General features: G+C 36.1%; 1 protein-coding gene across 2 annotated transcripts; it reads left to right on the forward strand.

The window, feature by feature from the left end:
• The first annotated feature begins 3,478 nt into the window (after positions 1-3,478).
• Positions 3,479-106,052, forward strand: COG6 (component of oligomeric golgi complex 6). 2 transcript variants are annotated; one of them, XM_025364607.1, is made up of 20 exons: positions 3,479-3,731; positions 4,684-4,748; positions 7,216-7,359; positions 8,656-8,727; positions 13,253-13,311; positions 26,782-26,893; positions 28,858-28,940; positions 29,299-29,369; positions 31,504-31,597; positions 36,474-36,602; positions 36,679-36,770; positions 39,024-39,088; positions 43,991-44,082; positions 49,075-49,192; positions 68,949-69,080; positions 69,380-69,547; positions 73,341-73,448; positions 74,518-74,571; positions 77,793-77,872; positions 104,368-106,052. In XM_025364607.1, the coding sequence occupies exons 3-20, from the start codon at positions 7,219-7,221 to the stop codon at positions 104,513-104,515; spliced, it is 1,818 nt and encodes a 605-aa protein (XP_025220392.1). In that variant the 5' UTR covers positions 3,479-3,731; positions 4,684-4,748; positions 7,216-7,218; the 3' UTR covers positions 104,516-106,052. The 2 variants fall into 2 exon arrangements, with proteins under 2 accessions (XP_025220392.1, XP_025220391.1); XM_025364606.1 differs by lacking the exon at positions 4,684-4,748.
• The last annotated feature ends 38,127 nt before the right edge of the window (positions 106,053-144,179 follow it).

Raw genomic sequence — 144,179 nt, forward strand, 5'->3', positions numbered from 1 at the left:
CGAGTAGCTGGGATTACAGGCATGACCCACCGCACCTGGCTCCATATCGTTTTTAATCTTGGATTTTTAATCACTTTTACAGGCTCTTCAATGCTAACTGATGAAGCAAGTCCTGACCAATGTAAAAACATATTTTTGCAATGAGATGCTAACGAGTCACACAACCTCTTCTGCAAGCTAGTTGAATTCCAAGATCCTGTACTTTTTGGAGTTTTGGAAAACAATATGTGAAATAGATTATTATTTTAATTCTAACAATTTTTCTGTAGATCCTTCTGGATGTCTAGGGACACAATTGCATCATCTACAAAAAGTGTGAATTTTAAAAATTCTCTCAAATTTTTATGACTTTTTTCTTAGTTTATTATTCTGGTTTGAGCCTCTAGTGAAATAATGCATAGCAGTGATAGTGGACCGTTTTTGTCTTATTCATTATGTCAAGGAGAAAGTTTTAAATATTTCCTTAGGTGTGATGTTTGTCATAGGGTCTTTTTTTTTTTTTTTTTTTTTGATATACTCTCAATCCAATTAAGGAAGTCCCTTTCTATTCAAATTGCTAAGGGTTTGCTTGTTTTTTCAATTGTGAACGGAAATTGGATTTATCATTTGCTTTTTCTCAATCTATAGAAAAGCTCACATGGGGCCGGGCGCGGTGGCTCAAGCCTGTAATCCCAGCACTTTGGGAGGCCGAGACGGGTGGATCATGAGGTCAGGAGATCGAGACCATCCTGGCTAACACGGTGAAACCCCGTCTCTACTAAAAAATCCAAAAAAAACTAGCCGGGCGAGGTGGCGGGCGCCTGTAGTCCCAGCTACTCGGGAGGCTGAGGCAGGAGAATGGCGTGGACCCGGGAGGCGGAGCTTGCAGTGAGCTGAGATCCGGCCACTGCACTCCAGCCTGGGAGACAGAGCGAGACTCCGTCTCAAAAAAAAAAAAAAAAAAAAAGAAAAGAAAAGCTCACATGGGAGAAAGAATAGTCTTTTCAGCAAGTGGTGTGGGAAACGACTAAATATCCACATTTAAAACAATAAAACTGGATCCCTACCTAACATCCATACACAAAAATTAGCTCAAGGTACAAGATAGACTTTAATATAAGTGCTGAAAATATAAACTTTTACTAGGTTGGTGCAAAAGTAATTGCAGTTTTTGCCACTACTTTCAATGGCAAAAACTGCAATTACTTTTGTGCCAATGTAATAGAAGAAAACACAGGAATAAATTTTTGTGGTCTAGGTTGGGTAATCATTTCTTGAATAAGGCACCAAAAACACAAATAATAAAAAAGAAAATTGATAAGTTGCACCTCATCAAATTAAGATCAATTGTGCTTCAAAGGCTGCCACTGAGAAAGTGAAAGGACAAGCAAAAGTAGTAAAAAATATTTTCCAATAAATCATTAAGACTAGTATCCACAATATATAAAAAATTCTTACAACTCAATATCATTAGTCTGTTTATATGAAATGTCCCAAACTGGCTATCTATAGGGACAGAAAGCAGATTTGTGCTTTCCTAGGGTGGTAGAGAGGGGAAAATGGGGAGTATTTGCTAATGGGTAGAGTTTTCTTCTTAAAGTAGTGAAAATGTCTTAAAATTAGATGACGGTGATATTTGCTGACTCTGAAATTAAACTAAAAGTTATCATATTTTATACTTTAAACAGGTGGAGTTTATGGACTCACCGCAGGCTTGAGCTCAAGTGATACTTCCACCTCAAACTTCCAAGTAGCTGGGACCACAGGCATGCCACCACACCTGACTCGTTTTTGTATTATTTTTCTTTTTTTTTTTTTTTTTTGTAGAGACAGTGTCTTGCTATGTTGCCTAGGCTGGTCTTTAACTCCTGAACTCAAGCGATCCCCCTGCCTCAGCCTCCCGATAGTGCTGGGAATACAGGTGTGAGCCACCACACCTGGCCTAAAAAACAGCTTTGAGATGAAACTTGCATGTCATACAATTCATTCATTTAAAGTGTACAGTTCAGTGGTTTTTAGTATATTGACAGAGTTGTGCAGCCATCACCACAATTTAGCTTTAGAGTATTTTCATCTCCCCCAAAACTAACCTGTACAATGAGCTGGTACTCCCCATTCCCTCTTCTCAATACTCCTCTTCCCAGAACCACTAATCTATTTTCTATCTCTGTGGATTTACCTATTTGGGAGATTTCACATAAGGAAGTCATACAATATGTGATAGCTCATGACCACTCCTGACTTGGCATGCTATCATTGTCATTCCTTTGAACTGTACATATTTGCAAACTCCACATTATATTATTGCTTTATATAGTCAAGATTCATTTGGATATATACACCTTAGGAACACCTTTGATATTTTAGTTTTGGTTACACTGAACTTAAATTTATCTGTGAAAAAGACATCTTACAATATTGAGTCTTCCTGTTGAAGAGAACAATATATTTTTTCATTGCTTTAAGTTGTATGTTCTCCCAGTAGCACTTTAAAGTTTTCTTCATCTAGGTTCTCTGTAGTTTTTGTTGAATACATACCTAGATATTGTTGCTTTTTGTATATTTTTTTCTTTTGGATAGTTGAGCCTTCTCGTCTTTATTAGAGTAGAGATGAGTGGTTTTGTCAGTGCTTTCTTTATGTGACCTGTGTAATAGGTAATTTTCCCTTAAGTCTGATATACAATATAAATATGTACATAGATATATATGAAACAAGGAAAATTGATGACAAGAGCCAAATAATGTTTCTGACAAATAATTCACAGAAGTCCAGGATTTTATTTTGATTCAAATTTTAAAAAATGAGAGAAGAAAGAAAAAAAAAGACGTTTGTTTTTCAGCGTTTCCTGGGAGGTTTTCTCAATTTGTTACTTTCTTATCCATTACTTTACAGTTGCATAGCTCTGGTCCATTTGTGTCAGAGCCAAGTTCATCTTGTTTTGAAGCCTGTACACTTACACACTTTTCTTGTAACTGGGAATGATTTCTCCTCACATTCTGATTCTCCTTCGAATCTCAGTTTAAGTGTCAACTCCTCTCCAAACCTCCCTGAGTGAAGTGGGCCTTTTCCTTCATTTTCTTTCACTGTACTACTTCATGCCCTGAGCACTCATCACAACCTAATAACATCTATTAACTGCTTTGTCTGTTTCAGACATACAATGTAGATTCTCCAGTGCCTACCAGAGTACTTGGCACATACTGCCTTCAACACATAATTTTCAAAAAAATGAATTCAGATAAGGCAAATTTAATTTAAACTTCTAGTTAACTTCTACTGAATGTATATGCCAGGCACAAGTCTTGGTGTATTTTACATATTTCATTTGGCTGTCATCTAATTAGCTCAGAAGCTCGCAGACTCACAGTTCCAAAGTCCTCTCTAATCCTAGCAATTTTCTCCTCCCACCTGAGGGTCTTGTCCCGCCCCCAACATCTTCTTCACCCCTCACCCTTCTGGGAGCCCAGGCAGGGTTACCCGGTGGAGCCTTCCGGGACCGATGCGCATGCGCGGCCGATCTGCACATGCGCAATATTCGCGCTGCCGCCGCTGTCCCTGCCTGGTTGAGGTGGCAGCAAGGGGCGGGACGCGCAGCGCTATGGCCGAGGGCAGCGGGGAAGTGGTCGCAGTGTCTGCGACCGGGGCTGCCAACGGCCTCAACAATGGGGCAGGCGGGACCTCGGCGACGACCAACAACCCGCTGTCGCGCAAGCTGCATAAGATCCTGGAGACGCGGCTGGACAACGACAAGGTAACCGGGGTTGGTGGGGCCGGAGGCACAGGTTCCCGCGGGGCTGAGCCGGGCCGGGGGCGGCGTCTGTCAGGGACCCACCGCGGTCTCCCTCGTCCCGGCCGCAGAGCGACCGCGAGTGACCCCAGCCCTGCGGGCTCCGCTGTTCTGCGGGCGCCGGGGGTAGGGGGGGTGAGAAAGGGGAGCCCCAGTAACCTCCGGAAAAGCGAAGGGGTTTCCTGTGTGTTCTCTCCACCTGAAAAGGTGCCTTCAAGACTCTCTGGATGGGATTGATGAACTGCGGCGCCTCGAAAGGTGCCCTCCATACACCCCCGGAGGTGTTTGGCGGTGTGAGCCGGGAGACAGGAGGAGAGCACAGGACGGGATAGGAAATACATGCAGAAGAGCAGATTCCAAGATAATGCGAATGGGGGTCAGGAGACCAAGAGAGCATTGGTAGGGATAAGGGAGCGTTTCCGCCGACAAGTGACAACAGCTACAATAATTTGCAGCGCGAAAGAACTACCTTTGCCCATGGCTGAAATGAACTTATATCTACTAGTTTTTTTTGTTGTTAGCCAAGCGCTATGATCTGTGGGCTCAGGCTGTATTTCTTTAGAAGATAGACCGCATGCTCTCGCAAGTACCTCCTGAAACTTAAGTTGGACTTTACAGTTGCTCACATACCCACCCAGCCATCTCTTCTGTGTCCGTGAGTCGCTAGGTAAATTGATCATGACAGTGTAACATAAAGAAGAACATATGTCAAAGTTAGAGAATTTTACAGGTGAATATGTAGGTAACTGAAAAATAGCTGTCAATAACAATTTGACTCCGGTATGTAACAAAATAACATTGCAATGTAATGAATAAGAAAGAAGGGCTCTGGGGGCTGCCACTTATTAGATAGAACCACTACATTTGTGCATTATGATTTGAATAAGTCCCTTCACTAATCTCAGCTTCCGTTTAGAAATTAGGAATACTGCTAGTAACTTTCTCATGGTGGTTATTTGAGGACTCAGTGAGAGACTCCAGGTAAAGTCCTTTGCAAAGAGCCTGGCACTTACTGTTTCTTAACAAATATTAATTTTATCATAAAATTTATGAAGTGTTTAATGTATCTCGTATTGATATTTATTATATCATTTAAGGCTGCTACTTATTCTGATGTAGATAACATGGCCTTTTTTTTTTTTTTTTTTAAGACAGAGTTTCGCGCTTGTTGCCCAGGCTGGAGTGCAATGGTGCAATCTCGGCTCACCCCAACCTCCGTCTCCCGGGTTCAAGTGATTCTTCTGCCTCAGCCTCCTGAGTAGCTGGGATTACAGGCATGCGCCACCACACCCGGCTAATTTTGTATTTTTAGTAGCGATGGGGTTTCTCCTTGTTGGTCAGGCGGGTTTCGAACTCCAGACCTCAGGTGATCTGCCCGCCTCGGCCTCCCAAAGTGCTGGGGTTACAAGGCGTGAGCCAGAGCGCCTGGCCACATGACCTTCTTTTTACCATGAGGATAATAAAGCATGGAGAGAGTGCAGCTAGGTTGTCATACAACTAGTAACTGGTGGATCTGTAATTTACATTTGAGTCTGATTTCGTTCATTCAATATTACTGACTACTTCTTTGAACCAGACCTAAGGACATTTCAAGGTTATAGTCAAAAGAAACTGCTTCACTTTATGGGTTTTTTTTTTTTTCTTTTTTTTGGTATGGTAAGTATTTATAGTTGTAAACATATTTTTGCTTCCCCTTAAATATTAAGTTGGATTTATATAAATAGCTTTACTATTTTTGTCAATCCAGCCAATATTTCAAAATATCGTAACAGAAACATGAAAGGGTAAGCCTACTAGAATATATAGTAGTAGAGGTGTAGACATGTATATCTGCAAAATTTAGGGTACTATGGGGTGTCCTGGGCTTGGTTCTCTGCTCTCTTCTCTTTTCATGTTCTCTCTGTGAGAAAAATCTTGTCCTTTCATAATTTTAAGTAGTAAAAAGCATGATTACTCTCAAATTTATGACTGTGTTTCTGACATGGACTGAGCTCCAGATTTGTAGAATCAGTTGTCTATACTATACTTCCAATTGGATACTGATTGACATCATAGAACTTAACATGGGCGGAACTCTTGATTTTTCCCTAAACTGGTTCCACTCTCGCTAAAGAACATCACCATTTACCCCGTCAAGCAAGAAGCATATGAGTAATTTTGGATTCTTGTCACTTTTTTTTTTACATCTCCTGTTAAATCCACAAACGTATCCTACTTTGAAAAAAAATTTTGGAATATCTTTTTTTTTTTTTTGAGACCACGTCTCACTCTGTCACCCAGGCTAGAGTCCAGTGGAGAGAACACAGCTTTACTGCAGCCTCGATCTTGCGGGCTCAAGCGATCCTCCTGCCACGGCTTCCCAGGTAGCTGGGTCTACAGGCACATGCCACCATACCTGGCTAATTTTTTGATTTTTTGTAGAGATAGGGCCTCACTATGTTACGCAGGCTGGTCTTGAACTCCTGGCATCAAACTATCCTCCCAACTTGACCTCCCGAACTGCTGGGATTACAGATGTAAGCCACTGTGCCATGTTTTGGAATATCTCTTTTTCATTTGTACTACTGCCATCTTGGTTTAAGCCACTATCAAACCATACATATTTTAGTTTTTTCTCTTACCTACCTCCTTTCTTGTACCCCTCTACCATTCATTTCCCTTACAAAGTTGAATAAACTTTTATAAATGTAAATTGTATTATATTACTCCCCTGCCTAAAATCGTAATAATTTCTCATAGCTTCAGTCATAGTGGCCTTCCTTCTACCACTTTAGGGTCTTTGTACTCACTGTGTGCTCTGTCTGTGGAAGGCTTTGTCTCCATGACTGGCTGCCTACCACTGAGGCCTCAGGTCAAAGTCACCTCAGAGAGGCCTTCCCCTTTAAGTTCTTCCAAGTTCTGCTTCCAGTTATTCAGTTTCTAGCCTGGAGGCTTCCAGTACTTATTCTTAAATAGATTGTTCCGGAGATAGTTAATGTGTACATTATATATGTGTAAACTAGGTATACGCAAGTAAATATGCATGTATATATTCCTTTTAAGTTTTTAACTGTTGGTATTATAACTGTTTCTACGCTTTGATGTTTCACTTACCATATCTCAAAGCTTATACTATGTAAGTGCATAAAGATTTTTTTTTGTAAATAGGTATATCATAATTTATTTAACCAATCCCTTTTAGATGGACATTTAGATTATTTCTAGTCTTTGCAATTCCAAACAATTCTGCAATGAACCTCTTATATATATAACACTATACACAAGTAAGTATACCCTTATTATGTTCTGGAAATAAGCATGCTTCAGTAATTTGAAGGTCCTTCAATATTTTTTGGATTGTTTAATGAAAACAAATCATTTGAAAATGATTTCATTACATTTTGTCTTGAGATTAGGAAAACATTTAAAAATTAGTTCCAGTAACTATCTTCTGTTACCAATTGTATAGGAGATGTTAGAAGCTCTCAAGGCACTTTCAACCTTTTTTGTTGAAAATAGTCTGAGAACTCGAAGAAATTTACGTGGAGATATTGAACGTAAAAGTTTAGCCATCAATGAAGAATTTGTAAGCATTTTCAAGGACGTGAAGGAGGTATGTAAACTCTTTTCATTTAGCATATGTTAAGAACTTACTGTTATGCCTGGCTCTGTGCTAAGTATTTTTTTGAATTAAATTGATATATTTGCTATTCGTATACTATGCCCAAATAGAAAACTTAGCTAATTTCTCTTGCCGCATTTGGGTCTTTATTTGTATTAATGTGATTTATGAATCTGTGACTTCCACAAATATTAATTTGTAAAGTTGTAACATTGTTCTAGAAGATTATCTTAGGAATTTTAGCTTTTTTAACAAAAACATTAACATTTCCCTGAATGGCTTTCCAATAGAAATATCCCCTCATTGAATAAACCTCTCTTGGATAACAACTTCTCTATTGGAGATTAATTAGAATTGAGTTACTTTTACTATATCCTAAAATATGAAAATTTCAGATTAATATCAGTAACTTCAATGTATTAATAATGATTCATCATACTTGAGAGTGTAGTCCACTCGCCATAGAGTGAAAATAAATTTTATGTTATTATATCTTATTTATTATGTAATATTTTATTAACTGTATTAATACATTGTAATATTAATATATTTCTCTGTGAGTTATGGAAGTGTTGCACATGGTTTCAATGAGTGTTCAATAAAAATAGATTGTTTTAACACCTTGGTAGGTTTTTATTGACTGAAGACTAATAATTTGGAAAGGATTTTTTTAAAATTATATTAGAGATCAATCTTGCTATGTTGCCCAGGCTGGAGTGCAGTGGCTGTTCCCAGGTGTGATCATAGTACACTATAGCATCGAACTCCTGGGCTCACTCAATTCTCGCACCTTAGTCTCCCAAGTAAGTGGGACTACAGGTATGTGCCACCGTGCCTGGCTCTTTTAAACATCATTTCCTACTAAAAGGAACAATCTTATCAGTATCAGAAAGCAAAGATGCTATCTGAGACGATTGAATAAATGTCAAAAGGACTTTGGAGCTAATATGAAGAGGATTCTTCTACTGGCCAAACATAGGACTATTTGAACATCAATAAGAATAACTGCAATTGAATAACACTAGGAACAAAGGGATATTCAGTTTTATAAAGCATTTGCCATTTTCCTGTGGTCATATTCTCTAAAAGGAATGGACTATTTTCTTTACAGTTTTTCTAACACTAGATGTTATTCTTTTTAATCATTTCCAGTTTTAAATATGGGATCTCTTGTCATGCCTTGACAAAAAAAAAAATTTATGTAACTAAAATAAGGATTTAGCTAAGAGAAGAGAACCTTCTTCTTACTGTATATATGATGTGTGATGTTACTTTTCTCCTTTTCAGGAACTTGAAAGCATAAGTGAAGATGTTCAAGCAATGAGCAACTGTTGTCAAGATATGACAAGTCGCCTACAGGTGTTGTATAATGGCTAGATTTTGGCATAGTTCCCGCTATAAAGTAAACTTTCAAAAATTATTAGGTCTACAAAATGTATAGATATCTAATCCATAATGCCCTGTAGGAAATTTGGGTATAAATATAATCCTTATTTTAAAAAATTTTAGATATCTTTGTGTTTCTTTGGATAATGATTTATTAATATTGTTCAATTGACTTTAGAGCATTTATATTTTGGTCTAGCCAGTACAGAGCTAACTATGTAGAATTGTGATAAACCTTTCAATTCCATAATATTCTAGAAATCTAGGAGGAATGATTTAGTACGAAGCCTTAGGATTAATTTCACACTAAAGCTGTGCCTGCTAAAGACCCAGCTTAATTCTGATTTATGCATAGCCTTAAAACAATTCTGGGAAAATATGTATAATTTTAGGTCTTTTAATGAAAGCAGTTGTAAACTTAAAATTTGGCAGCAGAATCAGCATTTTGACTTAATTACCCTCAGTCATCTAATTTTGGAGTAGTACATAGAACAGTTTCCTCCTAAGGGCCAATCATGATTACGTCTACTACCTTCACATTTTAAGAGCAAGCTTCTATCTCTAAGTGTCTCCTGGAACTATTGACATCAACAGTGATTCTAGGAAGAATCATTAATGCATATTCTCTAGATTAATCACAGGCTACTTGCATCATCAGTTTGCAGGACTAGTTAATTTCTTGTTTCTCTAAAATTTTATCTTTTCTGGTCTTGTCTAAATTTTGATATTCTTACTAACCTATCAGATATTATTGACATGTTTATTGTCTCTTAGTCCAATATTTAGGTATTTGTTAATTTGACAATATTTAAATAATTATATAGTATATACTAATTATTAATGGCCATTTCACATTTTTGGCATATATTTACTTTATTCCTCAGTGGTTGATTTTGTTTGACCCTTCTTTTTCTTTAACTTTTTTATTTCCTTTTCTTATCTTTTAGTCTCCATAATGTAATGCCTTTCCTCAAATTACACTTTATAATGTTTTCTATATTGTACCTTTGTGTTTTTTAAATAATATTATGCTCTGTAATATTAGACTACTCGGTTTCCAATTTTTAGTGGTAGAATCTCTTATTTTTTAATTTGTACCCTTATATTTTTATACTTTTCATCATAGAGAGTTTTAAATATAAAAAGATCATAGTATTTTTATTCTTCGTGCTATTTTTCAAATAGTTTATAAATATTTTAAATTACAACTGAAGTGTCTCCTTCTGTTTTGTCTTTTGTATTTTTTTTTTGAGACAGAGTCTCACTCTATCCTCAGTGGTGCGATCTTGGCTCACAGCAACCTCCACCTTCTGGGTTCAAGCAATTCTGTCTCAGCCTCCCAAGTAGCTGGGATTGCAGGCGCCTGACACCACACCGGGCTAATTTTTGTATTTTTAATAGAGGCAGGATTTCGCCATGTTGTCCAGGCTGGTCTCAAACTCCTGACCTCAAGTGATCTGCCTGCCTTGGCCTCCCAAAGTGCTGGGATTACAGACATGAGCCACCATGCCCGGCCAGTCCTTTATATTTTCTTTGCACCCATCTTACGTCCTATTTTTTCTTCTATAGTGACATGGGCCTATTTTCTTTCTTTATTCAGGTCAACTTTATTGCGGAATAATTTATGAATGGTAATAAACTGCACCCATTCAAAGTGTTCATATTGATAGGGTTGACAGTTTTATACACCTGTGAAACAACAACCATAATCAAGATACAGAACATTTTTATCAACTATAAAAGATTCCCTCATAGCTTTTTGATTGAATATTTAAAAATATTTGATACTGCCTATTGTTTACATTCGTTTTTGATCCACATATCATTTCTAATAGTAGGAGGTCCATGATTTTGAGGTTTTGTTTATTCCTTCAAATTATGCTTAAAGGTAATTTATTTGGATATAGCACTATTGGAATTCTAATAGTATATGTTCATAATATCAACTCTAATGTTCTTAAGTTATTCATTCATAAAGAAAAGTATTTCTTAGAGTATCCTCCCTGTTTTTCTTGTAGAATGTTGTTATAATGATTCATTTAATTATTTAATATTTTCTGAAATGCTTTGACTATGGTACCTTTTAGAAATTATTAGAAAACATTTAAAAATGTAATCGGTAGTTTCATATATGTTATTGTTTATTCCTTTGTGGTTTTCCTTGGATAAATTACATTTAGATGCATATGTTTATTATTAATTCAACAATAATCATCTTTAACATTTAAGATAAATGGAAAGTGAGATTAATAATATTCATTAATATTATTAAATATTACTTTGGAATTCTTACCATAGTTTATAAATGAAAAAAATCAGGACATATGCAAAAAATATTTGCAAATTCTTATTATATAACATTGTGCTAAAGTATCATATTTCATTGATTAATAAATGGTGTTAATTATAAGGTACACCCTCAATAATGACTGAACTAAAAAGCTAGTAAATGTTTTTTGATACTGATTTTGTGAAGCATTCTTTTTTTTCAGAAATATTAAAATGTAAATATATCTTTGACTTGAGGGGATACTATATTTTAAAAATTGCATAAGGCCAGACTGTACAAGGGTGGAAATGGAACTTTAAAGTTTAAGAAGTATAAGCATTTGAAGAAGTTATTGGCAGTCTAATAATTCTAAAAGAGTACCTTGGGAGCTATCATGTTGAGCTCCATTCCTTAAAAGTCAGTGAAATGGCCGGGCATGGTGGCTCACACCCATAATCTCAGCATTTTGGGAGGCTGAGGCAGAAGGATCCTTTGTGACCAGTCTGGGCAACATAGCAAGACCCCATCTCTACCAAAAACTTTTAATAAGTTAGCCAGGCATGGTGGCACATGCCTATAGTGATAGCTATTCTGGAGGCTTAGGTGGGAGGATTGCTTGGGCCCAGAGGTCAAGACTACAGTGACTCAAGATTGTACCACCATACTCCAGGCTGGGTGACAGAATGAGACCCTGTGTCTTTAAAAACAAATAATAATAATAAAGATAAGTGATATGCAGAATTACCTAGGTTCAAATCTATTTTCTTAAAAAATCTATTTCCTGGGAACATACACTCAAAATAGCTTCATTTGAGGTGGCAGTCAGGCTCTGTTATTGACAGGATACTTAGAAAGCAATAAGAGAATTTCCCTCACAGCCTGAAAACTGAGTTTGTAGAGGATTAGGCCTCTAAAAACCCAGAACTGGAGGTGTCTAGGTCTAAGGCAGCTCTAGAAAGAAACCTTAGCAACAGGCCAGGCGCAGTGGCTCACGCCTGTAATCCTAGCACTTTGGGAGGCCGAGGCAGGCGGATCACGAGGTCAGGAGATTGAGACTATCCAGGTTAACACGGTGAAACCCCTTCTCTACTGAAAATACAAAAAATTAGCCGGGAGTGGTGGCAGGCGCCTGTAGTCCCAGCTACTCAGGAGGCTGAGGCAGGAGAATGGCGTGAACCCGGGAGGCAGAGCTTGCAGTGAGCTGAGATTGCGCCACTGCACTCCATCCAGCCTGGGCGACAGAGCGAGACTCTGTCTCAAAAAAAAAGAAAGGAAGAAACCTTAGCAACAGAGGCTTGACTCTTTATTGTGGTGTTCTAACATGAAAATGACCCAGTGTCTTCAGGTGTTTGCGCTGGTATTTTCTCTTTAACAGACTGACTCACCTTCTATTTTATGTGTTTTTCTCTACTTTACTAATGACGTAATTTATGCATCTTTCTGGCTCATTTAATTTTTCTTCAAGGCAAGGACTCTATTTCTGTACATGCCTCATGACTACTTGCTTCTCTTCTTGTTGTTTATTGCCTTAGTTTTGTAATATTCCCCAGTTCAGATCTTTGAGAGAGAATCTTGTTGTCTTTTTTTAAAGCCACTTCGTGAATGTGTTCTAATCTTTGGATAAAATGCTTTCTTAATTGACTTTTCACTCTTGATCCTTTCAACTCTGGCTTAGGGAAGAGAGAATTGCTTAGAATGAAAGTTGGTTAGGAATAGCCTTGTGTCCTTTAGATGGGGCTAGCTCTGATCCTCACCAAAAACTTATATGGCAGGTAGTTTGTATATTACAACTTTCAAATTTTTACCTCCATCTTACACTTTTCTGTTGAGCTCCACACTTCCTTTTCAGTGACTTAGTTAACAACCCCATGTAGAGGTTGCATGGTATCTCAGTTCAACATGTCCATACCATACCATTCTTAACTTGTTCTTCCAGTGCTTCTGTTGCACTAAAAAGCATCATGAACTATTAAGTTCTTTAGTCAGCATCTGGATACCTTTTTCTTTCTTGTAAGCCTTAGCATTGTGTGTATATTAAGACTCTTGAGTGTGTTCCTCCAGTGGATGAGCCTTGAAACGTCTACGTATTTCCTTTTGTTGTGCTTCTCTTTTGAGTTCCATAGAGTGATCTCATTTGTTTTAAGTCTAAATTTCAGTAAGTGGTAGTTTTGTTTTCTGAAATAAAATAAAATTGGAATGTACTTATATTAGATATGTTTATAATTTTAGGCAGCAAAGGAACAGACTCAAGATTTAATAGTAAAAACCACTAAGCTTCAATCTGAAAGGTAAGTTTTTCTTCATACAGCCACCTTTTCAATAATTTGGAGACTGGAGTCAAAGAAAATTATGTATAACTCCAAATCAAAATTAAAGCAGAATAATAACATGGTTCATAAGGTCCTAAGCTATTATATTATCCAGTAGTAACTTTAGCGTAAAGACAGTAGTTTAGGAGCATTAAACTTGATATTGGGTTGAGAGATTATTCCTTCTTTGGAAGAGAGGTGATGATGTATTTTTATTGTTTGCTGCGGAGTTCAGAAATGATTGCTTTTTAAAATGTAAATTTTTTCAGATTTTTAATAGTTTTACTACTATTTTTTTCACAATCATTGTCTTTTATTTTTAAGCTATGATATATCCTCTCTGGTATAATTAAGAGTTAATTGTATAAATTCTCCTTGTAGTTTATATAATAGGTATACTGTTGGTTGATTGAATGAATGAGTGAGTGAATAAAGGTGAGTACAGTATGGATTTGTATGATGTGTTGTGTTCAGTATTGCTAAAACTCATAGCAATTATGCTAAAACTCATTAACAATGCATCTCTCATGTGTGGAGTAGTGTAGAGGGGGAGAAGCATTATATTATGATGCAGTCAGTATACTTGTCTCCTGCTCAGTAGTTGGGTACATCACTTAAACCTTTTAGTATTCTAGGTATTTCATCAGTAATATGGAGATACTACTACTTTAACTGCTCATTTTGCGGTAGGTCAGTATACTGTAGTATAGACCACAGGTCATCAAACTATGGCCACATGCCAAATCCAGCTCACTGCCTGCTTTTGTAAATGTACCTTTATTGGAACACAGCTATGGTTGTGTTTACATACTATCTATGGCTGCTTTCACCCTACTGCAACAGAGTTGTGTGGTTACAACAGAGACTATATGTGGCCTACAAAGCCTAAAATATGTACTATCAAGATTTTTATGGAAAAAGTCTGTGACTCCTGATCTGTCTAGTGTTTTTTGTTGTTCAGGTCAAGATCAGTGGGTTGTAAATTATGATTTATCAGTTATTACTACTATTTAAGTCAATCATAGCTAGCCTTAAAAAATAAATTAGAATAAAATAAAATAGAAAATAGTTTGGGTAGCTGGGCATGGTGGTGCACACCTGAAGTCCCAGCTATTCTGGAGGTTAAGGTGGGAAGACCATTTGAGCCTAGGAGTTCAAGGTTGCAGTGAGCTATGATAATGCCACTGCACTCCAGCCTGGGTGACAGAGGGAGACCCTGTCTCTAAAAAATAAATAAGTAAAAATAGTTTGGGTGAATATTATTTTGTGAAGCCTTTCTTTCAGTTTTGGTAATGGTTTTAAATGGTTTAATATTATGGGTCATAGTCAAGGGTTTGAAAAACACTGCCCTAGACCAACAATGGCAAATACATGACCCCCAACTCCTTAGTTTTACATCCATTGATCTTGACATTCTTTCATATTGAGCCCTTAATCCTTCTTAATACAATTCTCTTCAGGCTAAAATTGATGAATGGGAAATTATAAAGAGTGCAGAGGTGTAAAGTTACTTGTGTAAAAGGATATCATGGGCTACTGAGGACTCAGAGATCCACTGGAATGATCCATTGGAGTTAAAATGGTAACCAATGTAACTTACTTTTCTGTCTTATAAAAACATGGAGAAAATGTGACAAAATTAGCAAAATAAAATATATGTACCAATATCATCTAAAAAATACTATCTTTAATAGCACAAAACAAAACAAACATTTTCTTTACCCATATAGGAAGTACGTTATCGGATATTAGAACATGTACCTTATCTTAGAACTGTGGCTTTCAAACCATAGTTCATTGAACCTTAGGGTTTCTTTGCAAGATGTAGAAGGATAATGCAGTTTTGGAGGTCAGATTCTCTCACGTTAATTTTAGTTAGAGCAATTTCACTTTTATTTATTTAATGTATTAGGATTTCATATAAGATTTTGTTTGAAAAAAGGGTTTGACAGCAGGAAAATATAAAAATATTGCCCGATTTTAAGACTAGTTGAAAGGAAAAATACCAAATAAAATAGTCTCTTGATTTTATTCCTTATGCCAGAGAAAAATCTTAAAAAAAAAACTAAGTATCAAAACTTTATAAAAGTTTAATCATAATTTCATGCATTTAATTCCCTTTTTGTTTACTAACTACCTTCCCTTTCACTAAAATCCACCTTTACCCATTTTGTGATTTCTACAAGCCAAAATGAGAGCAAGTTGATGTTGTCCTCAGATTTATTGAATTGCAAATTGCCTGGATATAAATTAATTTTAGGAAATCTGGCCTTAAATTCTCTTTTATCTTGTTTATGTCATTCTGTATTTTATAGCTGGATAAATGGTCGTACCCCCACATTGGTGGTTAATTACTTGATGTTGACCTCTAAGTCAGCTTTTTTTCCTGAAAAGTCTGTAAACTTTTCAAAGCACCTTCAATCCAATCCTTTTATGTTTAACATTTAATCAAAGACTTTAGAGTATATATAGACAACTTAGAAATTGTGAATGACACAAAGTATGGAATGTTAAGTGTGAAATATCAACAGATTTAAGCTTTTAAGAAAAAATGGGGCTGGGCAAGAGGGTGAATAGGATGGTAAAGGGTCTCAAAAAATGACGTAGGGTTGAAAAAACCAGAATTGTTTATTTAGAAGTATAGGACTAAGAGGGACATGGTGGTGTCTTCAAATATTTGATGGTATTTGATGATCTTTCTGTTTAAAAAAGGGCTAAATTTTATTATGTATTGCTGCTGAGTTTGGAATTGAGTTTTAAAGGAGAAATTTACAGGTAGCAAATTTTGTTTTATGATAAGCAAGAATTTTCTATCCCTTACAATTTGAACAATTAGTTCTTCAAAGCTTTTTTTTTTTAAATCACTGGAAATATTTAGTCTGATGTTAGGTGTCATTGGAGCCATCTTTTATTTCAGTTTTTCTTTCTGGTCTTTTACGTTACAATTCATGTATCCCACACCTTATCACAGTAAACATAAGAACCACCAAGGAGCTTGATAAAATGGCAAGTTTTGGCCTCCATCCTCAGAGATCTGACTGAAAAAAGTAAACAACTGTGTCTTTTGGTTAATGACTCAGTAAATCTTGATTCGGGCTCAGGATTCGGCCCCAGGTATTTTTATGCAGTGGTCCAGAGACTATAATTTGAAAGACCTGGGCTTAGACAAAATATTATTCATATTTTTAATTTTTTGTGGAATGTCCCTCTCCCTTACCTTAATTCTCTCATCTCCTAACTGGTAAACTTTGAAAAAACATTTAAACTTTTTAAATGTTAAACTTTATATTTTGAGATAATTATAGATTCACATGCAGTTGTAAGAAATAGTACAGAGATCCAAGGTAGCCTTTACCTTGTTTCTGCCAAAGGTAACATTTTACAGAACTATAGTATGGTACCACAACTAGGATAATGACCTTGGTACTATCTACCTGTCTTATTCAGATTTTACAGTTTTACTTGTTGGTGTATTTATTTTTATACATTTTATCATTTGTAGATTCCTGAATGTACCACCATAGTCACGATATGGTACAGTTCCGTCACCACAAATATTCTCCTGTTGGTGGTAGACAGTGGTGAGAAAAGTTGCAGACTAAGCCCATGTGAGAGATGGTTGACTCTGCAAAGCAGTCAGCTCTGTGAGGAAAGGCAATGTTAAATTTCTTTATCAGAATTAAGCCTGTGCCTTCACCGTAAAATTAGATTGCATTTTATAACAGTTCTTTTGAAAGAAAAGTGTCCTAGAAAAACACATGCCCTGTTAGAGACCTTGACATTAATTTTTCTCTAACTTAGTGCTGAACACAAAAACAAACGTTACTTTAATTAAAAATTGTGACTAAAACTAAGAGGATAACACATCAGTAATCCTGTATGCAAAGCCTATTTAAACATTTCCTGTTCTCAGTTAAATCTTTTTGTTTTCATTTTTAGTGTAATATGTATTACAGTTGTTTGCAATTAATTATTGATTTGATTGTCTCTTTATCTCCTAAACTGTGAGCTCCTTGAGAACAATGACAATTTCTTATTCTCCTTTTTGTATTTGCAGTGCCTGGTATTTCACAGATTCAATAAATAATTTTTGAGTAAATGAATATGGGAAGCAACTATAATGTTAGGAAAGGAACATAGAGTGAAAACTGAAAAATAAGCCTTGTATTGGAGCTTGTAATATGGGACTCTAAATAATGTATACAGGAGACAATATTAGAACATTGTGCTTCTGTTCATGTATTCTCAAAACTAAGCAAGGTTTATGTTTATTATTTTAGTCAGCCTATGGAAGTGTTTTGACCTGATAATGCTTTTGGGAAATGAAAATTCATGACATTCTAGTATCCCAAGAGCTATAGATATGATGTGCCAAGTGAACATTTGTGTGACTATATTTTAGGAAAGTTGCAAGGCAGAAATTATGATAACAGGTCTCTGGGGGCTGACACGGAGTTGGTTTTTCATTTTAAAATATCTTTTTAACAAGAAACTTCGTTAAACAAGCAGTTAGCTTTAGAAATAGAAATACTATGGGATTATTTGAATAATATGATACTCTTATTCAGACAAATGTATAAATGATATGAATGTTTTTCCAGCTGAGTGAGAAGTCAGTCAGTCATCAGGACAGCTGAGATGCTCTAATAGATAAAGCTCAATGTAGAATTTTCTTCACAGGACTGCAGGTTAGCATTTCCCTTTAATATTTCATTGGTAGCCAGACGATGGACTTCATTCATGATCAGGAAAGGCTGTGTGTACATGAACATACCTTTGTATTTTTAAAATACTACTGAAATCACTATTATATTTTTATTATCTCTTGTAAAGGCCCACCAGCCAGATTTCTCTCTGGACTCAGAAAAATAATTTCTGGAGAATGTTTGTGTGTGTGTATTTTTTTAAGTTCAGTATGTTAAAATGGAAAGAATATAGGATTTAAGACAAAAGTCTGAATTTTAATCGAAACCTTGGGTAAAAGATTATTAGATTTTTGATTTTATACAGTTATTTCTTAACCTCCCTTAACCTAAGTTTCTATGTCTGAAAGAAGGAAGGGAAAAGTATCTATGTCATGGGGTTTTTGAGATAACTAAATGATTTACGTAAGTTGCTGAACACACTGCATGACATACATTAAAGAATGTTGCCCCTCTCCACTCCTCCCTTTTATTGGACAAAGAAATCCATGTCACGCATCTTATTTCTATTTTTGCTCTGGCAACTAGGAAGCTTAGAGCTATTTTGTGCTTAATTGCAATAGCTTTCCTCAGATGTATTATTTACTTTCTCAGTCTTTCCCTTTATTTCTTACTATTTTAGTTTTTAACAGTTTTATTTTAATTGCATTGTAAACTACTTTAACTCAGGTTTTGAAATTGGTGGCATAAAAATATAAAACTTTTTCTTGCATAAATGGTTTTATATTACATGTAAAAATATACTGCAGAAGCATATATGACACATTTTCTTTCATTACCTAATAAAAGGTTAGGGGAAAGCAGGGGAGCATCACATCTCTTTTCTTCTTTCTTCCTATCTCATTTGTACATAGCAGCAACTATCGAAAAGAAAATATTGCCAGTGACATGCAGGGGCCTGACTCAGATAAACTGTAACAACTTTATTTCAGTCACACATATTGGACTGGAAATGAAAATTTGGGGCTAAGGTACAGTATGACTTATCTGTTTCTCGTGATTATGATGATCATACTCTAAGGGAAATAGTATGAGGAAAAATTTGGAAATAATCTTTGGTTTACGTATTTTAAAAATTAGGTTTGGAGATGGTATGGATTTTTTTTAATGAAAATTTTGTCTGATCAAATTTTCCCCACCAATAAAAATGAACTTTTTCTCCCTAACATTTTTTCCCCACCAATACAAAAGAGGTTTTGTTTTTTTCCTTCCTTTTTTTTTTTTTTTGTGGTCACACTTCATTTAAAGGGGCTATTGCTTTTTTATTTCCTGATTTAACTGTGTTTATCAACCAGGTAGACTTTTTCTGCATTCTCATTCGTTCTACCTGGAATTCCATTTCCCAAAATTCATTTGTTGAAAACTCATTTGTCCCTTAAGGTTCCCTGTTGTTTATGCCCATCATATATTTCAAAATATTTTACAAAACTTAAGAATTACAGGCTATTGTGTGTGTCACACATGCATGTACATGTTCCTTGAGAATGTATATATGTAAGTACATATATATGTTTCAAAGAAAGTCTTGCTTTCTTTAACAAATACTTCAGCTTATAGGAAATTGTATTCCACCATTGTGCTTTACAGTTTTATTATCTATTTTCCATGTTCAGCCAGGAACCTTTACTCAGTCACCAGAAAAAAAAATTAATTAGTTCCTTCTTTGTACTCCCACAACACATTATTCTTCTAGCACTTATTTTCTGCCCTATAATTTCTGAACAATTGCTGGACATTATGGTCTTTGACTATTTTAACTGGATAGCAAAGGCAGTGTATTAATGCTCTTTGTACCCACTCCTTTCTACACAGAAAACTTATCAACTGAATATATCTACACGGTTACTTTAACATTTTAAATAGTTATTGCTGACATTGCCTGTTAATATTTGACACTCTTACTTTATAAGAGTAATAGCAATTGTGCATATACTTAACTAAATGTTATTAAGGAGTGGGAAGTATCAAGCTGAAAGAATGTATTAGGTGCCTTTTAAGCTGTATTTTGTACAGTTATAATCATGTAATTGTAATTCAAAAGGTAGAGCCTTTGTATTGTAAAAACATCTTTGTTGAGATATAATTCACATATCATAAAATTAAAGTAGGTAGTTTATTGGTTTTTAGTATATTCAAAGCATTGTGCAACCATCATTATGATCTGAGTTACAACATTTTCACCATCCCAGAAAGAAAACTCATGACCATTAGTAGTCATCCAGCCTTAGTGAACCATTAATCTACTTTCTGCCGCTCTAGATTTGCCTATTCTGAATCTTTCATGCAAATAAGATCACACAATATGTGGCTCTTTTGGCTAGCTTTTTCCACATAGCATAAATACTTTTAAGATTCATCCATGGTACTTTAACTTTTTTGTGGCTGAATAGTATTCCATTGAATAGCTATACCACATTTTGTTCACCTGCTCACTAGTTGATAGACATTTGGGTTATTTCCACTATTTGGCTGTTGCAAATAATGCTGGCTGTAAATATTTGTTTACAAGTTTTTGTGTGGGCATATGTTTTATTCCTCCTAGGTATATATTTAGAGGTAGAATTGCTGAATCATGTATGGTAACTCTTTGTTTAACTGTTTGAGGAACTGCCACACTCTTTCTAAAGAAGCTGCACAGTTTTGCATTTCCAAAAGCAACATATGAGGATTCCAATTGCTGCATATCTTTGTTTTTAATCTGTCATTTTGATGATAGCCATGCTACTGGGTGTGAAGTACTGCTCATTGTGGTTTAGATTTGCTTTTTCCTAATGACTAATGATGTCAAGCATCTATTTATTGCTTATTGGTATTTGCATATTTTCTTTGGAGAAATGTCTATTTACGTCCTTTACCCATTTTTTGTTTAGGTTACTTGTGTTTTTATTTATTGGTTGTAAAAGTTCTTTATATATTCTGGATATAGGTTTTTTAGCAGATACATTATTTTCTCCCATTCTGTGAGTTATCTTCACTTTTGTGATATCATTTGTAGCACAAACATTTTAAATTTTGATGTAACTCAGTTTTATCTTTTTTGTCATTTGTGCTTTATTTTTGAATATAATTTTGTATTGAAGTTATTTTATCTATTTGTTTTAAAATACTAAGATAAAAATTTAGAAATTTATCAGGTTTTAAAATCATGGCGTGATACTGGTAATGCTGACGAGTGAACAACCTCATTACAGGATTTTCTCTCTATTGAGTTTTAACCAGTCTTTCAAAAATGTTTAACTTTCAGTTTGATACTTTATAGAAACTTAAAGTGGAAAGTTTCTTCTTTTTTTCTATTTTAGGACCAAGAAAAATATTGTAGAAATACTCTTCCTTAAGGATTGTAATTGATAACCAGATTCTTGAAGATCCTGTCAAACAGGTTATTTCACTTATCTTTCCATCATATGAATTAGGTAAAAGGAATCTCTTAAGTGTAAAAAACTGCCTTTTCGTTCTTAAATTTTTTTGACATAACGTTAATATAAATCTATTGTATAAAATTTAAGGAAAATTAAAATCAGATATAACTCTACCACTCAGACAAAACCGCAATTAATGTTTTGGCATATTTCCTTCCAGAGTGAGTAGGTGTGTGTGTTGTTAATATTTTACTTTTTTCAGTTAATATTTTATGTCCATTTTCCTACGGTTTTTTATTTCAAGAGGATCATTTTTGGAAGTGTCCTGCAATACAATGCCTAAAGTTTTCTCGAAAAAGGTTAGAACAATTTCTACTTCCATTGTGTGTCTAATTTATTAAATCCTTATGAGCATTAGGTATCATCATTAAAAACTTTGCCAATATAGATGAAAAATATTATCACACCACTTTATTTTTATTTTTATTTTTTATTTTTTATTATACTTTAAGTTCTAGGGTACATGTGCACAACGTGCAGGTTTGTTACATATGTATACATGTGCCATGTTGGTGTGCTGCACCCATTAACTCGTCATTTACATTGGGTATATCTCCTAATGCTATCCCTCCCCCCCACCCCACGACAGGCCCCGGTATCATTTTAATTTAATTTTTCATTTAATTTAATCATTTTAATTTACATATCATTGAATAGTGATGAATCGACATGTTTCTCATTTTGTTTTGCCATTTGTATTCTTTACTTTTTTTTGTTTTGGTTTATATCTTATGTCCCTTTAAAACATTATTTTGAAATTATTTGGTGTAGGTGAACCTAGAGGTAGAATTAAGATATGACACAGATAAGTTTTCAAGAAAAAGAAAAGTACCACAAAATTCATAAATCATGTTCTGGGATGATTTGAAGGAACATGAAGATTAAGTAGTCTGTTTATTTTAAATACTTAGGCGATGTATGACTGGACATACTGAAAATTGATGTATGTGTTCCCAACCTTGTCTATGGTTTTGCTTTGTGTGGTTTCCATTACTTATGGTCAACTGCAGTCTGAAAGTAATAAATGGAAAATTTCAGAAATAAGCAATTTATAAGCTTTAAATTGTGTACCATTTTGAGCAGCATGAGGAAATCTCAAGTGGTTGGCTCCCACTTTGGTGGGACTTGAATCATCCCTTTTTCTAGTGTGTGATGCTATATACGCCACCACTCAGTAGTCACTTAGTAGCTCTCTCAGTTATCAGATTGAAAAACAGTATGTGTAGGGTTTGGTGCCATCAGCAGTTTCAGGCATCCACTGGAGGGTCTTGGACTGTATCCCCCGAGGATAAGGGGGGACTATTGTGGCTCTTAAAAATAAGTGGGGATTCCTATACATACTTTCTTGCAAATTTTATATCTGTAAAATGCCTTATGGATCATTTTATGTTAGTACATATAGATCTACCTCAGTTTTGTCTATTATGTATTTTTCTGTAGTATGTATTTCACATATTATTATTTAACTTATACAATATACAGTGATTGTATAAACATAATCTTAAATACTCTGGAAGTTATAATTTATATGTATTATGTTAATATTTATCTCATATACTTTTTACTTAGACATTAAAAGCCCTCCAAAAGTTCCATATGTTGATGTAAAGTAAGGACAAGGTCTGTGTCATAAGTGCCTTTTGTCACACTGTTCTCTGGCATAGGCCTTATACATTGTAAGTCTCCAATAATGTTATTTGAATGAGTGAATATTCCCAAACCAAATCACTGGACCATTTAACAATAACTTCCTGTCAGAATGACTGTGAAAATTTACCTGGAAAGAATACATGTGGTAAAACTAGAGTAATATGATAATAAAAAATGTATTAGAATTTATTCTGTCACTACTTTTAAAGTTGCCATCTTGATATATCAAACTCTTGTTTTAGTATTGTGCCCGTTATACAAATATTTTTGCACCATCTCTTTTGTAGCTATATTAAGAGCCTATGTTTCAGTCTTTATCTCGTGATTGATTTTTAGATCCAGTCAGCCACATTATTTGGAATGAATTGTAATGATTAAGGGGTATGATCAAAGTGGGTAACACTTGTTTTGATTACAACAAAATGAAACTATAAACTAAAGAGACAGATTTTTCTTTGTGCCTAATAAATTGATTCTAAAGATAGATCCAAAAAAGCTCCCAAAAACGTTTTATTTCACATGGTTAATTTGCATAGTCTCTAGGAATTTGATGAAATTTTATAATTACTTTAAATTCTTTATGATAATGACTGGAACTTTTAAAAGTATAAAACAAAACCTGTTAAGGTAACTCTTTAAGCTTTTTAAAATTCATTTTTAATTTATAATTGACATAATGATTATATATATTTATGGGGTACAATGTAATGTTTCAAGGTAATTACCATATCTATCACTTTAAACATTTATCATTTCTTTGTGGTGAAAATATTCAAACTCTTCACTATCTTGAAATACCACTGCATTGTTACTTACTGTAGTCACCCTAGTTTGTAATAAAACAGTAGAACTTACTTTTCCTTACTGTAACTTTGTACTTGTTGACCAATCTCTTCCTCTCCACCTCTCCCCACTATCTTCCCCAACCTCTGGTAACCATCATTGTACTCTCTATGAAGTCAACTTTTTTAGGTTCCACATATGATACGAGGAAGATCAAGTGATGTTTGTCTTTCTGTGCCTGGCTTACTTCACTTAACATGATGTCCTCTAGATTCATCCATGTTTTCACAGATGACAGGATTTCATTTTGTTTTATGGCAGAATAGTATTCAATTGTATGTGTACACACACACACACACACACACACGCACACATTTTCTTATCCATTCTTCTGTACATGGGCATTTAGGTTGATTTCATATCTTGGCTATTGTGAATAGCACTGCAGTAAACATGGAAGTGCAGATGTTTCTTCAACATACTGATATTATTCCCTTGCATATATACCCAATAATGGTATTGCTGGATCACATGATAGGTTTTAGTTTTTTGAGGAACCCCACACTGTTTTCCGTAATGGCTGTACTGATTTATATTCCCACCAACAGTGTATAAGGTTTCTTTTTTTCTCTACATTTTTTGCCAGCATTTGTTGTTTTTTGTCTTTCTGGTAATAGCCTTTCTAATTGAGGAGAGGTGATACTGTGGTTTTGATTTGCATTTCCCTGGTGATTAGTGATGTTGAGATTTTTTTCATATAACTATTGCCAATTGTGTGTCTTCTTTTGAGAAATGTTTATTTAGGTCTTTTGCCCATTTTTAAATCAGATTTTTCTGTTATCGAGATGTTTGAGTTTCTTATATATTCTAGATAGTAGCTTCTTGCCAGATGCATAGTTTGCAGATACTTCCCATTCTGTAGGTTGTTTCATATATTTAAAATCCTAGAGACTCCACCAAAAAATTGTAGAATTGTGTAAATATTAAATGAATTTAGTAAAGTTGCAGAAGACATTATCGACATACAAAAATCAGTAGTGTTTTCATACACAAACAGCAGATTATCTGAAAAAGAAATGAAGAAAGCAATTCCATTTATAATAACTACAAAAAATGATAAAATACCTAGGAATAATCTTAGGGGGTAAAAGATCTCTACCATGAAAATTGTAAGACAGTGATGAAAGAAATTGAAAAGGACACAAATAAATGAGCAGATAATCCTGTGTCCATGAATTAGAAGAATTAATGTTGTTAAAATGTCCATAGTACCCAAAGCAATCTACAGATTCTATGCAATTACTATTAAAATATTAGTGACATTCTTCACAGAAATAGAAAAAAATCTTAAAATTCATATGGAAATGCAAAAGAACCTGGATAGTCAAAGCAAAAAGAAGAAAGCTGGAGGCATTATATAGTACCTGACTTCAAAATATACTACAAAACAGCATGGTTCTGGTGTCAAAACACATAGACCAATGGAACAGACTAGAGAACCAAGAAATAAATTCATGCATTTACAGCCCACTGATTTTCAACAAAGGCACCAAGAACACACGTTGGGTAAAAGACAGTGTCTTCAGTAAGTGGTGTTGGAAAAACTAGGTAACTACACACAGAAGAATGAAACCAGACCCTTATCTCTCACCATATATAAAAACAAACTCTAAATGGATTAAAGAGTAAATTATACGACCCCAAATTATATATAACTACCAGAAAAAAAAAATAGAATTGTTTCATGAAATTGGACTGGGCAAGGATTTTTTGAATAAGACCTCAAAAGCACAGGCAACAAAGCAACCAAGCAAAAATAAGATAAATATTAAGATAACATTCAGACATCAGTAATAAGATGATTAAGAACATGACATTTAAATCTGTGTAGAATCAATTAGGTGATTTCTCATTTGCAATAAACAGATCTTTGCTGCCACCTGGAGGATTTTTCCTTGTAAGTTTCTTTATTCAGTAGAGCATTAGCAATAAACTTCGAATTTAAAACCTCTCATCTCAAAGGTGCAAATAAAACAGAGATGGCAGATGCATTGTATCATCTATACAAATAGTGTTTATGTTTATCTTTGTTCATTTTATTTGAAATTTGTTTAATTGTGGAATATTACTATTCTCTGAATATTGCTAGTGAAATACTTTTATAACTATGTATTTTCAGTTCTGAGATACAGAAACCAGGAATGTTGAGTTTCTGTTCAAGTAATTTGTGTTCCTAACTTGCCTGTGGTATTGATTCTACTCAGTCCCATAGGTCCTTGAGTGTGCCTTTTTCTGTCAGCTAGTTTAGATAGGTTGCATTCAGATAATATAATTTAAAAGGTTGTTTTTATTACTATATTTTGAAGAAAAAGTGGGGAAGACAAAAGTGGATATGTGACTAGCAATTTATGGAGAATTAATAAAGGCATTCTTACCTTCTGTAACATAAACTAATAAATTTGATTTTTGATATGTACTTCATGTGAAAACATAAAAGGCTAGGAATTGTTTTAGTGACTGAAGAGAAATTGGTTGAAAACAGGTACATATTTCTCCCTTATTAAAGCAATCTAGCAAACTGCAAGGTGAACTATTTAAGTACCTGTAAGTGGCTGCAAATTTGTAATGCAGGGACCATGCATGGACTTATTTTTTCTTTTGCATAATGATCAACTCCATTGTGTGCAAGTATCTGAAATAGAACAATATTAGCTAATTTTATCACCTACATGTCTGATAAAAGTATAATATTTGAGGCAGAAACAAGACTTTTGAAAATGTTGAGAATTTTTCATACCTTTGTTTTAAAAAGTTATGTCTGAGATATAATTTGTTTTAAAGCTATGCAACTGAATAAGATGCTTGACTTTTATTGCTTGTTTTGAATATTACAGCCAAAAATTAGAGATAAGAGCACAAGTGGCAGATGCCTTCTTATCCAAGTTCCAACTGACTTCTGATGAAATGAGTCTTCTCCGAGGTACAAGAGAAGGACCCATTACTGAGGTATCCTGACTTTCTGTTACAATCATTTAAAGTTTAGTAGTTACAGATATTAGAGAGAAATTGCGTTTTTGAAGCTTTATTTTCCCATTTTAAAAAGTTTCATCTGAGAATATTTTTATGTTTGGAAATTTAAGATGTGTATTTTAATTATATTTTTCAAAGTAATACATGTACTTTTTGAAAAGTCGGAGTCAATAAAGCTTATAGAAAGAAAATCTATGTCACCTATTTTACTCTTCCTCACCTCTAGGTCTTTTGCCAACCATTTTCAATGTTATTAATTGCTTCTTTTGTAAATTCTATATTCCAGATCTATAGCTAAAAAGAATATGCTTTGATTATCTATGTTAACTATTTTCTGTTGATTCTCTATTGTGAAATGTGAGGATTTAGCCTTCTACCCACTCTGTCTCCTCCCCCAACACAGATAGTACACACATATGTTCTCTTTATCTCCTTCATACATCATAGTACAGTTAGACCACATTTTCTATTTTCTTTTTCTTTTTCTTTGAGACAGGGTCTCGCTCTGTCACCCAGCCTAGAGTGCAGTAGCACGAACACAGCTCATTGCAGCCTCAACCTCCCAGGCTCAAGTGATCCTCCCACCTCAGCCTCCCAGGTAGCTAGGATGACAGGCATGCACCACCACTCCTGGCTGATGTTTTTAATTTTAATTTTTAGTAGAGATAGGGCCCACTGTGTTGCCCAGCCTGGTCTTAAACTCCTTAACTCAAGCGATCTGCCTACCTTGGCCTTCCAAAGTTCTGGGACTACAGGTCTGAGCCGTAGTACCTACCACACATTTTTTATTTTCATTACAGTGACATTACAGTAATTGAATGTTCTTTCTTTTATAACTTTGTGTCTTTCCTTGGGTTAGAAATCGCTTATTTTTTCATCTAATTAATTTTTTAAGCTATTTCATTCTTTCCAAACTGGCTGACAGTATTATAAAACCTCTCGAAATGTTAAATAACAAGAAAAAGTTTCATTTCTTTTTTTTCTTGAAGACATTAATAATTTTTCCAAAAAGGAATCTTTTGGTCTTCTAGCTGGGAAGAACTGTAAACTTAAGCCTGTCGTCATCATTGTGGGCTCAGAGGGCAAGAAGGGTTCTTGAGGTGGGGAAGGGTTCTCACTGAGTGTCTCTGAGTAGGTATCACTTTTACTGGCTTGGCTAAAATGGAACTGGTCATTTGGGTGTAGAGAGGTAAATAGGTGAGATAATTAATAGAGATATTATGTATTAGTATGTACTGTCCTCATGTTTTGAGGAACTTTGTGCTTTTGAAATATTTGATATATCATTTTTTTCTCCCCTTGGTAGAAATTAGAAAAGGAAGATTATTATTATTATTATTTTAAGCTTTATTCATCAAAGAAAAATAACATATCCATTATTTTTCATGAGTGGAACACTATTTGTGGCACTCTGAAACCTAAGCCTCCAGTACATTTAAATATCAGTCAACAGTTTGGCATCTGTCACCTCCTATATATTTAACTTTGCATTCTACTCTTGGACGAGGGAGCAAGAATGAGTATACAACAGAGATATAAAACATCATCTTCAGCAATAAGAATGCCAGGCTTAAGTAATAAGATGTGTAATACACAGTATGTTTTTTTTAATTTACTAATTTTTAGTTTTGCATTTCTCACTAGACTATGTACACTTCTTGAGGACAGGGATTTTTGTCTTTATAAATTTTGTATTCCTGGCAACTGTCAACACTATTTGGCACGTAGTAGGAACTGGATTAATTTGTTAATATGTCTTAAGATGTGAATAAATACCAGTTACATCATCTATGAAAACTTAGAGAAAGTTGAGATCAGTATAGGAAGTCTTCGTTAAAATAGGTGAAAGAGTTTGTTTGCCCTTGGCAGTGACCTTTCAGTTTTAAATAATGTAATTTTGCCTGAAGCATGGACATAAAGTCACATTCTTAATTTTAAAGGAGTTTTTCAAGGCACTTGGAAGAGTAAAACAGATTCATAATGATGTCAAAGTTCTCTTGCGTACAAATCAACAAACGGCAGGGTGAGTAACTGCTCGTTGAACTAATTGCATTGCTGCTTATGTTTCCAAAATTTTAAAGATATTCTAGATTGTTTGTGAAACTATATAGCATTTTGTGAAATAGAAGTTTAATCTTTATTTATCTTTAGAGAATAGTGAAGTTATACCCTGACAGGTTTAGGCTAAAACAGCAGTTGATAAGTAAGTGATGGTTAAAATGTGACATTTACTTAATTGTAGAAAATTATTGAAAAATCATTCCATAAAATGATAAAAAGTTAATATGTTGTAACATGTAATATGCAAACAAAATAATTAGGTGCTTAGATGTAGCTGTTGACTAAGATTTAAATTATAATAAATCTTTAATTTTTTTTAGTTTAGAAATTATGGAACAGATGGCCTTACTTCAAGAAACGGCTTATGAAAGACTTTACCGATGGGCTCAAAGTAAGTGATTTATTTTATGTTGTCTACATTCATGAACATTTGTAGTTGTTTTTTAAAATTTTACTTGGTCTTTGATATATTTTGATTTTAGTAGTCAAAAAATTTTTTTAAATAAAAATAGTAATTGTATTTGATTTTTAAATTTTTACTTGGTCTTTGATGCATTTTGATCTAGTAATCAAAAATATTTTAAATATTTTAAAATATTTAAAAAACAGAAAAACAAACTTCACGTTTGAACACACTGTTTTTGTGTTTGTATCATGAGCACCTGCTATCGGCCAAGCAGTATGCTTGATTAAGTATGAGAATAAAAACATGAAGACAGTTTCTGCCCTAGATTATCTTAAAGCAGATTAGGTGTCTCTTGTTGTTTACATAACTGTAAAGTTGTAAGTGGTAAATTGATTTTCTGCTGTTGCTGTAGCAAATTATTACAAACTTAATGGCTTAAAACAACACATATTTATTGCCTTACTCCTCTGTAGGTCAGAAATCAGACGTGGTTCTCACTATGCTAATATCTGAATGTTGGTAGACCTGCATTTGTTTCTGTATGCTCTAAGGGATAATCTGTTTCCTTGCTCATTCAGTTAGTTGGCAGAATTCAGTTCCTTGTGTTTGTAGGACTGAGGTCTGTGTTTCCTTGCTGGCTGTCACTGAGGGTTTTTCCCAGTTTCTAGAGGCTGCCCGCATTCTTTGGCTTGCGGCCCCTTCCTCCATCTTCAAGCCAGCCAGCAATGTCAGGTCAAGTCATTTTCTCATGTTGATTCTCTCCTGCCTCATCTTCCATCTCATATCTCTAACTTTTCTGCCAGCTACTTAGGTTGTGAGGCCTGTGTGATTACCTTGGACCCACTTGGGAAATCTGAGAAAATCTCTCCATTTTAAGGTCTACTACCTTAATTTCATTTACAAAGTCCCTTTTGCCACGTAAGGTAACATATTCAAAGATTCCAGGGATTAGGATGTGGACATCTTTGGAGGGCCATTATTTTGCCTACCAGGAATACTTTATTTGCTTTAGTTTTGTTTGAAAATGTTTCAATAGACATTTTGCAAATAGCCTTTTAAAACCAGAGAAGATATTTAAAACAAGCAAGCATGGAACAGGAGCACATATTTTAATAGGTGTTACCAACCAGCTGTTGGAATTAAATTTAGTTAACCAGCTACTCCTGTACTATGCTCTGCAAATGGAATTCTCTGGTCTGGTTGGTTAAGTCTTTATCTCTAAAACCTGTTTGTTTTTCTACCTATCTCCTTTACATTGTTTGCTTCCATCTGGAGTGTTGTCTGCCTTTCTCTCGTTGCATCTCATTGTATTTTTTTCATATATGTCTTATCTCACTAGTTTTCTACTTTCTCAAAGGCACGGACATTGACTCAAATTTCTTTGTGCTTCCACAAGATCTTACATAGTGGCTCCCAACTGTGGGCCTCTATCTTGTGGAGACTATGAAGACATTTTAAGATGTCTTCAATTCTCTGTGCATATTTTGTTTTCAGTCAGTGCATGCTAGAAAGTATACTGCCAGTGTGAAGTCCTTGTGTACCAAAGGTTGGGAATTTCTGAGAAGTTCTAAATTTGAATGTACTAGGCACTTGTGAGCATGTTATAGATAAAATTAGAACAATAAAGAAAAGTTGGTGTAGAGATTTTTAAGAGTTTAAAATTCAAACTCTTTTGAAATTATAATTGTGTCACTATATATTGGTTAACCACATTAACAATTTTAGCGAACTGCTTAAAGATTGCTTCTCAGGGAAGGAACTGATAATATATTTTTAGTGCTCCTCCCTGCCTCCCTAATACTGTCATGCATATGGCAGTTATTAGGAAATACTTGTCCATTGGTTGGTTTTTTCAGAACTCTAGTTTTTTATAATAATAAAATACAGCTTTGGGGTATACCTGGTAGCATATGTGGTCATTTAAAGTTATATAACTACTTAAGCTTAACTTTTTAGTTTGGTTGACAGTATAAATTAGTTTTTGATTGGTATATCTAGGTTTTTCTGAGGAATTTTTTTATGGAGTGTTTGCCATAGAATTTAGACTCCTGGAATGCAACAGACATAATAAACATCTAAGCTGAATTTAACAAAAGTTATAATGTTAATTATATTTCAGGTGAATGCAGAACATTGACACAAGAATCATGTGACGTATCTCCAGTATTGACACAGGCAATGGAAGCCCTGCAGGACAGACCTGTCTTATATAAGTTGGTGACTTTTTCTTAATTAAAAAAGAATGCCTACTTTTCTTTTGATAATTTACTTTAAATATCAGTATTAATCAAAAGCATATATAATAGTTTGAGTAATATTTGTAATAATTTACAACAATACTATTCACCTTAACTTGAATTTGTTTCATGGGATATCAGCTTATTTGAATTTTACATACTATAGAATACAATATGGAAAGAGAAACCAAAGTGTCTCTGTATCTAGACTACCTCTTATTTATATAGAGGTTCAGTGACTTTTCCCCTGTCATCTCATTAACTCCCTTAGAATTGTAAGTAACTAAAACTCCTATATGAATCCTTCCCTACAGAGACTGAAGTCATACCAGGACTGAGAAATATGGTTATGCAGAGATGAAAAAAAGAATATTTAATATCAAGGTTCTATTAATAGGATTTAGGAAGAGAGGGCCCAGGTCTTTGATCTCATAATTGACGCCAAACAAGAGCTATGTGGTAGTGCTTTGGATAAGAATTTAATGCATTTTATATTTGTTGATATGTTTTTTATTATTTTATATTTTAATTTTATTCGCTTAATTTTTATAAAATAAAAAGTAAATTATTTAATGCTTAGAGTAGTATGAGCATAAGCTTTCGGTAGATGTAGGGGTTGATGATATTACTAATTCTGAAAAGAGGAAACCAGGGGACTCTTACCAAGGTAGTACATCCTGCTGTGACTCATCCCTTTCAGTTTCTGCTTATACTATTTTTAGAGGACCTTCCCATTACTTTCTGATTGGAACACTACTTATACTATCATAAGGTCACAGAACACAAATGCTGAACAACTGTGTAAAATAATAACACCCCAGAGCTACTTACTGAGTACTCTGTGTTAAGTACCATTTTACATTCTAGAAACACAGCTTCAGTAAAGCACTGCCCTCAGACTGCTTTATTTTATGGAACTGGAGGTAAACAAATGCATTTTAATTGAATATACTAATTGCTAGTCTAGAAGTCATGTCCCAGATGCTGTGTGGCTCAAGTATTCTGAGGTAGGGGAAAGAGTGAACGTCAGTGAAAGTTTCCTATGGAATTAGGTATAAAGTGAGTTCTGAAGGCTGAATAGGCATTTTCCTAGAAGTAAAGGAAGAACAGTTTCCAGGTTGAGGGAACAGTAATGCAAAGATATACATTGAGAGAACATGCACCTTTGGGAAATTAATTGCAAAAGCTTGCCCTGGCTATTGAATTAGGAGCAACAGCTGGATTTGTAATAGCCCTGAATGTTGTGCATATAATATGATAAGTTAATGTTTACCATTGATCAGCAGCTTAGCAGTTCTTTGAAATTTCTTTCTCAACTTTTTCACTTTAACGTATTGGCATTGATTATGAGTCTTTTAGCACTTAAAACATTTGGTGTTTGATTTTAACAACTGTTGCATTGTCTGCAGATTAATATTTATTCACAAGGTTAATCTTTAAAAAAAAAAAAAAAAAAGCCTTTGTGTGTTTTGGGCACCTGAAAACAACAGCTGACTTCTGCTATGCAAATAAATTTTTACTGAATTATAGTTCTTTATCAAAACTTGGAAAGGAGCAATATTAAATGGCTTATAAGGTGGGCTCCTGAGTCAGATTTCTTTGAGAAGTCCTTACACCGTTATAAACTTCAGTTTCCTTCGCTGTAAAATGAAGATAATAATAGTGCCTATTTTACAGGTTTGATGTGAAGATTAAGTTACATTGTTCACTTGAGGCACGTAGTGTGATGTTTGGTACATCACTAAATTTTAGATATTATTTTTATTTTGAGAAGAGGTGACTAGAAAGCTGTCAGCTAAGGAGGGGTGTATTTGAGGGCTACATGGCAATCAGAGAAAAAGCTTGAAAGATAAAGAATGGAACTATAATGGAGAGTCAAAGAAGGTTTATCTGTGAAGGGCATATGCTAAGAAGCAGGGGGCAGTAATGGCAATTCGGAAGATTTTAAGAGACATTTAGAAGTTGAGTGGGGGAGTAAGTTTTTAAGACCAGATGATTAGAACAAGATAAATGCTAAAAAAGAGGAAATTGGCCTTTCATTAAGTAATTATTTTCAAAGTGGTAGTTTCCTTACATTTAGGGAAAACTTAATAATGTGTCATGCTAACCACCAGATGGCACTATATGAACTTAATAAGTAATGTCTAAAAGCTTCACTGTCCATTATTACGTCTCAAGTAACGTAAGTATTATAGGCAAGAAAAATGTCAATTATTGAAATCCCTGGGGAAAGTTGCCATTACTCAGTGTTTCTTATGTAGTATATAACTGGAATGCTAATGCATTATTGACTTTTAATAATAAATCATGTATAATTATAAATGGAAGTGAGAAATTTTGATAATTCCTTTCGTAAGCCTTTAGAATATAAGTTATTTTAAAATGTAGTAATATGTACAATGCTGATTTTTCTTCCTTCTTTATGTATTTGTTGTGTTTCAAAGAGGCACTTCTATACTATTATCTTTTAATTTGCTTTTTGATAAAAAAATTTTCTCCTTTTAATTTGTTTTTTGACCAGAATTTCTTTGACGGTAGCTAAAACACGATTTTTTAAATGAGACTTAATTTTAACTAGGGGTATTTGAGAATATGTACATAATTTGAACATTCACCCTGAAAAAGCTCCATTTTGAATTTTGATTATTGTTGGAAGAATGTCTGATTTTGGTGAAAGAATTTTTCTTCTGTCTCCGGGCCTTCCCAGGATGTTTCATGTCTAAAGATATTGAAGGTTCATATGGCTTATGCTGTTTTTGCTTTAAATTATATTTGTTCTATAGGAGGATTGACATTAATATTAATGTTTATTGATATTTTATAGTATTAAACAGATGAAATTCCAGTGTTTGCCAGGCTTGGTAATTTACCCCCTATTTAAGATACCAGTAGATTCACTGGATTCTGTTACAACTGTGGTCCCAGTGGACAGTCCTAGAAACAAATTTTGCTGTTTATTTTTACTGTGGTTAATAGGGTCTTGGGAATGAGGATTAGCTTTATATACTTAAAAAGTTAAACATTTGTGAATTTTGTGCTGTGATAAGCAGTCATATTTCAGAGAATCAGGTGATCATTTAAAAGAAGGCATTCTTCACACTAAATGGATTTATAATTTAAGAGCATGAGGGAAAAAATAGCAATGAGCATTTTGGTTCTAATTTGTTTAAAAAATAGAAAGTAAATGCAAGGCAATTATGCAATTTAGCAAAACTTAGCTGGATATTACACTTTCCCTTTTCTGTACTAGTATGTCACCACAGGGAATCTCAAAACCATTTCTTTTTAATGGAAAACAAACACACAAAGAACCATAGTCTAGTTAATAGTAAACAGTCCTCAAAAAAAGTTCATATTCCTAAATATTTATAGCTATTTGCCAGTTCTACAGGCTTTCTCTTTTATTTGGAAGTAAACCATCTTTCACATGTTTACCGAAATGTGGATTTTTCATCCAATTAACAGCATATGAAAGAAAGCTATGTAGCCTAAGATATTAATTATTTTGGGTATCTTGGGAAGTTTTGGTAATAGGTTATTGACATAATTCTTAAAATTTGGTATGGTAGAATACTGTTTAGAGGTTTACAAGTTAGTCTAGAATCTGCTGACATCAGACTGCTAAAATATATTGTGTTTTTCTTTATACTTTTAAAATGGAAAGAACTTTCAATTGAGGGATGGATGTCAGGAATGGTGGTGATAATGGGAAACAAGACTGAGTCAAGTCAAAGAAATGGGTACTACAGAGAGCTCCAGGCCCTTTTTATAAATTGAATCCCAAATCGTCCTGTTCCCCAGTTAAAAGCTTTCCTTCCCTACCAGTTCCTTCACCTTAGAAAGCCTTTCCATGCCTTTTCAATTATAATAGGTGACTTCTTAATACATGTTTTTTAAAAAGGTAACCGCTTGTATATGTGATTGGTCAGTAAATTTAAGGAACATCTATTATGTCTAATATTGGAGTCAAAATAAGCTTTTAAAAATGGACAGCAATTTTTAGAGCAAATTTTGGTGATAAATTGTGATAGTATGTATAAAGAAGACTTTTTAATGTAGAAGAGAAAATCTCAATTTTTGGACTGCGAATTCTTTTATTTTTTTCTGAGACAGGGTCTTGCTCTGTGGCTTAGGCTGCAGTATAGTGGAGCAGTCACTGCTAACTGTAGCCTGAACCTCACAGGCTCAAGGGATCCACCTAACTCAGCCTCCCGAGTAGCTGGGACTATAGACATGCACCACCATGCCTGGCTATTTTTTTTTTTTTTAATAATGAGAAAGGGTCTCATTATTTTGACCAGGCTGATCTCTAACTCCTGGGCTCAAGTGCCCACCTTCCTTGGCCTCCCAAAGTGGTGGAATTGCAGGTGTGAACCACCACACCCAGCCTTGGATTGCAGAGTTCTAATTATAATCAGCTTTTGAGAACTGTTATGGCTTTATGTAAAACAGTAGAGCATCGTTTTAGACTATAAATATATATACTGAAATATACTGAAACCTAATATACTGAATATACTGAAACCTAAAAAGTTAAGTCTTCCCACCTTGGCTTGATTTTCCTACTTTTACTAAGTCCATTGCTTTATCCCTTATTACTGCTGCCTCTGCTTTAGTCCCATATCCCAGCATTGTTTCTTAGGAGGGGTAAAAGTTTTTACTTTTTGACTGAATTTTCAATGCGCCAAAGTTATCTCTTAAATATTTTTTTCTTGTTTGAAAGCAGTGTTGCTTGACCGAATGCCTAAAAGAGCTTTAAGTACTTGCTTGTCTCAGAAATTGCATGAAAATCTGATATAGCCACTAGAGACAAAGAACCCCAACCATTTTTTATACAACTTGTTTCTTCTAGATATACCTTAGATGAATTTGGAACAGCCAGAAGAAGTACAGTTGTTCGTGGATTTATTGATGCGCTCACAAGAGGGGGCCCCGGAGGTACACCTAGACCAATTGAAATGCACTCTCATGACCCATTGAGGTATAGTAATCAGACAGCAGAAGAGGAGTGGATGTTTTTCCAAAGGAAATCTTCATTAACATTTAGTTTTCATTAGGTATGTGGGAGATATGTTGGCTTGGCTCCATCAAGCTACTGCTTCTGAAAAGGAACACCTTGAAGCTCTCTTAAAGCATGTAACTACACAAGGTGGGTCCACCGATTATTATTGCTAATGCCTACATCCTGAAAATAACCCAAGCATCTCTGTTTCTACTCTTGTTGCCATGTTCTTCACTTAGGTAAACACCTTGATGGTACAATAAGTGTCCTGATTAGTCTTTCTCTTCTCTGGTTTCTCCCTCATTCTGCTAATAGACTTTCTCTTCCATCACCTTTGTCCTGTCACTCAACTGTTGGGTTTTATAGTGAACCCTAATGACCTTTCATATCAAACCTAGACTCCTCTGTGGCACTTTTAAGAAATTTCTGGAATATCTAGCATACATTATCTCAAATCCTCTGCATGACGCTTTAAAGGTACGAGGTGGTATTATCTTAGTTTTATCTGTGTGTAAACAGGCTGAGTGACTTGTTTAAGGTCTTGAAGCTACTAATTCTTTCATTTCTGCTACCCAGCCTCTTTTTTCATTCTCATGACACTGTTTTAAAATTTTAAAACCAATTATCATATTTGTTAGTATGTTTCTGCATTGCTACAAAGGAATACCTGAAGCTTGGTAATCTATAAAGAGGTTTAACTTGACTCATGGTTCTACAGGCAGTAGAGGAAGCATGATGCCCACATCTGCTTCTGGTGAAGGCCTCAGGAAGCATAGAGTCATCGTGGAAGGTGAAAGGGGAAGAACCAGCATGTCACATGGTGATTGAGGGAGCAAGACAGAGAGATGGGAGGTGCCACACACTTTTAAGCAACACTGACTATTGTGAGGATAGCACTAAGCCATTCATAAGCGATCCACTCCCATAACCCAAACATCTCCCACCAGGCTCCACCTCCAACATTGGGGATTACATTTCAACATGAATTTAGAGGGGACAAACACTCAACTACATCACCATATATACAGTGTACTTAAAATTTTTGTCTTGATGTCAAGGAAGAAAAATAACTGTAGTTGAGAGTTGCTGATGTCTTGTTTACAGAATTCCCAATCTTCTTAGTTGTGATTACCTAAGGAGGCCTGTTTTAGAGTTTGAGGGTTTAGTGTATGTATGATTTTAAAATGTTCTATTTTTGATAGGAAGTTAAGAGAGACACTGTGGCTTGGTATCACTTGACTGTTTTACACAGCTCAGCCACACGCCTCTGTGGTTCACATCTGCAAGATGAGTCAGTGTTATGGTGGTAATACTAACCTCATAGATTCTAACTCTTCAGTGTCAAGATTAGACTCAGCATATGTTAGATTGGCACAAAGTGTGCATTGTTAGGTTCTCTTTCTGTTATTATTCTCATTACCCCGTTTAAATAAATGTGTTTCCTTAAAGATGTTTTAGAAAAGTATATATAAGGCAGTGTTAAGGAAGAAAATAGATTGTAGTTAGATGAAGTAGGTTATTCTATAGGAATGACTTCAATCTTCTGGGCCTCAGTTTTTCCATCTGTAAAAATGAAGGTGGTTACAAGCAGTAAATGTCAAATACCCAGTACAGAGCTTGATAAATAGTTGGTGTTTGGAAAATACTAGTTTTTCTGTAAGATTTCAAGGTGTATTTTTCAACTTTATACCCTCAGTGTATGTGCTAAGCAGTACTGCCTGGAACAAGATGTTTGTAAAATAAATGCTAATACATCTTGGCATCACTTCATTCAATGAATACATTTCAGACTTTTTTTTCCTCTGTCTTATAAATTTAATCTTTTTCACAAAGAAATATTCATTTTATTAACTCAAAATCAAATGAATTAAGGCTTTCTAGATGCATATTAGGTATTATCACAATTAGTAATATGTTAACACAATTAGTAATGTCCCAAGAGATATCAAACTTACTAAAATATTGTTATGGTTAATTTTTTTTTTTTTTTGAGACAGAGTCTCACTCTGTCGCCCAGGCTGGAGTACAGTGGCGCAAGCTCGGCTCACTGTGAGCTCTGCCTCCCAGGTTCACACCATTCTCCTGCCTCAGCCTCCCGAGTAGCTGGGACTACAGGCGCCCACCACCACGCCTGGCTACTTTTTTGTATTTGTAGTAGAGACGGGGTTTCACAGTGTTAGCCAGCATGGTCTCGATCTCCTGATCTTGTGATCCACCCAACTTGGCCTCCCAAAGTGCTGGGATTACACGCGTGAGCCACCACGCCCGGCCCTGTTATGGTTATTTTAAAAGTTATTAGTGCCATTAATTATATGTATTATATATTATTTGTTTTTTGAACTTATATGAAGCAAGGTATAATATGGAAACAAATATTAATTATGTAGTAATTAATTTTAGGTATTGAAGAAAATATTCAAGAAGTTGTTGGGCATATCACTGAAGGTGTGTGCAGGCCTCTAAAGGTAAAATATTTTGTTTTTACATATGCTATATGGTACCTGGTTAAATTATTACCTTATTTGTAGGAACTTAAGAAACTGATACCAACTCAAATACAATCTATAATTTTTTCAAATTAGCACACTAATGTAGACTAATAAGAAACATTTTAAAATAATAATTGCCGGTTTTCTCTCTGAGAAAGAAAATTGGTAATATTTGTAGTTTGCATATATTGACGTATCTTTTACAGATTATATTTCCTGTAGTAATTTTTCTTATTTGATTGAGAAAAAAATCTATTAAATTTAAATAGCAAATCTATGAACTCTTAACAGAGAGATTTACTAAGAATATTTTGTTTACTTGATTGCTTCAAACATAGAAGAGTTTTTGCTTATAGCAATAAATAATGATTAATCCAAGGATAAAATAATATGTATTAGTATTAGCAATACTATTTATAGTACAAGGAACAGAATTTGGAATCAAATTTGAGTTAGAATTCCCATATTGCCACTTAATTGTGTTTACTTATTCTATCTGCTTAACTCTTCTGCGCCTGAATTATCCTCCCGTGGAACCTGTATGTTAAAACATCTATCATCCAGGGTTGTTGTGAGGATGACTGTGTAGATGAAGTACATAGTTTATGACACTAAGTATTTAGCAGATGGTAAATACCTTTGTTTTCCTTTATTAATATTTAGAGAATACTTGGCAATTGTTGGTTTACTTTTCCTTGTAAACCAACTTCCTTGATTGACTTCAATTTCGTACATGGAAATTGAAATCCAGAAGTTTAATTAATTTTTTCAAGAAATGAACTTTAAAATTAATTTATTTTATTTCTAAGGTTTTTTTTTTTTTTTGGTATATGTTCCAGGCAAGGAAATCTCAGATGACACACTTTGTGACAACTGATTATATTGACAAATTTAACTGTTACTCTAACTTGATCTCATAGGATGTAACTGTATATTCAGAAAATAAATGGCAAAGTATCTTGAAATTATTTTACTTATTTCTCCCAAATGAAATATTTACTTGTCATAGTTTGATGTAGACATATATAACTCTTATAAATATTGTTTATTTTGTATACTGGCAGTTACTGGAAACATAGAAGAAGAGGAGGAATAAAATGAGATTTATTTTGCTATGCTTTTATACCTTTTTATAACTTCATATAGTCATAAAGTGACTAGGTAAAAGATAAATTTTACTTTATCTGCCTTACCTTCCCCCCTTCCTTGCTTATGTAATTATGTTTCTTTTTTACAGCTGTTCTTTCTTTTTAAAAAAAAATTAATTTATAATTTTTGTGGCTACATAGTAGGTGTATGCTTTTCCTTTTCTTTTTAAAAAGTAATTGTGTAAATATTATAATTTTAGAATCTAAGGGTTATAATGGACTCTTCAGTTTCCTGTCCTGGTTTGAGTAAGAATTATTATATCAAAAATGTTTAAACTAATACCCACCAGTTAGATAAAGACGTTATATACTGAAATCTGCCTTTGTTTTAAAATGTACTTAGAAATTCTCATTTCATCTTCCTTAAATGTACATGCTCAGAAAGATGTTTATGACAATTGTAGGACCTTACTGTGATCTGCTGGCAAATTTAAATATAAGATGCCAAAGGGAAAGAAGACACTAGTAAGCAGACAAGTATCTTTTTGTCGTAAAATGAAGAAAAATTCCTTTTCTGAAATGACAGAAACTTGAAATCTTTCCATATGATGATAATATGTATTGCATACTCCAGAGAATATTTAGCAGGTGTTCACAATAGTTACATATCAAATTAGCTTGATAGTGATATATAATCTAGCAATTTCATACTTCCCTTCCTTTTATACTGATAGACAGTGTTACATTATTTTAGGAATTTTTTTTCTGTATGACTTTATTTGGTGGTTATATTTTCAGTGATATAGTTGTTAGATGAGGAAAAATATTTTGACTTTTAATATTTCCTTTTGCAATTATAATTCTGAATTTTTCTAGTGATCAATCTGCTTTTATAATCTCACTCATACAAAATTTCTTCTTCCTAATTGATAAGCAACTAAACTTTTTCTAATGACATATGATATTGGATGTTATGGCTACTTTTCTGTCCATTATTCTTCTTTGTAGAAATGGTTTTTTTTTAGAGTAAGAGATTTTGATTTTTAGAAGCATAAAGAAAAGGTTATAGTGGTAATGGGAGATAATCCTTGAGAAACTATATATTTGATTTATTCTACCTTGTTTAATCTTTTCTTTGTCTTAGTAAAGTGAAACATCATAGGTGGTAGATTAAATATTTGTAAATGTATGCAGTAAGATAAGATCTGTAAATCTATTGCCAGTTTAAAGAATTGGTGCTCTAAGTTTAAGATTACATATGTTGTGTAGAGGATACCATCCATGGCTCATCAGCATCAACCCTATTACTTTGTACATGTCTTTACTCCAAAATTGTAGCTAGAAAGATCAGAACTAATATATTAAAATTTTTTTTCAAGCCCATGGGTATAAAATCCTTCTTTTATGTGAATGTTTTAGATTGCTGATAGATTACCAGCTATCATTTGAATTTTCTCTTTTAATAAAAACTTTAGGGTAGTGTATGCTACAGACCTTAGATTATGGCGGGTTCTGTGAAGGCAGGCATAATGTAAAAGATCAATGGCATGAAAAATAAAGCTGAATATTGTACACAACATAGTCATTGGGCCCTCAGATTGAGGTATACATAGGAACAGATGTCTACCCTGAGCAGCTGTCTGTGATACTAAGGTAAAGGAAGTTCATCATCATCTTTTTTAGTCCTCCCTTCTTCCTATGTCCCCTTCATGAACACAAACCCACTCTCTTTCTCTTGCTCTCACTTTTTCTCTCTGGCCTTGGAGAGGAGAGCCACTGTTCTTTTAGCTCTTCCCTACCTTCTCTGCTGTCAGGGTGCCTGAAGCCCATTTTGCTACTTTTAATATCTGCCTTTATGGTTGATGCTGCTTCTCACAATGCAGTTAGGATTTATTGAGTGCTTATGATGTGCCAGGATCTGTTCCAACATACTTTATATCTGAGCCATTATTCCCATTGCTGCTTTCCAGCTCTGCTAATGATTTTTCCCTCGACTGTCATCACAGTGATAATTTCCAGCCCAGTTGCTGCTACCACCACTTCTTTGGTCTCTTTGACCTTTTTCACTTTTTGTTTCTCTTGTCTTTTGTTGTTTCTCCTGTGACTGTTGGGTTTTGCTGAAAATGGTTAGCCTCTTATATAGCCCTCATAAGACAGAGTGTTTCTTTCTGTGTGGCAAACAAAGCATTCTTGGTGTATTATTTGTCAGTCTTCTGATTTTCCAGCCTTTCTCTGTTGTATTTTGTATTGTAGCTGTTGTATTGTTTATTGCCACTTTCCCTCAAAACCTTTGTATTCGAGAGAGATGGAAATTGTTTTTTTTTCCTTCCTCCCTCCCTTCCCTCTTTTATCTTTCTTTCTTTCTTTCTTTCTTTCTTTCTTTCTTTCTTTCTTTCTCTCTCTCTCTCTCTCTCTCTCTTTCTTTCTTTCTTTCTTTCTTTCTTTCTCTCTCTCTTTCTCCCTCTCTCTCTCTCTCTCTCCCCTCTTTTCTCTCTTTCTTAAGGGAGTTAGAACTAAGAAAATTTTCTTGATGCCTCAAAATTCTGGAAGGCAGGTGGCCATATAGCTGAGATGGTGTTTAAAATCTGCTAGTAAAGAGCTGTTTGCCTACAATTAACATTTTTTATATTTTTCTGTAATAATTATATTAAAATTAAGAAAATATCACTTTTATTGATATAACATATAATTTAAGTCACTGTTAAGGTCTTGGTTTAAAAATAAATTATAATATGGAAAAATATATTTTTTAAATTCAAATGCCATTCATGATCCATGGTATGTGGTAGTTAGATAGTCTATCACCTATACCAACAGATGAACCAATTTCATAAACATATTAATGTAAATGTAAATTGATTGCTATAATCTAAGAGGCTTTTGTATGCAGATATAAAATCTCATTTTAGCAAATCATAGTTGTTTTATGACATATGCCAAAATCTAAATACAGAGAAAGTTCAACTTTTAAAAGCATTTATTAAACATCTGTTGTGTGTATACTGTTCTACCAGATGCTACAGAGATGTAAAATAGGCAGAAGAAGACATAATGTCTATACTGTATTTGTATTTAGAAACTAGTTAGGAAAGCAAGAAGATATAATGTAAGCAATAGCTTAAGGGCAGATACAATATTTAAGTAAGCATTTATCAGTGTAGTTTAGATTGTATTCATTAATAAAAGAAAGATCAGTGAAGGATGAAATTTAATTAGAAAAGATTCATATTTGCTAAATCTTGAGGCAGATCAAGTTAATCTTGAACTAGATCTGATTTTGCTCTGGTAATCTTTTAATTTGGCAAATATGTTGGTGCTAATTCAAGATTTGTCTACTTTTCTATCCTTTGATTAATAGACAAACTTGATATAATAATTTATAGACTGGAATTTTTTTTCTTGAATATTTGGCAATAAAGCAGTATGTTTTCATTGATAATCTGTTTTACGGATGTAGCAGTTGCCTTTACAATTTAGTATTGAACCAAATTCCATTATATACTGGTGATAAATCTCAAATGATCTCAATGTATTGATATTTCTGGTAACAACTGGCTTGAACCAAATTCTGCAAATAATGGGTCGGTTTTTTTGTAGAGTATATCTATGTTAAAATGTTTGTTACTTTACCATCTTGTATGACTTACTACTCAGAAATTATTTAGGAGGCATTTTGTGATCTCTGCAATAATAAAAGTTTGTCTTTGTTATTCTATTCATACCGTATGTTATTAATGAAAAAAGTTATACTTTTAAGAAATGTTTACTTTCCTCTCATGTATTTTAATAGGTTCGAATTGAGCAAGTAATAGTTGCTGAACCTGGGGCAGTTTTATTATATAAAATTTCTAATCTCCTCAAATTTTATCACCATACAATCAGGTAAGTGGAATGGCAAAATGTGCTTGCTAAATCCAATGTGCTGTTTCTTTCAGTTAGAGCACAGTGTAAGATTTTTTTTTTATATATTGTGTATGGTAATTATACACTAAGTATAGACTAAGCATAACTAGTAGAACCTCCACACCATGTAAATCATTATATGCATATTATACATGCTGTGCCTTAAGGTCTATTATTTCCTTTCTCCTTTTTTCTCCAAGCTTAACTACACATGCGCGCGCGCGCACACACACACACACACAACTTATATAACAATATAAGTCTATAACGTAAGTCTTTATCGAGTCTTCCTGCATTAGTAAAAGACATCCAAGGCAACTAACGCAACTATACCATATACGCACAATAGAGCATAGTGAATTAAATGTTCTATTCTGGATGTAAATAACTTAAATTCTTTAGCATTTAGTTTACTATAAGTGATAAAATAGAACCATAGCTTTATCTTCGCTACATACCAGCAACTTTATCTGATTAGGAACCACTCGTCTTATATAAAATGTAATCTTTGACTCCAAAATATGCATTCATTTTTGCTTTACATTTGTCTGTTGGTGGTATACCCTTGAGTTTTATTATAACTGTCACTATAAGACTGTTACATGTGTAGTTATGTTAAAACAATGTCTTTCCAAGCCATATTTTTGATAGTTTTTATATTTTTCCATTAAATAATTATTAAAAAATTACTTGGCTGGGCGCGGTGGCTCAGGCCTGTAATCCCAGCACTTTGGGAGGCCGAGACGGGCGGATCATGAGGTCAGGAGGTCGAGACCAGCCTGGCTAACATGGTGAAACCCCGTCTCTACTAAAAAAATACAAAAAACTAGCCGGGCGAGGTGGCAGGCGCCTGTAGTCCCAGCTACTCGGGAGGCTGAGACAGGAGAATGGCGTAAACCTGGGAGGCGGAGCTTGCAGTGAGCTGAGATCGGCCATTGCACTCCAGTTTGGTCGACAAAGCCAGACTCCGTCTCAAAAAAAAATTACTTGTTATACAGTATGCCAGTATCAGGAATAGTAGGCCAACTGTTAAAAATCTAAGAAGAATATAACTAACATTACCAGGAAAGGTTGAAGGAGCACTAGTTTACAGAGTACCAAAAAACTGTGGTAAGGTTATCACCTACCCCTTAGTGACAGACAGTAGCCACCCAGAACTTAACAAACAGCTAAGAAGGGGATTTTACATCTTACTAGTAGATTTTCAAACAAAACTAACAAGCTGTAGTCTACAAAACTGATCAGAGATAGGATTTGGATTAGTCCCTTAATATTTTAGATATAAACTTATTGTCATCGTTCCCGTAATTCAAAAGCAATGAATTAGTTTCAGTTGTAATATTATAGCATCCTATAATAAGAGAATAATAAATACTTAGAAAACACAAGGACAGCTGAAAGCTGGACATAACAAGTGCTGTGTTATAAAAAGATGCTGGTAAAATAATTTTTAAAATTGTTTATTTAATAATGTCCATGATGGGACTAAATGAAATTTATTATTTAAAGATATTGATATGTTAGTTTCTAATGCAGAAAATGTTAGAAAAAAATAATTCAGATTCTGAAGATGATAATAAGTTTTTTAGGCTCTGATAATTGTAATTTTTCTGTCTTTGAAGATGATATTGAAGATGACAAAATCTTTTTTTGATTGACTTTTTGCATGTACTTTTTCTACTTGTTCACACATTTCCTCATTCAATTAAAAAGTTGACTGTATACTTGCCATTCTTCTAGGTAATAAGGAAACAGTAATTAACAAAACAGAACTTAAACTTACATTCTAGTAGGGGAGATAAGCAAGTATAAAATAATAATTTTTGGTAGTTATAAGGGTACTGAAGATAAAGCAGGAGAAAGGAAATAGAAAGTATAGGGAGTGACCATATATGACTAGATATATGTGTGTGTGACTGTTTTTGAGGCCATTCAGTAGAGGTGGTATTTGAATACAGATGTGAATAATATGAAGGAGTTGGGCATGAAAAGATCTTGGGGAAGAATGTCCAGGACAAAAATACACTCTGGTACTGAAGCTAGGAAAAGCTTGCATTTTGGAGGACTAGAAAGACGACCAGGAATTGGAGTGTAGTGAATTGGAAGGAGTAGGGGGGGATGCAATAAGAAAGGTAGAGAGAGGCCAGCTCGTATAGGATTTTGAAGGCCATAGTGGATATTTAGATTTCATACTGAGTGAATAAGATTGGGAAAAATGTGAGGGTTTTGAGTGACCTGAGCAGGTTCGTGTTACAAGGTTACTCTGAATACTCTGCGAATCATGTAGCGTAGTGAGACAAAAGGGAACATAAGGAAGATATTTAGAAAGCAGTTTGTGGTCCTGAGAAGAGATGATGATGAGTTTAGACTAGGGTGACAGTAGTTGATTTTGGAGATAGTTTATGTCACAGCCAATAGGACATGTATACATACTAGATAGCGTGAGGTGTGAGGAGTCAAGGATGAATTCTTGGCTTTTGGTTTGAACAGCTGGGTGAATGGTTTTGTTTGCTGAGATGGGGAATGCTGGAAAGGAACTGGTGGATGGGAGTGGTGGGTAATGAAGAATTCCGTTCAGTTTTGGCCTTGTCAGATTTGATGTATGTGTGAACATAGAGTAGGAGATTTTGAGTGAGCAAATAATACAGAGAGAAATCAGGGCTGAAGCTATAAATGTCTTAGTTTTCAGAAAATAGATGACATTTGATGCCATGGGAGTAGGTAAGGTCACTTGAGAAATGAGTATAGATAAAGAATGGGGCTAAAGACTGAGTCCTGGGAAGCTCCAATATTTTGAGGTCAAGAAGAGGAGAAACCACAAAACTGGCAAGGAATAGCAGTGAAATTGGGAAAAAAACAAGACGCATGCAAGATCTCAAAAAATTCACCTCTTATACATTAAAACTCCCAACAAAAGGAAGATATAGAATCCAAAAAACAGGGACTCGAGCATGCTTGGATTATATATCTTTTCCTCTAAAACTTTTCTCCCTGGAATTAATAAACACTTTGATTTTGTACTTTACTTTCCTATGCCCTTATCACTATTTCGGATCCAAGTTATTTAAGAGAACTCAACACTGCATTGTCTCACCATATAGTCCACCAGGTAATCGGCCTCTCTCCTGCCCCTATCTGATACCCTTCTTGGAGCCCTCATTCCCCGCCAGTCTAGATGTGTTGCCCTTTAGACCTACTGTAAGCTGCTTGGCTGTCACACTGGGGTTTGTCTTCTTCACTAGCCTGTTCATTGGCTTGTTTCGGGTATCCCTGATTCTTTGGTCAGCTCTGAATAGTATTTACATGAGTGTAATGATGTAAACATTGAATAGTCATTTACCAGAACTCTGTGCCCGTGGCTGTATTAGGAAGCCTGGGGAAGGTGAAGTTTGGGTGTGTTGTGGTGGAGGAGGAGAACTGTATAAGAGAGTTTAACTCTCATCTTCTACATCAGGGAATTTGTAGATAATACCTAAAACTGAAAAATCAAGTAATAGTATAAGCATGTTGGATAGAAATATGGAATGAAATGTCAGAAGAAATGTCTACAATTATCTGGACCAGTTACTGGAACATAGTGAGTGCTCAATAAACATTAGTAAATTCTAGATCTGAGTAACTGCAAAGTACAGCTGATAACTACAAATTTAAAAAAAAAATGTAAATGTATGTTGAGCTCTCTCTAAATGTTTCATTAAATTGCTTCTATTTGTTTTCATTTAATTTGCTTCCTCTGTTGCTTGATGTACACTTTTGTTCAGAGAAATACTTGTTTTTATTGCATGTGCAGGCATGTGTGGGAATTCCATCCAGTTTATTTTAGTATTTGGTTTACAATATTTTTAACTGAAATACTTGTTGTTTCTTTAAAATATAAGTATTATGGCTATTGGTTTAGCAATTTGCTAGTATTTTGCTGTTTGCTCTATATATGTATTTTACTAATAATTTGCTTTTTTTCATGAACTATGTAAGAATTTATCTAATTTATTTTGGTTTCAGAATTGTACTGAAATATTACATTTGCAGAGATTAATATTTGCTTTTATAATATATCATATGTGGTTTGATTTATCAGTAAATTTGCTGTGTTTTAGCTTACTGTTTGGTAGTATTTAATGCCATTATATTCATCTTTAGCAATCTAAAATGTTTTAGGCATGGAAGATGTTGTGATACCTTTAGAAATTTCCCTACTGGATTACAGCATATTTTCATATCCTTAAGAAGCTTTTCCCCTAGAAAGTTGTTAAAATCATTTTTAGTGTGTGAATTAGGAGAAAAAAATTGGGAATTATTTTATATACATACTTGTCTTAGATCTTGGCAAAAATGGGAAACCTCCTTGAATGGGTCTAAGAAATATCCTTATACAATAGCAAATTGAGGATTATGGAATGTACTAATGTAATTAGTTATTTCAAAATATTATCATACTTTTCAGACTTATCAGACTTTTCAGTTAGTCTAAATATACTGCTCTGTAGGCAGCTGTATAAAAATTGAGAAACTCTAATTTATAGGTGTGTTATTGATATAGTATGACAGTTTTAATTAAAAGAATAACTCAGTATTTATGCAATTTAAATATTTTATCAATAGAGCTGTTGATTCAATGCTCTTCTTAAAATTTAACTGTCTTAGATAATCGAGACATATATTTACTCTAATAGAGGAAAAATAGAGATAGGGTTTTATATATTACAAATATTTGTTCTGACCCACAGTTTTGCTAAAAGAGATTGTGAAATATTGAAAACATAGTAGTTTGTTTTTATTTTTTCGTCACCTAACTCAAAAGAAAAACAAAAATCCTGATTTTTAAAATATGAAACTAGAGTATTTGTAATTCACAGGTTATATTTTACATAAAAACTTTTATTTAAATCTAGGTCTTTTTAAAGCATTCTACTCAAAGAACTGTTTTGTTTCAGTTTCTGTTTTGCAACCTGAAATATCCTTTGCTTTTAGTGGCATTGTTGGAAATAGTGCAACTACATTGTTGACTACCATTGAAGAAATGCATTTGCTAAGCAAAAAAATATTCTTCAATAGCTTGAGTCTTCATGCAAGTAAATTAATGGACAAGGTATGTTTGAAAAATGTAATTATTAAATTATGTGAATGTGAATCTTTCACATTAAAGATGTTTTAATGATTTTATTATTGATTTATAACTTTTCCCATTACATTCTGTGTTCCTTTGAGTTCTTCCTGTCACCAACAACTTTCATTTTGAGATGACTGATTGTACCTAAGTTTATAGTCTTCATTCCAGAAACAGTATAACATCGAGTTATAATTAGAGATAGCGTCTCAGGCTCCAATTTTACTACCATTTTTTCTGTCACAGAAGTTGTATAATTAAAGCAAATTTACTATATTTAGCCGGGGGCTAAGATGACATATAGATTGGAAAACCAGAACTCTTACAAAATGTTTTTTCCAAACAGCTTGTATTTCTACCCCTGATGTTACAGTTTTGCCCTTATGAAATTTATGCTCCTCTGAGTTATATAATTATTTATGAAAACAAACAAAAAAACACATCCCACAAAAAAACAAATAAACAACAAAAACCTGAACAAAGTCTGTAAGATCTAATATCTTAAATTGAGCAGGGTATTTTGGTAGGACCTTAAGGAATATATTTACAATGATCAAATTCTTCTTTATTTTTGTTTCGTTATTGAGGACATGAGTTTTTCAAGGATGTGTCACAGTCACCATGCTGGCTTTTTAATTGTACTACTCTATCTAATAGGCTAGCTATATTAGGCCCGGGTTTTGTAATATGGTATAAAATAGTCAGTAGCAATTTAGTTCAGAATACCTGGTCAATCTTTACTTTCCTAAGTTCAATCTTCACTTTCCTAAGTCTACTTCCTGACCCACATGCATGACTCAGATTCATTTGGAAAAGCAACATGAATTTGTGGAGCTGGAATGTCTACCTTAATTTTTCTTGCCTTGTGTATTTCTGTTTGCATCACCAGTTTACTAACAATCATTTCTGGTTATATTTGTTTTTATGGTTCTTATTTAGACAGAACTCTTCTAAAATAATTTATACATGATACCCAAACATTAAACATGAACAAATATGTGCTAGATGTTGAGAGTACAAGGATGAACACTCAAGGTCTGTTGACCTCCTTAAGGTTGCTTCTCCTTTAGTGGAAAATGACCAAATAAGTCTGGTTATTATAGAATCCTATGATTTATGAAAGACATGTGCCCAGGGTATATGCTAGCACCAAGGGAGGAGTATATTTAGCCACCTATATGTGCTCTTCTACAGAGAGGAAGCTTTCCACAGAGAGACGTAAGAGAGTTGAACTTTGAAGGACAGGTAGGCTTTAGATAGGTGAAGAAAGGAGTGGATGGGGTCATCTTAAATAGAAGTAACAAATAGAATATGCTAGAACATGAGTATGAGTTACCTATAAACACATTTTTCGTTTATTAAGAAATACCACTAGTAAAGTGATGCGTTTTATATATGTAAGTGGGGAGGCTGGGTTGGAGATAGGAAAATTAAAGGAGTATTGCAGTTGTTTTTATTCACACATGATCTAAGGGAAAGACTCTGGGAATAGGGAAGAGGGGACAGATTCTTGAAGGGTAAAGATAAAATCTTCAAAACTTGATGACTGACTGAATGTGGGTAAGTGAGAGGGAGTCATCTAGAATAATTCCTAGGCTAACCACAAATATCTAGAATGCAGAAAGAGGGAACAATTTGGGAGATAAAGATGGTTTCGTCTAAGTTAGATAAGTTGAGTTTGAGGTGCCTATGAGACATCCCTCTGGAATTGGTCTTATCTAAAGGGGAGCGATACATTTGGATTCAGAGAGTTTGACATATAAGAGATAGTTGAATTCATGGGTTTGGGTGAAGTCACTAGGAAGAATTTTTTTTTGTAAGAGTGGAGCTACCAGGACACAGTCTTGGGAAATGCTGACATTTAAAAGAAGGAAAAAAGTCAACAGTATGATGCTAAGAGAGGATGGCCAGAGAGGCAGGACGAAAATTAGGATAAGGTTTTATCAGAAAAGCTAAGAGAAGAGAGTTTCTAGAAGGAGGGCATGGTTAATAATGACAGATGCTTTTAAAGAGTTCTAGTAGGAGACCTGTTATCTTTGGCAATATATACGTGATAGGTGACCTGACTGGACAATTTTAGTCCTGTGGTGGAGATAGGAACCAGATTGCAGTATGTAGAAAAGCTCATGGGTAAGCATATTTCCAGCTTTACCAATTGGAAAACATACGGGCCTTAAGACTGAAAATAGATGCATTAGGCATTTGTATTAAGAAATTTGAAACAGAACAATAAAATAAAGATAAATAGAAAGGATGGAATTAAATTTCTGTGACAAATTAGAAAACAAAAGCAGAATTATTTGTTGAAAAGATAAACAAAATTGACAAACTTCTAACAAGTTTAATCAAGAAAAAAAGAAAATTAGAAGTTTTTAGAAATTAGAGACAATCCACAGATGAGAATTAAAACTTAGAGAGTACACATATGCAGTTTTATGCTAATCATCTGAAAATCTGAATAGGGTGAATGCTTTTCAAGGTCACATAAATTGGTAAAATGTGAGTCAAAAGGAAGTGGAAAGTGTGAATATACCTAAGGAAGAAAGAAAAGTTATTAAAGAACGTGTTGCCAGGCCTCGTTCAGATTATATAGAGGACTTCATTCATACTTAGGAGGAACAGATAATTCTCCAGAACATGAAAAAATATGAAAAGCTTCTCAGTTTGTTTTAGATAGTATAACACTGACATAAAACCTTTTAAAGATAGTCAGTAGTGAAAACCATGTGTTAGTCACCTTTTAAGTTTTAAAACTTCAAAATTCAGCATTTATATATTAAAACCAAGAATGATTTATTACATGAATATAAGAATGTTTCAGTGTTAGGAAATATACTAAATGAGTATATAAAATAAATTTTATATTCTCATATTTGATCACATTGTTTAGGGAAAATCTTAGTAAGTCATTGAAGAATACTTCCTTAACCGTATAAAGAGAGATAAAACTAACAGCCAACATCATAATTAATATTGACACACTTGTGATTCTTCTATTTAAGTGAAGAACAAGAATGCTTGCCAATACTTTTAAATAATAACCATGGCAGAAAAACCAGATAAAGAAATGAATTGTAAATATTTTAAAGGAGGAGACGTTAGATTATTTATGGATGTTATGATAGTCTATTTTGAGGGCCTAGGAGAATCAACTAAAAAGTTGTACACCAGAAAATGAATTCTAGTGAAGTCATTGGTGAAAAGATCAATATACAAATGTAATTAATTTTCTTATATGCCAGCTCATGAGGTGCTCAATAAATACTGGTAACATGAATGGTTCAGTTCATTTTCTGCTGGCCTATATTCCATCACTATCTTGCCATTAGCTTTAAATCTCTTGCACCCTTGCCATTTCACCACATTCACTTTGCAAAACCACCTTGAATTCAAGTTTTCAATTTTTCCTGAGTGCTGCTAAAGGAAATTGCATCATACAGACAGGAGTCACTAAAAATGGTCTCCAGCATCAGGAAGCCCCTCCAGGAGGTCCAGCAAATACTGATTGTCCTTTGGCAGCCACTCACATTTACCATACTTACTTTCACCCATTTCCTCAAATCTACCATCCTACCTCCTACAGAAAAAGTGCCAACCCTTGCTAAAACTGGATAATGGACATTAAAAAATATATATTTGCCAACACGATGAGCAAAAGTGACATTTTGTTATTTTTCTCATTTGGATTTCTGAGATTCTAGTGAGAATACGCATTTTAAGATAATGTGTTTTGGCTGTTTGTGAATTGCTTGTTCAAGTCATTTGCCATTTTCCTGTTGGGTTGTCTTATTTGTTTCTGATAGTCTTTGTGCCTTAAGAATATTAACTCCATCATATATATTACAGACATTTTCTCCACATTATCATCTGCCTTAAAATTTGCCTGTAGTATTTTCTGAAACATCAACTTTTAATTTTTTTATAGTTCGATATAACTTTTTTTTATATAGTTTTTTTCCCTTGGGAGCATTCCATGCTTGAAAGTATTCCCACAAGAAAAAACATTTAGAATTTAATATGTAATAAAGTTAGCATCTATTAGTGGGGAAGTGATAGATTGTTTAATATATTTATTTAGATATATTTTCTTAGGTGTTTCTATGTTTTCACTTTATTTATTTATTTTTTAAGCAACAGGGTCTTACTCTTGTTGCCCAGGATCATAGCTCACTGTAGCCTCAAACTCCTGGGCTCAAGCCATCCTTCTGCCTCAGCCTTCCAAGTAGCTGGGACTTTAGGTGCATGCCACCATGTCCAGCTAATTTAATTTTTTTTTTTTTTTTTGGAGAGACATGGTCTCACTATGTTGCCCAGGCTTGTCTCCAACTACTGGCCTCAGGTGATCCTCCTGCCTCAGCCTCCCAAAGTGCAGGAATTACAGACGTGAGCCACCACACCTGGCCCTGGCCCTGGTTTCACTTTTGCAACAAATTTTTAATCTACTGAAGTTTATTATTGTTCAGACTGAAAAGTTAAGATCTTATTCTTTCCCAAGTGGTTATCCATTTATTTTGTTTTATTGCCCTAATAGTAAACTTATTTATTAATCATGTAAAAGTTAAAATGAAAGTTGCAACAAAACAGGAAAATATACAGTTGACCCCTGAACAACATGGGAGTTAGGATGCTGACCCCTGTGCAGTTGAAAAAAATCTGCATATGACTTTTGACTCTCAAAATGTAAACTGCTCATTAGCTTACTATTGACTGGAAGACTTGCTAGTAATGTAAGCAGTCAATTAACACATTTTTTTGTTGTATGTATTTATATACTGTATTCTTACAATAAAGTAAGCTAGTGAAAAGAAAATGTTATTAAGAAAATCATAAGGGAGAGAAAATATATCTACTATTCATTAAATGGAAGTGAATCATCATAAAGGTCTTTATCCTCGTTGTCTTCACATTGAGTAGCCTGAGAAGGAGGAAGAAGAGGGATTGGTCTTGCTGTCTCAGAGAGTAGCAGAGGGAGAAAAAAATCTATGTAAATGTGGACCTTTGTGGTTTAAACATGTGTTGTTTAAGGGTCATCTGTAATGGATAGTAAAAGGCAATTGAAGGATGACATCTTCCAATTAAAACTTTGAACAGAACAGGATGAAAATGAGGGAAGAAAGTAATTGTAATTTGAATATATTAATTACCAATCAATATTGCAGCTTATGTGAGTTTATAGAGTGAATGGGCTCTGATCATTATTGTTGTTTTCATTGTCATTATTATGAATTGAACCCTTGATGTTTTTCTCAGATATGAACTGGGCTATATTTAGAGTTATTTTTACGTTAGATTGCAACTGTATTATGATTCTCTTTCCAACTTATATGTTGCTTGTATCTACAATCATTTCCGGGTTTTTGCAAGAATATCTTCCTTTCATCAAATTTTAATGTTCCATAATTTTATATTAGTTATATCTTTTACTTATTCTGCTTCTTGTAAACCATTTTGCTTCCTCTAAAAACATTGTAGCTCTGTGAAGAAAACAGTATTTATTGTAGAATGTTCTTCATTAGCAAAGCACCCAAGTGGAAATTTTTGTTAATATAATTTTAAGTGGATAGTATAATTGTTAGGAAGAATAGCTTTTAAAATAAAGGTATAGCCAGAGATGAATTTTAAAAAATATGATTGCTTTTGTGCTTTTAAAAAGACATACTTGGGAACTAATTCTTTATCCAGCATGAAAAAAAGAAAATTCAAGGACATAATTTTATTGAAAGACGTACCTTTTCCCTAACAAAGCAGTTTGAAGCACTTGAGTATTCAAGTATGCATACTCCCTTCCTTATCAAGCTCTCCAGAAATATTCATAACTGCAAATCTAGTGAAGTTTAAAGAGAATATGTGTCTATACTGCAAAAGACACAATGCTGTATCAATTTAGGCTAGACATTTTCTAAAATTATTTCTCACTGTAATAATAGTACAGTTCTAATTGAAAGGATATAGCCTGTCTTAAATGAAACCCATATCAAATTAATAGTAGTCAGGATTGATTTGCCCCGTCCTCTGGAGGGAAAAAAAAAAAAAAAAACCTAAAATGATTCTTTAAATAAATAGTCATTTAAATTCTAGGATATAGTTACTGCTTTGAATCTCTTTTTACTACTCATAGCATAGTATGTGGATTAGCAGCTTGGGCATCATCTGGGAACTTACTAGACATGCAAATATCTCAGGCCCTACTCCAGACCTACTGAATCGAATTATGCATTTTAATAAGATTCCCAGGAGGTTCATATGCTCATTAAAGTTTGAGAGGTGCTGTTCTGGTTGAATAGTTTGAGTTTTACATTATTCCTTACAGATGGTTGTGCCAGGAAAACAAACAAACAAAAAACTGAATTTTTTTTTTTATCCGAAATGCTTTAACACTAAAAAAAAAGTGTGTAAAATAAGCTGTAATTTGAAATTATTTCAAACACATTAATTTGTACTCTTAAATTTATCTTGGACAATTTTGTTGACTTAAAAACTTAAATTCCACATATTGTCAGTTACTAGAATGTATGTATTTAGAGCAAAAGGAATAGATATATATATACACACACACTTCTTTAAATATATACATATATAATCCTTTATATATATATTTTAATATAGATAGAGAATGAGGAAATTCTTTTAAAAATATGAGGACTCTGTGTTTGGTTGGTTTGTCTTTATATTTTGAAAGCAAATGGGTGAAGGGCCTTCTAAGAAACTACACAACAGAAAATTAGAGAACTTTAAATGAAAGATAGCTGAAAGAATAAAACTAAAGTTGGTAGTGGGATGAAGTCATAGGAACAGCTTTTGGAATTTTTATGGTGCAACCTTTTTATTTTTCTCTAGTAAAAGAGCACCTAAACTACAGAAAGGATAAAGAGTAGTCACAAGAAGAATGAGGACTTTTGGTATAGCGCTACACATTTAAAAAAAGAGAGGTTTTGATATATGAAATAGGAATTTTTCAGTAGCTTAAATGCTTTTTTTAAATTGATTGATTGATTAATTGATTGAGACAGAGTCTGTCTCTGTCGTCCAGGCTGGAGCTCAGTGGTGCACTCTCTGCTCACTGCAACCTCCTTCTCCTGGGTTCAAGCGATTCTCCTGCCTCAGCCTCCTGAGTAGCTGAGACTACAGGCACCCACCACCATGTCCAACTAATTTTTGTGTTTTTAGTAGAGACAACATTTCACCACGTTGGCCAGGCTGATCTTGAGTTCCTGGCCTCAAGCAACCCACCCACCTCACCCTCCCAAAGTGATGGTATTACAGGCATAAGCCAACTTGCCTGGCCTTTAAATGCTTTTACATGTGAAATGTTTCTGTATACTTCAACTTTGTCACTTAAGAATATTCAAATTTTGAAATAAGTATTTCATAATAAGACTTGATGTTTAATATGTACAATAATATAAAGAAGAAGAACAAATGAGCTTGCTTTTTTTTTTTTTTTTTTTTTTGAGACAGAGTCTCACTCTGTCACCAGGCTCGAGTACCATACACAATCTCTGCTCACTGCCTCCTCTGCCTTCGGGGTTCAAGCGATTCTCCCGCCTCAGCCTCCTGCGTAGCTGGGACTACAGGCATGCACCACCGTGCCCAGCTAATTTTTGTATTTTTAGTAGAGAAGGGGTTTCACCATGTTGGCCAGGATGGTCTCCATCTCTTGACCTCGCGATCCCCCCTCACAGCCTCCCGAAGTGCTGGGATTACAGGCATGAGCCACTGTGCCCGGCTGAGCTTTCTTTTTAACTGCAGCTATAGTACCCACGTCTAAAGTATACAGTTAGTTGAATGTTTGTATTTGCATGTGCTCATTAACTATCACCCAGATAAGACATAAAACATGTATAGCACCTCAGAAGGCATCCTCATTCCCCTTCCTAGTCAATATCTAACCCCAGTGTAAACTGCTGTCTGACTACTATCTCTTGTTTTCCCTGATATTAACTTCATGTAAATAGATCATACAGTGTGTACATTTTTGGCCCTGATTTAATTTAACATATCTGTAAGATTCATATATTTTGCATGTTCAGTAGTTCATTTTTTAATTGTTGTGTAGTGATTTTGTTATATATATGCACCACAATTTACTCATTCTATTAGTGATGGACATTTGGGACATTTCTAGTTCTTGGATATTGTAAATAAAGCTGTTATGAATAGTCTTATACATGTGTTGGTGAACATAAAAGTTTTTATTTCTGTTGTATGTATGCCCAGAAATGGAATATCTGGATTATAAGATTGATTAGCTTTAGTAGATATTGCTAAGTATTTTTCCAAAGTAATTGTCCTAGATCACTTCACCAGAAATGTGGGAGTTTCAGTTGTTCCACATTCTCTCCAGTACTTGATGTTGTTAGTCTTTTTAATTTTAGTCGTTATAGAAAGTGTGTGGTGGTATTTCATTTGCATGTAGTTTGCATTTTTCTCAAGATTAATGGTGTTGAACAGTTTTTCATGTTTATTGGCTGCTGGATGTACTTTCTTGTGAAGTTGTCTTTTTTTTTTTTTTTTTTTTTGAGACGGAGTCTCGCTCTGTCGCCCAGGCTGGAGTGCAGTGACTGGATCTCAGCTCACTGCAAGCTCCGCCTCCCGGGTTTACGCCATTCTCCTGCCTCAGCCTCCCGAGTAGCTGGGACTACAGGCGCCCACCACCTCGCCTGGCTGGTTTTTTGTATTTTTAGTAGAGACGGGGTTTCACTGGGTTAGCCAGGATGGTCTCGATCTCCTGACCTCGTGATCCGCCCGTCTCGGCCTCCCAAAGTGCTGGGATTACAGGCTTGAGCCACCGCGCCCGGCCGAAGTTGTCTTTTAAAGACTGTTGCAGATCATGCCTGTAATCCCAGCACTTTGGGAGGCCGAGGCAGGCAGATCATGAGGTGGGGAGATCGAGACCATCCTGGCTGACATGGTGAAACCCCGTCTCTACTAAAAATACAAAAAGCTAGCCGGGCGTGGTGGCGGGCGCCTGTGGTCCCAGCTACTCGGCTGTTTGATGCAGGAGAATGGCGTGAACCCGGGAGGTGGAGGTTGCAGTGAGCTGAGATCGCGCCACTGCACTCCAGCCTGGGCGACAGAGTGAGACTCCCTCTCAAAAAATTAAATAAATAAATAAATAAATAAATAAAAGACTGTTGCAGAGAGTCCTTAGGTTGTTACCTTTTCCTCATTGACTTGTAAGAGTTTTCAAACGTGTTTGGATACAAGTCCTTTATGGAATAATAAGCATTACAGATATTTTCTACGTTTTGAACTGTCTTTTCACTCTGTGAGTTGTGTATTAGATCAACAGAAATTCTCAATTTGTAATTCAGTCTTGTATAACAAGCTTTTATTTCATGATTAGTTCCTTTTGTGTCCTGTTTAAGAAATCTTTGCCTATCCCAAGGTCATGAGGATATTCTTCTGTATTTTTCTCTAAGAAGCTTGATTATTTTAGCTTCCACATTTAGGCCTTCAATCCATCTCAAATGTTTGAGTATGGTATGAAGGTAGGGGTCAAGTTTAATTTGTGTGTGTATGCGTTATTTAAATTGGTTTATTTCTGCTTTCAATTTTTCTTGCCTTTGGTCTTGATCCATGTCGTAATGTCTGGTAAAATATAACTGGATACCTAATACCATGTTCTCATAGTAGGTCTTCAGCAGATGTTTGATAGATTGAAAAACTAGAAGAGCCTTAGAAGCTAATCTTCTCAGTCGTCTTTGTCCTTAGCTACATATGTATTTCTTAGGTTACCTGAGACTTCTGTTTTTTTCCAGTTAAGTTGATATTTAATAATTTGTTGTCTTAGTACCAGTAGTGCAGTTGCACGTAGTTTGTGTGCGGTGATACAAGTATAGCCTTTCTTAAAGATTCATTCTGAGTTTGTTGGGAATATTTATCTCGGGTAAGCAATTGATGGCTCCACATTAGAAAGGCAATATATGGCTCAAGGAGAAATCCTGGGCTTTGGAGTCTAATAGAGCTGTACTCCAATTCTAACTTTTCCAATCATTATGACTTTCAATAAGTTGTCACTATGTAATTGAGTTTTTACTAAATGTAAAACAAAGAATGATGATACAGTAAACTTAGATAAACCTACCCTAGGTCACATAGTCACTAACAGTGAATAGAAATCCACGTCTGCCTAATTGCTAAGCCTGTGCCTACTTCTTGGTGGATGTTCCATACATAATAGTTCCTTTTAACATTTTCCTTTTATTTTTAATTTTTATAAATTTATGAGATACCAATGCAGTCATGTTACATTTATATATTATGTAGTGGTGAAGTCTGGGCTTTTAGTGTAACCATCACCTGAGTACTGTACATTGCACCCAGTAGGTAATTTCTCATCCCCCACTCCCACCCTCCCAACCTTTCTGAATCTCCAGTGTCTATTATTTTACTCTGTGTCCATGTGTACACATTATTTAGCTCCCGCTTACAAGAACATGCAATATTTGACTTTGTTTATTTCACCTAAGATAATGGCCTCAAGTTCCGCTCATGATGTTGCAAGAGAAATGATTTCATTCTTTTTCATGGCTGACTTTGTTTATTTCACCTAAGATAATGGCCTCAAGTTCCACTCATGTTGTTGCAAGAGAAATGATTTCATTGTTTCTCATGGCTGAGTAGTATTCCATGGTGTGCGTGTATGAGTATGTATGTGTATATATATATGTGTGTGTATATGTGTGATGTGTGTGTATAACATGTATAACATATATGTAAGACAACTTAGGTTGATTCCATATCTTCGCTATTGTGCATATTTTCATATGGATATACACTTGATCCAGCACCGTTTACTGTAAAGGCCATCCATTCCCACTGCAGTGAAGTGGAAATGGTCATAAATCACATGACTATGTATGTGGATTTGTTTGGTGATTGTGATTTCCATTGATTTATTTTAGATTATTCCATTGATTTTATTTTATTTAGAATCCACTTATACATTTTTAAAATAAAAAAGCTTTCTGAGGCTTTGATTAAATCTATAGATCAGTTGAGGAGAAATTAGTATCTTAATGATACCAAGATTTTCAATTTATGAACATCATGTATCTCTCCATTTACTTAGGTCTTTAGTTTCTCTCACTAACCTTTTATAGTGTTCAGGCCTTACACATCTTTTGTTAGATTTATTCCCCGATATTGAAGGGTTTTTTTGATGCTTTTGGAACTTCTTTTTCTTTTTAAATTTTATTTTCCACATATGTATTTATAGTATAGAGTTGATTTTGATCGTTGATTCTGTTTCCACATACCTTAAAGGCAGTTTGCTTTTGAGTGCAAGAGTAAGTCATTGAAGATTTAGTCTCACATCTTCATTTTTGAAAGCATTTTAAAAAGATCATTGGAACTGCTGTATGGAGAATGGAATGTGGGTATGGAGGAGCACATTTGGAAGAAAGGAGACCACTTAGGAGACTCTTAGAGTAAACCTGGCAAAAGTGGCTTGCTATAGAGTAGTAGCATACGATGGTTTGGAGCATTTGCATTTGGAATATATTTTAATGGTATAGAGATAATTCAGTAAATTAAGTGAGGGAAATGAAGAAAAGAAAAAATCAACAAATACTTTTGGGTTGTTGATGTGATGAACTGGATAGCATTAATACTTGCACATTAAAGCTTCTCAGCAAATACCCTCATTTAATGTTTGTAAAACAAAAAGTGATGACTATTGTTCCTACTCCCTTTTGTATTTCATACAAACTCTGAGTTCTTTAGAAGTTTTTTCTTTTTTAAATAGGGCGGCGAAGACATTAGCTGGTCCTTTTCTTTTTCTTTTCTTTTTCTTTTTTTTTTTTTTTTTGATACTAGCTTTTGTTTTTGATGAAAGAAAAATTTTAACCTTACCATATAATGCTAATTTCTGTCTTTTAAAAAATCTTAACTTATAAAACAATATATCTAATTTTACTTATGTTTAAAATTACATTGGAGCCCATGAGTGGGCTTCTATTAATCTATAGTTTCTGTAATTTTCCATATGTTTATTTTTTTTTTGAAAAACAAATGGTAACCTCAATGATATTCTTAAAGATGTATGCCTTCCTCCTCCACCTGTAACACGTAAGAATCACTGGTTTGAAAAGCTTAAAGCATGTGAGTCACAAGGATATAAAATTAGCTAGCAAAATTTCAATGTAGCAAAACATTTAGGAAGAAAGGATGCTTTATATAAACTTGAAGAAGGCCTCAAATAGGTTGTAAGATACTGGGGCCATTAGTGCTGATAGGCTTCAGTGTGGTCATGATCTTAAGAAACAGCTGTTAATAGCGGCTTATCGTAGATTCCCTAAGATCTATGATCCTACAGAAGAATCTAAGATCTACAGCATCCTCTCTGAAAAAATTAACTTTATAGAATTCAAGTAAAAATATCACCTATGAAAATCAAAATTAACACTTTGATGTGGTCGTTATATGTGTGACCTTTGGAGTTACTGCTTGGGTGAGAGTCTAAGCTCTGCCCCTTCTAAGAACAGTGGGACCTTTGGCACCTTATTTAATCTGTCCTTATTTTAGTTTCCTCATATATAAAATCCGATATTCTTCCTTCCTCCTCCTTCTCATCAGTCTTACTCATCTTCTGTAAAATGGGAATAATATATACCTTAGGCTTATTAGGATGAAATGAAGATGACATGTAAAAGTACATGGTACAGTTTTTAGATTATTTTTTCACATGTTACAAAATATTCATTTTGAAGATAGAAATATAAAGAAAGTTTAAACATAACTGTAGGTAACATTCAGTGTTTTAATGTTTCAGTCTTTTAAAAATACAAGTGTACACACACCTGTACACATGATGTGCATACAATTTTGTTTTTGTTTTTGAGATGGAGTCTCACTCTGTGGTCCAGGCTGGAGTGCACTGGTGCAATCTCAGCTCACTACAATGTCCACCTCCTGAGCTCAAGCGATTCTCCTGCCTTAGCCTCCCAAGTAGCTGCGATTACAGGCGTGTGCCACCACGCCCAGCTATTTTTTGTATTTTTAGTAGAGACGGGGTTTTGCATATTGGCCAGCTTGGTCTCAAACTCCTGACCTCAGGTGATCCGCCCACCTCAGCCTCCCAAAGTGCTGGGACTGCAGGCATGAGTTACCATGCCTAGCCCTGATGAGTAGCTTGCATTTTTCATTTAACATATTATTGGGGCTTAATAAAATGTTAATTCTTTATTTTTGGAAACATCTTTAATACTGTACTTATGGATCCCATTCTTCCACACAGAAGCCAGTTATAGATTAATTATTTTGGTTCATATTCCCTATTAAATAGCATTACTAATGCCAAAGCATTCCCTCATAGTACTGTTGGAACATGTTTATTGTCTAGAGGCTTGTTAAGAAATGACTTACTGTTTAGTCCATTGGTATTTCAAAACAATTGATTAAATATATAGTGGTACATGTATATGTTTTATGTTATAACTATGTTGCAGGAACATAAATTGAATGTAAGTGACCATAATCAACAGTTTTTATTGATATCCATTATGCTTAAAACATTGTGAAAGAGCAGTTAAGAAGATATGTGCCTGAAATAGGGAGTCTAATCTATTTGAAGTAGACACTCTCACATGTCATTTTAGCAGCCTTGTATTTGGATTTAAAAACAAGCAAAGATGTTTGCTCATTGTCGCTGAGGGAGTATGCTTTGACTATAACCAGTGATTTTTTTATCCATTCATTCACACGAACGTGCTTAGGTTAGTGGCACATATCCGTGATATAGATATTTGGAAGTAACATGTGGCCATGTTTAAAACAAAGCTTACCTGCCTGAGCAAGTACTTGCATGCCTGCTGTAGATACTCAGCAAAGTATCCTGTGGCCAAGGTCAGGTTACAACTCTAGTTAAGATTTTTGAGAGTTTAAGATCATGACAAAAATAGAGGGAAAAGTCAAACATACAGAATAAGAAAGAGGGAAATCTTTATTTGTAAGGCAAAAGTTCACATTTTCTTCAACTTTCTGTCAGTATGTAAGATTTCTATGAATAGCTCAAGTCCTGGCATAAGTAGCAGTGATAATATTAACACCTCTTTCTCCCAGTCACATCACTCTGAGGATGCATCTGCCACTCACTCACTGGTACTGACTGGTTTCCAAGGAAGTGGAGTGTGAATAAACTTGGATTTTTTACACAGCTTAAAGCTTATAGGAATTTTTGTGTTGTGATTATTGTTTTACATGAAGTTCATAAAATGTATTTTGTTTTTTTCTAATGGTTGCTACTACTTGTTTTAGGCCCTCTAAATAACAAAGCCCACTTAAGTCTAGTGTTTGGCCTCCACAGGCTTATATGGAAATATGAAAGACATAGTAAAGAGGGTCTCTTCCCTAAGGGAGATTATGGTTAGTATAAAGTAAGTGCAAGAATGCATTGGAGGTACTTAAAAGAAATGTAGACTTGTCTCTTACAAAGTTTAACCATTAGAATGAATTTTACAAAATGAAACTAAAGTGACAAAAGGATATTAATGAACTATTTCTCTTCCTTAGATTTTCTTTCTGTTATTCTGCTATAGGATTTTGTAGTCACAAAGTTTGTTTATCTGAAAAACTGCCATAATTTTCACTTTGCTTTAGAAGTATGGTTCTTACCTTGTTGCTGATCTAATGGATGCGTGTGAAAGCACCTCATAGAATGGCAGTTTGTCGAATGACTTGAGTTCAAGTAGCACTCACTTGCAATAATTTACCATCAACTGTAACTATGGCAAAGTGCATCTTTAGCCTTAAATTTAAACTCCTTAAAGACCTGATTTCAAGGGAGAAAAAAATTTCCTTTAAGCTTTCTCCCACCAATGTGTAAGTTTTACATCATTGGTCTTCTGTTTTGTTTGGCAATTTAAAAATCTCTTGTGTGAATTTTTGAAAATTTTTTTTTAAAGATTTATTGCTTCCAAGTGCAACAAAAATAAAAATAAATAAATGGGACCTAATTAAACTAAAATGCTTCTGTATAGCCAAAGAAATAACCATCAGAGGAGACACACAACCCATAGAGAAAATATTTGCAAACTGTGCCTCTGAAAAAGGACTAATATCCAGCATACAAGGAACACAAACAAATCAGCAAGAAAAAAAAATCCCATCAAAAAGTGGGCAAATGAGATCAAGGAAATGCAAATTAAAACCACAGCGAGACACCACCTTACTCCTGTAAGAATGACCATTATTAAAAAGTAAAAAAAAAAAAAATATATTAATGTGGATATGGTGAAAGGGAATGCTTATATACTGCTGGTGGGAATGTAGATTAGCACAGCCTTTGTGGAAAACACTAGGGAGATTTCTTAAAGAACTAAAAGATCTACCATTCAATCCAGCACTCCCACTACTGGGTATCTACCCAAAGGAATAGAAGTCGTTATATCAAAAAGACACTTGCACACGTATGTTTATGGCAGCACAGTTGCAGTTGTAAAGATAATGGAACCAACCTAAGTGCCCATCAACCAATGAGTTGCAAAATAAAGAAATTGCAACAACTTGTATGGAGCAGGAGGCCATTATTCTAAGTGAAGCAACTCAGGAATAGGAAACCAAAAACTGTGTTCTTAAAAGTGGGAGCTAAGCTCTGGGTACACAAAGGCACACAGAGTGATATAATGTACTACGGAGACTCAGAAGGGGGAGAGGATGAGGAGTGAGGAATAAAAAATTAGATATTGAGCACAATATACGCTACTTGGACGATGGGTGCACTAAAATCTCAGACTTCGCTACAGTACAATCATCCATGTAACCAGAAACTTTTGTATACCAAAAGTTACTAAAATTAAAAAAAATTTTTTTAAAGATTTATTGCTTCCAAAAGACACTATGTACTCTCTCTCTCTCTCCCCCCCCCCCCCCCCCCGTATCTCTCTCTCTAAGCTTCCCTGGAGGATTTGTTAGATTTTTTTTTTTTTCTGTTTGTGAAAGGTATTGGGAACTGACACATACGTGTTTGCTCTAGTTTTTATAGCTGTCTATTTCTATATTATAGCTATTAGAATGCTAACAGATCTTTCTGATTTGTGTACTAAGCTAAAGATTCCACTGAAAAATTTTTGAGTATCTTCTGTTCAGTTTATATTACTTATAAACATGTATATGCATGCATGTATATGGAATATCTTTATATTTAAATTTTTAGAATTATGAGTATGTTGATTTCTATTAAATGTATATTTATTTTAAAAACAAATGGAAACACAAAGAAGAAAATAATACTCATCTACATCCTCTCACTCTGAATTAACTGTTATTAACTGCTTGGTATATTTCATTTCTTTTAGGGGACAGAGATCACTATTAATTTTGTAAAACTGATATGCGTATATTTATACATAATTTAAACCATAGAGAAGAGCACAAAGATGAAAAATTTTAAAAAACCCTCTTCTTGGAAGTAACATTAGTTAACTTTATTATCATCAGTTTAACAACAGTCTAGATATCATTTTAAGTAGGAATGATAAATAGAATACTTTTGTGAAGATAAGATCATATTCTGGAGGTTTTTTTTAAGTTCACATTTATTTGAATTTAATGAAAGAAAAGGAGACAAAACTGAAGAAACTGTGGAACGTGAAATATATATCTCTTCACTACAAGAAATATTTTCCTTCAATTCTGTAAGTTTTGGCTCTATGTGTTTTGGGGCTTTTTTGTTGGGTGCATATATGTTTATAATTATTTTATTTTTTTGATGGATTGACCCTTCTATCATTATCAGATATCCTTTATTTCTAGTAATAATTTTTGTCTTAAAGTCTGTTTTGTCTGGTATTAGTATGTTAATGTAGCTAATTTAATCTAGCTTTCTTTCTGTTATTGTTTGCAAGGTATAGCTTTTTATATCCTTTTACATCCAATTTTTTTTGTCTTAAAAGTGTGTCTCTTGAGGTTGGCATATAGTTGGTACATGGTGTGGATTTTCAAATTAATCTGCTAGTCTCTGCTTTTTGATTGTCATGTTTAATCCATTTACATGTAATTTAATTGAGGGTAGAGTAGGATTTATGTCTGCATTTTGCTCTTTTGTTTTCTGTATGTCTTAAATGATTTTTTTCTTTGTGTCCCTGTTACTTCTTTTACATTAAGTAGATATTTTCTAGTATACTAATTTAATTCCCTCATTATTTAAATATATATGTATGTGGGTATAAGGTTTTATTTCCTGAGTGGTGCCCTGGGAATTACAATTAGCATCCTAATTTATAACAACATACTTTCAATAGTATACAAAAACTTTGCTCCTATATAGCTCCATTCTCCTCTTCCTTTATGCCATTATTAATACAGTTAAATCTTACGACATTGTATACCCATCAACATAGACTTATAATTATTGCCTCATACAGTTTTCTTTCAAGTTAGAGTTATGAAGAAAAAATACATTAAAACTGTCTTTTATAGTTATCATTGTTGCAGCCTTGACCAGTGCTCTATTTTTTTATGTGGATCAAGTTACTTTCTAGTGTCCAGTTTTCCTTAGTATGTCTTGTAGGGCAGGTACGCTAGTGAAGAATTTTTGCCTTTATTTGGGAGTGTCTTAATTTCTCCTTTATTCTTGAAAAATAGTTTTGCTGAATTTGAAATACTTGGTTGACAGTTCATTTATTTCAACCTGTGAATATGTCATCCAATGCTTCTGGCCTGCATGTTTTCTGGTAAGAAATCAGCTATTGATCTTGTCAAAAATCCCTTGTCATAATGAGTTATTTCTTTCTAGTTGCTTTCAGAATTATCTCTTTGTCTTTTGACAGTTGGATTATGATGTATGTTAATGTAGGTCTCTTGAGTTTATCCTTCTGGGAGGTCAGCTAGCTTCTTGGATGTTGATTAATGCTTTTTAAAATCAAAATTGGGAAGCTTTCTGTCATTGTTTCTTCACTGCCTTTTTCTCTTCGTTCTTTCCTTCTGGGATCCCCTGTATACTTACGTTGTTAAATAGTGTCTTATCTCTGATGTTCTGTTCATTTTTTTTTCAAATTCTTTTTCCTTCTGTTTCTCAGACTCAATAATCTTTAAGTTCCTGTCTTTAAGTTCATTGATTATTTATTCCGCCTGTTCATATCTGCTGTAAGGCCAAGCACAGCAGTTCACACCTATAATCATAGCATTTTGGGAGGCTGAGACAGGAGGATCACTTGAGCCCAGGAGTTTGAGACCAGCCTGGGCAACATAGAAAGGCTACCATCTCTACAAAAAAGAAAATGAGCCAGGCATGGTGGCACGTCCCTGTATTCCTAGCTGTTAATACTTGGGAGACTGAGGTGGGGTGATCACTCGAGCATAGGAGGTCAAGCTGCAGTGAGCTGTGATTGTACCACTATACTTTGTAGTGAGTGACAGAGAGAGACCCTGTCAAACAAAACAAAACCCTATAGTGAATTTTTCATTTCAGTTATTGTACTTTTTGACTCCAGAATTTCTATTTGGTTATATTTTATTATTCCTGTCTCTTTATTGATATTCTCTATTTGGTGAGACATTGTTTTCATACTTTAGTTCTTCAGACATGATTTCCTTCAGTCTTTGAACATATCTAAAATAGCTTGTTTAAAGTCTTTGTCTAGTAAATCTAACATCTGGACTTCTTCAGATAATGTTTCTGTTGAGGTGTTTTTCTGTGTATGCTGTACATGGACTATATTTTCTTGTTTATTTGCATGTTTTATGATTTTTTTGTTCTTGTTGTTTTTATGAAGGAGAGAGTATTTTTGGACATGCTTACTTTGCTATTCCTGGTGATGTCACTTATGTATTAACTTTCTACATGAAACAATCTCATAATAAATGCCAATATTTGAAAACTCTTACACCTTTCTACCTACCTGCCACTTGGATGTAGTCTCTTACATTGTCTTCTAAGTGCTATTTTTAAAAAATTTACAAAATATTACTTTATTAACATTACAAGTATTCTGAAAATATTTTTAAAGAAATTCATAGGCACTTCTTTTTATGTATCATGGTGCCACCAAATAAGGATAGTGAACTTGGCATACCTTCTACTTAGTAAGTGCAAGGCACGCTACTCAGCCATGCAACAATCTCATTTAATATTTACAGAGTCCCCCTGAAGCTCTGAAAAGTTAAGTAACTTGCTGAAGATTACACAACTAGTAACTGATAGATCCAAGATTTGAACTTAATGTGTTTAACTCTAGAGCCCAAGATATTAATGGTAATGTTATACTGTTTCTGTGAAGTGATTTTCAAAATGTGTGACCCATGAGTTACCTTCTTCAGAGACTCCTAGGGTGCTTGTTGAACTGTCAATTCCTGAACCCCTAGCCTATACATATTGAACTAAAATCTCTGAGATTTGGGCCTGAGAGTAGGTGACGTTTCTCAATTATATTATAGTTGGGATAGTGCTGGTCTATGGACTGCTTTTTTCTTATGATTTCAGCTAAAAAATAAAACAGGCCATTTTAAATACATATTAAAATATAATTCTGTAATTCAAGTGAACATTAACTTTTCAAATTTTTTTTTTAATTTTAGAGTACAAGGTGAGATACTCTAAGATAATCTGGCAAAGAACTTTTCTCTCACTTTGTATGCTGTTAGTATAGTTCAAAGTAAGCTATTAATAAATTATAGGTTTCTAATGTGTGAGTCTATGCTTTATAACTTTTACATTTTTTTTTACTATGAACTTACATTTACCCATTAAAATTTAGTGGAAAAATATAAGGAGTGGATAAATCATCTCTTATTTTAGGTTGAACTCCCACCACCTGATCTTGGACCAAGTTCTGCACTAAATCAGACACTAATGTTGCTGCGTGAAGTTTTAGCATCTCATGATTCTTCAGTTGTACCATTAGATGCTCGTCAAGCTGATTTTGTGCAGGTATGTTGTAAATTCATTTTTAATGATTGTTTTTTGCTCCTCTATTGTACATTCTGTTTCACTTCTGGATTTTTGTAATTCATATACTTTGACAATCCCTTTCTTACTGTTGATTTTCCTTCAAATATTAAACCAGTTCTCATAATTTAAAAAGTATTGATTTATGTTTAATCTTTTCCTATGTGCTTCCATAAATTGGCTTCCTTCCGATTAGTTAGGCATTAATTCTGAAGTATCATTAACCCAAGACCATATCAGTGATTGAGAAATAAAGAATTCATTTTATTTTTCATTTGTAGGTTTTATCATGTGTCTTGGATCCTCTCCTACAGATGTGTACTGTATCAGCCAGCAACTTAGGCACAGCTGACATGGCCACTTTCATGGTCAATTCACTATATATGATGAAGACAACATTAGCTCTATTTGAATTCACTGACAGACGTCTGGAAATGCTACAGTTTCAGGTAAATTTTTCTATAAAATGACTATTTACTATGATCGAATCTTTTTCTCTATGTGATAGCTTTAAGTTATTGGCTTAACTAATTTTAATGACCTAATTCCTATAGATCCCTTTATATCATCTGATGAAAGGACACACGCACACATATACAACACACACACACACAAATTCAGTATTTCAGTTTTCAGCTTTAGAGGAACCAGAATATGTAATGTTTAAAATACTCGATTCATACCGTAGTATGTGATGGTGGATTGAAGCTTTTCTGATTAATTTGAACAGTTACTCTGTATGCAGATTTCAGTTTCTGAACTGTGAATAATATGCTATATTTTTCAAGCTGCATAGTTAATGCAGAATGTGTTACAGCGGACAGATATATTTTTATCTATGTGTAAACCAGTGTTAGGCAAAACATTACAAATTGCTATACCAATCACTTGAGTCCTTGAGTTCTATAAAGCAAATTGTTATCACTTAAGAGTGTACTTGATGACTAAAACAAAGCCATTTGTAAAATTTAGTAGATAGTTGGATTCCAATTTTAAGCAGTGATTATTGGTAAATATACTGTTTTTTTAAAAAACAACTCTGAATGTACTGTGCTATCACACATATATCAACAGTTTGGCAGTGGATATAGGAATGAGTTTTGATAGATCTAAATTTATATTTTCTAATTTTTAATTTTTTTGTTTTAAAATAAATATATCAGAATTTTCCATATTTGTGGTTTAAAGTCAAATAATGCTACCGAACTTCTTATGAAAAGCCACCAGTGTACCATCCTCTCCACCTCCAACATCTGTCTCTCATTTCTCCCTCAAAAGCACAATTTCTTTCAGTTTTTATAGTTACTTCTTTTGGTATTTATATTTGTAATTCTAAACACTTATGTGTATTGCTACTTACAGATCTTTTAAGTTTTATATCTAATGTATTAGATATAATCTAATACATTATGAAATGAAATGAACAATGAAAATTTAGTTATCTACTGCCACTCCCCCAACCCCCCCGGATAAGAATATGGTTATATTTAGAGCTTTCCCATCCTTCCAAATGCAGCTATATTATAAATTTTGGTTAGATCAATATTATGTTAAATTATTATTACCATGTAAACACTATTGGTGACTGAGCCACGTAACGAAGAATGGTTAATTTACCTTTCATGGATGACTTTTTCATTTTCTGTGGAATTAATAACGTTTTTATTTAAGAAATGTCACTTTTTTCTGTATCTGTCACTAATTCAAGCCCAAATCCCTGCCATTGATCTAAATCTTCAGATATGTCAGGTGTCTATCAATTTGCCTTATCACCAATTATCTGTTTTTCTTATGTGTTCCATAACTATTTTATACATGGTAAAAATTCTTCCTGGTCTGTGCGCTGAATTGAGCTTATTACTTTATTCAAGTTATCTATGTCCTTGCTTATTTTTGCCCCCATTCAATGTGTCAACTGGACTTTTACATGTATTTCAACGTTCTGCAGAAATCTCTTGAGCCAGATCTTTATTAGTCCTGGCAGCATTTTCAGTAATTGTCCTATCAGCAGATAATTCAGGTTCCCCTTTCTCCAGACTCCACTAGCAATTTTCCCCATGTCTTTTCAGATCCCACTGGCAGTCCCTTTGAGTGGGTATTCTAAGCAGACAAATCACAGTGTGGAAGTGCTTATTGGCCTATACTTGCATTATGCTGGCTAGCGTGCTGTCAGCCAAGACTGGTCACATAGAACAGCCTGGATTCAGTATGATAGAGGACAATACAAGGGTGTGGATATGGGAAGGTGTGGTTTATCACATTTCTCCAAAGTAACAATTTACCTTGTTGAGTAAAGGATTCTTGGTTTTAGGACTTTTAATACCAATAACCTACTATTTTTTTCCTACTTTTATATAGCTTCTTCCAGTGTTTCAAGCAAGAAGTCCAGGCTAGTCAGATTCTCTTGTTTTTAGTAATCTAGTCCATTCATCTGGAAACTTACAGGGATTTTCCTTTGAGTTCGTATGTTTTCCCAGGATATTTTTGGTATGTCTCTTTTTAAAAATTATTTGCATCTTTGACTTTGTAGAGCCATTTCAATGTAAAGATTCAAACCTTTCTTTTGCTTAGTAAAGAGTTCTGTTTCTTTAATCATCACTTTTCTTTTTTTTTTTGTTTTTTTTTTTGAGACGGAGTCTTGCTCTGTCACCCAGGCTGGAGTGCAGTGGCCGGATCTCAGCTCACTGCAAGCTCCGCCTCCCGGGTTCACGCCATTCTCCTGCCTCAGCCTCCGGAGTAGCTGGGACTACAGGCGCCCGCCACCTCGCCCGGCTAGTTTTTTGTATTTTTTTAGTAGAGACGGGGTTTCACCGTGTTAGCCAGGATGGTCTCGATCTCCTGACCTCGTGATCCGCCCGTCTCGGCCTCCCAAAGTGCTGGGATTACAGGCTTGAGCCACCGCGCCCGGCTTAATCATCACTTTTCTATGTGTTACTTTTTATATTTTGAAACCCCTGTCCTCGGTTGGTTTTATCTCAAGGATCTGCCCTCTAATTTCTTTTTAGATCTCTTTACTTTAATCTATTTCTTTGATATTTGCTCTATATTACTTTCCTTCCATTTTTCTTTCAGACCACTAATTTGATTCTTAGCTGTAACTCTTTTTCACCTTCATTAAGTGTTTACCTTTGCACACTTTGTTTTTCTTTGGTTTCTAGTAAATCCAGCAAGTAAGGGCTCTAATTGTACTTCCTTGGGCATTTATTTAAAAAAAAAAAAAAAGAAAGTACTTTATGTCTTTCCATAGTGATGCCTCAGGAAAGAAACCATACTTGTTCTGATTATTCACAAGGGCTTTCTTTTAGCTTCCTCACCTCTTTTAAATCAGTTGTAAGTTTTTTAGGGGGAAGAGCAGAGCTATTGGAGTTGCTTGGAAAATGGCAATCATTTAGATGGTAACAGATACCATAGTTGACAGTGTACTGTGTCACTAGCAAGCAAACTGGTAAAATCTGGGGGAACATTCTGGTGAGGAATAGAAGGAAGACCCCCAGATTCAGGATTGTACTAGCGGAAAAAAAAAAAAGGAAGAGCAAGCTTTTTCTCACCAGGGAATGTTTCAACCCATCAAGGTAGTCCTCTTCTGTGGTTTTTATCTCCATTAGCATTAGTTGGAATCCCCCAAAATAGCACAAAACTGGGGAGCCCATACTACTCACATCTGGTAGCGGCATCTTCTTAGGCAGTTCCTGAACCTGAAATCTTTAGCCAGGTTTCTACTGGGCCCTCAACTCTTCCCTACTTGTCACAGGCCTGCCTTATCCTCAGGAGAAATTGCTACCTGAGCTGTAATGGGATTTCCTCCAGATGGTATATTTGATTTGTTAAGTCAACCTAGCAAGTTGGGACCATGAGGAGGACAGGAAGTCAGGAACATCAGGCCCTCATCTCGGAGCTCTTCCTAAATATTTTATTTTATACTGTTGTTGTTTACTAGTGTTTTTTTGTTTGTGTTTTGTTTATTACCAGCTTTTAAAAGAGTTGAGAAACAACCCAAATTTTGTGACTGAAGGATAGTCCTAGAATCCTCCTTGGTTATAATTTTTAAAGTAAGACTTTTTCCCCCTTTCATAGAAAGACTTACTGTTTGGGGGAAGAAAAAGGTTTTGTTACAGAGGTCATCCCTGTGCCAATGCAAGGAAAAACTCCATGATGAAGAGCTAAGACTCTGGAGTAGTTTACTTCTACTCTCATCAGTGTCATTCTTCTTTTAAAATGTTTTCTTTCTGTGTTTTATTTTAGATTGAAGCACATTTGGACACACTTATAAATGAGCAAGCCTCTTATGTTTTAACTAGGGTAGGCTTGAGTTGCATCTATAACACTGTACAGCAACATAAACCTGAACAGGTAAGTGCTTAGATGTTCCTTACTAATTCATGTTCCTTCCTAATTCAAGAACATGCCAGTTTATAGTATGGTCTTCTAGAGCTGCACTCTGGATTCTTGGCTCTACCACATATTAGCTATGTTTTCCTGGGAAAGTGATTTATTTTTCTGTATCTGTTTCCTTACCTGTGGGTTGGGGGTAATAATAGTATCTGTGTCATAGGGTTATTCTTAAGACATAATACATGCATAGCTCTTAGATGACTTCCTAAATATGGTAGAGTGCCCCACAGTATTAACAATCCTTTTTATTAAAAATGGTTTTTGTTAAAAGTAATGAAAATATACAAAAATTAGTATTATAATAAAATGTCTAAAGGATATTCATACTGGTAAATTTTTTGGATTCCTATATCACTATTAGTTGTAATTGAATGCGTAGATTACAGTATAAATAGCAGTCATCTTCTTTTTAATTTAGCAAAGTGCCCATTACTCTGAGAAGGCAGTCACTTCTGAGGTCAGCATATGATCTTATTAAATTATAGAACCCTGGTAGAAATAAAGGAGTGATGGGAACCCTAGAAAACCATGTAAGCCATCTTTCTTAAGAAAGCAAAGAACTCTTTCAAACAGCATTAACATGAAGACTATATTGTGGCCCAGAAACTCTTAAGTGAAGCTCTTAAAACACAACTTTTCAATTTTTTATTTGCTAAAGTGGTAAGCAAATTTCTACCAGTAGGAACCAATTTTGCTGCCTTTCTGTACTTTCTGAAAGTATCAAAGCCTCCATGTGTCACTGGCATCTTCCAATGCTTCATTGCCTTCATTTTCTTGAGTATGAGTAAACTTGAAGTATCATGATATTTCTGTTGTTAATAAACTTGAGCGCCTCTTGCTCCCTCCAACAAATCATAGTCCCTGATCTTACTGAGGTTGAAGAAATTACACTTGAGTTCTATGGAAATAAGCTAAATGATTTTCCAAATTTGGGCAGTTCTTTAATGGACTATATTCAATAAGTGAAATAAAATGTATATCTCCTTTTTTACATCTTGGATCTGCCTTTTTTTTTTTTTTTAAATAGGGCTCTTTAGCTAATATGCCCAACCTAGATTCTGTGACACTGAAGGCTGCAATGGTAAGTGTATGATAAAACATTTTAATTTAGATTTCCTTATAGATCAATATTCTTCATTTTTTGCTGTGTGACAATTTCATTCTGGGTGATACTTTTTATCTCTCGATATGTTGTATTAACATTGGGTCCAATAATAATGACTAAGCCTGTATTCCTTTAACTGAGTAGTTCTGGCCAAGTCTTAAATTCATGGTAGTGTTCCACTATGCTCTGATAGTCTCATCATTACTGTTTAGGATTACTGTTTACTCTATTTTTAGAGTTTTATTCCTAATTTAATTGAAAACAGGAATGACAGATATGAAGAAATTAGGCTGTATATCATTATAAACTTGTTACTACATGATCCTTGGTTTAAAGCTCTTGACTTTTTCCTGACATGAAAATCAAAACTAGATTCCACTCTTAAAACAGTATGTTACTCTTTAGTTTGAGACTCACTGAATTTCGACTTTATTACCTTCCTTTTCAGGTGAAGATCTTGTATCTTCCTTTTTGCATGATCACAATTTTTTGTGTGTGTTTCTGTGTCTTAAGTATATATACTTTTCTCATGTGCATAGCCGTTCATTATATGATATTTAAGTCATATAGCTCTATCTCTCATAGGAGTGATCCCTTTTGGAAGTTTTATGATAGTAATACTAGTAATAGTAATAATAATAACAAGGAACAAGAACAGCCATTAACATTTACTTAGCATAGCAAGTGCTTTTCATGTATTAACTCTTGAATCCTCATGACAACCCCATTCAATCCAGGAAGTTGGCCTACAGTGCTTGTGGATTTAACTACTGTTCTAAACTACCGATCCTAAGTATTTAAAATACTCACATATACTCACTACCACAATGGCCTGACTTTCATAGATAGTCCTCTAGGAAGGTTTTTAAATTTTCCAACAATTTTTGATGCCAGGGCTTTCCTATATATTATCTTCCAGAACTCAATTTAACTGAAAATAAACGGATAGGCCCATAAGATACCTAACAAATGCAAAGAAGAAGGTAGAGCTATCTATATAATTGTTAGATATCTAAAGTAGAATTTAAAAAGACTAAATGCAACAAAGCAGAAACATTATGTCATAATAAAAGACACTATATAGAAGCAACAGTTATAACTTCTATATATAAAACAAAAATTTAATAGCAAAAATTAGAAATGCAAAGAAAATTCAATGTTAAAAAGTTTAAATAAAAACAGATGAAAATGAATTTTAGATTCATTAAAAGATATGTTTTTTAGGAAGTTATATATACACTCACCATACTATCCAGTAAAATTCCACTTCAAGGCTTTTACCCCCAAAAAATGAAGATCTATGCTCACACTTACATCTGTAACATTAGTTAGTACCAAATGTGTGTTCCCTTCCTCTGTTTCTCCTCTCTTGACACATATCCAGTCTGTAATACAACTCATAAAATATTTTAAATGCCATTAAAAATTCTTCATGTTCCTGGTGTTAATTTTCAGAACAATTAAGGTGAATATGAATATATGATTTCTCTAAAGAAACAAATCTTGCTTGAGTTTTGTATTTAATACATGATTATATACAACCATTGGTTGTCTCCATTTAGGGGTTTCTAAGGCACTTCAATTCAGCATGTCCAAAACTAACTCTGCCCATTCCACCCCAAACCTAAGTCCTTTTCCAGGCATTATTAACTCGGAAAATTGTAAGACCTTCTATCCATTTATCATTTAAATAGTTATTAACCAAGTTTCTGCTATTTCTTGGCATCATACTAAGAACTGGGATGAAAACAGATATGATCTAGTAAGAGATGCAGCTACTACACAAATGAATGAAGAGTACAGTTTTGTGTTACGATAATGTAGTGAATTAATTTATACAGATCCAAAATCTGGGAGTCAATCCCTTCATTCTATCAGTAACCAAGTCCTGATGGTCCTCAAATATCTTTACTTCTTTCATCTTGATTGCCCCATAGTCTAAAAATGCTGCAGTAGGTGCCTAAGGTACCTAATTGGTGTCTTTGCATCTATTATTGCAATCTTCCATTCTGTTCTTCCTATGGCCAGAGTTAGCTTCTTAAAACTTAAATCGGACTTCTCCCTTACTTTACTTAAATGGTTTACTAATGCTTTTAAAATTATTAAAATCCTTAAATAAGCTTACCAGTCCTACATGATCTCTACTTACCTAGCTGTTTTCCTTCCCACCTCAAGCCTTCATGCTGTCTCCTCTCCCTGAACCTCCCCACCCATCTATCCACTTACTTAATGTATATTAAGCTTTAAGGTTTCACTTCAAATGTCCTTTCCTGAGAGATGCTTTTGCCAAATCCACAGACTAGGTCCTTAATTTATTCTTTATAGTACCTTGTTTTGTTCCTTAATAGCATTTAACAAAGTTTGTAATTTTATATTTATTTATATTACTGCCTGTTTAACACCTCTCTTGCTAGGTCATAAGCTCTATGAAGCTAGGGACTATCCTTTTTTTTGCTCGTTTTAATACTTCCATTACTTAATATAGTACCTTTTCAATGGTAGGTATTAGTTGAACTAATGAATGGATTAATGAACAAATGAATAAATATAGTAAAATCAAGAAACAGGTAGACCTGAAACCTGATGACTTTACTTTTTAATATTATTACTTAAAAGCTTTATGAGGAAGACTAAAATGAATGGTTTAGATTCAGGATTTTAAAAGTAAATATTGCTAATATTGACTATATTACAGATTTGACAGTTTTAGGGAGTTTTAGGTAGAATGTTTACGAAATACTACACAGTTTGAACACAACAATCTAGTTATTTGGAGTATGGAATTTTTCTCAAGTATTTAATTCTTAAAAGATATGTTTGGCTGGGTGTGGTGGCTCACGCCTGTAATCCCAGCACTTTGGGAGGCCGAGGCGGGCGGATCACAAGGTCAGGAGATCGAGACCATCCTGGCTAACACAGTGAAACCCCGTCTCTACTGAAAATACAAAAAAATTAGTTGGGCACGGTGGCGGGCGCCTGTAGTCCCAGCTACTCAGGAGGCTGAGGCAGGAGAATGGCGTGAACCCGGGAGGCGGAGCTTGCAGTGAGCCGAGATTGTGCCACTGCAGTCCAGCCTGGGCGACAAGGTGAGACTCTGCCTCAAAAAAAAAAAAAAAAAAAAAAAGATATGTTTATATTTGAGATGTTTGTTAGCACATATATGTACTTTATATTTTGTATTTCTCTATTTCATTTAGGTTCAGTTTGATCGTTATCTGTCAGCCCCAGACAACCTATTAATACCACAGCTGAACTTTCTTCTAAGTGCCACAGTGAAGTAAGTATTTTTGGTCCCAAGTAGTTGGTAAAGATTCACATATTTTTAAATATCAAGTACGTTTTTTGGAAAAAAAGTTATTTTCAAAAATAGGCGATTTACCGTTGAAAATCTGTAGTTCTCAACCTGTCTTCTGCCTCAACACACCAAAGGATGTGATCTGAACATGTCTGTACTTATTCCATGTCTATACGTCACTCCAAAATCTCTAATTAGTAAATGATTTTTAAAATTACTTTGAATATAATTGAAGCTATGTAGCTGTAATACCAAATACCTTTATGTTAACAAACATGTTAGAATAATGTTGAATATGTTATGGAAAATCAATAATATATTCATTATGCAATGCAGATGAACTGATTTATAGACTATTTTGAATCTAACGTAGTTTTCTGTAGATATAAAATTACTCAGTATCATTTATCAGGAATGTATTCAGGACACAGAATCATACATGAAAATATTAGAATATAACAATTAGAAGAAACAGATTATATAATCTTTCTTGATTTTAAGAAAAATATTGGCAAAATTGTCTAGGTAAGAAATTAGGCAACATTATCTACACGTTTTTTTTCTTTCTATTCAAACAGCAGTGTAGTAAGTGTTTTCTATGTAACAGGCACTAGGAGTTAAGGTTTAAAAGACATTTGCACTGTTTTCATGGAGCTTATAAACTAATAGGTCAGTTAAACATGTGAACAAATATTTACATTAAAATGTACAGTAAGGAAAGAACTATTGAAGAAAACATTTCAGACATCTAAAAGAATGTAACGTTATAGAGGAGATATACTTATTTTCTGTTCTTGAGCATAGAACTACAGCAAAAAATAGAGCAAGGAAGCAGCTTTTTAACTCACCATGCAGAATTTGGTATCAATTAAAATTGGCTGGAAATCAATGGACCATTTTTTTTTTCTCAGACACAGACTTAGGAAAGTTCCATTTTAGGTGAGTGACTAGAGTAAATGAATTTAGTGTTTTTCTGTGACCTTTATATTGTATTATCCTAAAAGATATTATACTGTTTACATAACCAGAATTCTGAAGACTTAAGAGATTACCAAAGAAACTGTTATGCTGTGACTCAGGTTGTTTGTATGTGTGTCCTTTTTTTTCTTTTTTTTTTGAGATGGAGTCTTGCTCTTGTTGCCCAGGCTAGAGTGCAGTGATCTTGACTCAGTGCCATCTCTGCCTCCCAGGTTCAAGCAATTCTCCTGCCTCAGCCTCCCAAGTAACTGGGATTAGAGGCGCCCACCAACGCACCCAGCTAATTTTTGTATTTTTAGTAGAGATGGAGTTTCACCATATTGGCCAGGCTGGTCTCGAACTCCTGACCTCGTGATCCACCCACCTCGGCCTCCCAAAGTTCTGGGATTACAGGCGTGAGCCACCTCGCCCGGCCAATGTGCTGCTTAAATTATTAAATTTTTAACTAAATACCTGTAATGCTTTTTAACTTAACCATGTCTCAGTACGTAATATTTGAATGTTGTTAACAGTGTCACTACATGTGAAGTATATTGTTTTTCTTTTCATAATATAATGATTTAAAAGAGATTTTAATGTACTTTAAAAGATGACATGTAGCCCAGATGCTGTGAAGCAGGGGTCCCCAGCCCCCGGGCAAGGGACCCCACCTGTTAGGAGCACGATCCCTACTGTGAACTGTGCCTGGAGGGATCTAGGTTGTGTGCTCCTTATGAGATGGAACAGTTTCATCCCAAAACCATCCCCCAGCTTCTCGTCCATGGAAAAATTGTCTTCCACAAAACCAGTCCCTGCTGCCAAAAACATTGGGAACTGCTGCTATAAAGGAAACAGATGGACAGATTTGGCTCTGTAACATTTTAAGGTTTTTACAGAAAAAGATAATATAAGCTAAGTTAAAATATAAACAATAATATGGAAAAATATTTGCAAAATATGTAACAGATAAATTATCCTTAATATATTATCCTTAATATGTAGTAAGATCCTATAAATTAATACAGATTGTAGAAAAACAGGCCCCGAATATTTGGACAACTCACAGAAGTAATGGAAATGGCAAGTAAATATCTGAGAAAATGGTAATTACCAACAAATGCAAACTGAAGCAATGAGAACTTTATCAGACTGCTGACAATAAAACATTTATTACATACTAATGGAACAGGTCTGAGAAAATGGGCATTTTCACACTTTTTTAATGACAGTATAAATTAGTACAATCTTTTCAAAGGGCAGTTCGGCAACATTCCACAAAATTTCGAAATTATACATTCTTAGGCTCTTCTAGAATTTTATTTTTCTTTCTTAGTCTTGGTAACAGTTTTAAAAAACACTGTTGAACCAGCGATGGGATTGAGTATTGTATACGGATCTATTTGAGTTCTTTGCCTCAGAAACTTGTCAAATTTCCTAAGCTTAAATCATTTTTGAAATTAATTAAATGTTTGTCTTCCATTATTGAGAATATTTTAGTTTCTCATTTACTTTTATTGTCCTATTGTCTAACAGTTACAATGTAAACTTTGTTATTTTGTTATCAGACAAATGAAAAAGTTTTGGTACTGTTTTTGAAATGTGAATTTTTAATTCAGTTTTTAAAATTATTTTATGATATGTGCCTAACATCCTATTATGAATTCTTGCTATTTATAATGACATTTAAAATTGAGATATGCATATTATTTATATAAGTATTAATACTACAAACAAGAATTTGAAATTTCTTAGTACCTATTTTCCTTTGTTTTCATTCAGAAATATTTTTAAATGTTATTTGCAAAGTATTTGAAAATTAAATGTGATCTGCAACATAATTTTCAATATTTGTTTAGACGAACAGAAATTATAGTATAAATTTAGCTACTTATTTTCAAAATCAGGATTGCTTTGAAAATATAGGGCATTTTACACATTTAAGATTTAACATCAGGCCGGGCGCGGTGGGTCTCCGAACACCTGTAACCCCCGCACTTTGGGAGGTCGAGGCAGGCAGATTACAAGGTCAGGAGTTCAAGACCAGCATGGCCAATATGATGAAACCCTGTCTCTACAAAAAATACAAAAATGAGCTGGGTGTAGTGGTGCATGCCTGTAGTCCCAGCTACTTGGGAGGCTGAGGCAGGAGAATCGTTTGAACGCAATAATGATTGAAGAGAGGTTTTAATATACTTTAAAAGATGACATATAGCCCAGATGCTGTGAAGCAGGGGTCCCCAACCTCCGGGCCAGGGAACCCGGCAGATACTCAGGAGGCAGAGGTTGCAGGGAGCTGGGATTGCGCCACTGCACTCCAGCCTGGGTGACAGAGCAAGACTCCATCTCAGAAAAAAAAAGATTTAACATTAAAGGAGATTTTTATTTTTTATTTTTTTTGAGACAGAGTCTGGCACTGTCACCCAGGTCGGAGTGCAGTGGCACAATCTCAACTCATTGCAGCCTCCATCTCCCGGGTTCAAGTGATTCTCCTGCCTTAGCCTCCCAGGTAGCTGGGACTACAGGTGCATGCCACCACACCTGGCAGATTTTTGCATTTTTAGTGGAGATGGGTCCTCTCCATGTTGGCCAAGCTGGTCTCAAACTCCTGACCTCAAATTATCTGCCCGCCTTGACCTCCTAAAGTGGTGGAGTTACAGGCTTGATACCACTCCCGGCCTAAAGCAGATTTTTAAATTGCACGTATACTATCTGTTTTTGTTTTTTTCATATTCTCTTCTCCTGAACTTTGTTTATCTTCATAGTTACAATATCTTTGGGACACCTGTAACTCATGTCTCCCTTTTTCTTGTCTTGTCTTCGTTTGATTGACTTTCAAAGAGATTTTGATTGAGCACCTCAGCCTTTGAATAAGGTATTGAATACATTTAAATAGCTAGGAAACAAGGTGGTATAGGAAATAAGGAAAGGATTAGAGAAAGACAATGGTTTTAAAGAAGTCTTCCCTTTAGAGTGAATTTGAAGCTTGTTGTTCTATTTTCAATACAAAATCTCCAAATATTCACCTTATAGCAGTACAAAAATAGAGTTTGGACTATAGAAACCACAATTGTGCATATATAAAATGTTCTCAATGAATCTTTGCTATTGAGTCACAGTTACTTCCATAATAACTTAAGAAATAAAGAGAACGCAGATGCTTCCTAAAGTGAGCATATGGGAAAGTGGATAAGATTTGATAACGCTTTTATTCAAGGTTTTTCCTCCATTATAGAAATAATATGTTAGAAATAAAGCATGTACCTATAATGGAGCAATTTTTTTTAGAGAAATTGAATATTTTTTTTTCTTTTAACTACCTTCTTTTATTCACCTGTATTATCAGGAATATCCATATAGACAAAAATAAGGCAAGTTTGGGGTAAAATTAAAAAAAAAAAAAAAAAAAAAAAAACAACCAGGAAAAGAACTACTGGACCGCTGTGACCTGAATGCTTTAGAGACCTCAGAAAGTCCAAACCTTAAAAGCAGGGTTAATCCCTAAAGGCTGGAGAACCTGGAATTCTTATGTCAAGGGAAGGAAAAGAAAGAGTATCGTAGCTGCAGGAGAGAAAAAGAGCAGTTTGCTGTTCCTCTACCTTTTTGTTCCATTCAGGCCTTCAGCTGATTGGATGGAGCCCGCCCCATTGATGGGGAATGTTCTTCACTCAGTCTCCCAACTTCCATGCCAATCTCTTGGGGAAACACCCTCACAGACACACCCAGAAATTATGCTTTATCAACTAACTAGGTATCCTTTATCCGGTCAAGTTAACCCTTAAAATTAACCATCAGAGCAACTTTATATTCATACTAATTCAGCTTAAAATCAAGCCTCTAAATGATCCACTTGATCTGTAATTAAATTAACTGCCTTCCGGAACAAAACATAACATACTTAAAGATGACAGTTACAGACAATCAACATCTATAATGCTAAGCATGCAGTCTATAATGCTAACCTCTATAATGCTAAGCATGCAATAAAATACTATTGCAGTGGGAAAGCAGGAAAATATGAGCCAAACCTGGAAAAAAAAAAAAATCAGTCAATAGAAACATACTTTCAAATGGTAAAATTTACAGAATTAGCAGATAAGGTGTTTTTAAAAAGCTGTTAAAAATATGTTCAAGAATTTCAAGGAAAACATGACCCTGAGAGAACAAATAGGGGATTTTACAAAATTAGAATTTTAGAACTCAGAAATGCAGTATATAAAATGAAAAATTCACTGGATTGTCTCATAGGCCTGTTGAACACTCCAGAGAGAAAGATCAGTTAACTTGAAGAGAGGACAATAGAAACTGAAGCACAGATAGAAAAAAATTAAAAGGCTGGAAAATAGATGGAGTCTTAGAGAATTGTGAGATAATACTAAGCAGTCTAACGTGTATAATTAGGTATCATAGTGTAATTGAAGCAGAAAAATTTGAATAAAAGGGGAATTTTTTTCTAAATGTTACGGCAAATAGGAACCCTCAGACCCAAGAAATTAAATACCAAATCATACCATAATCAAATTATTGAAAACCAGTGATAAAGAGATAAATTTTTAAAGACATTTGCAGGGAACAATGGCATTACTACTGACTTCTTGTTAGAAACAGCACAGACCAGAACACAGTAGAATATCATCACCTTTAAAAAGCTAAGTATAAAAACAATGTCAACTTTAAGTGATCGATCGGAAAAAAAGTATCTTTCAAACTGAAAGTGAAATAAATGTTTTGAAATAAATGAAAATAGAGAAGATTTATCCCCAGCTTAATGCACTGTAAGAAATGGGTACAAAAAGGAAGAATTCTTTTTTTTTTTTTCTTTTTTTTTTGAGACGGAGTCTTGCTGTGTCACCCAGGCTGGAGTAGAGTGGTGCGATCTTGGCTAACTGCAACCTCTGCGTCCTGGGTTCAAGCAACTCTCCTGCCTCAGCCTCCTGAGTAGGTAGGAATATGGGCGCCTGCCAACGCGCCCGGCTAATTTTTGTATTTTTAGTAGAGACGGGGTTTCACCATGTTGGCCAAGCTGATCTCAAATTCCTGACCTCGTGATCCACCCACCTCGGCCTCCCAAAGTGCTGGTTACAGGTGTGAGCCACTGTGCCTGGCCAAAAAGGAAGAATTCTTTAAGATCATTTTCTTTTTCTATTCTTTTCCCTATTATTTTGAGAATTTTTACATCACTGTTCATCAGGGATATTGGCCTGTATTTTTGTTTTGCTTTTTCTTTTTTTCTTAATCTGTCTTTGGTTTTGATATCAGGGTAATACTGGTGGCCTCATAGAACGAACGTGGAAGTATTCCCTTCTCCTCTATTTCTTGGAATAGTTTGAGGCTATTTTCTAGATCTTGTATGTGTGCTTTATTTTTTTTTCCTTTTTCTTTTATCTCCTCTTACTGTGTATTTTCAAATATCCTGTCTTTAATCTCAGTAGTTCTTTCTTCTGTTTGATTAATTCTGCAACTAAGAGACTCTGATGCATTCTTTAGCAGGTCACTTGTGTTTTGAGTAGAATTGGTGCCAGTTCTTCCTTAAGTGTTTGGTAAAATTCAGAAGTGAAGCCATCAGTTCCTGGCTTTTTTTAGCTGGGAGACTTTTTATTATGGCTTTGATCTCATTACTTGTTATTGGTCTCTTCAGGTTTTGAATTTCTTCATGGTTCAGTCTTGGCAGGTTCCATGTGTCTAGGAATTTATTCATTTCTTCTAAGTTTATAGTTGCTCATAGTAGCCTGTAATGCGTCTTTGAATTTCTGGGGTACTGGCTGTAATGTCTCCTTTTTCATCTCTGATTTTATTTATTTGGATCTTCTGGTTCTTTTCTTAGTCAGGCTAAAGGTTTGTCAATTTTGTCTATCTTTTCAAAAAATCACCTTTTGTTTCATCACTCTTTTGTACTTTTCTTTGTTTCAATTTCATTTATTTATGCTCTGATCTTTATTTATTTTCTTCCACTAATTTTGGGTTTGGTTTCCTCTTGCTTTTCTAGTTCTTTAAAATGTATCATTAGGTTGTTTATTTGAAGCTTTTCTACTTTTTTATGTAGGCACTTACAGCTATAAACTTTCCTTTTACTACTGCTTTTACTGTATCCCATCAGTTTTGGTATGTTGTTTCCACTTTCAGTTGTTTCAATAAATTTTTTAATTTCCTTCTTAATTTCTTTATTGGCCCACTGGTTATTCAGGAACATACTGTTAAATTTCCATGTGTTTGTATAGTTTCCAAAATTCTTCTTGTTATGATTTTTAGTTTTATTCCTTTGCGGTCAAAGAAGATACTTGATATAATTTCATTTTAAAAAATTTTTATGGACTTTTTTGTGTCCTAACATATGGTCTGTGCTTGAGAATGATCTATGTGCTGAAGAGAAAATGTTTATTCTGCAGCCATTGGATGAAATACTCTACAAATATTGATTAGGTGCATTTGCAATTGGTCCGTAGCGTAGATTAAGTCCAATATTTCTTTTTTAATTTTCTTTCTGGGAAATCTGTCCAGTGATGAAAGTAGAGGGTTAAAGCCTCCAGCTATTATTGTTTTGGGGCCTATCTCTCTCATTATCTCTAATAATGCTTCGTATACCTGGGTGCCCCAATGTTGGGTGCGTGTATATTTACAATTGTTATACCCTCTTGCTGAATTTACTCCTTTATCATTATATACTGAACTTGTTTGTCTCTTTTTATGTTTGCCTTCAAATCTTATTTTTTCTGATATAAATAAGTATAGCTACTCCTATTTTGTTGTTTGTTTCCACTGGCATGGAGTATCTTTTTCTTTCTTTTTTTCAGTCTATGTCTGCTTTATAGATGAAGTATTTTTTTTTTGTAGGCAACAGATCTTTGGGTCTTGTTTTTTTTTAATCCATTCAACCACTCTGTGACTTTTGATTGGAGACCATAGTCCATTTACATTATGTTATTACTGATAAGGACTTACTCTGCCATTTTAAAATTTGCTTTCTTGTTCTTCTGTGGTTTTCATTCCCTTCTTTCCTTCCTTCCTATCTCTCTTTTAGTGAAGTTGATTTTCTCTGGTGGTATATTTTAATGTCTTGCTTTTTATGTTTTGTATATCTGTTGTATGTTTTTTGACTTGAGGTTACCATGAAGCTTCCAAGCTTCTTATACTCCATTATTTTAAACTGACAACAACTTAACATGGATTGTTTAAATAAACAAGCAAAGAGAAAACTAATAAAAAACTCTTTACCCTTCCACTTCATTGCCCTGCTTTCTTATATTTGTTGTTTCTGCTTATATCTTATTATACTGTCTGTCACTTGAAATGTTATTGTAGTTATTTTTGATAGGTTCATCTTTTTACTCTTTCTACTCAAGATATGAGTAGTTTACACACCACAGTTACAGTTTACAATATTTTTCTGTGTTTTTCTATGTACCTAGTAATACCAGTGTGTTTAGTTTCTTCAGATGATTTCTTATTGCTCATCAATATCCTTTTCTTTCACACTGAAGAACTCTCTTTAGCATTTCTTGTAGGACAGATGTGGTGTTGATGAAGTCCCTTTTTTTGTTGGTTTTTTGTTTTTTTGGTCTGGGAAAGCCTTTATTTGTCCTTCATGTTTATAAGATCTTTTCACTGGATATGGTATTCTCAGATAAAAGTTTTTTTTTTCCTTCAGCACTTTATGTCATGCCACTCTCTCCTGGCCTGTAAGGTTTCCACTGAAAAGTCTGCTGCCAGAAGTATTGGAGCTCCTTTGTAAGTTGTTTCTTTTCTCTTGCTGCTTTTACATTCCTTTCTTTTTCTTTGGCCTTTGGGAGTTTGATTACTAAAGGTCTTGAGATAGCCTTATTTGGATTACATCTGCTTGGTGGTCTGTAACCTTCTTGTACTTGAATATTGGTATCTTTCTCTAGGTTTGGGAAGTTCTCTATTATCCCTTCGAATAAACTTTCTACTCTAATCTCTCTCTGCCTCCTCATTTAAGGCCAGCAACTCTTGGATTTGCTCCCTTGAGGCTATTTTCTAGATCTTGTATGTGTGCTTCATTTTTTTTAATTCCTTTTTCTTTTGTCTCCTCTTACTGTGTATTTTCAAATATCCTGTCTTTAATCTCAGTAGTTCTTTCTTCTGTTTGATTAATTCTGCAACTAAGAGACTCTGATGCATTCTTTAGCATGTCACTTGTGTTTTTCAGCTTTGGACTTTCTGTTTGATTCTTTTTTATTATTTCAGGCTCTTTGTTAAAGTTATCTGATAAGGTTCTGAATTTCGGCCGGGCACGGTGACTCATGCCTATAATCTCAGCACTTTGGGAGGCCAAGGCAGGTGGATCACGTGAGGTCAGGAGTTCAAGACCAGACTAACCAACATGGAGAAACCCATCTCTACTAAAAATACAAAATTAGCCAGGCATGGTGGTGCCTGCCTGTAATCCCAGCTACTCGGGAGGCTGAGGCAGGAGAATAGCTTGAACCCGGGAGACGGAGGTTGCAGTGAGCTGAGATTGCACCATTGCACTCCAGCCTGGGTAACGAGAGTGAAACTCTGTTTCAGAAAAACAAAAAACAAGATTCTGAATCTCTTCTTTGTGTTATCTTGAATTTCTTTGCACTTCCTCGGCACAACTATTTTGGTTTCTCTGTCTGAAAGGTCACATATGTCTGTCACTCTGGGTTGGTCACTGGTGCATTGTTTAATTCGTTTGGTGAGGTCATGTTTTCCTGGATGGTCTTGATGCTTGTAGATGTTCATCAGTGTCTGGGCATTGATGAGGTGGGCATTATAGTCTTCACAGTCTGGGCCTTGTACCTGTCCTTCTTATGAAGGCTTTCCAAGTATTCAAGGGGACTTGGGTGTTGTGAATTAAGTCTTTGGTCACTGCAGCCATATCTACATTAGGGAACACCCCAAGCCCTATGGCTCTTGCAGACTCAATGAGGTACTACATTGGTGTTCTTGGGTGAGATCCAGGAGAACTTCCTGGATTACTAGACGTAGACTCTTGTTCTCTTCCCTTAATTTCCACCAAGCAAATAGATTCTCCCTGTCTGTACTGAGCTGCCTTGGAGCTGGGGGAGTGGTGATACATGCCTCTTTGTGGCACCACCACTGGGACTGTGCTGGGTGAGATCCAAAGCAAGCATAGTACTGGGTCTTGCCTAAGGTCCACAGGGATCACTGTATGGCTACTGCCCATGTTCCCTCAAGGCCCAAGGGCTCTGCAGTCTGCAAGTGATGAATCAGCGAGGCTTGTGTCCTTCCCTTCAGGGCAATGAGTTTCCCTTGTCTCTGGGTGGGTCCAGAGAAGCTGTCTGGAACGCAGGGCCTGGAGTCAGGAACCTTAGGAATCTGTTATATCTGGTGTTCTGTTCTGAGGTGGCTGAGCTGGCATCCAAGATACAAAACAAAGTCCTTCTCATTCTTCTCTCTCAAGCAGAAGCTCTCTTCCAGAGCTATGAGCTGCATCGCCTGGGGTTGCAGGAGGAGTGATACAAGTACTCCCTTGGCTGCCCTAGCTGGTGTCTCACTAGGCCGCATGCACCCCAAGTCCACTGGCTCTAAGCCCAGCACAGCACAGAAGCTTGCCCACGAATTACAGCCCTTATGGCCCGAAACTTGCCCTTCAGTTTATTTCAGATCCCAGAGCACCTTATCCCATGCTGGTGGGGCTTGCCAGAACTCTGGTTCTGACTGCTGGGATGGAGGCTTCCCTTCTGACCAGTGCTGGTCTCAATGCTCCCTCTCGGGATGCTGGCTGACTTCTGCCTGGTGTTGCGTTCTGCTGTGACAAGGCAGCACTAAATTCCATTGCTAAGTCCCGCAATCACTCTTTTTATTCCCTTCCACAAGTGCATAAATTATCTCTCCATGCCATGCTGCCAGTGCCAGGGATTAGGGGAAGGACAGTGTAGCAATTCAAGACTATCTTTCTTATCCTGTTTAGTGCCTCTTTCCTTAATATTATGTTGAAACCAAGTACTATGATTGCTTACCTGATTTTTGGTTCTTAGGAAGGTGATTTTTTGTTTGGATTGTTGTTCAATTTGGCGTTCCTGCTTGGGGGACGATCACTGGAGGCTTCTATTTGCTCATCTTGCTCCTAATAGTGGAATTTTTAACACATAGTAATAAAACATATGACAACAAAAGTGCAAAAGATGCAGTGGGAGGGAAGTGGAAGTTTGGTGTTGTAATATTGTAAGGATATTAAGTTATCCATGCAATGTATAATATTGATTGGAGGTAGATTGTAAACCTTCCCACAATCATTAAAACAAACAAAGTTATTTAACATACCAATAGATAAGATCAAATAGAATTTTTAAAAAGTAATTTTATCAAAAGAAGGTGCAAAGGGAGGGTAAAAGAACAAATGAGACAAGTGTGAAACAAGTAGCAGGAAGATAGACTTAATTACAGCCTAATAAGTAACTGTAATAAATGTAAAAGTACTACACAGTCGAACTAAAAGACAAAATTATTAGGTTGGATGAAAAAGCCTGATACAACTATCTGCTATCTATAAAAAAATTCATTTTAAATATAAAGGCAGAGATAGTTTAAAAGGATGGCAAAAGATATACCATGCAAGCACTAATCATAAAGCTGGAATAGCTATATTACTCTCAGAAAAATTAGACTACAGACAGATAATAATACCAGAGATAAAGTGTGACATTTTATAATATAATAGGGTTAATACATGAAGAAAGTATAATAGTATATATGTGCATTTAATAGCAGAGCTGCAAATAACATGAAATATAAGCTTACAGAATTGATGAGGAATAGCTATATCAAGAAATATAGTTAGATATTTCAACATAACTCCTCTCAGTAATTGATACAAAAAAATAGGACATTAACATGATGCTTCATAGTTGAACAGTACTACCAATCTTTACCTAATAGAAATATTTAAAATACTGGCCGGGCGTGGTGGCTCACGTCTGTAATCCCAGCACTTTGGGAGGCCGAGGCAGGTGGATCACAAGGTCAGGAGTTCGAGACCATCCTGGCTAACATGGTGAAACCCCGTCTCTACTAAAATTACAAAAAATTAAGCCGGGCGTGGTGGCGTGCGCCTGTAGTCCCAGCTATTGGGAAGCTGAGGCAGGAGAATGGTGTGAACCCGGGAGGTGGAGCGGAGCTTGCAGTGAGCCGAGATTGTGCCACTGCACTCCAGCCTGGGCGACAGAGTGAGACTCCGTCTCAAAAAAAAAAAAAAAAAAAATACTACACACAAACTATAGAAAATACACATTGTTTTTAGGTACGGATGAAACATTCATGAAATTAATGTAAGAATGAGCAAAAAAGGAAATAAGAAATCCTAAGCAGATGAACTTAAGAACTCAAACTAGATATTTCTAGTTCTAGAAAGTTCATAGCAAGAACTAGAAAAGTCATAGCAAGTTTTTCTTTATAAATTGCAAGCTAAATCAGTTTTTACAATGAATGTGGATAACTTAAGTTACCCTATTTTAACATACAAGCGTGTCAGTTGAGATTTAAAAAAAAAAAAAAAAAAAACAGCCAGTTTACCTATATGCCCTTTACAAGAGACCGTTTACAACAAAGCGGCATACAAAGAAAGAAGGAGTTGCAATATTAACAGGCGAAATTGAATTCAGGGTGTAAGTCACTAAAAGGTCAAAGGGGAATGTTTTATAGTGATAAAAGTCATGCTTAAGTAGGTCTTAGATAAAAAGCCTGCAAGATATAAAAAATCATTTAAAAAAATCAAACATGCCATTGCATCGAGAGAGGAAACACCATAGCCAAAGGATACAAAGAAAAATCTGACTTGAATTAACTACATAAACCAGTTAGAGAAGAGTACCATTACACTATGTTGGAATATTGAAAATCTACAGCAAACATAATAGTTAATGATGAAACATTAGAAACCTTTTCATTGAAGTTCAAAACAAGATATGCATACTTACTGTCACATCTATTTACTTTGGAGCTTCTAGCCATTGTAATGAATTGAGTCATAAATATTGAAAAGAATTAATAAAACGTGTTAATTTCAAATGTCTGTACCAAAAACAAAAAAGGCAAACAATTAATAAACTAATAGAACTAAAATAGAGTTGTTACTTGACAAGATTCAAAATTAACATACAAAAATTAGTACCTTTTCTGTATAACAGCAATATCTAATTATAACAGTGAAAAGTAAAAGACTTTATTATAAAAGTCACAGGATTGTTTCCTAGGAATAAATTTGATAATATATATGGAAAATTACATAATGAAACTTATAAAAATTTGTTGAAAATTCTAAAAGGTCTGACTAAATAGGCATACTCTGTTCATAGACTGGAAAATTCACTAGTGTAACAGGTTAATCTGTAAATAATTCCAACATTAATCAAACTTCTCATGGAATTATTTCATTAAATATATATATATAAGAAAAAGTATATGAGAGAGGACTCATACTTTTGAACATCTCCACAATTAGCACTCCAGCCGAAGGTGGCATCATCTGTGCCTGGTTTATCACATTAACCTCTGAACTCTTCCATTTTTACACTTGCCCTCTCCACCACCATCCACCCAAGCCCTACAGCCTAAACTGAACACTCAGAGTGATCCTTTAATAATAGATTGCTTAGTTCAATTCTTTCGATGAATTTAAAAGAGGATATTGTGGAGAAAGATTAAGTAATTGAATCAAGGTCAAAAATTAGTAAGAAGTAGAGCCATGATTTAAATCCAGTATTTCTGATTCTAGACCCTATTCTCTTCAACACTAGACTATACTGTATTTTATTAGCTCTTTCTGTGTTGAGATTATTTTATTATTTTTGAAAGATGCTCATAGATGTCTGGCATATGTGATGATAGATGACATGTGAAATACGTAGCTTGGCCTCATGAAAAATATACTTAAATTTCACTTGTAGACAGATAGCTAACCTGGGATGAAAAATTGTCTTGACCCATTGTGACATTTCTTATGTTTATATGGTGATAAAGAAAAATCAGAATTTTAACTAATCTGTTATTCATAAGGATATTATCATCTTTTCTACTTGGGCTTTTAGGCTTAACGGCTTTTTTTCTCCTGTGGCACATTTGATTGCACTCTTAACTGTGGTGCTAAAATAAAACTTAACTTTAGTGATCACAGAACCTGATGTTGAAATAATCTATTTTTGGAAATGCTGGGTTTATGGTAATGAGAAAGTTGTATCATGTTGTTATGGCAACCAAAATCCTAAAGTACAGATTAATGACAAGCTCACTGATTTTTGGAAGTAAGCAGTTCATTTCTTATCTCAGTTCAGTTTTAAATAATTATTTAAAATACAGCAAATTTCCTTGAACATATTTTAAAATGAGAATAATATCTCCATTTAGGTATAGATCAGTCTTTATCATGATTTTAAAATTTATAATACCAGATTTTTATGACACTGTCACGTTTGTAACTGGACAAATTGAATTTCCCAATGTATAGTATTCTGATACATTAGTAGCTGAAAAAACGTTGCCTTCTTTAAAACTATATAACAAGCTGATCTCTCAATATGTTTTTTTCCTAAAAGTAAATTAACTGCCTGATTATTATATTTGCTATATGATATGCTGGTATAGCAGCTACTTTCTAAGTGTAAGAGATGTTAAGAAAGACCTTTCAAAACTTGGAATTAGGCAAATAAGGTCTGAGAGAACAGCATGTCATTGCAGGGTCATAATGAAGCATTGTTTTTAACAGGCTCATCAATAATTATTTATTTAGGGAATGGACCTTTGTTTGATTCTCTGTTTACTATTGATTAAAGGTTCCAAACTCTGTGGACATGTTAATTTATAGATTGTGTGTGGTAGAAGAAATAGCCCCAAAGCTATGGTTTTTCTTGCTCTGTAGCACATTTGTACCTAACCTGTTTTGTTCTAACTGTCCTTTCCAAATACCTGTAAATGACCAGTTTCTCAAAATGTGCTTTGAACCAGCTTTATCTTCTTAGTAGTTTCCTCATCAATGAGTTATTAAATTTTTGACCCATCATTAATTTGTATGAGAATCATCTTTTTAATTTTTTAAAAGTTATACTTGGACTGGGAAGATCATTAAACCATCCAAAGGCCCATAGGATACCACTTAATAAATTAATACCTCTGAGGATTTCGTGGTAGCAAAGAGACAGGAAAGTTAATGGTCTACCTGTTTAGATGATCATAGCTTATATTCAAATAAAAAGTTATGCCATTCCAAGATGGCCGAATAGAAACAGCTCCAGTCTGCAGCTCCCAACATGATCGACACAGAAAACGGGTGATTTCTGCATTTCCAACCAAGGTACCTGGTTCCTCTCATTGGGACTGGTTGGACAGTGGGTGCAGCCCATGGAGGGTGAGCAGAAGCAGGGCGGGGCATTGCCTCCCCCAGGAAGCTCAAGGGGTCGGGGGATTTCCCTTTCCTAGCCAAGGGAAGGCTGACAGATGGCAGCTGGATAAATGGGACAGTTCCGCCCAAATACTGTGCTTTTCCAATGGTCTCAGCAAACGGCACACCAGGAGATTATATTCCTCACCTGGCTAGGCAGATCCCAAGCCCATGGAGCCTTGCTTACTGCTACTGCAGTAGTCTGAGATCGACCTGCCAGGCAGCAGCCTGGCAGGGGGAGGGGCGTCTGCCATTGCTGAGCCTTGAGTAGGTAAACAAAGTGACCTGGGTAGCAAAGCAGGCTGTCTCTGTAGTATCCACCTCTGCGGGCAGGGCATAGGTGAACAAAAGGCAGAAGAAACTTCTGCAGACTTAAACATCCCTGTCTGACAGCTCTGAAAAGAGCAATGATTCTCTCCCAGCACTGTGTTGACCTCGGAGAATGGACAGACTGCCTCCTCAAATGGGTCCCTGACTCCTGTGTAGCCTAACTGGGAGACACCCCAGTAGGGGCTGACTGACACCTCATACAGGCAGGTGCCCCTCTGGGACGAAGCTTCCAGAGGAAGGATCAGGCAGCAATATTTGCTGTTCTGCAGCCTCCGCTTGTCTGGAGTGGACCTCCAGCAAACTCCGACAGACCTGCAGCTGAGGGACCTGACTGTTAGAAGGAAAACTAACAAACAGAAAGGAATAGCATCAACATCAACAAAAAGGACATCCACACCAAAACCCCATCTGTAGGTCATCAACATCAAAGACCAAAGGTAGATAAAACCACAAAGATGGGGAGAAACCAGAGCAGAAAAGCTGAAAATTCTAAAAACGAGAGAGCCTCTTCTCCTCTAAAGGATCGCAGCTCCTCACCAGCAACGGAACAAAGCTGGATGGAGAATGACTTTGACGAGCTGACAGAAGTAGGCTTCAGAAGGTCGGTGATAACAAACTCCTCTGAGCTAAAGGAGGATGTTTGACCCATCGCAAGGAAGCTGAAAACCTTGAAGAAAGATTAGATGAATGGCTAACTAGAATAAACAGTGTAGAGAAGACCTTAAATGACCTGATGGAGCTGAAAAACATGGCACGAGAACTACGTGATGCATGCACAAGCTTTGGTAGCTGATTTGATCGACTGGAAGAAAGAGTATCAGTGATTGAAGATCAAATTAATGAAATAAAGCAAGAAGAGAAGTTTAGAGAAAAAAGAGTAAAAAGAAACAAACAAAGCCTCCAAGAAATATGGGATTAGGTGAAAACACTAAATCTGTGTTTGATTGTTGTACCTGAAAGTGATGGGGAGAATGGAACCAAGTTGGAAAACACTCTTCAGGATATTATCCAGGAGAACTTCCCCAACCTAGCAAGGCAGGCCAACATTCAAATTCAGGAAATACAGAGAACGCCACAAAGATACTCCTCGAGAAGAGCAAGTTCAAGACATAATTGTCGGATTCACCAAGGTTGAAATGAATGAAAAAATGTTAAGGACAGCCAGAGAGAAAGGTCAGGGTACCCACAAAGGGAAGCCCATCAGACTAACAGCAGATCTCTCAGCAGAAACTCTACAAGCCAAAAGAGAGTGGGGGGCCAATAATTCAACATTCTTAAAGAAATTTCAACCCAGAATTTCATATCCAGCCAAACTAAGCTTCATAAGTGAAGGAGAAATAAAATCCTTTACAGCAAGCAAATGCTGAGAGATTTTGCTACCACCAGGCCTGCCTTACAAGAGCTCCTGAAGGAAGCACTAAACATGGAAAGGAACAACCGGTACCAGCCACTGCAAAAACATGCCGCATTGTCAAGACCATCGATGCTAGGAAGAAACTGCATCAACTAACAGGCAAAATAACCAGCTAACATCATAATGACAGGATCAGATTCACACATAACAATATTAACCTTAAATGTAAATGGGCTAAATGCCCCAATTAAAAGACATGGACTGGCAAATTGGATAAAGAGTCAAGACCCATCAGTGTGCTATATTCAGGAGACCCATCTCACATGCAGAGACACACATAGGCTCAAAATAAAGGGATGGAGGAAGATCTACCAAGCAAATGGAAGGCAAAAAAAAGCAGCGGTTGCAGTCCTGGTCTCTGATAAAACAGACTTTAAACCAACAAAGATCAAATGAGACAAAGAAGGCCATTACATAATGATAAAGGGATCAATTCAACAAGAAGAGCTAACTATCCTAAATATGTATGCACACAATACAGCAGCACCTAGATTCATAAAGCAAGTCCTTGGAGACCTACAAAGAGACTTAGACACCCACACAATAATAATGGGAGATTTTAACACCCCACTGTCAATATTAGACAGATCAACGAGACAGAAGGTTAACAAGGATATCCAGGACTTGAACTCAGCTCTGCACCAAGCAGACCTAATAGACATCTACAGAACTCTCCACCCCAAATCAACAGAATATATATTCTTCTCAGCACCACATCACACTTATTCCAAAACTGATCACATAGTTGGAAGTAAAGCACTCCTCAGCAAATGTAAAAGAACAGAAATCACAACAATGTGATTTCTCAGACCACAATGGAATCAAATTAGAACTCAGGATTAAGAAACTCATTCAAAACTGCACAACTACATGGATGACTCCTGCTCCTGAATGACTACGGGGTAAATAATGAAATGAAGGCAGAAATAAAGATGTTCTTTAGGCCGGGCGCGGTGGCTCAGGCCTGTAATCCCAGCACTTTGGGAGGCCGAGACGGGCGGATCACGAGGTCAGGAGATCGAGACCATCCTGGCCGACACGGTGAAACCCCGTCTCTACTAAAAAATACAGAAAAAAACTAGCCGGGCGAGGTGGCGGGCGCCTGTAGTCCCAGCTACTCGGGAGGCTGAGGCAGGAGAATGGCGTGAACCCGGGAGGCGGAGCTTGCAGTGAGCTGAGATCCGGCCACTGCACTCCAGCCTGGATGGCAGAGCGAGACTCCGTCTCAAAAAAAAAAAAAAAAAAAAAAAAGACGTTCTTTGAAACCAATGAGAACAAAGACATAATGTGCCAGAATCTCTGGTACACATTTAAAGCAGTGTATAGAGGGAAATTTATAGCACTAAATGCCCACAAAAGAAGGCAGGAAAGATCTAAAATTGACACCCTAGCATCACAATTCAAAGAACTAGAAAAGCAAGAGCAAACAAATTCAAAAGCTAGCAGAAGGCAAGAAATAACTAAGAGCAGAACTGAAGGAGATAGAGACACAAAAAAACCCTTCAAAAAATCAATGAATCCAGGAGCTGGTATTTTGAAAAGATCAACAAAATTGATAGACCGCTAGCAAGACCAATAAGAAAAGAGAGAAGAATCAAATAGACACAATAAAAAAAAGATAAAGGGGACATCATCACTGATCCCACAGAAATACAAACTACCATCAGAGAATACTACAAACACCTCTATGCAAATAATCTACAAAACCTGGAAGAAATGGATAAATTCCTGGACACATACACCCTCCTAAGACTAAACCAGGAGGAAGTTGAATCTCTGAATAGACCAATAACAGGCTCTGAAATTGAGGCAGAATTAGTAGCCTACCAACCAAAAAAAAGTTCAGGACCAGACGGATTCACAGCCGAATTCTACCAGAGGTAAAAAGAGGAGCTGGTACCAACCTTCTGAAACTATTCCAATCAATAGAAAGAGAGGGAATCCTCCCTAACTCATTTTATGAGGCCAGCATCATCGTGATACCAAAGCCTGGCAGAGACACAACAAAAAAAGAGAATTTTAGACCAATATCCCTGATGAACATCGATGCAAAAGTCCTCAGTAAAATACTGGCAAACCAAATTCATCAGCACGTCAAAAAGCTTATCCATCACGATCAAGTTGGCTTCGTCCCTGGGATGCAAGGCTGGTTCAACATATGCATATCAATAAACAGAATCCATCACATAAACAGAACCAATGACAAAAACCACATGATTATCTCAATAGATGCAGAAAGGGCCTTCGACAAAATTCCACAGCCCTTCATGCTAAAAACTATCAATAAACTAGGTTTTGATGGAACATATCTCAAAATAATAAGAGCTATTTATGACAGACCCACACCAATATCATACTGAATGGGCAAAAACTGGAAGTATTCCCTTTGAAAACTGGCACAAGACAGGGATGCCCTCTCTCACCACTCCTATTCAACATAGTGTTGGAAGTTCTGGCCAGGGCAGTCAGGCAGGAGAAACAAATAAAGGGTATTCAATTAGGAAAAGAGGAAGTCAAATTGTCCCTGTTTGCAGGTGACGTGATTGTATATTTAGAAAACCCCATTGTCTCAGCCCAAAATCTCCTTAAGCTGACAAGGAACTTCAGCAAATTCTCAGGATACAAAATCAGTGTGCAAAATCACAAGCATTCCTATACACCAATAACAGACAAACAGAGCCAAATCATGAGCAAACTCCCATTCACAATTGCTACAAAGAGAATAAAATAACCTAGGAATCCAACTTACAAGGGATGTGAAGGACCTCTTCAAGGAGAACTACACACCACTGTTCAACGAAATAAAAGAGGACATAAATGGGAGAACATTTCATGTTCGTGGATAGGAAGAATCAATATCATGAAAATGGCCATACTGCCCATGGTAATTTATAGATTCAATGCCATCCCCATCAAGGTACCAATGACTTTCTTCACAGAATTGGAAAAAACTACTTTAAAATTTATATGGAACCAAAAAAGAGCCCACATTGCCAAGACAATCCTAAGCCAAAAGAACAAAGCTAGAAGCATCACACTACCTGATTTCAAACTAGACTACAAGGCTACAGTAACCAAAACAGTACGGTACTGGTGTCAAAACAGATATCTAAACGGATGGAACAGAACAGAGGCCTCAGAAATAACACCACACATCTACAACCATCTGATCTTTGACAGACCTGAAAAAAACAAGAAATGGAGTAAGGATTCCCTGTTTAATAAATGGTACTGGGAAAATTGGCTAGGCAAATGTAGAAAGCTGAAACTGGATCCCTTCCTTACACCTTATACAAGAATTAATTCAAGATAGATTAAAGACTTAAATGTTAGACCTAAAACCGTAAAAACCCTAGAAGAAAACCTAGGCAGTATCATTTAGGACATAAGCATGGACAAGGACTTCATGATGAAAACAATGGCAACAAAAGCCAAAATAGGAAAATGGGATCTAATTAAACTAAAGAGCTGCTGCACAGCAAAAGAAACTACCCTCAGAGTGAACAGCCAACCTACAGAATGGGAAAAAAATTTTTGCAATCTACCCATCTGACAAAGGGCTAATATCCAGAATCTACAAAGAGCTTAAACAAATTTACAAGAAATAAACAACCCCATCAAAAAGTGGGCAAAGGATATGAACAGAGACTTCTCAAAAGAAGACATTTATGCAGTCAACAGACACATGAAAAAATGTTCGTCATCACTGGTCATGAGAGAAATGCAAATCAAAACCACAATGAGATACCATCTCACACCCGTCAGAATGGCAGTCATTAAAAAGTCAGGAAGAAACAGATACTGGAGAGGATGTGGAGTAACAGGAATGCTTTTACGCTGTTGGTGGGAGTGTAAACTAGTTCAACCATTGTGGAAGACAGTGTGGTGCATCCTGAATGATCTAGAACTAGAAATACGATTTGGCCCACCGATCCCATACTGAGTGTATACCCAAAGGATTATAAATCATGCTAGTATAAAGACACATGCACACGTATGTTTATTGTGGCACTATTCACAATAGCAAAAACTTGGAACCAACACAAATGTCCATCAATGATAGACTAGATTAAGAAAATGTGGCACATATACACCATGCAATACTATGCAGCCATAAAAACGGATGAATTCATGTCCTTTGTAGGGATATGGATGCAGCTGAAAACCGTCATTCTGAGCAAACTATTGCAAGGACAGAAAACCAAACACTGCATGTTCTCACTCATAGGCGGGAATTGAACATTGAGAACACTTGGACACAGGGCAGGAAACATCACACCCCAGGCCCTGTCATGGGGTGGGGGTGGGGGAGGGATAGCATTAGGAGAAATACCTAATGTAAATGACAAGTAAATGGGTGCAGCAAACCAACATGGCAGATGTATACCTATGTAACAAACCGGCACGTTGTGCACCTGTACCCTAGAATTTAAAGTATAATAATTTTTAAAAAGTTACTTTCCCCTTTCAACTGGTCTTTTTGCATATCTTTTGGTGTTGTGAAAAGCAAGAGGACAGAAACAGTCCTGAAGGTACTCCCCCTCAGTATGGGCTAGGCTGTGATTGATCAAAATAGTAAGTAAAATCAAGTGGATGCCCATGCTAGAACCAGTGTTCAGCATGCACTGCTGACAATAACAACAAAAATTCACTGCTTTCACTGCCTGTACATAGGGTGTTTAGTTGATAAGGACATTCCCAACTTTCAGGAGCATGTGAGTGAACTGAGATGATCTGTTGGTCATTTTGGATTTAGTCATAGAATCCTTGAAACTTTTCCATTTTGAACATTGATTATTTGTCACTATAATGATTCATTATTGTTTGAGACTCTGTATTTCATATGTGATATTAGTATTTAATGAATAATTTGGGCTAAGACCAGGCAGGCTGGCAGACAATATAGATAGTTACTCTGAACTTTTAAAAATCATTTGATCAGTTGATTGATAGATACTTAATATACTTTTTAAGATAAAGGATGAATTTACATAGTAATTATTACTGTAAATAAAAAGTATAGTAAACTGGCAAGAGGATAAAATGGTTTTAGCACTATAGAAACATTCATTTATATACAAATAACTGATATGCTTTTATAAATCATATTTTGGGAAACTTAGTTCCCTAAAATAATGTATGTGTATGCATATGTGATGTATTTATTCATGTAGGTAGTTTTTTTTAAACAATAACTCATTAAAATACTCTTAACTCTCAATGGAATAATATTGCTCAAAAGCTCAAAGTACCTTATAAAGATTAACTAATTCATCTAGTAATCTAACTAGTAGAGGTTAAATTACTTATTCAAGGCAACAATAATAAGTGGCAGAGCTTCAACTAGAATGTAAGTCTTCTAACAGTAATTTCCTCCACTATACCATTTTATCTCTACTGTACCCTATAGAACTGATTAGAAAATACTTAATCAAAGTGAGTGTAGGAACCTGTCGCTTTGGTAGTGATAAATGAACTCATATTTGTTCAGAAATGTAGAATCACACTGTCATCCAGAGTTCTTGGTCTTTATAGTTTGAGTTTGACTCAGACTCACTTTAGAGAATCTCCCTTTTCATTTTATTTCTATCCTGTTGGTTTAGCAGGCAGTTAGCAGGCCAGGAGGAGCAGTTCCTTATTCTTTGCTTTTTTTCCTTCCTCCTTCCTTCATGTAATACATGAAGATTTCTTTTTATCCACCAGCTTTGCTTTCTTCATCTTCTCCACCATACGCATATTCTTTTTTTAACCCTTTCGCTATCTCAGTGGCTTTTTAAAGTGAGGAGCAGATTGAAGACGTACTATACCATCTAACACCAAAATTTAAAATAAATTATAAACTCTTGTTTAGTTTTAACTGGCTTGATTCTATTTATCTATGTTTATGCAGTACTGCTTTATTTTATTTTTATCTATTGCAGACTTAACAATGGATTTTCAGCTGTAGTGTTAGTTTCAGACATTTGTGAGCTAATTTATATAGCTTAGAAATAAATGTGTCAAGTTATAACTAAATTTCAGTAAATTTTAAATTTTTTATCACTGTTACTTGAAAATGAAATTTAAACTTCACTACTTCAGAAGTTTCAACAATACTACATTTACAAGTTACTCTGAACTTTTAAAAATCATATTCAATATTTATAATTGTACATGTTATACTTTTTAAGAGAAGAAATAGCCTTATTTTGTGTACTCCTTATATATGATCAAATATATGCTGTATTGAGATTGAGTATAGACTTGAGTATGAGGCATGGATAATGAATGCTTTATACACTTCTCAGAAATCTATGTTATTGCACTTAGAAAAGAACGAAGAACACTATTTCTAAAATCCAGTATCTGACTTTTTGCAAAAGTGGGTATCAAATGCGTGTTATATGTAATAAAGTTTTAAAATACTAGTTTCTAGTATGTTTTCATGAAAAATAATTTTGGCATTATTTTGTTACATTCATTGTCAAGCAAAATTACAGGAAAGATCACCAATCAGTAGATCAAAAAATATCTCCAGTCTGGGCACGGTGGCTCATGCCTGTAATCCCAGCACTTTGGGAGGCCAAAGTGGGCAGATCACCTGAGGTCAGGATTTCAAGACCAGCCTGGTCAACATGGTGAAACCCCGTCTCTACTAAAAATACAAAAATTAGCCAGGCATGGTGGTGCATGCCTGTAATCCCAGCTACTTGGGAGGCTGAGGCAGGAGAATCACTTGAACCGAGGAGGCAGAGGTTGCAGTGAGCCAAGAGCATGCCACTGCACTCCAGCCTGGGTGACAAAGTGAGACTATCTCAAAAAAAAAAAAAAAAAAAATCTCCAAGCCTCATTTAGTTAAGTAGTTTTCTAAACCAGTTTCTACCATCATCCCTTTCCTTTCAGCAAAAAGGTAGTACAACCAGTAGCACCACTCTACTCTGCTCAGAAAATTTACACAGCATATCTTTCTACTACTCACTGTCATTTTGGAAGCTTTAGCAATTTTTGGAAAATGTCAAGTTACTTCAACTCACCAAGAGTTTGGACCCCTTAGAACAGTGTACAGATGTTCCAAGATCATAGGTGGACTTCTTATTCCATCCAACGATTTTCTTTTCTAGACCACAGATGCATATATTTCCACAGATAATCTTAAAAATATATTATTCTATCCATTATTACCAAAAAAGAACATAATTCCTAGAAAAACAAAGAATATGTTCTGTTGATGGTGGCCTCATGATATTGACTTGTGTTACAACTTAACACAATATTACTATTACGCTATAACTATTACGTTAGTCTGGCTAGTCACAGTCACGTACTCTTGACTATGTGAAGAAACAGTTTGCCCTGAAATAGCCACTGATTCAGCATTTATGGAAAACAATGGTGGCTCAAGAGCCCAGAATAGGACTCTGTAAGTAAGGAAAAAGTTATTTTTCTCCAAGTATTCAGTGAACATGTATTTATTGAGCATCCATCATATTCAAAATATACTGGATTTTAAGGGACATATGAACATAAACAGTGTCAAGTTACTTGAAATTTTGCAGGACAGGTAAGACATGAACAACATGTATTTCTGTAATTTAATAATTTTTAAAGGACATTTTGGAAATTGGGTTATATGTCAGTCATATCCATTTGATGCAGAGCTAACCCCTTCCTAATACAAAACTGTTGGGATCTGAACATCAAGAAAATGTAGAAGCTTTATTGTAAGTTAGGAGTGGTAAAAGATACATAAAAGGAACAGAAAAAGTATCATGGACATTCCACAAAGGAAGTAATTATTTCTAGCTCTAAAAATCAGATAAGACTTCATGGATAAGAGAGAACATTTTTGCTGAACATGAAGAGCATTTAAAAGTGGTGAAAGAGGCATTCTAGGAAAATGAAGTAGGAGCAAAGGAACTGAGATGAGCAAGACCAGAGCCGGGAGAACAGTCAGGGGTAGCATTGGAATTAGAGTAGTGTTAGGGAAAGTGTTAGATGATTTTGAATGGTAGGAGAAGGAATGTTGGCTTCTCTGAAACCAAAAGAGGCCATTGATGTTCTTTGAAAGCTCCAGGTAAGAGAAAGATATGATAGAAAGTATGCCTCAGAAAGATTAATCTAACAACAGTGCGTAGGATGGATTGAATATGGCAGATACTGAAAGAGAGAAGAATAGATAGGAGTTTGCGTTTACTCCAGGCAAGAGGTCATTTTAGAACCTGAACTGAGGTGATACGACATTGTTATGCCATTAACACAAGTAGGAAACTACAAGAAAAGGAAGTTTGGAAGCAAAGCTTTAAAAACACATTTTTATGGCCAGGTGCGGTGGCTCACGCCTGTAATCCCAGCACTTTGGGAGGCTGAGGCGGGCGGATCACGAGGTCAGGAGATTGAGACCATCCTGGCTAACACGGTGAAACCCTGTCTCTACTAAAAATACAAAGAAATCAGCGGGGCATGGTGCCCGGCGCCTGTAGTCCCAGCTACTCGGGAGGCTGAGGCAGGAGAATGGCGTGAACTCGGGAGGCAGAGCTTGCAGTGAGTCGAGATCGCGCCACTGCACTCCAGCCTGGGTGACAGAGCGAGACTCCGTCTCAAAAAAAAAAAAAAAAATACTACATTTTTATTAGTTTTTGTAAAAATCAGAAAATTAGTACCAGTGTTCTCATGGCTAGTACCATGAGAACCATTAGTACCATCTTCTCGTGGTGATACATGAATAGTACAAGTAGCTGGGGATGACAGGAAGTTAATGTCATGGAACTATGCAGAGAGTTGTTGCACATTTAATGAACCAATACTGTTTTTTCTAGCTGGATAATTTTGTAAACATTTGCAAAACTCTGTTCTTTTGTGTGCTTTTGTAGAAATGTGTATTTGTGAGGAAGCTGTGATTTGCTGCAAGCGTCACATTTTAGCTTGGGGTGATATAGAGAGTTGAAGAGAAAGCTAGGAGATGTGGTTGTTAGTGTAAAATCTATAGGTGAAAGAGCAGTTTAAGTTTTCTGAGAGATAAAAGTGTTGATAAATTTGAACAATTGTAAGCATCTTTCTTTCTCATGTGTTACCACTTTTGCAAAATCAATACATTGACATTGGGTCACAGTTTTTGTTTCTTATTTAGCAGTCCTGTGTATCAGGCACAAATATATAGCAGTTCACTGTATATCAGGAACAAAACACAGTCCATGCCCTCTGCAACCTATATAGTAATGGAGAAAGATTTAATAAATAATAAATATAAAATTATGTTTTATCCCCAAATCAGGATTAATCGTGTACCCGTATAGTGATTCTTAAATAGTGCATGTGTGATGATAATGAAAGTGAAATGTACTGATTGAAATGTCAAGCTGTCTTATAATTCTTAGTAAAAATATTTTTTTCAAATGATGTGTTTACATTTTGTTTGCTTATCAATAGAGAGCAGATCGTAAAACAATCTACAGAATTAGTCTGCAGAGCCTATGGTGAAGTGTATGCAGCTGTGATGAATCCAGTCAATGAATACAAAGATCCAGAGAACATTCTTCACCGATCGCCACAGCAAGTGCAGACGCTTCTTTCCTGATTATCTTATTTCATTGTGTTAGCAAAATATGACCTCCCTAAAACACTGAAGGTTATTTTTTATTCTTTGAATTTTTACTTTAAAATTTGATAGTTACAGTTTTCTTTGTGTCATGAGATTGTAAGTCCCGATAATTTTTTTTTTTTTTTTTGGTCTCAGTAACATGGAAGTAAATAACATGTTGACCTGAGCTAGTATTGCTGTGTATCTACTCTAAATAAGATGCTCTATTTTTTTTGCTAGCCATCTCTCCAGCTCTGCAGTTTTCACTGTATTCAGGAAGCATAAAGTAATATGAAAGGTTTGAAGAATTTTTTTTACAAGACTAGTAGTTCTAAATTAACAGCAGATAAAAAATTTGTCTAAATTTAAGAATTAGTATAAGGATATGACTTAATAAATGTCTCCTTACCTAAAGATTCATTTGTTTTCTTATTAATATGAGTAGGTATACTTAGTAGCTTTTCTGAACCTAGCCTATGTCTCTGTCCCCAAAATAGCTGCCCTTAAAGAGTTGTTAGAAGAGAGAAAAATAACAGTGAATTGTGCTTCTGGTGTATATGGCAGTGAATCTCTTTCTGTTCTACTTTAGCATACTATATATATTTGCATACATTTTTACACAATTTTAAATATACACTCAGCAATAATGAGAAAAAAGGAGAGAGAAAAGTGATTTAAACAGGGTGGATTCCACTCTGTGGGAGCCCTCAATGGACCTCAAGGCGGAACTCAGCCTTTCCAATGAACTCTAAGCATGTAGACAGCCTGAGCTGTGTCTAAGGCTGGTGTTTAAAGATGGGTATTTGTCATACAATATGGGTCCTAAATCCAACCGACTACACATTTTATCTGGTGTTCACACCAAGAAACAATGATCTACTCAAACACTGGAGAAAAATCTGCCAGAGGAGGGGTTGTCAATTGGCGGTGTGTCTTATCTCCATGGTGTAACTGGACTCTGACTTTAGACCATTACCTATTAGGAAGATTCAAAATGACTGTATTTTTAAAGGAATAAATCCCAGTGTGCCTGATTTGACATTCTTATCAGCAAAAAAACTTGATTTCTAGTAAATCTATAAAAAGGGGTAAGTCCCTAAATTTCAAATGAGAAAACTGAAGCACAAGGAAAAAAATAACTAGTTTGAAATATTTTGAAAAGTAATAACATAAAACTAATATTTGTAGAAGATTATGTTGTATATAACAAATTAGTATTTATAGAATATGACCTATTTATCTAAAGTTTATAATTGTTTATACCTAATACAATTCTGTTTGGAGTAAGAATGATTATATAATCATTATCCATTTGGGTATAAATGTGTCTTTTTAGTTTTTTTCCCCTTCGATTAGTATGTGTTATATATAAAAGACAGAAAATAAAGTATAAATCAAGAACTTAAATTTTATATAATTTATTTCTACAGTGAAAGAAGATTGATACCTTGCCATGAGTAAATTCCTTTGTTTTATAGGGAAAAATGTATTATGCTTTTTAGCTGGCTTTTTTCCAAATAAAATACTACAATATGTCTAGAGCAGCAATTATTGCAGCTATCCTGTAGATATACATCCTATTGATGTGTTTTTAGAAAATGCACTAATAGAAAACGAAGTACAACATAGGGCAAAACTGATGTAATCAGCAAAAGACTCACAGGCAAAATGTGGTATATATGATCTTGAGAACTAAGGCAAAATAAAACATTGTAAGTAATAATCCATTAATATAACCCCTAAATTTGCTATTACTCCATAGTTTGCATTTTGAATTATTTTCATTTGGCATAAGTATAACCTAGAAAATGCATGTCTGCCCTTCTTTCAGAGAGGAAGGGTGTTTGAATGCCAAAACCCTTATGTGGTTGAACTTTTCCATTTCTTTCTCTGTGCCTTCACTTGAGCAGGTGGATATTACCTGAGGAAAAGGATGACACAAATGGACTGATTGACTTTACTCGGAATTCATGATTACAGTGTTCATAATAGGCACTGCTGTAGTTTGAATGTTTACGTTTCCCCAAATTCATGTTGAAATCCTCACCCCTGAGGTGATGGTATTAGGAGGTGGATCCTTTGAGAGGTGATTAGGTTGTCAGGATGAAGCCCTCATGAATGGGATTAGTACCCTTACTCAGGCAGCTCAAGAGATCCCTGTCGTTTCTACCATGTGATGTTACAGTGAGAAGACAGCCATCAATGAGGAGGCAGGCCGTCGCGAGACACCAAATCTTTTAGTGCCCTGATTTTGGGCTTTGCAGCCTCCAGAACTGGGAGAAATAAATGTCTGTTGTTTTTATAAGCCACCTAGTTTATGGTATTTTGGTATAGCAGTCTAAATGAACTAAGACAGACATTCAGTATTGGTTTGTAATTCTACTCTTAACTTTCCATGTTTCTAAAGGACTTCTTCATCCACATTCTCATTTAATATCCTTCATAATTCACCAAGAATAGAAACTATTAATCTTTCTTATTTTCCTATTCTCAAACATCACACCCTTCTCCTCTCCGTCCTTGTTTGGTACTTGAGATGTTATTTCTCTTTCTATGACAGGATATTCCCTTCCTTTATGCTCTGGCTTGCATCTCTCATCTTCTTATTAGAGCCTTCTCTCTCTGGGTTATCCCTTCATTTTGCTTCAGCAACAACTGGCCTCTCGCTAGGATTATTCTTAATGTCATACATAATGTCATAATGTTCATCATGTTTTTTAATACTCTCTACTTCCCAGATCCTAACACCTCCATTTCTTTGCTTCCTTTCCTAGTTTAGACATGCTGTCATCTACTTCCTCATTTCTCATTCTGTCTTTAAAGTATCCCAATATAGTTTCAGTCTCTCACCACTACACCAAAACTAACCTGATAAGCTTTTCATCAGTGCTGTATGTTGTCACATCCAGCAGATTCTTCTGTATCTCTACTTGTTGAACTCTCAGTGTCATTCCACACATTTCTGTTTGAAATTCTATCCTTTCCAGTCTTCCATGGCACCACTTTCTCCTAATTCTCCTCCCATTTCGTTAGCCCAACCCTCTTTTGACCTTCTTCCCTGGCTCTTTTGCCTCTATATGATTTCTAAAAGTTGGCATACTCTCGGGCTTGATCCTGGTTACTTTTTTTTTTTAATCCTTCCTTTAGGGATTTATTACTTCAACCTATTCTATCCAGAATAATGTTAGCTTAAATGTCTTTAGATAGATCCATAGGATGGAGTACAGCAGTGAGAAAATGAATGGTTTTCAATTATATAATGTTGAGAAAGAAATCAGAATAACATAATACCCTTTTATAGAATGTTTAATAAAGTATAAAAAATATACATAGATATACATGTGGCAAAGGTGTAAGGAAAATATAGGAAATGATTAATACAATTTAAGATTATGGAGAGGGAAACACAGGATGTGTTAAAGTTACTGATAATTTTTTTTCTTATGCTAGGTTGTTAGTACTGTTAAATATTCTTTAAAATTTTTCATATATGTTACATAAACTTTTGTTCATATATTTTACAATTTTAAAAAATAGTTTAGAAATTTGCTTGGCATAAGACCTGGGCTAAAGTTAGAACTCAATATATGATAGCTATTTTTTTCATTAGTCTTATTAAACGCATTTCTTAAGTATCTACTAGGTAGTAGGCTCTGTGATAAGCATCAGAGTTTAAAAATATAACCAAATCGTGGGTTTTCCATTGAGAAATTCCCTGTCTTGCACAGAGATAGTTACATATATTGTAAATTAACATGAAATTTGGTAGAGTGCTTGTGCATGTTGGCAAGAAGAAAAAATGAACTAATATCATCCTTTATAATTCAGCCGGATGTCCTTGGGATAAGAGGTTGAGAGCAAGAAAACAAAGTTTCAAACCACAACTGTACATTGTTCAGTCTGAGATTATCATAATGATTGGGTTCTATTAACTATTTGGTTAAGATGTAAAATCATATAATAGCATGGTGAGAGCAAAAATGGTGAATTTTAAAATTTTGTCCCCTCATAAAGGTAGCAATAAAACTGGCCTTCAAAAAATGGTCAAAGTCAACTTTTTCAGGACTCTAGAAACTAATAAAAAAATCACAGTAACCTGAGTTACTTAAAAAAAAAAAAAAAAAAGCCAAATGTTAGTAATAACAGCAAGCATTTTGGTGCTTTAACTTATGCCAATTCCATACCTTGCTCCCTAGTTCAGCAGTAGTCTTGAAAAGCACATGCCACATTCATGGTATGGGAAAGAGCAGAATGGACCTTATTGGCAAAATGGACCTTATTTGATCTGTCTGATTGTTCCTGGGAAAACCCATTCAAAAAACTGGCTTTTATCTTACCTATTATGGAACTCACCCTCTACTGGGGTGGGGGTGGGGAATTTATTTAAAACATTTACCTGTCATTGCTACATGAAGCAATGGATAACAGTTGGGGCAAATAATAAACTAACCAGAAAGCTTTGGAAGAAAGGTTGGGAATGAGATATTCATAAGGACTTTGAAAAACTCTTACATATTTCTGGGAATCTAGAAGGCCTCTGTGCACGTTTAGGACTGTGTGCATGTTCACGAACGAACAGAGAGACCCCAATCTCTCCCCTCTGCCTGACCTTGAGGATCTGAGCAAGCAGGGAATGAAGGCAGAAGCAAAGTTAGAAGCTGCCTGGCTGAGTGTCCAAGACATGTCCCAACAGGCACACAGAGCCCTTCAGCAAAGACTGAGCAATTTTTTGGTTTTAGGCATTCAGGGAACTCTTCATCTAATCATTAGTTGACAGTTAAGCTAATGAATCAGACACATAAGTGGTCACACGACAAAGAATATAGATTTTACAGAATGAGTTCATGAAAGTCACTAAAATATAATCACAGCTATAAAAGGCAGCAACAACAAATGGGGTGGGGCAAGAGAGTCTGATTTCCAACAGATAGCCCAGACATTGAACTTACTAGACAAAGATTTTAACTATTTTAAATATACTCAAGGATTTAAGGAAACCAAGTCTGAAGGACTAAAGTATGAGAAGAGTGTCTTACCAGATACAGAATATAATAAAAAAATACAGGTATAAAAAGGAAGTTTTTTAATAAATTTATAATTTTAAAAGTTATAATTTAAAGTTATACTTTATAAAAATTATGAAAAGAAACTTATTTGGACATGAGAATTAGTACACAAAATAATACATTATAGGGGATAAAAGCAATTTTGAGCAGGCAGAAGAGAAAACTCAGAAAACTTGAAGGTGGGTCAATTGAGATGTTCCAGTTTGAGGAAAAGGAAAAAAAAATGAATGAAAGAAAATAGCCTCAGAGGCCTGTGGGACACCATCAACAATATACAGACAATGGGAGTCTCAGAGAAAAAGAGAAAGAGTCTGAAAGAATATTTGAAGAAATATTGTCAGGATACTGGAAATTTGGTGTAAAACATTACACATCCAAGAAGTTCATTGAGCTCCAAGTGAGATGAACTAAAAATATATACACTGGGACACATCACAATCAAACTGTTATAAGCCAAAGGCTAAGAGGGAATCTTGAAAACGCCTAGAGAGAGGTAACTCATCATGTACGAGTGATCCTCCATAAGACTAATACCTAATTTCTCATCAGAAACTGTAGAAACGAAAAGGCATTAGATGGTATATTCAAAGAGCTGTGGCGGGTAGGGGGCTGTATCTGTGTCTGGCAAAACTGAAAACACAGGAGAAATTAAGATATTCCCAGATGAACAAAAACTGAGAATTCATTGCTGGCCAACCTGCCCTAAGTGAGTGCTCAGTGAAGTACTTGGAGCTGAAATGAAAGGACGCTAGACAAAAAAATCAACAAAAGACTTAAAGAATAACAAGGAAATCGAACACTCAATAACTTTCTAAATCAGCTAGATCTAGTAGACATCAATGGAACAATCCACCCAACAACAACAGAATACACATTCCTCCCAAGTACACAGGGAATACCCTCCAAGATAGACCATATGTTAGGCCACAATACAAGTCTCAATAAATTTTAAAAGACTGAAATTGTACAAAGTATGTTTTCAACCACAATAACATGAAATTGTAAATTAATAGCAAAAGGAAATTTCAAAAATGTACTAATATGTGGAAATTAAACAAGGTGCTCTTAACCCAGTGGACCAAGGAAGAAATCACAAAGGAAACTAGAAAATACTCTGAGATGAAAGTTTGTGATGAAACACCATACCAAATCTTATGAAACGCAGCAAAAATAGTTCTGAGGGAAATTTATAGCCTACCTTAAAGGGAAAGAAATAACCTAATCAATAACCTTAAGAAACATAAAAGAAGAGCAAACTAAACCTAATGCAAGAAAAAAGAAATAACAAAGATTATAACAGAGACAAAATAGAGACTAGAAAAATGATATAGAAGATTAACAAAACTAAAAGTAAATTCTTTGAAAGGATAGAAACACTGACTAACCTTTAGCTGACTGAACAATAATAATAATAATAAAAATTACTGAAGTATGAAAGAGGGGACATTACTGAACTTACAAAATAAGGATAACAGAATGCTATTAATATATGCAAACAAGTGAAAGTGGACAAATGAAAAACACAAAGTACCAAAATAAACTCAAGAAGAAATATAAAATCTGGATAGACCTATAGCAACAAGATGGAGTCAGTAATCAAAAAACTCCCAACAACAACAAAGCCTAGTGGATTGCTTCACTGGGGAATACACTGGTGGTTTCGCAGGTGAATTCTACTAGATGTCATCACTGGTGAATTCACTGGTGAATTCTACTAGACATTCAAAGAGGAATTAACACTAATCAAATTTTTCCCCCAAAAGAGGAGGGAACACACCCTGATGTGTTTATTCTACAAGGCTAATATTTGTTATTGGTACAACAAAGACAGGAAAGACATCACAAGAAGACTACAGACCAATATCCCTAATGAAGATCTATGCAAAATGCTCAACAAAATACTAGCAAACAGAATCCAGCATTGTTTTAAAAAATTATATGCTACAACCAAGTGAATTTATCTCAGGAATGTAAGGTCAACTGAATGTATGAAAAGCAATTAATGTACTACATCATATTAATAAAAACAAAACAAAATACATGATCACCTCAGTGATTGTAGAAAAAGCATTTGATAAAAATCCAGCACCAGCTAGGCACAGTGACTCATGCCTCCCAGGTTGACTCTGTAGTGAGCTATGATTATGCCACTACACTCCAACCTAGGTGACAGAGTAAGACTTAAAAAAAGGAAACACCCTTTTATAAGTGAAAAAGGGGACTTCCTCAAACTGATGAAAGGAATCTGTGAATAAACCCACAGCTAACATTATACTTAATGGTGAAAAACTGAAAGCTTTCTTCCTGAGATCATGAACAAGACATGGATACTCAACAGTTCTATTCCACATTGTACTTGATATTATAGCCGTAGCAATTAGATGAGAAAAAGAAACAAAAGGCACTTAGATTGAAAAGAAAGAAGTAAAACTATGTTGATTTGTAGATGACGTGGTTATATATATACAGATATATGTATTTATGTATATACACATACACAAAATATCAAAAAATATATATAACATCCTAAATAATCTTTCTAAAAAGCCCTGAAACTAGAACTAATAAGCTTAGCAACATTGTAGGATACAAGATCACTGTGGAAGTATCTGTTGTATACAGTAGCAGTGAGCAATCTGAACATTAAGCAAATTTCATTTACAGTAACACCAAACAGAATAAAATACTTAGGAATAAACTTAACCACTGAAGTGAAATACTTGTCTATTGGAAGCTACAAAATGCTGTTGTAAGAAATTAAAGATGGCCTAGAAAGACATCCTGTGTTCATGGATCAGAGGACTTATTATTACCATGACAATATCCCCCCAAATTGATCTACAGATTAAATGCAATTCCTATCAAAGTTTCATCTGCTTGTTTTTTTTTTGTTTGTTTTGTTTTTTTTAAGAAATGGACAAGCTGATTCTAGAATTTATTTGTATATGTGGAGGACTATGGCCAACCCAACTTGAAACTTCCCAATATCAAAATTTATTACAATGCTCCAGTTATCAAAACAGTGTGGTAGTGGCATAAGAATGGACATATATTTCAATGGAATAAAATTTAAGAGTCCAGAAATAAACATATATATCTATGCTCAATTGATTTTTTTACAAGGCTTCCAAGACCATTCAATGGGGGAAAGAATTGTCTTTTCAGAAAATGGGGCTGTGACAACTGGAAATCTACAAAAATATACAAAAATGAACTAGAAATAGATGGAAGATCTGAATATAAGAGCTAAAACTATAAATCTCCAGAAGGAAATGTAGATGGCCTTATATTAGGTGATGGTTTCTTAAATATGACACCAAAAGTGCAAGCATGCAAAGAAAATATAATTGGGTTTTTATTAAAATTTTAAAATATATGCATTAAAGGACTCTATCAAGAAAGTGAAAAGACAACCCACCCAATGGTAGAAAATATTTGCAAGTTTTTTGTCTGACAAGAATCTGGTATCTAGAATATATATTCATCCCTTGGTATATGTGGTTGTATACCAAAATCTGCACATACTTGAGTCTTAAAAACTGGCCCTGTAGAATCCATGTATATGAAAAGCCATTCCTCCATATATGCAGGTTTCACACCTTACGAGTACTGTTTTTATTTTGTTTGTTTGCTTTGGTTGAAAAAAAAATCCATGTGTAAGTGAACCCACACAGTTCAAACCCATATTGCTCAAGGATCAGCTGTGTATCCAAAATATAACTCTTGCAATTCAGCAATAAAAAGACAACTGAGGGCTGGCGTGGTGGTTCATGCCTGTAATCCCAGCACTTTGGGAGTCCAAGGTGGGCAGATCTTGAGGTCAAGAGATGGAGACCATACTGTCCAACATGGGGACACCCCGTCTCTACTAAAAATACAAAAATTAGCCGGGTGTGGTGGCAGGTACCTGTAATCCCAGCTACTCGGGAGGCTGAGGCAGGAGAATCACTTGAACCCAGGAGGTGGAGGTTTCAGTGAGCCAAGATTGCGCCACTGCACTTCAGCCTGGCGACAGAGCAAGACTCCTTCTCAAAAAAAAAAAAAAAAAGACAACTGAGCTGGGCACGGTGGCTCATGCCTGTGATCCCAGCACTAGGTGAGAAGATTGCTTGAGGCCAGGAATTCAAGAGTATCCTGGGAAACATAGCAAGACCCCATCTCTACAAAAAAAAAATGATAATTTTGGGACATCAAGTTCTTCCTTGAAAAACAAAACAAAAGACAACTAAATTTTAAAGTGTGCAAAGTATTTGAATAGGTATTTAACCAAAGAAGATACACAGATAGCTAACCCTAACCCTAACATGAAAAAATGATCAACATCATTAGTCATTAGGGAAATGCAAGTCAGAATCACAATGAGATTCTACTTTGCACATATCAAGGTGACTATAACGTTAGTAATTTTAGAAGCTGGTATGATGTGGAGAACTTGGAAGTCCCATACATTGCTGGTGGGGATGTAAAGTGGTACAACTGATGTGGAAAACAGTTTAACAAGCGGTTCCTCAAAAAGTTAAGTAGAGTTATGATACGACCTAGCATTTCTATGCCTAGGCTTTTACCCAAGATAATTGAAAATTTATGTCTACACAAGACTTACGTGAATATTCATAGCAGCATTTATAATAACTGAAAATTAGAAACAACTGAAATGTCCATCAGATAATGAATGGATAAACAAAATGTGATCTATCTGTACAATGAAATATTATTCATTTATAAAAAGGAATGGACTACTGAAACATGCTTCAACATGGATGAATCTTGAAAACATTATTCTAATTAGAAGCCAAACACAAAAGGCTATATATAATTTGATTCCATTTTAATGAAATCTCCAGAATTGGCAAATCCACAGAGACATGAAAGTAGATTAGCAGTTTTCAGGGGATGGGGAGAGGAACTGATCAGGAAGAGACTGCTAACAGGTACTTTTTGGAGTGATAGAAATGTCCTGGAATTACACAGTATGATGGTTGCATAGCATTGAGTATACTAAAAGCCACTGGATTGTGCTCTTTTTAAAATGGTAAATTTTATGTTATATGAATTTTTTCTCAAAATAAATTGCAAATATAATGGAATTAAAACAGGCCAGTTCTCATGTCTTAATTGTGATCTTATTGTGGTTTTGTGATCTGATGGCCTCTTTTGAAAACTAGAAATTGAGGGATATTTTCCTTGAACCTGGCAATAGTACTGATATATAATTGTCCAGTCTTGGAATATTTATCAGTTTTTTTAATACACTATGCACTTTAAAATAAATATATAAGTGAAATGCAGAGTCATATAATAATACTGAATAATATTGAATACATATTTAGTTAAGTATGCTGTTTAGATAATATTATAAATAGATAGGACTACATATGGTTACTTTGGGACTATAATTGTATTAAGCACAATTACCTATCATCTTGAAATTACATACTTACTTCACCTCTGAGAGAATGTGCTTTGGAAGATAGATAATATAATTATGTATTTTTGCGGGTCCAAATATGAAATTTCTATAAACTAGCTGAGAAATGAATGTAATATTAATAATTAGATTAATAACGGCATATTAGTCTATCAAATCCAACTAACCTTAATACCAGTGAATGTTAAAAATAAAACTTTCTTAGCACCGACAATTTAATAAGTAAAAATAAATGGTACTAAGCTTACAAAAATTAGCTAAATTGGGGAAATTGTTGATAGGGCCAAAAGTATTCATATGTTATATTTGCTTGCTTTGAGGGGACATAGCATCTTTTGGCAAAGTGTTACATTATTGTGAATTTAACAGTGAAAGTCTAAGCCAGTCTAGGATTTCAAAGTTTACACCTTTGCTACCAGGAAATTAATTTACTTGAATATACTCTTTTTTCCATCAATGTCAACATCTGAAATTCCACTGGAGAAGTATTAGCTTTGGCCTACTAAAAGCAAAATGCCAAGAAGCAAGAGTGCAAGCCAGCATCAAAAGTTGGGTCTCCTGTGTTGAGATTGCCCTGAGTCTTTCTGGGGGTATCATCTATATAAGTCTAATTTTCGGGATTCAGGCAAGAGCTGGCCACTGTCGTGCTAGCTGGGCCTCCAGTGGAAAGTAAAATGATAATGAAGATTGAACTGAGGTAGAAAAATGAGTTTACCTTAGAAGCTAAGTCTTAGAAAGGACACCAAAGATTTGATTAGTATTCCACATAGTTGCCATACATATTTAATTGCAGACTAGGCATTTTCCTTGCTTAAAACTATTAGATTCTTTTACAAACAAAGATATAAGCAAGCTAAGCATCAAAAAGCCAAAAGGTGCTGCTAAAAAAGAAACAACAAAAACAGAAAGAACATCTCAATGTACCCTGCCTTTATTCTAAATCTTACAAAAAAGAAAATAATTTCCCCACTGAGCTGAGTATTAATAGGTTAATATAACAGATCATATAATAACAAACCATAACAGAATTTGCATTTAACCAAAAAATGTGCAAACACACTACTTTGATTTACCAAAAGACTCTCTGCAAGTGGTAAATCATTAGCTCTGGTGTTGCTCTTTGTAACCTCAGGTCTCTGGGGGATGGCGTAGAATTAGTATTGCTTTCTTCTTTCTGTGTGTGATAATAGTGGGGGAAGGCTAGTACCATCTCTGTCATATATAAAATTCCCATATGTGAATAAATTTATGTATTTTTACTGCACTCTTTTTATAGGTTTATTCATTCCTGCACCAACAACGAATGTCATTATTATAACTTTATAGTAAGTCTCAATATATGGCACAGTGCTTCATTTTCTTTTCTTCATCTAGAGTGCCTTAGCCATTCTTGGCTTTCTGCCATTCCACAAATAGCAATGTAAATTTGTCACTATAATAGAGAATCCACTTACATTTCTTCAACGGCTATTGGGAATATGGTTGGGATTACTTCAACTATATGTATCAATTTGGGGAGAATTGATATCTTTATAAGATTAATCCAACTCACAGCATATCAAAATTTCCCTATTAGGGTAGTTTTAATGTCCTTCAAAAACACTGTAATTTTCTTAATATATATCTGAGAAAACTTTGGTGTTTATTCCTAAGAAACTTACAGTTCTGGTTAAGAGTATAAATGATATCTATTCTTAAGTTACACTTACAATTATTTGTTGCTGTATCTAGAAATGGAATTGACTTCTATGTGCAGCAGTTGCAAACTGATATTCATATGCAGAAAGTGAGATTAGACCCGGAATGGATAAAAGACTTAAACGTAAGACCTGAAAGTATGAAACTACTAGAAGAAAACATAGGGGAAACACTTCAGTATCCTGGCCTGGGTGAAGATTTTATGGAGAAAACCTCAAAAGCACAGGCAACAAAAGCAAAAATGGACAAATAAGATTATATCAAACTAAAAAGATTCAGCACAGTAAAAGAAATAATCAATAGAGTGAAGATACAACCTTCAGAAGATATTTGCAAACTATTCATCTGACAGGGGATTAATATTTAGAATATACAAGGACCTCAAACAACTGAGCAACAACAACAAAAAAATCCAATTTTAAAAATGGGCGAAAGAGCCAAATAGACATCTCTCAAAACCAGACACAAGTGGCCAACAGGTATATGAAAAAAAAAAAAAAAAAAGCTCAGCACCACTAATCATCAGGGAAATGCAAACCAAAACCACAATGAGATATTATCTCATTTTGGCTACTATCAAAAAGAGAAAAAAATAACAAATGCTAACAAGAATGCACAGAAATGGGAATGCATATGCTGTTGTAAATTAGTCCAGCCACTATGGAAAACAGTATAGAGATTCCTCTAAAAACTAAAAATAGAACTACCATATGATCCAGCAATCTCACTACTGGGTATATATCTAAAGGAAATTATGAATATGTTGAAGAGATATTTTATTTTTACTCCCATGTTTACTGCAGCACTATTCACAATAGCCAAGATATGGAATCAACTTGTGTCCTTTAACAGATGAGTCAATAAAGAAAATGTGGCATATATACACAAGGGAATACTATTTAGCCATTAAAAAAATAACAAAATTATCTCATTTGCGCCAACATGGATAAGCTTGGAGGACATTGTATATTTAGTGAAATAAGCCAGGCACAGAAATATAAATACTGCATGTTCTCAGATGGAAGATAAAAACATTCATCTCACAGAAGTAGAATATAGAATAGTTGATACTAGAGGCAGGGACATGTAAGGAGATGGTGGGGATAGTCAGGGGTTGTTTAATGGATACAAAAGTACAGCTAAATAGTAGAAAAATTCTAGTGTTCTATAGCACTGTAGGGTGACTATAATTAACAACAATCTATTATATATTTTCAAATAGCTAGAAGAGAAGATTTTGAATGTGTCTGACACAAATTATAAACATTTGAGGTGATGTATATGCTCATTACCCTGTTAGATCATTACACATGGATACATGTATCAAAAATCACACTGTACCCCATAAATAATGTACAATTAAAAAATAAAGATGTGGAGTTGATTTTATATGTTGATTATAATAGATCCAGGCACCTTCGTAATATTATTTTCAGTGATTTTTCTTTGAGTTTTCTCTATATAGATCTATTCAAGACAAAATAAGAGTTTTGTGGGGTTTTTTTCTTTGACGCCTATGTACCCTTTATTTCTTTTTCTTTTCTTTTATGCTGGCTAGAACCTCCAGCAGAATGGTAACTAATAGCTATGATAATGGTTATTTTTCTTAATTCAGCTTTCACTGTCTCACCATAAAGAATTATACTTGCTGTAAATTTTCAGCAGATAATCTTTATCAGAGAGGAAGTTACTTTGTATCTTACATGCTGTTATTAATTATGAATGGATGTTGAATTTTATTAAACCACTTTCAGAATCTACTGAGATGATCATTTCGCTTTTCTCCTTTATTTGTTAATGTGATAAATGATATTTATAATTTTCCTGGCCTTAACTCACTCTTGCATTCCCAAAATAAGCCTAAGTTGATCGTATTATTTTCCCTTTCTGTATAAATCACTGGATTTAGTTTTGTATGTTTTTGTATATTTAGTAGTGACTTTGCTAAATTTACTTATTAATTGTAAATTTTATGGAAGGAGAGGAAGCTTTCAATTGTTTGTTAGATACGTGTTTTGTAGATAAGCTTTATCAAATTAAGAAAATTCCTTTCTGTTCCTGGTGTGTCCTGATTATTTTAAAGAACAAATAAGTATTGAATTCGATCAGTTTTTTTTCTGTGTCTATTTAGAGATCAATTTGGGGAGTATCAGTATCAATTTGGGGAGAATTTTGATATCTGTGCCTCCCCCCTTTTATTTACTTAATATGGAGAATTTCAAACATCAGCCTTGCATTTCTGGAATTAACCCAGTGGTCATAATGTACTATGCTTTTTATATATCTTTTTATTTTATATGATAACACTTCATTTAGGATCTTTGCATCTTTGTTCATGAGAAAGATTGCCCTGTAATTTTCCTTTCTTTAAAGGTCTTTGTCAGGTTTTGATAATATGATAATACTGGCCTCATAAAACAAATTGGGATATATTCTCTCTTTCTGTTATCTGGAAGAATGTAAGATTGTTGTTAGTTCTTTCTTAAATATTTAGAAGCGTTTCAAGTAGAGCCAACTAAACCTGGAGATGCCTTTGTGGGAAGGTTTTTAATTAAAAATCCCATTTTCTAAATAGATGTAAAACTCTTTAGTTGTTCTATTTCTTCTTGTGTCAGTTTTGGTAAATTTTATTTTGCAAGGCATATGTCCATTTCATCTAAATGTTTTTGTCATAATGTTCTCCTTACTATCATTTTACTTTTTTAAGGTCTGTCGACCTAATATTGGTAATTTGTGTTTTCTTTCTTTTTTTCCTTGGGTAGTCTTGGAAGAATTATGGATTTTATTTATCCTTTCAAAGAACCTATTTTTGACTTGGTTGATTTTTTTTTTAATTGTACATTTGTTTTCTATTTCATTTATTTTTGCTCTATATTTTTCCTTCCTTTTACTTTCTTGGTATTTTATTTTCTCCTCTTTTTCTCTTCTTGAAATGGAAGCTCATATTATTGATTTTCAGACCTTTTTCTGTTGTAATGTATTCATTTAAATATATTTAATGTGTTCATCTGTGTTTCTATCTAAGCACAGGTTTAGCTATATCCATAAACTTTTATATGTCATATTTTCATTACCTTTTACTTCAGAAGTATTTGCTAATTTCCACTGTGATTTATTATTTGACTCATAGATTACTTAGAAATATATTTTCAAACATATGAATAGTTTCTAGTTATTTTTATATTACTGATTTCAAGCTTAATTCCACTATAACCAGAAAATATATTCTGTGTATCAACCTTTTTATATTTATTCATACTTGCTTTATGGTCCAACATATGATTTGTTTTTGTAAATTGTCCTTTTTAGATTTAGAAATAATATGTTTTCTGTAGTATTGGGTGCAGTGCTCTGTATATGGTAAAAGGATAAATTTTGTTACTCTTGTTTAAATCATCTATAGCCTTTCTGATTTTTAATCTGCATGGTGTATCAGCTACTGAGAGATACTTGTTAAATACTTTATGATTGTGGATTTTCCTGTATTTTTAGTTTTGTCAGTTTTTGTTTTATATGTTTTTAGGCTATTTCTAGATATATAAATTCTATCTATTATGGTATCTTCTTTGAACTATGTGTTACTTAGAAGTATGTTCTTTGCATTTTTGCTATTAAAGTTTTTAGCAAGGAAATGAGGCAATCAAATTTGTTCCTTGAAAAAGAATCGCTAAGAGACTTCCTTCTGCCATGCCCTCTGATATCTCTTTCTGTCTTCTATTCCACAGTTTATAAAAATAAACTGTAGACTTACCAATTAAGCCAATCACTGATACTTGAATTACTGGCAGTTCCAATTGCTTTGATCCCATGGCAAATTAAGCAAATTCTCACAGCATATTCAGGCCTTATTCATATTGTTCACTTATCCTTCTCTCCCAAACCCTGGATTGGGTGACTTGGATTCTATTGGTTCTGACTGATTTTTGAATACTAGCATATGACTTTAATCTCTGAAAAATCTAGATATCTCATATACTAGAAATAATCTTATTTCACTCACTGAAATGACCTTAATCCCAAAATGTGTTATGGTACTTAATCACATTAACAAGAATAAGCAAGTATGTCAGATTGATTTCCAGCTTTCGGTGTTTTAAGATAAAATGTGAATCCTTTTGTTAACTGTATGTTGCAACTTTCCTTCTAGATAGTTTCTTGAACAAAATAGAGCAGTTTTCTTACTGGGTAGACATTCTGCTTTAAAAATTATTCATAATCTGGAGTCTAAAGTTAATGTAAAACTCTTAGTTTGGTTTATATCCACTAGCCTCAAGGAAGGTTTCATAGAATGTTGGTGGTCGGCAAAGGAATTACTGGAATAAAAATATCACAGCTTCTGTGCTGTGTGCAGATACTTACTGAGTGTGATGAAGGAATTACTCTCTAACCGAGCACATATTCTGAGCAATTAGGCCAAGTGCCAAAACCATTAAGGCTCAAATGCCAAGTGCCTGTAGGGAGGGTTCTGTTACAGGATTTAGCAACCAACCCTTGGCTCACTTACCAGAGGGTGGCACTCCAGGCTTCCTGATAGCTGTGCCAGCCTGGCTGAGACTCAGCAGCTGCCACCCAGCCACTTCTGGCTTCTGGACCCTCTCCCCAATACTGCCTCTGTCTCCACCCTTCTTGCCCATCTGCCCTCCATCTGCCTGTCAATTGAGCAATGGCTACACAGTTGGGGACACCTTACATGTTGAGTCGCGACTCCCAGCTAACACATTGCGTTCACCTTCCCTGTTCCTCCACCACCTACCAACACTTCTCCCGCTTGGCAACTTGAAAGGAAAGGGTTGCCAATTTCTGTTGCATAACATTTCAGGGGCCTCCATTCAGAGGCTTCTGGAGTATGCTGGCACTCAAGGAAACTGGGCATGGAGGTGGAGTAGGGAGAGCCACTCAGAGGATTCTGGGCATCCAGTCACCCCTGGCCCATTCCCAAAAAAACCTGGGGGAACAAGAGTAGCCTTTGTAACTCCAAATTTCATCAAGATGAGCTGAAATCTGGTTCTGTCATTTCCCCATCCTACCCCATCCCATACTACTCCCTCCTGACCCCATCCCAAAACCAGAGCAGTGGAATCTCTTAACAATTTAACTTTTATCCAGAACTGAGGCTCTTTATTTGTTAGAACTAAGCATTTGGTCCAAGATTTTCTAATTCTTTCTGTGGGAACTTGAATCAGCACCCCCTCCCCAAGCTCCCACAGAAGAAGCAGATGGGGATCTTGGCAAGGTTTGGAAGTCCAGGACTTGGACAGGTTGAGAGTTCTAGTTGCCAGGCTGAATTGCTTGTAATTAAAAAGCTTATCCTCCTACTTTTTTGCACTTCTGAACTTATCTGAAGAATCAACAGAGTATTTAATCATGCATAGAAACAAATCTGTGCATATAAGTGAAAATCTGCATTTAAAGGCAGGTGCTTACCAGCAGAGATGAGTCACATAAGCTGGTTAGGGTGAATTTAAGCTCTCTCATGTTGACTTGACATTTCTTGTTTTAAAGGGTGATGGGGTATGATCAGCGTTTTGTGTACAGGTTAGGGCTGGGGTATGGAACCCTCTACCCCCTTCCTTCTCTATTTGCTTCCTTCATCTCCTTGCCTAAGCTATGCCTACAATAAGCACTGCATATTTTGGGTCTTGTTAGTGACACTTACTGACACCAGATTGTTAACGTTTATCTGCTTTCTACAACAGAAAATAAAATAACTCATTAGTCTTGACATTTTAATGTGTGAGGCTTTTGAGACAAAAATTAATTTTGCTCCTTCCGGACTAAGTTGTGCTAATTGCCAGATTGTACTCATGGTAGGAAATTGAGAACAAAGTGAAGCATGACCACTTGAGGCTCTTGGGATAATGAGAGTTCTAGGTTATTGTCAGAAATTACTGATTTTTTCTTGAAAATATTTTAAAGGAGGTAAGTAGGTGACATTTTTCTCCCTTCAGGAGTTCTTATAGGGGGCATTGATGATTTTCAGAGTGGGAGTGGAGGTGGCAGTGGCAGGAAACATTGTAGTTTATGTACCACGTGTCAGCAAAGAAGAGCGTTCTCTCTGTGTGTGTTAGTGGTGGGAGCATTTACTAAATCTAACCAAAGCCTGATTGTGTTCTAACTTTCAGGGAAGGAGCAGAAGATGTTACTTGTATGGGCTCCCCTACAGGGTGATAAAGACTTCTGTGGCTGCTTGGAAGTATTTCACCCCTGCAGTCATGCTCCTGTCACTCAGGCCAACAGCCTCAAATCCAGCTCTGAATCTGCCATGAAGGCAACTAGACATGAAAAGTCCCAATTTTACAGCTTGCTCTGGTAGCCATGCCAAGGTGAACTAGAGACAGCAAAGGGATAGAAAAGCATTCCTAACCTGGAGCTTTGATTTTAAAAATGGAGACCCGCTGGCAAAAGATGAGACTTGGTTACATTTAGTCGGTCCCAACTCTGAGCTGTCATTGCACAAGAGCAGCCACAAGCCGGGGGTTTCCACACACTGTCCATTAGGAACCAGGGTCTCTTCTATCTAGGTGGCACTGCCAGGCACTCTCAGATCTTACCCACTCACATTCATTTATGTAACTTCTCTTTCTTGCAGTTTAACACACATGTCTGTCTATCTCTTTCACACTCACACACAATGAGATTTAGTAACCCATTTTAATGAGGCAATTATATTTTAACTCTATTATGTCCAATTATGCACTCTTTTAAATTGCCTCAGCTGGAGTGCTCTGGTGTTGATATCTCACTGGCACTTACTTGCTGGTCCCTAGGGACCAGCTGGGCAGCTGAGCCCTGAACACTGCCACTCCTCCTGGCCCCTACTGCCACTCCACAGGTGGCTTAGCGCTGCCACAGGGCAGGGACAATTGCAATTTCCTGGCCCACCCAGAGGAGCTCTTGATTGCTGTGTGGGTGGCCAAATCTTTCTCATCTGCTTTGCTATACCGGCAGGATGGTTTATCCAGGGCTAAGAGCCCCAGGTAGTCCTCTAGCTTGGAGGGGCCAGAAAAACAAACCTGGGTAATCATAGCCATGCCCTTGATCTGATGTTTTTTCTTTTTAGTCATCTAGGCTTTAGGTTCCTGGGGGTGGGAGTGAGAAGCAGAGACTCCCAATACACTCATCTTCATACTACCTTTGCAGTCAAGTCTCAGTGGTAACTTTTAAGAGGAAAGTTGTAATTATGTGATATCTGTTTCATTTAAAATAATATATAATGCTATTATATTTTAGCCGCAAAGCAGGCACCTATAGACTTCACTACTCAACTTAATAACTGGAATGTTTCAAATACTCTTGTATCTACCTGTGCATATGTATCCCACCCCCTGCCTACCATCAGAGGGAAGCATTTGCTTGAATTTTGTCCTGACTTTCACTTGATTTTTTTAAGGTTTTATCACATATGTATGTGTCCCTATTCATTATTTTTTAGTTTTGCATATTAAGGTAATATTATTCTGTAGGTAGCCCTTCTGTAATGTTTTTTCCTCACTTAACATAATGTTAAGATTCATCTCTGCACCTCTATGGAGTTGTAGTTCATTTATCTTCACTGCTATATAATCCACTGTGACAAGTTAGTCACCCTCCTGTCAACAGAATGTCTGAGCTTTTCTAAAGTCTTTTGTTTCTTTAGCATTGTGAACAATGCTTCCATAACATTCCTATGTACACATACTAGTGTAATGCATGAGAATCTCCCTACCTTGGAGTGAAATTTCTAGGTTACAGAATATGAGAATGTTCAAGATTATAAGAGAGTGCCAAATTGTTTTTCAGAGTGGTTGAACCAACTTATACTTTCTCCAGCCAGGCAGTTGCAGTTTTCCAGATTATCACCATGTTCTGTGTCCAATGCGATATTAAGAGCACATTTAGAAATGAATTCCAGCTGTTGGCTGTGAGACCTTGGAAAAATTACTTGCCCTCTCTAAGCCTGTTTTCTCATCTGCAAAGGTAGGAATTATAAATTGCATTAAGGTATAGGTTTATTATGAGAACTAAAATAATCTGTGCAAAGCCAAATAATCTAGTACAGAGCTAGATAGACAATAGTGTCCAACAATTATTATAAATTATTATTTTATGTTAAAACTGAAGTTAAGAGTAGAGGGAAATAGTTGAATACAGTACTGCTATAGTCTGAAGGTTTCTGTCCCCCCTGAAATTCATATGTTGAAACCTAACCCCCAAGGTAATGGTATTAAGAGAGCGGGGCCTTTGGTTGATGATTAGGTCATGTGGCTGGATCCCTCGTGAAAGGGTTTTGTGCCCTTATAAAATGGGCATGAGAGAGCTTGTTTGCCTCTTCCATCGTGTGAAAGGTCTCATCTTTGAAGCAGAGAGCAAGCCCTCACCAGACTCTGAATCTGCTGATGCCTTTGATCTTGGACTTCCCAGCCCCTAGAACTGTTAGCAATACATTTCTATTTATAAATTACCCAGTCTAAGGTATTTTGTTAAGTAGCCTGAACTAACTAAAACAAGTAGCTAACATCTAGCAGTCATGCTGTTGAACTCTTTACCTTATAGTACCACACACAATTTAAATCTGTCCTGCAAAGAAAATTAGAAATCAGTATCAGAAAGTAAAAATATTCTCTGGTTCATATCACAAGTGGCAGGCAGTTTGGTAATTTATCTAATTAACACCCACAACTACTACTATTGTCTTACACATATTAGTTGGGTTTTCTTTTTGGGCTCCAGTGGAATGCCACTGACCTCAGCACTCCAGGAAACAACACATGTCACACGAAGACTCCCTCACATTGACAGAGGTGTCCTTAGAGACAGCTAACAGGGATGCTAAGAGCATCCAACATTTCCACAGAGCCTTCACAAAGCACATTCATGTATGGCCTCTCATCAGCCTCCTCACTGAGGTCCTCAGAGTTACATGTTATTTCTCATTCCATTTTTACAGATAAAGCAGCAACAGTAAGAGACAATTAAGTATTTGTCTTATATGACAGAAGCTTGACTGAAACCCAGGTCTTCTGTCACTGGATCCAATTTTTTTTTCCACTGCCTCACCCTGCCCCCTGTATTATGCTCCATAGTACATGTTTATCGTGTTTATTCATTTTTCCTTTCAATGCTATTTAATTTAATCCATTTGATTAAAAAGATAAAGAAATCCATTTGTGTTTCCAGAGGTGGCTATAGCCATTAGTCAGAATACTGAACAAAGTTCACTGTCAAATTTGCTTTAAGAGGAATGGTGCAAGAATTAATTGTGAAAGGCTTATTTGAAATGAAAAAGACCTAAGATCACGGGCTTTCATTTCTCCCAATCAAGTTTTAATTACTGAAAAGTTTAGTAACAACTGAAGCGTGTAGTTACCACACTCTTTATTGCCAAGAGGTTTTTTTCAAAAGAACTTCCACTGCCTCATTGCCTTCTCTTCTTGTTTCTACAAGACCTCACTTGATAACATTAATTGTCTTTTTAGTGTTCACTTTCATTAAAGAAAATCCTACATTCTCTGGGGCTCAAGCATTAGCTGCTCCTCATTAGCTGCTCCTCATGTCATATAAGTAGCCGCAGATCAGGTCCATGCAGACACGTGTGGCACTGCTGAGCACTGCCACCCCCTCCCACATCAGCAGGAAGAAAGCCTGCCACTGCTTAGGGCCATTCCATACAAGGCTGATGGGCAGGGCCACCAATTCCCAACAACTTAGGGCCTGTCCTCTGCGTATCACTCAGCAGGTAACAGATCCAGCCATCTTTCTGGCTTGTTTCCCACAGGTACTGAAAGGCATTTGCTGTGTTTAAGTCATCCTGTAAGATTTCTAAGCACTTCTTTATCCATCGTCTCCACACTAGACAAGAATAGCCAGGTGTGTGTCCCAGAGACACCTGGAGTTATAGTGAGGGGTAACTGGTGGCTCACCCGCTGCCCAGGGCTCCCCAGGGAGACCCGGCCCTGCTGCTTGATCTTTACAGTAAGCTTTCTGACTGGACTCTGGAGTCAGAGTCAAGGAAGTGCCTTGGCACAGGAGGACGGTCCTCTGCAGGAGGAGAGTCATGGTTCCATCTGTCATTTGGGCTGATGCCTTGGCAAAGTATATTTAACTCTACTGGCCTTTTCTTACTTGCCTGAGGAAGATAATACAAATATATAGTCTACCCACCTCACCAAATTGTTTTGAGCATCCCCGAAAATAATAACTTGAAAGCTTAATCGTGTAAAGTAACTGAAAAGCACATATGATCGTATGGTTATTAAAAATGGCCATGTTCCCATCTCATCCCCCTGCCTGATTCACTTTTTCATTTATCCATTCAACACCTTTTTTTTTTTTTTTTTTGAGACGGAGTCTCGCTCTGTGGCCCAGGCTGGAGCGCAGTGGCCGGATCTCGGCTCACTGCAAGCTCCGCCTCCCGGGTTCACGCCATTCTCCTGCCTCAGCCTCCCGAGTAGCTGGGACTACAGGCGCCCGCCACCTCGCCCAGTTATTTTTTTGTATTTTTTAGTAGAGATGGGGTTTCACCGGGTTAGCCAGGATGGTCTCGATCTTCTGACCTCATGATCCGCTCGTCTTGGCCTCCCAAAGTGCTGGGATTACAGGCTTGAGCCACCACGCCTGGCCCATTCAACACCTTTCTAATGCCTGCCAGGTTCCTGGCACTATACTTGGTGCTGGGGGAAAAGCACTGAGCAAGATACATATCTTCCAAGGGTACAAGGTAGGGGTGAGAAGACTGAAGCCTGGCACAGAGTAGAAATAAAACTGCCGCTGTCTCATTCAAAAACTGCCTTCCAAATTAAGTACAAAGGCCTAGGCCTCCCTTCCAGGTCTTCCCCAGCAAGGCCTTGCCCTGCTACTCCAGTTCTGGTGTTGCTCCTCACAACAAGCTTGGTGTGATTAGAACCCAGAGCATGTATCGGAAGATATGTGTTCTCTGAACACATCTTGTATTTCACCTGTGCTCACATTGTTTCCTGAAATGTCTTCCCTTGCTGCAGTTTTGCTTAAACTCTTACAATAGTTTATCAAACTTTTCCTGATTTCCTCTCCTGACCCACTGATGCTTCTCCTACCTCTGAGCCTCCAGAATATATTGTACCTGCTTCACATCATAATTCTTTGCATATTTTATTCAATAAACATCTCTTGAATCCTATCATGTGCCAGGCATTTGACTCAGCACTAAGCATTCCATGTTAAGCCAAACAGACATGATTCCTGCCCTCAGGGAGCTTGTAGTCTTTATTTCTTCAACTCTTCATTGTTTGAGGGTAGGGGGCTGGAGCTTTCTCATCTTTGTGTTCTTTACAGGACACCAGCATCTGAACATCAGTTGAATTGACTTGGTCTTTTCAAGTTAGAGAAGCTGTCAGTAAACACCTGACATAGGCTTTCCTAAAGTTCCCTGGCACCATGGAGTCACATCACTTATCATCTGTTTCCTGGCCTAGGGGCTCTTCTCAGACTCCCTGTGCTGGCCTGAGAGCTCAGTTCTTGACCTCTTAAGGATGGTCCAGGTAGCCAAGTACTTGATTTTCCTTATGGTCTCTTTAGGAAACAGACATCCTTCTTCCAATTACCTTGGGCTCTCTTGCCCCCATTGAGGAACTGAAGGCTTTTACAGAACCTCCAAATGTTCCAGCCAGAGGCTCCAGTTGCAGAGCAGTTGCTAGCTGGTGAAGACCTGCCCTCCTGCCACTGTCTGTGGGGACTATCTTCTTTTGGAACATTTGCCATTTTGGATCACCAATTTGGGGTCAGGAGCTTTGTATATTTTATGTCTCCTAACATCAAACTAACAAGGTAGACGTGGGTCTCCCTGTTTATTAGTCGAGAATCAGAAGGGCCTTAGAGATGGAGGGACTTGCCCCAGTGGCACAGCAAGATCAAAGCCATTTCTATCCACCCCCCTGCTCCTCTTACCTCTTCACCTTCCCTCCATCCTAATGCCAGGAAGGGAAAAATAGCCCATCTGTCTTCAAGGCAGCCAGAGGGAGGAGGTGCCTTCCAAGAGTGCAGGTCATTTGGGGTATTTACAAACACATTTATTGGGAAGAGGCTTAGGCCTAAATGGAAGCCACAATAGGCACTTTCCAAATCAACTTTCATGGTAGTGTGAGGGGAAAGATCTTTACATGATCTTAGGCACTGGAGATTGTCTATTTCTGATACTTCTGACAAAGAGAAAGATAATTTATGCCATTTTTACATGTTTACACTAACAACCAAACAGGCAGGGACACCATAATTCTCAATTATTAGAAACTGATTATGTTTCTACCTCTGTTTCAATTAGAGCAAGAGGAAAACAAAAGCCCTGAACTGAAGAGTGAATGATTTTAGATTGGCAGCACCCATTTAGTAAAAGAGCTGGGCCACTGTCACTTAGGAGTTACTCTATTTGGAGAGAATAGTCACTGGAATGTAGAAACTCTGTCCCAGCCTGACTCCCATCAGGATTCTTTTAAAGCTAGTAGTTTTGTGGAAATAGGTTAATTATTTTTTATGACTTAAGTTCTGTCCACCTCATAATCAGCTTCTTATTGCTTAAAAGTCAATGCATTCCTTAGAATAAGAAATGCTGTGGATAGCACATGTAAAACCTATCATGGTGTACTCTAACTGGTCCAGATGGAAATGAAAATTACAAACCTATTGACACTTTTGCTTTTTTTTTCCCCAATCATGTCTAAATACTGACTGAAATAAACCTAGAAATTAATCATAAAAGGGAATGTGAAGGTTGGCAGACGTTTGGTTAGAAATCCATAGGAGTGTGTGGTGTGGGCTGACTGTAGAGGCTTCGAAACTGCCCCACAGTCACAGATCAGGATGGTCAAATTGCAGGAAATGACCGGCTGACTGCTTCCCTGACTATATTTAAGGGGCAAATGAGGGCATGCTATTTATAGGATGCTCATCAATAAGCCCCAAGTTCATAGCTGCCAAAGGAAACCTTAGTCTTGACTTTCAAAGTCTTCCACATTATTATTTCCCAAACCGCATATGATTTTAAAACTTTATGAAGGTAATATACATTTTGAAGGCTTCTTTTTGCCAGTGAAAAATGATTTTTTTCCCCCAAATTGTTAGGCCAGTTGTTTCTGGTGTTTACAGAAGAATATAAGATACTTATTAAATGTTGTTTTAGAAAACAAATTTGAGAACTATATTTAGTATTTGGTACAACTGATGCTCAAAAACTCTTTGGTGGTGGTGGATATTTAAAAATTTCTTTTCACTTCTATAGACTTTTATGCTGGTTCTTTTGTAAGTCTTTTTGTTTATAATTTACTTTTATCAGTAGTTTGGAGCAGAATTTTAAATATTTTTACATCTAGGTAGTTCACAAAGATGGAAAAAAATGTCTTTTTTGTTGTTGTTTTTGTTTTTTCTTTTAAGACAGAGTTTTGCTCTGTTACCCAGGCTGGAGTGCAGTGGTGCCATCTCGGCTCACTGCAACCTCCACCTCCCAGATTCAAGCAATTCTTCTGCCTCAGCCTCCCAAGTAGCTGGGACTACAAGTACACACCACCACGCCAAGGTAATTTTTGTTATTTTTAGTAGAGACAGGGTTTCACCATATTGGCCCAGCAGGTCTCAAAATCCTGACCTCATGATCCACCTGCCTCAGCCTCCCAAAGTGCTGGGATTACAGTTGTGAGCCACCGCTGGCCAGAAAAAAATTTCAAAGTTTATATTTTCACACCGTTGCAAAATCACTGTGATTATATTCAGAAAATTCTGAGAGATTGCAAATTTATTATTAATAGTTGCACTAAATAGGCTATAAAAATGCAAAGCTACAAAAATGACAATGAAATATCAACACTCAGGCAGGGGAATGGGCATTTCCATTGCTCATTGCTCTCCCAGCCTTGGAGGAAGTTCTGCTTTTGCTGGGAGGCTGTGAGGCATCATGGATGGGTGTGTCTGCTCTGGAGCCAGGCCTGGCCCAGAGGTCCCATTTTGTCTGTCATCTGTTACCTGAGGTAAGTTACTCTGGGAAACATAACCTATTTTGTCTCGGTTTCCTCATTGGTCAGGTGAGGGTAATGACGTTGTGACTCAAATAAGTTAAGAGAGGTAAAAAGTGTAGAACAGTGGAGGGCACAAAATCAACATTCACTGGATGTTAGCTGTTCTTATTTTCATTATAGTTATGTTTCTAGGATTAAATTTGAGAAAAAGAAAAAGTATACAACAGCTCAGTTTTCTCCAAACACTCTACCCACTTGGTATAATGGGAAAAGTTCTAGATGAAGAATGAGGACATCTGGGATCCAGTCCTGACTTTGACTTTCAGTAGCCTTTAACCTTACTATTCATCCTGGGTTTTGGTTTCCTCATCACTAAAACTGAGGAGGGTTGTACAGGAGGCTCCCTGCTCCCATTGACCACTCACATCCTATGACCTTGCTTGAGTGACTCACAAAGCCCTAATAACGTAGTTCTTTTTCATGTAGTTTTACATTTTAATACAATACTAAAACAGATTAAAGCATCCGGAATTCAGCTACAGTAAAAGCTGGAAATATCCTAAAATAATCTTCCAGAGATACATCTGAAATATCTTTTTTTTTTTTTTTTGAGATGGAGTTTTTCTCTTGTTGCTTAGGCTGGAGTGCAATGGCGGGATCTCGGCTCACCGCAACCTCTGCCTCCCAGGTTCAAGTGATTCTCCTGCCTCTGCCTCCTGAGTAGCTGGGATTACAGGCATGCGCCACCATGCCTGGCTAATTTCATATTTTTAGTACAGATGGGGTTTCTCCATGTTGGTCAGGCTGGTCTGGAACTCCCTACCTCAGGTGATCTGCCCGCCTTGGCCTCCCAAAGTACTGGGATTACAGGTGTGAGCCGCAGCACCTGGTTGAAAGGTTTTTTTTTTAGGCAAAATTCTGATCAACAAAGAGCTGGAAAAACATAACTATATTTTAAAAGCGAAAGAAAACAACTACAAAAGAATAGTGAGAGGTGACAATGTGCCAGCAGCCCTCACTCTCAGCGCCTCCTCAGCCTCCGGCCTCCGCATCCACTCTGGCGGCACTTGAGGAGCCCTTCAGCCTGCCACGGCACCGTGGGAGCCCCTCTCTGGGCTGGCTGAGGCCGGAGCCGCCTCCCTCTCTGCTTGCCGGGAGGTGTGGACGGAGAGACGTGGGCGGGAACCCGGGCTGCACACTGCGCTCGCCGGCCAGTGCGAGTTCCAGTGGGTGCGGGCTCGGGTGCGGGCTCCGCGGGCCCTGCACTGGGAGCAGCCAGCCAGCACCGCCAGCCCAGGGCAATGAGGGGCTTAGCACCCGGGCCAGCAGCTGCAGAGGTTGCACCTGGTCCCCCAGCAGTGACAGCCCGCTGGCGCTGCACTCAAATTCTCGCCAGGTTTAGCTGCTTCCCCGCCGGGTAAGGCTTGGGACCTGCAGCCCGTCATGTCTGAGCTCCCCCTGCGGTGGGCTCCCCCGTGGCCTGAGCCTCCCAGAGACGCGCCGCCTCCTGCTCCGTGGTGCCGGTTCCCATCCACAGTCCAAGGGCTGAGGAGTGCAGGCGTGGCTCAGGACTGGCAGGCAGCTCCGCCTGCAGCCCCGGTGCAGGATCCACTGGGTGAAGCCAGCTGGGCTCCTGAACTGGATGGGGACTTGGAGAACTTTTATATATAGCCAGAGAATTGTCTGTACACCAGTCAGCACTCTGTGTCTAGCTCAGGGTTTGTGAATACACCAATTGGTACCTGGTATCTAGCTAACCTAGTGGAGACTTGGAGGACTAGCACTCTGTGACTCTGTGTCTAGCTCAGGGTTTGTAAATACACCAGTCAGCACTCTGTGTCTAGCTCAGGGTTTGTAAATACACCAATCAGCACTCTGGGTCTAGCTCAAGGTTTGTGAATACACCAATTGGTACCTGGTATCTAGCTAACCTAGTGGAGACTTGGAGGACTAGCACTCTGTGACTCTGTGTCTAGCTCAAGGTTTGTAAATGTACCAATTGGTACTCTATCTAGCTAACTGTATCTAGTTAACTAGCACTCTGTGACTGTGTGTCTAGCTCAAGGATTGTAAACGCACCAATCAGCACTCTGACAAAACAGACCAGTCAGCTCTCTGTAAAATAGGCCAATCAGCAGGATGTGGGTGGGACCCGATAAGGGAATAAACGCAGGCTGCCCGAGCCAGCAGTGGCAACCCACTGGGGTCCCCTTCCACACTGTGGGAGCTTTGTTGTTTCACTCTTTGCAGTAAATCTTGCTGCTGCTCACTCTTTGGGTCCACGCTGCTGTTATGAGCTGTAACACTCACCACAAAGGTCTGCAGCTTCACTCCTAAAGCCAGCGAGACCACGAACCCACCGGGAAGAACAAACAACTCCAGACGCGCTGCCTTTAAGAGCTGTAACACTCATCACCAAGGTCTGCAGCTTCACTCCTAACAGGGAGACCACGAACCCACCAGAAGGAAGAAGCTCCAGACACATCTGAACGTCTGAAGGAACAAACTCCAGACACACCATCTTTAAGAACTGTAACTCTCACCGCGAGGGTCCGCGGCTTCATTCTTGAAGTCAGTGAGACCAAGAATCCACCAATTCTAGACACAGTAGTGTCAGCGCTTTCCTTCCAGTGTTTAGCTTTGTTTCTAGGAACTCTGAGACAAAAAAGAGAGGCAGAAGAGGGAGGAGGAGTAGGCAGAAGGGGAGCAAGAGAAAGTACAACTTGTGTGTTATGTGTGGTTGTTATTTTAAGGAAGTTTATTCTGACCAGTTTTATCCAAAGAATAAATCAACAAACACCCAGAAGCAATCTGCCCTAAATTTTTTATTTCCAATATAGACCTAATCAGAATAATCAGGTTGTGTCAAAAAAGTTTCCAGTAAAATGGCCGTCTCTGTCTTCTCCATTGTTGTTGTTAGATATTAGCCCTTCTGATTTTGCACAGTCCCCTTGCCCGGTAATGTTTTAACTAAGTAAATATTAATACTGTACACTTTTCCTTTGGAAAATGAAGGAGAACAAATGGGAAAAGATGTAACAAATGTTTTGTGGCCCTATTATAAATATTTTGTGAATGAATCAGAGAAATTGAAGATGAAAAAAGCCAACTAATTCAGCCAGTACCCTGGTGTCTACTGCTGTATTCTTTCAAGCGGTTTGTCTGGTCTGGTCTATAGTGACTCAGGTTATAGGGAATTTACCACTTCTGTCGAAGCTGCTTTCGTAGTGGGGACTATGTAGCTGCTAGGAAAGTTTGTCAAATTCCCCTTGCTTTTGTTTACTTTTCTCATCAGTCTCATTTAATTTTGTTTATTTAATTACTTATTTTTAGTGTCTTTAGATTCTTGATTCTATGTGTCTTTTCTATTTCTTTCTTTTTGTGTTCAGCCTTTCTGTCTTTAGTTGTTACCAGGAAGAAACCAAAACAGCTTTTTGGCTTGTGGATAGGTGAGAAGTAACAATTGGTTCCATCACCAAATTAGCAACAACACTTGCTACGTCAAGTGTTAGGCTAAGTACTTTGCATACATTATCTAATTTATTAAGCACCTTCTTTTTGCCAGACACTGAGAAGGCAAAGTTAAATATGACCCTGCCACTGTTGGCAGGGGCTTATAATGCAGTAGGGGAGATAAGCATTCAAACAGATAGTGTCAACACAGCATACTCAGTGTGGGGGGCTATTTTCAGAGTAATCCTGGAGCACAGAGGGTGGGGTCCACTCCAGCAGTGAAGAGCAAGGAATGAGGGCAGAGCTCAGGTGGCATGGGAGGGCGATACCCCAGGTGAGTTGACCAGTAACCTGATTCCTGTAAGAATAAGAGTTAACTAGGTTAGAAGATGGGGGTGTGGAGCTAGAGAGGATAGCTACTTGGGAAACTACATAAAGTTCAATGTTATTAGGTTGAAAAATGTGAGAAGTTTTGGAAGATGAGGTAGGCCAGGGGCAGAAACTGGCCAGGTTTGTATTACCTGGTAGAAAACTTGAACTTTGCTTTGGATTTTAAGAACAGAAATAAGGCTGCCATGTGAACAACACACAGGAGGGGCAGCAGAGAGACTGGCATCTGTCCTGGTGAGGCATCACCAGTGTTGGAATCCCAGAGTCAGGTTAGGCAGCTCTTCTTGGTTGGAGTATCTTTAAGGCCATCTGGTCTGGCTCTAAATGACTAGGAAATTACTCATCATGTGTCTTCTAACTCTCTGAGTAGATATTTCAGTTTTCTTGATGCTGAAAAAAGGGTAGTAGGGAATGTATGTTTGCTGCAGCCAGTGGGGTTATGTCAAATAATGGTTACTTATTGACAGTAGTCTAACAATTTCTGGGAAGACTAATGTGTTCCTAACTGCATATGTGGGAGAGAAACAAGAACTACCATTTACTGAATATCCACTCTGTGCAAAGCCCAGTGCCATGGGCATTAACATTCATGGTATCAGCAAGGTGGCAGCAAAGAGTCAATCTTCTGAGAGTTAAGCAGTCCTAATCAAAACATTATGGGAAATAACTATGTGCAGAAGTTATCCTGCCTAAGAGATGAGTTGCTTATATTTTCCTCCCAGCCTAAAAGGAATAGTTTATCAAAAATGGTTAATACTTGAGGTTGATAGATTTAATACATATCCAATTTGGGTAAGGTGACTATGGTGTATTCTCAGGACAGGAAGGACCCTAAAGGATGCTATAATCTGACTAATTATAATTGTAACAGGCTTCTCTGAAATAATGTGCTAATGGAAAGGTAGTATCTGCCTAGAGTCTAGAAAAGGCAGCATAGAGCAAAAGGCCTTGACCAGCATTAATTCCTAACAACCAATGAAAGAAGTGACTACCTAGCTCATGTGCATTATTGATTTCTAAGTGTCTAAAAACACATCAGAATTTCCTACAGCTTAGATAAAACATTTACTGAACATTTATTGCCAGAATCTGAGCTTATTGATAATCTCCTTAGTATCAGGAGAGGGTATAGCAGTAAAGTGTAGACTCTTGCCTTCAGACCCCCCTTGACTTTGCCACTCAGAAGCTGTATTAGTTATCTATGAATACAGAACAAATTATTCAAACTTAGTTATTTAAAACAATATTATTTCACAGTTTCTCTAGGTCAGAGATTCAGAAGTGGCATAGTTGGGCAGTTTTGCCTAAGGGGCTATCGTGGTTGTTGTCATCTGAAGGCTTGACTGGGTCAGGAGAGGAACCACTGCCAGCTTGGCTCATCCACATGGCTGACACGTTGGTCTGGTTTTGGCCCTCCACTTTTGGGCCTCCACACAGGCTGCCTGAGAGTCTTCACCACATGATGCCTGGCTTCCTTGAAAGTGAGAAATCCATGAGAAAACCAGGTAGAAGGGGTAATGTCTTACTTCCGAGCCTAAGGAGTACATGCCCTCGCTTCCACCATATGCTTTTTATTAGAATTGAATCTCTAAGTCTGGTTCAAATCAAGGGAGAAGGAAAATTATATTCCACTTTTTGAAGAGAGGAGTGTCAAAAAATTTGCATGCTACTGTAAACTGTCACACTGTGTGACCTTGAGCAATCTATTTAAAACCTGTATGCTCCAATTTTTTCACCAGTAAAGTAGAAATAACATTAGTATCTGCTTTATAGAGTCGTAAGAATAAAATAAATCAATGTAAAGAGCTTAGAACAGTACAGAGTATATGGTAAGTGCTTTCAGTAAGTATTAGCAATGATGCTGATTACTAATTCTATTCTGAGTCTGTTTGACCTGTGATAGAGCTAATCCAGAGACAAGAACAAAAGCTGCTGGCATCAGTCATGGGTGTCCCTTAAATTGATCATTCCTATAAGCAAAGGTGTTATCGCCACATCATCCTATTGGGCTTTGCAGAACCTGGATACTGTTTTGCCTAGGCTGCGGATCCAGGACAGGCAGCATGCATTCTTCTGTGTCACAAAGCCTTGTTTTTCTTTTCTCATCAGAGGAAGTGGTCTGGAAAAGTGCCAGCCAGGCTGTGTGACTTCTCAGGTTCAACATCATGGAGATGAGAAAGACCAAATGGCACCCAGGGTCCTGCTGAAATCAGAGGCATAAATCTTAGCTGGAGCCATGAGGAGCCATTCAGGAGCCCTTGAATAGATCCTTTCAGATTCTTAGTGTGGCTTCATTGAACAAAGACCTCTCCAGGGTTCTGTCCTAAAGTCACCTCAGAAAGCTGTGTCTCTGACATCACAGGAAGGGGACCCAGGGCCAGAAATCACTTCAGAATCATTCACCTCAATTGCACCTCTGAGAATTGAGCTATCATGAACAAACATTACAAGAATGCTCAAGAATCTGGCTACCAAATAGTCCACAGAGATATTATCCTAAATTAAATAAAATTAAAACATTTATTAGGTACCTACTCGAGGCAAGTCACAGTATTTCTTAAATTGGAAGCAACTTGCTGATGGATGAAGAATGAATAGAATTTTAACCCATGGAGGACTTAAAGAAAAGAATTGCTATGTGCTCCAGTCAAAGTCCACAGTGACATTCCAAGAACATGTGTCAGGAAGTTGACTGAGAAGAGAGTTTTGAGTTTTTGACTTACAAATGCATTGAGTTCAAACTAGAAACCAAAATCTACTTTTTTGCCTGCTTTTCTCAAGTACAGCTGTCACACCAACAAGCTTGCTTTCAAAAAGAGAAAAGAAGATGTTTGATAGGATCAGAATATCCCAACTCCTGATATCTGACCAAACTAAATTTAAATGTTCAGAACTTTGCTGTTGAATATACAGAGCAACATGATGGCTGGCACCAAGGAAGGCAAGACCACCAGTAGTCTAAATGTTACCCTCAGGCATGCATGCCCCGGCAGCTGGCCCTTCCCTGAAAGAAATGTCTCTTCTATTTAAAGGCAATGTCTGGGGTGAAGTAATTTATTAATTTATTAATACCAGAAGTAAAAAATACTATTTTTGGCCCAACATCCATATTAATATGGAATAAATGAGACAAGAAACCTCATGGGTTCTCAGTGTATTACACTTTCAGCCAACTGAATAGAAGACTCGGCTTTAGGATAAATGCTTGGATGTTTTATATACACTCTATTATTTAGGGAGGTCTGAGGACATCTGGACATAGAATATTATTTTCAAGTTATAGCACATAATTTTTCAGGCAAAATTTACCTTTCAAAATGGATTATGAGCCATTTAATTTCCCGTTGTGTTTATGCATATGAAAAAAATGCCACACAAGGAACCAGGCAGAGAAACAAAGATAAAAGCTAGTCTTTTCCTTGCACAAAAATCTGCACGAGGAATGGCGGTGGCTCTCAGCACTATGCACAGATGCGTGGCTGTGAACCGCATAGCTTTCTTTTCTTCTTGGAAAATGGCCTCAAATTAGTCTAGGACATTGGGTGAACTGTTGCTAACTAAGTAAAAAGTTCATTACTCTCTGCAACAGTGAATGCCATTGAGTTATATCAACGGTTCTGAATTCTTTTTTCTCCAAGGGCCCCATTTGGCCTCTAAATCTCTTTCACAACTCCTCTCCCCTTCTTAAAGATGTTTCCTATTCACTGTGAGACTCTTATCCAAGGAAAATAAATGGAGGTGAAGGGCCTGGGGGTGGGGACAAGGATGCAGAGGGGAGCCGTTTTAGAGAAGAGAAGGGGAGGTGAGAGCTGCTACCCACATAATACACGGGCGCTTATTAGAGGGCTGGAGGACTCTTTTTTGGCAAACATCAAATTAGGTCCAAGCATTCATCCCAATTCACTGGAACGTGCAAAATCAGTTGACAGGTTAGAGAAGAGAGGTTTTTAAAAGTTAACATTTGTTTTTCCCCTGAAAATATGAAATGACTGTGGGCTGCAGAAAAAAGTAGGAGCAAATGAAGAGGGCTTTTTTTTTTTCTTTTTCTTTTTTTAGTATGAGAAACTAAATGGCTGGAATAGAACTATTTCATATTTTAGATGCAGGCTGTGATAGCTGAATAACCTTCTTATTTTGACTCACAGCTTGACACAATGCAGGCTTTCATTGCATGAAGAGCCACAGCAAAGAGTTTTGGGCCATTTTCTCTTTTTATTCATTTTCTAAGCCCCATCCCTCTCCCACCCCAATTCTCCCATTTCCTCTGTCTGGGTTTGAATAGCTGAAGTGTGCCCACAATATGTATGTACTAGACACATTGTTACCTCCCTTTTACCAAAAGCACCTGGCAGGGTCACCAGTCCCAAGTCCCCCCATGGAGCCTGGCTTAACTCTTTGAATGACAAACATCCGAATATATTTTTCAAATAATTTTAACAAATATTAGAAATAATCTAACAAATGATTTTAATTAATACTTTATAGGAAGAAAATTAAACCTGTTATATTTGGTTGTTTTATAATTTTCTTTCTAATTTCCTGTCTTCTCATACCCTTTCCCTTGGGTTGTTAACTTACAATGTGAACTTGTTCTTTCCCAGCTGAATCAGTGGGAGATGATATCGTTCATTGATTTTAAATCTAAATCTGAAAATATCTACAGACTTTGTGGTCACAGAACAAGCAACTACACATATTGGGTAAAGGGAAAAACATTACCCATTGTACAGAAAATCCTAGGAATCATCAGATGCTTTGTATTTCTAGAAACCTTGCTCTTTTCAAGAGGCCAGAGGGCCATCAGAGCATAACTCTTCAGATTTCTGCTTCCAGCCAATATGGAGTAACAGGGACTAGAGGTACCCTTATGTCTGAAACAACCAAAAATCTGAAAAAACTATGAAATAATCATTTCAAGACACTGGACAACAGGCAGCTTAAGATAACCTAAAGCAGATGCAGATCTATTTTAGTTAGAAGTTGTAGTTTGGGTAATAAGCAAAAGAGTTTAATTTCTTCCTTGGTGGAGGTGTAGAATGTTGGACATGCTGCTTGTAGTAACCTGTGGGTGGCCCTACTCTTGTCCAGGTCAGACAGGAGTCCTCCATAAATACTGTGTGTCATGGATCTTCAAGAAGTGCACCAGAAATGTGTTTTGATGAGGAAATAACCTCAATCTCTCCTCATTTTCATCCAGACTGAGGATGAAATGAAAATGAGGGCTACACCTGTCCTTGAACATGAGCACAAGCTGATTGTGTTTGGAGCCACAGTAGAAGACAGGAGCCACAGGAAGTTGGGGGCTGCCTCCCCCCATCACAACAGAGGCCTAGTGATGGGCTTCTTAGGGGCAGCACCTAGACCACGGTGCTCGGCGGGGAACAGGATGTCTGCAGTCTGTGGCTCACATGCCCGTAAGATGCCTTTTTCCCATGGGATGTGACTGATGGATAGGTTAAAAGCAAGGACTTTGAATCCTGATTTGAAAAGTAAGTGTGACTCTTGAGGGAGCTTCAAGGATGCTGTGAATGTCCTGTTCCTTGATCTGGATGATGATTAGACAAGTATGTTTATTGTGTGATCATTCAAGCTGTATATTGATGACTGTGAACTTTTGTAGACTTCTATCACAGTTCAGCAAAAAGTTAAAAAAACGAGTATAGTGGTTCACATTAATTATGTCTTTTTTAAACTGACCCTGTTTTGATCCAATTACTTCATTATAGAAGAATGTATTAGTAAAGCTCGAGTATTGATTTCACCTCATATTTTTAATGATGATCTTAGAGGTCTTACATATTTTCAAATAATGAATAAGAATTCATTCTCTTTATTCCTGCAGGTGGAGACAAAGCTATATCATTCAATCCTATGCCCTTTGTTAGGAAATATTTACTTTTTAAATGGAAATAAATATTGTCGTTGACAAGAGTGTGGCAGCCATTGGGCAAGTAGGATGGTATTATTTAGAAACTTATGATGCTCAACAACACAAAAGCCTGGATTTTTTAGTTATCAGATGACTAATATTTGTTAGTTCATTTTTGTTCTGTTTTGTTTTCTTTTTTTCCATTCCTAATGTCATAAATAAACACAATGCCTTATTTTAAAATTGTTCTGTTTTCTTCTGTTTGATGTTAAATTCTTAGAGTCAAGCACTGTACCTTTTTTATTTTAAAATGATGGTACAGTTGGCAGTATTACTAATATGCTTGTGAGACTGAAAAGGACAATACTTCCCAGAGGCCTGTGAAACTACACACCAATCCAAACTAACGTTAAGTGACCAGATATTCAATATTATAAAATACAGTCCCTAATTTGGTCTCTGACCCCAAACCAACAAATGATGCAGAATCTGTCTCAGTTTAATCTCAGCACACCTGAACATCATTTATCTATAGGCAGCTCCTCCTCAAGCTAAGTGGCCGTCCAAATACAACTGTAACACAGTTTTCATTTGGAAGTCCAACTTCAGTTTACCTAGGGCATTTTCCATTCCTCTTTTGCTGAAGGTCTTCTGATAAACATATAACCTGAAGGCAAGCGAGATCATTTTTCTTTCTAGCCTACAGGAAGCGGAAGCTGTGCTGGAAGTGGCCCCAGACAGCATGGATTCTGGGGGGAGAAAGTGTGGTGAGAAGGGAAGCAAGCTGGTTGCTGCAAACCTTGATGCAGGGCCGGCTTCATCTGTTCACATAACACAGTCCACTCCACACAGCCCACTTAACATTAAGAAGGGGGTAATGAGAAGGCTATGCCTGGAAAAGCTGTCATCACCTTCTTGATGAGCCAAGAGCTTCTGTTCATGGAACGCTTAGAATATACCTATTTGTCAGAGTACAGCACACCTGACCTCACCTGCAAAGAATAGCTCAGGTGTAGGACCCGTCAGGAGAACATCCTTTGAGGGTAATGGCGTGGCCTAGAACAGCTGTGAGCAACGAGTGGTGGAATCCAGATTAGTTGGGAAACTCCAACAGAGACTTGGAGGAGACCACCACTACCTAGAAGGGGCAGGAGACCTCTGGGCATCAGATCCACCTAACTAGTATTTGCCAAACACTGTTCTGCACCGGGGGCAGTAAGCATCGGATATAGAAGTCAACAAGACCTGAAGTTCACAAGGAGTTCATGGTTTAGAACACAGTAGGCAGTTCGCTGAGTTGGAATTTGTAGAAACTATAAATAATCAGAGCTTTTAGTTTACTGTAAAGGAGTGAATAATTCATGTGGCAATTGTCCAGATGTCTACAAGCAGATTTCCAGCTCCTGTTCTCTTAGATTCAAAGTTAAGGAAACCTGTTTTGATGAAGATAATATCCTTATCCAAGGCCCAGGAACAGGGAAGAACAGTGGAGTCCTCCTAATAAATTTTTCAAGAGAAGAGAAAGAGAGGAAGCTCGGGGCTGCCACACTGAAGGCTTGTGGTTCAGGAGCTCCCAGAGTATGGGTGTTGAGATGAGCATGCATCCTGGGGGCAGTCTCGTAGCCTGAAAAAAATGTGTCTGAAGGCTAATATGTTCAACTCATTGTCACTTGGTTGTGGGAACTCCTAAATGAGCAATGTATTAGGGAAGAGCAAGTCTAACTTAATGTACTGCCAGGGACTGGGCAGGAATTGGAGTGAAGGCCCAGTCTTAGGTCCTTGGCCTTGGTCATGACCAACCACAGTATGCCTCAACCTTGTGGCTATGCCATATTCAACAGAGAACCTTTTAGAACGGCTGGAATTCAGCTAGCTCTACCTTTGGAAGAAGGATAGCTGCTTTGCAACTGCAATGAAGGTCATCAAAAGAGGTGCGTCTGAGTCCGTGCTCCAGAAATAAAGCTGGAAAACTGAGAATTCCTTGAAATTCTAGTAAACTCCTTGGCATTCTGGGCTATATCAGGGTATATAGTGAGGAGGTCGGGAAACTGAAGGTAGTAAGGCAGGGATTAAAGGGGTCGGATTTCCTGTTACCTGACCATGTGAGAAATTAAGTATTTTACTTTGGCTCTTCGCTGGTAAATATTACCTTCTCAGATTTATTTATTTTTTCTAGCCAGTCAAATTTAGCAATCGGGGGTTTTATACCAACTTTAGTGACACTAATGTTAATAAATTCTGATAACCCACTACCATCAGACCAGCCCTTCTCAGATTTAAAATTAACTTATGTCTGTGGTCATTTTCTAGTTACTATTCAGGAGATCTCTCATATACACATTCATCCTTTAAATTGTTAACAGTTCCTGGCTAATACGGTGAAACCCCGTCTCTACTAAAAATACAAAAAACTAGCCGGGCGAGGTGGTGGACGCTTGTAGTCCCAGCTACTTGGGAGGCTGAGGCAGGAGAATGGCGTGAACCCGGGAGGCGGAGCTTGCAGTGAGCTGAGATCCGGCCACTGCACTCCAGCCTGGGCGACAGAGCGAGACTCCGTCTCAAAAAAAAAAAAAAAAATTGTTAACAGTGTCTACTTACACTCCTCCATCAAAAACAAAAAGGATCAGAGAATTTACCCTAACGAGAATTTCTGCTAATCCTTTTATTTTTGAATTATTTAATATTTTTGATAGGGCACTCAGAAGAGCTCTCAGTTGGAAGACTACACCTCATACAACATTTTGCTTTTCTAGTTATTTATCTTGCATTAAACTAAATCCTTCAGATGGGGAATTGAAGGAGAAGGACCACTCCCAAGTCAAAACGGAGCGAGTAGGGGTTAAGAGTACTTGGAGAATGGAGGATTTTCCACTTTTCTCAGCTTTGGGGAATTAAGGAAATGATATGTCAAAGTAGGGACAGAACTCAGTGCCCTGGGATACAAATGTGATGTACTGTACAAAGAGTAGGATGATCCCTATGAGGTACAGTCAGGATAGAGCCCAGCAGTGCCTCAACCGTATACATCCCTGGCTCAGGAAATTCTGCACTCCAACAGCAGGAAGCATAGGAGCACACTGAAATCCTAGGGCTTAGAAGAAATTCCTCACTGGTGGAGAAAGGTTAACAGGCTAACAAAGAAGCTATGTGAACCCTAATGAGGAGAGAGGAGGAAATCAGTTACCCAAAACAACCAGGCTTGGGAGGCCAAGCTAAAGGGAGAAATTTCCCCCTCCAGGAGATTACAGGAAGCTGGTCCAGAGCTCTGCAGCAGCATGAATAGGCAGAGGAAGGAATGGTGAGCCAGATAAAGAGGGTGACTGAACACTGGCTTGGCCCGTTTTAATGCAGCTGACAGTGAGTGGAAGGAAAATAGTGGATGCCCAGACAAGGGCATGTGGTTCTAGGTGATTGTGAGATCCTGCGGAGTTTGTTGTCAATGGGCAGGGAGTGGAGAGGAGAGGCACAGTTGTCAGGACTGGACAGTTTGGAAATCACGTTTCAGGAAAATGACAACACCAATAGGGTAAGTGATACTGAAACAAGTTTTGCAGAGAGAAAATGGTAGTCACTTATATTTGCACTTTTAAGATTCAACTTTACAGCAGTGGCATTTCAGACAAATATAAAATTGATAACCATTTTGTATAGGGCTCCCAGGAAGAGCCACTCTGATGTGAATTCTATCTAGCCCTGCTGATTTGAGGTCTCTGGATTCCAGAGGGGACACTTGGATTTAATCCACAGCAACCCTATTAATTCATTGCTGAAATGAAGCAAAACTTTCACTTGTTGATTG

This window comes from Theropithecus gelada, chromosome 17 (genome assembly GCF_003255815.1).
Source record: "Theropithecus gelada isolate Dixy chromosome 17, Tgel_1.0, whole genome shotgun sequence".
NCBI lineage: Eukaryota > Metazoa > Chordata > Mammalia > Primates > Cercopithecidae > Theropithecus > Theropithecus gelada.

Coding starts and splice junctions, on each gene's coding strand:
- COG6 (XM_025364606.1), top strand. CDS start 3,480: ATGCGCATGCGCGGCCGATCTGCACATGCGCAATATTCGCGCTGCCGC. Junction 31,598..36,473: donor GACAGACCTGTCTTATATAA/GTTGGTGACTTT, acceptor TGTTTCTTCTAG/ATATACCTTAGATGAATTTG. Junction 39,089..43,990: donor GTGTGTGCAGGCCTCTAAAG/GTAAAATATTTT, acceptor GTATTTTAATAG/GTTCGAATTGAGCAAGTAAT.